At 49.1% G+C, this 142,902-nt stretch overlaps 4 protein-coding genes and 1 long non-coding RNA gene across 9 annotated transcripts; 3 read left to right on the forward strand and 2 right to left on the reverse strand.

Annotated features, from left to right (window-relative positions):
- Positions 1–27,595: 27,595 nt before the first annotated feature.
- On the reverse strand, positions 27,596–79,734 carry WDR37 (WD repeat domain 37). Of its 5 annotated transcripts, none has more exons than XM_040645471.1 (14): positions 79,527–79,734; positions 69,622–69,799; positions 66,851–66,947; positions 64,853–64,948; positions 64,441–64,505; positions 60,867–61,002; positions 59,415–59,486; positions 55,918–55,962; positions 54,104–54,180; positions 48,095–48,335; positions 46,635–46,776; positions 34,372–34,506; positions 33,795–33,909; positions 27,596–30,448 (listed from the first exon to the last, which is right to left on the reverse strand). In XM_040645471.1, exons 2-14 carry the CDS (start codon positions 69,757–69,759, stop codon positions 30,317–30,319), a joined length of 1,491 nt encoding a protein of 496 aa, XP_040501405.1. In that variant the 5' UTR covers positions 69,760–69,799; positions 79,527–79,734; the 3' UTR covers positions 27,596–30,316. The 5 variants fall into 5 exon arrangements, 4 of the variants coding, with proteins under 4 accessions (XP_040501405.1, XP_040501407.1, XP_040501404.1 ...); XM_040645473.1 differs by lacking the exon at positions 79,527–79,734 and adding an exon at positions 79,005–79,155 and having other exon boundaries at positions 48,095–48,332; XM_040645470.1 differs by lacking the exon at positions 79,527–79,734 and adding an exon at positions 79,005–79,154.
- LOC121106329 (collagen alpha-1(I) chain-like) lies at positions 78,364–82,088 on the forward strand. Its single transcript, XM_040645499.1, has 4 exons — positions 78,364–78,612; positions 78,856–79,445; positions 79,731–79,827; positions 81,863–82,088. The coding sequence occupies exons 1-4, from the start codon at positions 78,364–78,366 to the stop codon at positions 81,986–81,988; spliced, it is 1,062 nt and encodes a 353-aa protein (XP_040501433.1). The 3' UTR covers positions 81,989–82,088.
- Positions 82,089–84,921: 2,833 nt separating this feature from the next.
- Positions 84,922–88,649, forward strand: IDI1 (isopentenyl-diphosphate delta isomerase 1). Its single transcript, XM_040645474.1, has 5 exons — positions 84,922–85,047; positions 85,327–85,487; positions 85,674–85,766; positions 86,189–86,319; positions 87,037–88,649. Exons 2-5 carry the CDS (start codon positions 85,346–85,348, stop codon positions 87,352–87,354), a joined length of 684 nt encoding a protein of 227 aa, XP_040501408.1. The 5' UTR covers positions 84,922–85,047; positions 85,327–85,345; the 3' UTR covers positions 87,355–88,649.
- Positions 88,650–106,832: 18,183 nt separating this feature from the next.
- GTPBP4 (GTP binding protein 4) lies at positions 106,833–128,122 on the reverse strand. Its single transcript, XM_040645476.1, has 17 exons — positions 128,022–128,122; positions 126,217–126,387; positions 123,332–123,435; positions 123,113–123,249; positions 121,784–121,884; positions 120,105–120,197; positions 119,153–119,344; positions 119,004–119,069; positions 116,991–117,080; positions 116,091–116,201; positions 113,780–113,857; positions 113,454–113,505; positions 112,940–113,040; positions 111,663–111,860; positions 110,318–110,383; positions 108,241–108,384; positions 106,833–107,501 (listed from the first exon to the last, which is right to left on the reverse strand). The coding sequence occupies exons 1-17, from the start codon at positions 128,067–128,069 to the stop codon at positions 107,349–107,351; spliced, it is 1,905 nt and encodes a 634-aa protein (XP_040501410.1). The 5' UTR covers positions 128,070–128,122; the 3' UTR covers positions 106,833–107,348.
- A 272-nt stretch (positions 128,123–128,394) lies between these two features.
- On the forward strand, positions 128,395–130,845 carry LOC103673983. Its single transcript, XR_571519.2, has 2 exons — positions 128,395–129,079; positions 130,379–130,845. It is a non-coding gene; the product is annotated as an uncharacterized LOC103673983 (long non-coding RNA).
- The last annotated feature ends 12,057 nt before the right edge of the window (positions 130,846–142,902 follow it).

The following is a 142,902-nucleotide window of genomic DNA, read 5'->3' on the forward strand; positions in this document are numbered from 1 at the left end:
TGTAAGACATAAGTAAATGGAGAGAGAGGTTACATTTTGTTTACTTCTCTTGATGTGACATTGTGGAAAAGTCAAAGTCATCAGGACAGAACACAGAGCAGGGGCTGCCAGAGGATGGAGGGGTAGTAGCTGCCTGAAAAGGGGGTACACACGGGAGGTTTTAGGGTGATGGGGTTGTTCTGTATGGTCCTGGGGTGGTGGATACATGACTGTGCCTTTGCCAAAGCCAACACAACCATACATCACGAAGAGTGAACTTTCCCATGCAAACGTAAAATAAAATCTGAGAATGGAATATGACAAATAAATCTAAATAATCTGTAAATGAATGAATTACAAGTATAGCACATAACTTCACTCTAGAGAATAGATTTAAAAAGTAGAGGCTGACCAAAGTAACCGTTATTGTGACAGAAACTAAAGACAAGAAGAACCGTACATAAACACTGAACTCGACTCTATACATTTGTTTGTCACAAGGATGTGAGTTACCAATTCTGAATATATTCTGCTTCTGTCCTAGAGATGAACAGATCAAGAAACGATGGACGTGGGAGCCAGAAGATGATGCAAATAAGGAAGGATGTGGGGTGGTTAGAATATACCCTTTCATGGGGCACCTGGGTGGTGCAGTCGGTTGAGCATTCGACTCTTGATTTCAGCTCAGGTCATGATCTCAGGGTCCTGGGATCGAGCCTCGTGTCGGGCTCTATGCTCAGCGCACAGTCTACTCGAGATTCTCTCCCTCTGCCCCTCCCCCCACTCACACACTCTCTCTCTGTTTCTCTCTCTCTAAAATAAATAAATATATCTTTTTTTAAAAAAAACAAAGAATACACCCTTTCATGAGAAGCATCAGTGTAAGTTCATGTTTCAGTAGGAGATAAGTGATATGGAGATAGATAACAGATGATAGAGAAACGTGACATAGACCCACGTTCACACACAAGAGTCCACACACCTTTCCTCGCTCTATCAGCTCAGTGGGCCTAGAAGCCATGACACCCCAGTAGCAACAAGCACACCCAATGCTGGGGCCGGGGTTTCCAAACATCGTCCTCCAATGAAAGGAGGATGGTTTTTCTCCATGATTCTTTGGAGAACTGGCTGATTCTAGGGGTGGGGCAGAGAAAGATGATCCAAGAACATCTTTTTGTAACAGAAAGAAAAAAAATGTTGAACAAAAAGAAACCCATCCTGATGGGGTTATGTCACAGGGATCAAAGAGTCAACTTGAAAGGGCCCCAAATGGAAAACAAATAATGTAGTATTGGCCCCTAACCCCAAGTATAATATAAATATCTGTGGGTCCATGCTGGTACAAATGGCTGAAAAACTGAAGGGTGGAGAGTAGAAGAGACGAGAGCCCTTACAAAAGATTTGCAGGAGAATAAGGAGACACCCCCTATCCCAACCTGACCGTGGGTGAGACTTAGTGACTCACGGCAAGGAACAGACTATGGAAGGGAAAACTGGTCACGTCACAGAATGGGCTGGTGCACCTCCAGCAAGCGCTACCGGGGAGAAGTCATGCTGCTCTGACACATCCCTGATATCATGAGACGAGGACGTGTGTTCTCCCCAGAAACCTACACCTCAAGTCTAAACATGAGGAAGACATCAGACAACCCGAAACAGACCGACAATCTTCAAAACCATCAAGGCCAGAAAAAGCAAGCAGAGACTGAAGACTGAGGAGACCAGCGGCCACCCGCAACGGGGGATCCCGGATGGCCCTCGGACAGAGAAAGACACAGCGGGAAAGCCTGTGGGACCCACGTAAAGTCTGGAGCGTACTCACACTGGTGTGTCTTGGCTCATCTCCTAGCGTGGACACATGGGCCACAGTCGTGTAAGATGTACAAACTCAAGGGATCCAGGTGAAAAGGACACAGCAACTCTTTTTACTACATTTTCAACTTTCCTGTGGATCTGAAATTATTCCAAAATAAGCAACACATGAAAAAGAAACTCAAATTCCAGCCAATCTTCAAACTTAAGAGCAACACAAAAAAAATCTGCATTTCCTTTAATGAACAACAAATAGTCAAAAAATAAACTTTTGAAACACCATTTACAAAACCATTACAATTATGAAGTACCTAGTAAAAACTAACCACAGATGTTTAAGACCTTTATGGAGAAAATTATAAAATTTTACTGAGAATTATTAAAAAGTCCTGAAGACATGAAGTGTCATCCCATGTTCACACACTGGAACACACGTTACTTTAAAATACCAATTCTTCCCAAACTGATCTCCAGATTCAGTGGAATGCCAATCAAAAATCCCAACACTCTTCTGTTTTAAATCCTCGGTTTGCCTCACTAGGTGCAGATTACAAAGCTCAGTTAACTAAGATATTGACATGGGGACTGACGAATAGTGGCGCAGAACGTTGGGAGCCCACACACAACGGGATGCAGGCTGGGGACGGGGTGAGGGGCAGAGCGGACTGTACGGACCACCAGCGCTGGGGCCGCAGGCTACGCATGTGGAAGACACACAAGGGCATATTCCAATGTCCCGCTACATGTGAAGGAAGTCCAGTTGTACGAACGCCAAGGGTGGAATCTTTTGCAAGATTTCATAGAAAACTACCTTTGTGACCTTGGGACACGGAAAATTTCAGTAAGATACAAAAAACAAAACTTACAAAGGAAAAGGTTGATAAACTTGACTCCATTAAAACTCTTTAAACCCGTACAGTAGAAAGACACAACATCTAAAATGGACAAGGGATTCCACACAACAGAGGAAACAGGAAGTGGCTAACAAAGACACAGAAAGAGCTCTGTAATGAAGGAAACACAAATTAAAACAACGCGTCATCATGGCACAGCCACAGGCCGGGGAAACATTCACCACCACATTCACATACAGCTCAAAAGGGGAAAGGTGAACTGGTCAGCCACTCTGAAAACAGTGTGTCCTAATGAGCAGGACCAACCAGCGAAACTTCCCAGCGCAAGTGAAAGCATAGGACCCTTACTGAGAAAATACCAAAGCCCTGGAGAGTCGTGAGCAGAGCACAAACCAAGCGTGGGACCTGCTGTGGGTGGAGCCCCGTGGGACCGGCCGGGCCCCCCATCCCCATGAAGCCAGCTATGCTTGTTAAGATAGTTGAACAAGTGAAATCGGACAAGACAGCAGTTCAACTGCAGGGAATATACCCACAAGAAATTCTGTGCCTGCCCACCAGAGACGGGAGAGCTTACAGTACCCGGCGAGCCACGCTGCAGGTGATGTCCCCTCCCTGTTACCCGGCCGGGCCTGTGACTGGCAGACCGTGTAAACCCAGACCCTGTGAATGCCAGGTTAGGGCCCACAGAGCTGGCCACTTCTTCCGAGTCTCCCAGGTGGCTCCACCTACAAGGGTCCTTCCCGTAACCAGGGGTCAGGCCGTGAGATCCTGGACAGTCTTGTCCGTGACGCAGGTGAGCTCTGCCCACGGCCAGACCCCTCCGTGGCCGTGACACAGGCATCCTTGTCTTCAGCCCAGTAGGGGACAGACACTGCAGGGTAAAGCCAGTGGGCAAGCCCAGCTGAGCTGGTACCCACAGAGCAGAGTGGGTACGCCTCCAGGGCTTGGGCCCCTGAGTGGCGAAGAGACAGCCCCTCGTGCGGCCCATCGCGCGTGGCCAGAGCTGCAACGTGTCGTGGACAGCGAGCCTGTGACGTGATGGGGAAGACAGACACACGCAGCATGAACCATTCACACGACGTTCAAACAGAGGCGTGTCTGAGCAATCGCGACCCAAGGAGCATATTTACATTAAAGCTACAAATAATAGTCACAGACCTCAAGACAGTGGTCGCCCGTACGAGGAAGGAAATAAGGACACGCAGGTCTAGGTTACAGGCAACGTTCTGCTTTCACTCCAGCAGCTTTCCCCCCTAAATGTTCTGTTCTAACTCGTCTTTAAATCATACACACACATTTAAGGCAGTTTTGAAGATGTGGTCTATTTCAGCTGAAAAGCAGCTAAAGGTTTTTGTAGAGAAACACCATTTCTAGGGGCTCTGTGTTCCTTCAGTGTTATCCTATTAACAAATGGAAACTAATGGGAGTTCCTACACGCAGTGACTCCTGGAACGGTGGCCGTCTGGGATCCTGAGTTTGCGTGCAATCCGTGACCTGACTAGGAGTCCACCCCTCTGTGCCTCAGTGTCTCCTGCGTGAAGGAATGTGGGAGGCCGCCTACTCACAGAGGCGCAAAAAGTGCCACAGACATTAGTACTCAGCTGGGAAGTGGCGGCGTGAACTCTGTTTGGCACACTCTGACCGAGCAGAGTCCTCTGAGCATGCTGATTTGCCCTTGGGCACACAGCTCCGCATGTGACCAAGGTGGACTGAGGCACAGAGCCCCCCAGGGTGCCGGCATGTGGGAGCCGTTGTGTTCAGCACCGGGACCATTGCTCCCTGCCCCCAGAACCAGCTCAGACCCATGGGGCGGCTCTCTGGCCCCCTGCCCCTCCTTCAGGGCCTGGGGACACCGCGGTCCCAGCACGGCCTTGCAACTGCCCCGCCCTGCCATTCCTGAGCGCCACACGCAAAACCACCAGGCCGTGCTGGGCAGCTGGCGCCGTGCTGCGTCATTTTTCCAAACAAAGCCAAGTGTCAGGCTGGGTTGCAGAAATTCCACCACAGGCCTGGCCCAATATGACCCCGGGGCTCCCGCAGGTGTGGGGGGTGTGGACAACTCCAGAACGCTCTGAAGGGGGAAATTAATCACCAGCTGGCCGTCCCTGGAAGCTCATTCTCCTCTCTCCACCGACACAAGTGGACCTCTTCACAGGTTACTTGTTCTTTAACTCCTCATGCAATGTCATGAAGCCAAAAACCAGGCACCCGACGTGTGTTGGAAGAAGTTTCACGGAGTTTCTAAAGCACCTACTTCCTACCAGGGCCTGCTTCGGGGACGGACAGAGAAGGTCAGTGTGTCCTTGGGCAGCACGCGCCCCGGGAGAAATGACACGACTCGCTGGGGAGTTGGGGGGGACAGGGCGCCCCCTGCCTGGAGTGGCCAGCCCCCCACCCTGGGCCTGACGAGGGGCTCCTCCGTTCGTGGCTCTGTGTGCCACTGGAAGGAAGAGGGGGCTCTGAGGACTGTCACCCCACGGTCAGGTCAGACAAACCCGGCGTCCCAGGGGCTGGGGCGGGGCTTCATCGCGCACGTACACACCGGCCGCACAGACCCAAGACATCACGGAGTAACAAGAGCTTTGCCAGCAGAGGTGCAAGAGCCCAGAAATTCAGAAGTCTTTCTTTAACGTTAACCTTCTAAAAGAGCCAAATTCCCGTATGTTCTGTAGTCCATGTGTGGACTCTCCCACGTCCTTGATCTAGCCCGTGTGCACGCACGGTTCCTACCACACAGCGGCAGTTACTCCAGACTGTTAATTTCTAGTGCTCCCTCTTAAAATCGTTCTGACGAGTTTTACTCACTGCCCACGATTAGATTAATTCGTCTAGAATCCTATTGGGATTTTTGTTGGGATTACATTAAATTTATGGACTAACTTTAGGGGAATTGATGGCTTTTTGATATTGAACCTCCTTGCCAAAAATGTGGAATGCCTTCCCATATGTTCCAATTAAAAAAAAAATTTACCCCTTTTCTTTCACCCCCACCCCTACCCTGGCAACCATCAATCTGTTCTGCATGTATAAGTTTATTTGGAGGGGGGGTTGGCTTTAGATTTCACATATGAGTAACATCATTCAGTGTTTGTCTTCATCTGACCTATTTCACTTAGCAGAATGCCCTAGAAATTCATCCATGTTGTCACAAATGGCAAGATTTCATTCTTTTTTGTGGCTGAATAATATTCCATTAGATACAGATACAGATATAGATACAGATACAGATATAGATACAGATATAGATACAGATATAGATATAGATACAGATACAGATACAGATATAGATATAGAGATATCTCCACATCTTCTTTATCCACTCACCAGTCAATGGACACTTGGGCTGCTTTCATATCTCGGCTACTGTGAATAATGCTGCTATGAACAAAGACAGCAGATATCTTCTTGATTTAGTGTTTTCATTTTCTTTGGATAAATACCTAAAAGCTGGACTGTTGGATAATTCTATTTTTAACTTCTTGAGGACCCTCCATACTGTTCTCCAGAGTGGCTGCACCAGCTTGCATTCCCACCAACAGTGCAGGAATCCCACCATCCTCACAAACACCTGTTGTTTCTCGTGTTGTTGATTTTAGCCATTCTGACTGGTGTGAGGTGGTATCTCATTGTAGGTTTGATTTGTATTTCCCTGATGAAAAGTGATCTTTTCATGTGTCTGTTGGCCATTGGTATGTCTTCTTTAGAAGGATGTCTCTTCACATCTTCTGCCCGTATTTTAATCAGATTGTCTTTTGTTGTTGAGCTGTATGAGTTCTTTATATATTTTGCATATTGCACTCTCATAACACATGATTTGCAAATATCTTCTTCCCTTCCATAGGCTGCCTTTCACTCTGTTGATGGTTTCCTTCACTGCACAGAAGCTTTCTAGTTTGATGTCTCATGTGTTTATCATTGTTTTTGTTGTCTTTGCTTTTGATGTCAAATCCAAAATATCATTGCCAAGACTCATGTCAAGGAGTTTAACACCTGTTTTCTTCTAGGAGTTTGTTTCAGGTCTTACATTCAAGCTTTTCATCCATTTCAAGTTTATTTTTGTGTACGGGGTAAGAAAATGGTCCAGTTTCATTCTTCTACATGTGGCTGTCCAGTTTTCCTAACACCGTTTGTTGAAGAGACTGTCTTTTTTCCATTGGATATTCTTTCCTGCTTTGTTGAAGATTGGTTGACCATAGAGTTGAGGGTCCATTTCTGGGTTCTCTGCTCTGTTCCGTTGATCTATATGTCTGTTTTTATGCCAGTACCATACTGTTCTGATTACTATAACTTTGTAATACGGTTGAAAACCAAGGAGCATGATGCCTCCAGCTTTGTTCTTTCTCAAGATTGCTTTCAATTTGCAGGGCTTTTTGTGGTCCCATATAATTTTTAGGATTTGTTCTAGTTCTGTGAACAAATGCCATTGGAATTTTGATAGGGATGGCACGGAATCTGTACATTGCTTTGAGTAGGATGGACATTTTAACAATATCGGCTCTTTCAGTCTTTAAGAATCTTCTTGAAGATGTGTGTCCTCCTATACTAGACCCCAGTTTAATTTTCCCACTTCTAAATATGACAACTTTTTTAAAAACAGTATCGAGTACTCAATGGCACAGAATCCCTGAGGAGATTTACAGGCCACAAACCCTGTCTCCTTGAGACTTATATTTTACAAACCAAACAGGACATCAGGGATTTGCAAAAAAACAGAAAGGGACAGAGATCACAGCACATGGGCCATGAGATGATAAGTACCAGAACTGGCTGTGGGAACAGGGGCTCATTATTCTCTTCTGCTTTTGTGCATGTTGTGTGTTTCTAAAGCAGTTTAGAAAGAAGAAAAGGTAAAAGAAAACAGTCAATACTGCTGTCCACACAACAGAAAATTAAGTATTTCTCACCTTCCTTTCTTCCTTGCATGACAACAGCCCAGGAGAAGATGGTGGGTCTCAAGGAGTGAGGGTAGGCTCCAGGGCCCTCCATCAGAGAAGGAAGGGCCAGGAGAGTGCTGAGAGGGGCCCCCGAGGAGCAGGGGCAGGCTGACAAGTCAGGCATGGGGGGACGCACTGCATCTGCCCAGGAGCAGAGCTCGGGGAACAGGGCTTCTCCGTTTCCTCATCTACGAGGGTGCGGTCATTCCCTCCGCGTCCCCTAGAAAGCCCCATCCTGACTCCTGCTACGCCTCAGGGTGTCTCATCAGGTCAGCGCGTGGTGCATGTGTGCATGAGTGTGCACAGGTGACGTGAGCACTGCACGTGTGCCTCTATGTGCTGCGTACATGTGCCCCATGACTGCATGCATGTGGTATATGCACATGTGTGCACTGGTGTGTGCATTGTGCGGCTGCACGCGTGTGTGCACGTGTGGTGAGTAGATGTGTGTGCACACGTGTGCTCTGGTGTGTGCACTGTGCGGCTGCACGCGTGTGCACGTGTGGTGCAGTGTGAACTGTGTGGTGAGTATGTGTGGTGTATGTGCACGTGTGCTCTGGTGTGTGCACTGTGCAGCTGCACGCGTGTGTGCACGTGTGGTGAGTCGATGTGTGTGCACACGTGTGCTCTGGTGTGTGCATGTGCAGCTGCACGCGTGTGCACGTGTGGTGCAGTGTGAGCTGTGTGGTGAGTATGTGTGGTGTATGTGCACGTGTGCTCTGGTGTGTGCACTGTGCGGCTGCACGCGTGTGTGCACATGTGGTGAGTCGATGTGTGTGCACACGTGTGCTCTGGTGTGTGCATGTGCGGCTGCACGTGTGTGCACATGTGGTGCAGTGTGAGCTGTGTGGTGAGTACGTGTGGTGTACGTGCACGTGCATTCATACGGTGTGCTCACGCAAGCCGGCAGGTGTCCTGTGTGATGGATGTGCACATGTGTGCGTGCACGCGTGTGCACTGAACAGAGAGCCGGGTAGCCGTGCCATCACGTGTGGTTCCCAGCTCCCCCATTCCTGGCTGTGTGGCAGTCACTCTGTAGGTCTGGGCACTGCGCTCTCCAGGTCCACGCAGCCCTCCTTCGTCAGTTTCACAAACCCATTTCACACACCGTGAGCGGCACCGTGACTGGACTCCCTTCGACTGCCCACAGGTTCCTCTGCGACCTTCACTGACCTGACTCCACGTGCCATTCTGCCAAGGGCTGCCCCGTTCCTTCTTCCCCAAGCTCTCCCTCCCACACCACAGCCCCATGCCCAAGACGTCCCACCCAACACAGATGTGCACCACATGGCGCTGCCCAGGGCCCACACCAAGTCCTGTGTGAGACGCTCATGCGAGGTGTCCATCTTCACACGCACGAGAGGCCTCCCGTGCACCTGCCAGGGCACCTGCCACGCCAGAATCACATCCTCACTCCACCACATGCCAACCCTGTCCTCTCTCAAGTTACTGACCTCCCTAAGCTTGTTTTGTGAATTCGGATGAGGCCCATCTCCTGGATGCAGGGTGCGCGAGCAGTGAGTGTTCACCCCGGACACATGTGCCACACAGAGAGGCTTGCCGCTTCACACGTGTGCACTGGGTGTCTTAGTGCAGGGCAGCATAAAATGCAACGACCTGAGCGTTGTGTCCACATCCTAATTCTGACTTTGGCCAGAGCGGTTACCTGTGAGGCTCCACTTCCTCATCTTTAAAATGAGGTTAATGGCGGGATCGATGAACTGCCGTGTGAGGAGCTGCGTTATAAACCGTAATGAGCTCCACAAGCAGTCGCTGGAGTAGGTGTTCCACTGAATGGATTTACTGTCACATTACGCAGCTGACACCCAGCACGAGCATGAGAGAGAGAATGTTTGAGGGGAGCCGTTTATATAGCGGTAACGCTGCCCCTCGCACGAGCTGTGGGGTCACAGGGCCTTCTTGGCCTTTACAAGCCCTGGCTCCTCCTCCATAAAGAGGGGGGAGGGTCCATAAAGTGTCACGGCGGCCAGAATTAAAACACTGAGTGTGAACCCGGATACCAATGTTCTGGGTCACCCGGGGCACAGCGATGACCAGGGCAGGCAGGTTTCAGGAGGAAGCGACCGGTTCACCGCTCAGCTTGCAGGGCCGAGGAGAGTGGTATCGTCAGTGCTGGCGGTACAATGCAAGGCCCACCATGGCCGGACTCCCGGGGAAGCCGCTTCAACATCATGACCCGACTGCAGGTCTAAGCAGACAATGACGCCTCCACAGCGGGGCCGGATGCCTCCGAGAAGCGTCGTCGCCAAGGTTATCGTGCTTCTGCCTGAGACAGCAGGACAACGGGGGCTCAAATAGAAGAGTGGTCTGTCACTCTCCCACGGACCAGCCCAGAGCAGGGATGACATGTCGGTCTCCTGTCTCGGGAAGGGGAAGGGCTGGAAAGTGTTCACATTCCCACAGCAGTGTCGCCGGCTCCCACAGCCTCAGAAAACTGAAAGGGGGTGTCTGCCCAGCTAAAACACGGGAGTTTGGAAGAAGGACAGGAGATGGGCATCGGGGACGACCAGCAGACTCCCAGAGCGGGGCCTCGCCCAGGGGCCGGGGGGCCGCCCGGCTCCTACTGCCGGGTGCAGAGACAGTCCTCCGATAGCCCCCATGCCGAGTCGCTCAGGCTGCAGCGAACACCCTGTCCTGCCCGGCCTTTCCGACACAGGACAGCACGTCCTGATGCACCTAGAACAAGTAAGCTCTCCAAGTCCATGTTCGTCAATACAACTCGTATATGTGAAAGATGCACGACACGGTGACTCGACGTATGCGTAGTGAAATGATGGCTACGGTCAAGCTAAGTGACACCCCGTCTCCTCACACAGTTACCGCCCTGTGTGCGGTGTTCCGTACGGGACTACGGGCTGCTGTCCTCGCCACGCGTGGGCTCTCTGGGCTCGCGTGCCCTGCAGGGCTGCCGCTGCGCGCCCGCCTCCCCGCCCCTGGAACCGGCCTCTCCTCTCTGCCTCCGGGGTTCGCCTGTTTCGATTCCACAGTTACGTGAGGAAGTGAGTGCCTTTCCTTGTTTCACTCGGCATATGCAACAGGGAAAACTGCAAGCGTGGACGTCAGGGAGAAGGTCAGGGTGCCGTGCTCACCACCGTTCTCCGCACGGTGCTGGGAGTCCCAGCCAGAGAATTGGGCAAGAAAAGGAAATAAAAGACATCTGAATTAGCAAGGAAGGAGTAGACTTATCTCTGTTTGCAGATGACATCATTCTACATGTAGAAAATCCTAAAAAGGACTCCACACACACAAAGACAAACAGAACTAATAAATGAATTCGGCAGTTACAGGATACAAAACCAACACACAGACATCAGTCCCATTCCTTTACACCCACGACGATCACGTGAAACGCAAATTTAAGCCCCGTTCATGACAGCATCACAAAGAACAGATCTATGTCCTACGTCCAGGCGGGCGCGAACGGAGCGCCCCACAGCTTCTGTGGCCCACCCGCCGGGCGCGCACAGGCGTGTACCCCCATCCAAGATGACACAGCAAAGGGAACCCCAAGGGACCAAGCGCCTGAAGACACGAAGTTGAATACCTGACCCTAGTCCAGCCCAGCCCCGTCCTCACCGTAGCAACGGGGTGGGTGTCTTCTTTACCACAGGAAAGCTTTCCTCCACGGTCTCCGCGCCATGTGTTGTTGGGATGCGCAAACACACCGAAGACAGCACTGCACCCCACACTGGCAAACACCGACCTTCTGTAATCACCTGGGGCGTGAAGCGCGAGCCACCTGGACTCTCGAGCCCAGTGACCGTCGGGGAAACCTAAGGCAGCAGTGAAACCGAACACACTGGGGGGAAAGCCTCTCACAGACAGAGGCACGCGTGCGCGGGGGAAGCGCTCAGTAACACAGAAACAAACACTGAGATGCGACGGATCGCGACGGGCCTCAGACGGAACACCATCGTGCGCTTTCTCGGAACACCTCACGACACAAGGACACGTTCCCTTCACGCTGCTGAGGGCAAAGCAGGGGAACACGCGTACAACTGTACGTCCAGCTTTATCTGAAGACACGAACCGTTATCGAGGACTCTCGGAGTTGGGACCCATGAATGATGTTTCTATAATTAACACGTTTTACACTGGTGATGAGGAAAAATCATTAATTTCAAAATACCAACGCCAGTGTTATGAAGCCAAGGGACTGACACTGTAGTCACTCCTTAAGATGAAGCAATTTCTCAGAAAGCGTTTTTCTCTCACCTTCAGGTAACCTCAAGCCCCTTTTACTTGAAAATACAATTAAAATGGAGGAAACCACCAAGACGTCCATGAAAATGACCTTGCCCCTCACCATGCTGCTACCCCTGTGTGTCCAAGGAGTCAGGAGCGTCAGGGGCTGCATGGAGCAGAGCGTGCTTCTGGGTCCTCAAAGTGCAGACAAACCAGAACCGCTCTGACCGGACACTCATTAGAGACGGAACTGCAAGACAAATCAGCCTGAGGTGGGGTCGGGACCCAGGCAGTCAACAAATCCCAACGCCCAGCTCTAGATGGAAAGGGGAGGCTGATGAGGTTAGGGCTGGGGTTCCCTTCCCAGCGCTGGCCCCAAGCACAGAACCTGGCCCTCCTGGTGGGATGGCTGGCTGGCATGGCCGAAGGCTTCTGGTCACCCAAGCCCAACCACCAAGGGCTGCCCTCTACTCTTCTCCGTCTGCACGGTGTATGTTTGCTGGGGAGCTCTCAGGAGCTGACCTTGAGGCCTTGGGTCTGGGGGGCAAGGTGTGGCCCATGAAGATGTCTGAAGCTCCAGCCCAGCAGCTCTGCCTCCCACACCCAGAACCCAACCGAGTGCTATCCAGGCACAACCACCTCTTCCCATGGCCAAGGGCTCGGGCGCGGGTTAAGATCAGGGCAGAGGCCAGGAGAGCCCTGCCCGAGTGCAGCAGTGAGGAGGTGGCATTCAGTACCAGGTGACTCCACGCCCCTGGGGACTGAGGGCTAACAGGAGGCCAGGAGGAGTCAGAGCCCCTCCAGACGGGCTGCCGCCCCTGCACAAAGGTCTCAGTCCAGGAACGTGATGGGGCTTGAGCTCTTCAGAGCTCCCTGGACCTTCCCAGACCCAAGCCTAGGGTACGCACTTGCTTCTCCAGAGCCACCGCACCCCAGGCCAGAATGTCAGGATGCAGGGCACCATACAACCGACTACCTGATCTTAGCGGATAATCTTCACTGAGGTGAGGTCTGTGTGTCCTCAGGCAAGGCGTCGCCTTCCCGGGCTTCCGTTCACTCGTCTGCAAACAGCACGAATGACTGCACGACTTCTTGCTCGTAATTCTAAAATTCCACAATCCTGCGGCTTAGCCCCGTCCCACCTGGCCTCAGTTTCCACTCACCTGTTACTAATGACACCTAACCCAGTGCTTCCTGCGTGAATGGTTTTCAGGACTTGGTTGTTAGTAGGAATGGAAATGAAGTTCATGCTTGAGTGACACTGATCTTAAACCCTGAATGGGTAACTGCTTCACTGTGTGGTCGGCCACACACGTTCGCTACCCTTCTAAACCCCCACAGCTTGAGGAGGTAGGTGCATCTGTCCTCAGCAACAAATAAGGAAACTGGTCCCCAGAGACCTTAACCTGCCTGCAATGTGCCCACCTCAAAGTCTGAGCTCCTCCTTCCACCCACACGTCCTCCAGCTGCCCTCCCGAGCTCACACCGTGGTTCCTCCGGCATGATACTCTTCCATTTATCCAGGGAGAACCCATGGTTCACCCACACAGGGATCTGAACATTTTCTTGGACCCAAAGATACTATAACCAGAGCTTCATAGTTCCTGGGAACCTAAGATCGGGGAGTCAAAGAAGGAGATGGTATTGGGGGCCTCTGGTCAACAACAAGGGATCAAGTGTGTGTGAGATATCATTACGGCCACGTGCTGATGGACCATGGCAGCCACCTGCCCCAAGCAAGCCGCTCTGCTTCGTACACCAAGGAGTCCACTGGAGGCCCAAGCAGGCACTGAAGAGTGGTGTGTCTAGAACACATTACACGCACACACGTAGACACAGAACTTACATGTAAAGAGCATAGGACTGTCACAAGACCTGTCAGCTTGAGACGCACAGTCAACAATGACCCCAGTCCCCAAAAGGGTTATTAGTGAAATTACATGTCCGTTAGCACCACCACACGTCACTCCTTGGATGGTCTTGGAAAAATCACACGTACCTGTGACTTTATCACGGGTACAAGAGAGTTTGTGGAACCCAACCAACAAGTCAATTTATTAGACTGTGGAGACAGTGTGTGAACCAGGTCATGAACTGAAAACCCGTGTGGACCCACCAGCCGGACTTCACACTCATGTTGCCGTCCTCTGCTGGTGACTAAGAGACAAAGCGTCAGCTCTTGAAACAACACACAGCACACCTTGCAAGGATGCACTTTCCCCAGGTCACTTGGCGGAGTCAGGACCAGGTGTCTGGAACATACCCAGCCCTGATCCTGAGCAGCCGATCTCCTTGGAGACCACCTTTCCTTGGTCATCTATGGGCCTGGTGGGACCATTTCGCACCACAGAAGCCCGGAGGTCTCCACAGACCCTCCCTCTCCCCAGCTCAGTGAGGAGGAGGTGGGCAAGCGAGTTAATCCTGACCTATCCACACTCACTCCCAAAACTCAGGCTGGAGCTAAGGACACAGGAAACACCCTGACCAAACCGCCTCTGCCACACGATACCGGCGTAGGTTCCTCATGTGTGAACAAGTGTTCGCGCTTTCCTATCCGTCAAGGTGGGGGCGATCCAGGAGCCCCAGTGCCCGCCAGCGCAATCCCTGCACCATGCCCGCCAGCTCCCATCTAGAAATCACAGTGTGTGGAAGAAGGAACACTGTTCCAGAAATGTATGTTACCCAGCAAGATACTTCTGGGCTCACACGTTACCGTTCTTAATCCAGAAAGAGCCTCAGCATCGGTGGCAGGTTTCCCCAGCGCAAGCTGTACTGTATTTGTTAGGTCCTTGTGGGCTCGTCAAAGGGGAGGATGACAGCCGCCACAAGGCTTCCACGGGCAGTATGAACACACAGCAGCCACAGAATCGTGAGGTGTTTCCCTTCTAGAAAAACCGGAAGGAAACTCACTCTAGAACAAGACCTCACCCGTACACACAGCACTCGGACAGGCTGCATGCCCGGGAAGCAAACCCAAGACGTCCTGCACCCTACCCTCTCCTTTCCATCAGGACTTTGCAAATCGTTAGAGAATGTGGCTTCTGACCCACTCAAAGCACTTGGCTCCAGCACAAAGCCAGGCGCGAGGCTCATCTTGCTCACACCTCGTCTCCCGAGCGTGACGTTCTGCCATCAACGGCCCGGGGAAAGCACATCTCCTCCCCCACGTGTGTGTCTTCCATGACGCTCTCCTGCCCACCAGGCGACGGACGGCGTGCGAGACACTCCGCCCACCACGCCGCCAAGCACCTGCCCCGCGCACAACCCAAACCGCTCAGGGGAAGCGGACCCCAAGGCTCAAAATGCAGCTCCGGATGATGGGTCTCAGACACACCCGTGTCGAATGAAGACACTAACTCCCGACTTCAGAAATCACGAGGAGACACCACTTCCGTAGATGAAAATCCTGTTTTCCAGGCCGCAAACACAGAAAGCGTGCTCCGAATGTTCTGCTCTACCTCAAAGCCACCAAATGCTTTTTCTTACTTCCTTTTTTTTTTTTTTTTGGTAACAAGCCAACCAACTGAAATAACAAATTGCTTTCCATCTGAGCAACTCCAATAGCATATCGCCTGAACTCCAGCAACTCCCATGGGTGGAGCGTCCAACTCTTCGCCTTGAAAGATGAGGTTGGGGGGTGGAAGGCCATCGCTCACCAGCCATCTCAGCGGACTGAACTGCACTGGAAGCAAGTGGCCCAAACAGACAAGGCCCTGTGGAGAGGTGACCTCAGGCACAGAAGCGGCCCTAAGGGAGGCTCCTGGTGCACGCTACTCGCCTTCAGGGTGGTCCCCTTCCCCTGCTGAAGCACTGATGAGGGCTGTGGTCCACCGTCTGCCTGGGCCCGGGAAACAGACCCAGATCCCACGACTCAGGTGCAAACGATTTATGAAGGACCTGTGCTCAGGAGAAAAGGGCCAGGCACCAGGGAAGGGCAGGGTAGAAGCTGAAATGGGGAGGGTTTCAGGGGGAGACGCAGGTGCCCTGGCCACATGCCAACGGGATGTCAGAGCAGGAAGCAACTTCTGGGAAATGTCCTTCCAGGGAACAGAGTTCCCAGGAGGGCTCCACCGTCAGACGTTCCCGAGGGCACAGAGAACAGCCATGCCTCGCGGCCGCCCCAGTTTCCCTAATGGATGGAGGGCATGGTGGGCCCAGCGGCCACTGCTGTGCAGCCAGCTCCTGTGCAGAAACTCGGCCTCCCTGGGGACTCAAACCTGGAAGCTGGGCGGCCCAGCTGCGGGAGGCACCTGCTCCCCAAGGTCAGGAAGGCTCAAGTCCCAGTGTCCTCCGAGGCTAGAGCTGCTTAGGCAGTGAGCAGGCCGATCTCTCTCAAGTTGTAAATGTGTGTTCTGAGCCCAAACAAAGAACGTTCTGGACATCTGCTTGCCTGTATGGAGAACAGGGAGGTCTCCCCCAAGTTTACTTTGGCATAGGCTGACTTTCTATAAAACAGTTTTACTTCTAAACACCCTTGACTTGGACTACTTCAATCCACACATCACTCTGTTTTATGATGGATTATGACTGAAATGTTTACTTTCATGACTGGGCGCTGCAACTCCAAGCCCCTCTTTCCCTGGTGAACGCCAACACAGGAGCTCCTGGGAGTCTGCAGGTGTGCGTGGGACTGCTCTCACTTTGGCAAATCTTCCAACAAACAGCCCTCGGAGCCGTGAAGGACAAGGGGCATGGAGCCCAGCGCCACGGGCATCATCCCCCACGCCTGAGGTCTAGGGTGTGGGAACAGTGCACCGCCCTCCCCCACACGGCCCGCCCTCCTCCATGCAGCTGCTGTCCCACCTCTTCCCTTGGGTGTCTATTCTCAGAGTCCAGGCATCATCGCCGATCTGGCTCTCCTGAGGCCGGCTTCACCTCCACCGGGCATCCCAACTCCTAGATGGCGCCAGGAGCCTTTGTCCAGGCTCTGAGTCACTGGGGCTTCTCCCCGGCACCCCCTGGGGTGATCTGATTCCCCCCAGAATCACGGGGTCCTTTCAAGAGCCCAGGGCATCACAGAGCTGCACCTGGTTCTTGCTAACTCAATTTTTGCTCAAGTTCCAATTACCTGTTTTTCCCCCCGTGGTTATCTGCACCACTTCTCAATTAGAAAAATATTGATTGTGCACCTACGAAATGCTAAACAAACAAAAATCTCCAAAGGAGCGTACCAGGAGCTGGGAGAGATTAAACAAAAGCTAACCATCAAGTACCAAATAAATGTCCTCTCTTAGAGCGTCTTTTCCAGTCCTGTCCTGTGCCTACAGTGGCAGGCGGCTCCCCAAGCCCCTGACATCTATCCCTCGGCACCCGCTGCCCCAGCCCGCCAGGCTCAGATGTCCCTCCCCGCCTGTCCGTCTCTGTCCCTGTCTCTCCGTCTCTTGTCCTCTGTCTGTCTGTCTCACCTCTCACACACACATTTCCTTTGAACACACTCTCGGGCCTCAAACATCAGGTGACGGCACCGCCTGTCTCTTCCTCTCGAGACCACGGCTGCCCTTCACTACCTTCCCTTTGGGACTCACCTGTGCTCCCGTCCTTATGAGGAAAGTCAGAAGACGGGAAAATGGGTCAAGAAAAGGACAGTCTCTCAGGATCTCTGCTGCAGGCACAGTGCTGTCCACTCCAATATACAAGCTGACAGACAACAGAAGGGGGTTTCTTCCCCAGAAGGCATCACATATGGGCAGCCAGTCTGGATGCAGACACGGCGCTCTGCCCCTCGCAGGACGAGAACACACACCCGCTCACAGAAATCAGCAAGGACACAGGTGCACCCCGTGGAAGGACACCCCTTTCCCTGCCTGGGACAGCCGCTCGTCACACATCACATCATAAAAATGATGTCAGGCTGACTGAAGAAAATCACCAGCTGCAAAGGCAAAAGGAACCCCATTGCTGTGACGAGTTCATTCTGTGCTTGTGAGTACCAGGGGGCAAGGTGGAGGACCGAGGCCCAGGTGAGCCTGAGGGGGCTCACTCCCGGCCGTTTTAGGACAGGCTTGACGGGCATACTTCAAAGCAAACGGCAGCACTGCCCTGACAGGCCAATTATGCTCCCTCTCAGTGCCTCCAGGCACATAAATCACACGCGGGCTCCGTTCTAGTGGCTCGGCGCTCCTCGGGGCCCCAGACTTAAGACGGAGCAGCACGAGCTGGGGAAGGGATGGGGTGCAGTCTCGGGGACAAGGAACGGTCACTCAGGCAAACGCGCCCGGTGGGACCAGGGAGATTCTAAGGGGTTCATTCAACCTCAGACAGCAAAATGAGAGAACACACTCATCTGACCATAAACCAGACAGACGGAAGTGCTAAGGACCCAGCGACATTGTTTCTTTGTAGGATTTTTCAACTACACACAAGGAGCTGTTTGCTTCTCTTACCTGGGCTTTCTCCCCCAGCAGGCAGCCTGACTGGACCCAAACGCCACCAGGACCGGGTGAGGCCGGGGACTGACACAGGCCTCAGGAAGAATCAGAAAACCATGAAATTTTCAATGAGCAGTCGCTGCTCTGTCCCACCCGCACGGCTGAGCACACGGTGCACAGTCACCGCCAGCACTCCACGTGCCCTCCCGCGATCCCAACGCACCACCCAGTGCTCAGGCACTTCCTACGGGGATTGGGGGGGGTCCTTCACTCAGACTACGGTTTTCAGGTAAATTCCTTGTTACCACAGGCACTGCACTCCCTTGAAACCTGGTATTTCGGGATTTCACCATTTGGAGAGCTCCTTTACCTCCCCCACCCATACCGTAAATCTCCTTAGAACAAAGACCGTATCTTGTGACTCTAATGGCCGCACTAAACTGGCAGGAAATCCAGAAAGCTCACTTTACAGATATGGAAATGGAGACCCACACAATGACTTGCTCATGTGAAACGACGTTCGTTCGTCTGACTTGTAGAGAAAAAGAGGGCTAATACAGGCTAGTAAAACCATTTCCAGAGAATCGTGAAAAATGCAAGACTGTAAAACAGAAGCTTAGGAGGAAGACCGCAGGCTGTAGACAACAGGACAGCTTAGAACCACGCTGATGTTCTAACATTGTGTGATTAACCGTGGTCCCACTGTGGTCATGGAAAGGAGATTCTTTAAGGAGAGACCTAAAATGGACAGCGGCTCAGACGGGCAGAACCATGGCCCCAAAACGTCTGCAGCTTAATCCCTAGATTCTGGGAATGTGTGGCAGCCATCCAGGGCCAGTGGTTTAGGCAGGTCAGCGGCTGTGGGAGACGGCCCCTCTCCCTCACCTCTCCTCCCCCCGCAGACACTGTAGGAGTCACTCCATCCAGCAACAGACGGCTCTCCCGGCCAGGCGCTCACCTACAGGAGGGGCTGGTGCTCCGATTAGGCGGGGACACTGCCGAGGAGGCAGTCTCCACCAGTGGTGCCTGCGAACACTGGGACCTGCCATGGTGACCCACCCGCGGCCAGGAACGGGGGACATTCTGTGGAAAGCCAACGCCCTCACATTTCAAGTCAAGTCAACTTATGAGATGCTAATGACCATTTAGAAACTGAACGATGCTAGTTGCTGTTTTCACACATTAAAAAAAAATATTTTTGGGGCGCCTGGGTGGCACAGCGGTTAAGCGTCTGCCTTCAGCTCAGGGCGTGATCCCGGCGATCTGGGATCGAGCCCCACATCAGGCTCCTCCGCTGTGAGCCTGCTTCTTCCTCTCCCACTCCCCCTGCTTGTGTTCCCTCTCTCGCTGGCTGTCTCTCTCTCTGTCAAGTAAATAAATAAAAAATCTTTAAAAAAAAATAAAATAAAATAAAATAAAATAATAAAAAAAATAAAAATAATATTTTTGATATAGAGCAATTTACTGAGGAGATGAACTAGCCCCTAACATAGTAAGCAAAAGCTGGGGGCGATGGGGAGCCTCGGCGGGACATTGCAGGGTACGCGGGGCCAACCGCAAGGGGCGCAGACCATGTGAGGGACACAGGGTGGGGCACAGCGGGCACAAAGCACTGGTCATGCCAGGCTTCACATTCCCACCGCTCCCCACCCTCCGACCTCCCAGCAAGCGTTTCCTGGCGGCCACCACGAGGCAGGCCTAACGCTGCGGTTCCTGGTGGATCTCAGAGTCTGTCACACTGAACAGTCACACTGACGTATTACCAATATCGCAACAGAGGTTTGGAGGGAATGCCAATGTTGCAGACTCCAGAGACATGGAAGGATAACAAGGGAATGACAGGGACACCTTTATGCCGATAAATCCAACAGCTCTGATGAAGTGCACAGTCTTGAAAAAGAAACAACGGGGGCGCCTGGGAGGCTCGCTGGGTTAAGCGTCTGCCTTCAGCTCAGGTCATGATCCCAGGGTCCTGGGATCAAGTCCCGCATCGGGCTCCCTGCTCAGCAGGGAGCCTGAATCTCCCCCTGCTCTGTCTGCTGCTCCCCATGCTTGTGCTCTCGCTCTCAAATAAACCAAAGAAAGGAAGGAAGGAAGAAAACAAACTATGAAAGCTTACTCAGGCAGAAACTGATAACAAGAGAAACCTTATACCTATATAACTTAATTTATAGTGAAAAGCCTTCCCACACACACACACCCAAAAAGCCACAAAATACTCCAGGCCATGACTTCCCTAGTAAATTCATTTAAGAGAGAAATAATAGCAACTCTAGAAAAAATCTTCAGAAAATTGAAAAAGAAGGCTTCCAAACTCCTTTTATGAGGCCTGCATTACATTAGTGCCAAAACCAGGCAATGGTACAGGAATACAAAGTACAGACCAATATCTCTTATAAACATAGACACCAAAATCCTCAACAAAGTAATAGCAAGTCAAGCCCAGCTATATAAATGGTGCGTTATGACAAAATAGTAGGTTTATTCCAAAAATGCAAGGTTGGTTTAACATTCGTATGAATCCACCAATATAAAGCATCATATCAGCAAACTACAAAACAAAAATCATAAATTATCTCTATAAATACCCAAAAATAGCACTTAGAGAAGAACTCCACATCCATTCCTGATAAAAACCCTTCAACGATCGGTGAGGAGTCCTCCAATGCAGCGAACGCGTGTGCAAGCACTGCTAACGCGGTAGCTCACGGCAAAGCACGGGGTCTTCTCATCAGAAACAAGATGGGGTGCGGGGCACGCCAGCTCTTTCAGCACCGCGCAGGGCTCCAGCCAATGCAGCAAGGCCAGGTGAGGAAGCGACAGGATCCCCTCTGCAGACAATCCAACGGAATCTATTTAAAAACCTGTCAGAACAAACGGGAATTCGGAAAAGCCTTCGGGCTACACGATGAATGTACAAATCCCTCCGTTTTTATTGGTCGGAGAAAAGCTGTCTTTCTCCCGCACTCCCACAGGGTAGTTTTTCCGGATACGAAATTCAAGACTGAGGCTCTGCCTTTTTCAGACCTCCACCCCGCTCTCCTGCAGCGTGCACCATTTCTGATCGCTGCTCCTCTGTAGGTGAGGTGTGCTCTCTTTGGCTCCTTTCAACATTTGCTCTTTGTCTTTAGTGTCCTCCAGTACTTTCTGTCTGCTTGCTTTTTTTTTTAATTCACTTAGCCCACATATAGTACATCAATAGTTTTGGATGTAGTATTCAATAATTCATCAGATGCGTATATCACCCAGTGTGTCTGCTTGCTTTTTAAAGATTTTATTTTTAAGTAATGTCTACACCCAGCGTGGGGCTGGAACTCTCACCCCTGAGATCCACCGCCAGAGCCAGCCAGGCGCCATGTCCTACAGTTTTCACTTGATGTGCCCAAGTGTTGGGCTTTTGAATACCTGGTATTCCCTGAGCTTCCTTGATTTGTGGCTTGGTTTGTATCATTAATTTTGGAAAATTCTCTATTATTTCAAATCTTTGTCCTGCTCCCTCTCCTCTTCGCCCACTGTTCCCCATGCACATGTGCGTGTCACACCTTTTTGTGATTGCCCCACATTGCCGGGGCATTATGTTCTGCTTTTTTCACTCTTCTTTCTCTTTGCTTTTCTGTTTGGCAAGTTTCTACTGACTCACCGTAAGGCTGTCTTGAGGGTTTCGTTCCTCAGCCAGGTCAGGTCTCTCGAAGGCATCCATTCCTGTTAGTGTATCTCACTTCCAGGGTTTCTCTAGATGCTCTGCTCACGTTCCCCATCTGTCCTTCCACGGCGTCCACCTTTTCCACAGAGCCTTTGGCATATTACCCACAGCTGCCTCCTGCCACGTCCCAGTCTGCTGCGATTTCACATGGGTCATCAGTCTTTAGGGAGCCGTGCCCTGGGCCGTGACCTCGAGCACTTCTCGGTGCCCCTCCCCTTGCATGGGGCAGGGCGCGGCCCTGGTGAGGCCTTTCACTTGGTGAGGAGGTGTCTGTGATGCAAGCCTGGGGTTTCCTGTGATCTTCATCATGGGAACCCAGGAGAGCCCACTGCCTGCGCTTCAGGGGCTTCAGCCCTCCAGCCTGTCCATCCTCGGGCCCTTGATTGGCTCCTGCTCCGGGCGCTTCTGCTTCTCGCGCTGGGACTGCCCACCTCTGCCTGTGTCTCTGGCCCTCAACTCTCTAGTGCATCTAAGAAGAGTCACTGACCTCAGGCCATCCACCTTTTTTCTCGTTACGAAGGAAAAAGAGAGATCTTCCGAGCTCTTTACGTGTCAGAGCAGAAACCAGAAGTCTCCAGTAGAACCCTTTGGAAACTGCACAGCAGTCTCTTAAAAAGAAAAACATTCCCTCCACATGGCCGAGGGATTTCACTCCTAGATGTCTGCCGAATGGAAACGACAGTGCACGTGAATACAGGACTGACACGCAAATGTCCACACCAGCTTTATTTGTGACAGCCCAAAACTGAAAACAAGCAAGTCTCCATCAACAGGGATGTGGCTAAACAAAATGTGATGCATCTGGACGCTGAAACAGTCAGCAATAAGGAATGAATGAGACGTGCAAGAACATGACTTAACCTCAAACAGCTTTTGTGGAAGAAGACAAAAATCCGTACCTACTACAGAAGTGAATTTCTATAAAATGTTAGAAAATGCAAATTAACCTTGAGCGACAGAAAGCGGACCGGTGGTCCTCAGGGCTGGGGTCCATGGGGGCGGCAGGGAGGAAATGCAGACAGGCATGAGCAAATGGGTGACAGCTGCATTATCTGGATTGTGGTGAAGACTTCATGGGTGAGTATGTCAAAAGTCATCACACTTCACACTATATACGTTTGGTGTAGATTACGTCAATTATACCACAATAGTTTTTTTAAAAAAGAGAAGATGAGGCACTTGGGTGGCACAGTCGTTAAGCGTCTGCCTTCGGCTCAGGGCGTGATCCCAGCGTTCTGGGATCGAGCCCCACATCAGGCTCTTCCACTGGGAGCCTGCTTCTTCCTCTCCCACTCCCCCTGCTTGTGTTCCCTCTCTCGCTGGCTGTCTCTATCCTGTCGAATAAATAAATAAAATCTTTTAAAATAAATAAATAAATAAATAAATAAAGATAAATTAGCTTCATGTAACACTTAGGGATTGATTAAATAATATATACAATTACTTTTGTCACTGCAAAAGAAAAATTATAAAGTTTGCAGGACATTATTTTTTAAAATTTTTTATTTATTTATTTATTTATTTAGGGGGTGGGGAGCCTAAGCTGAGCGTGGAGACTGACACGGTGCTCGATCTCACAACCCCAACATCATGACCTGAGCTGAAACCAAGAGTAGGATGCTCAACTGACTAAGCCACCCAGGTGCCCCGATTTTATTATTTACTAAAAATTAATTCAGAGCTAGAAGACATCTGTAATGCACAGGCACTGTAAAAAATGATTATATTTTTAAGCAAATATACCAAAACTTAGCCACCTAGCCAAATAAATGCTGCTTTCCCCAAAACAAAGACTGTGAGAATAACCGTTCTTATTCTGGTATGTGGCCATTATGCAACATGATTTTTGGACCGTCTCCTGGATCTGAAATTACTCCAGTCCCAGTTTATGAGCAACATAAGAAAGCTACTTTTATTGTTTTATGATCACACCTGGTAAATGAAATCCTTATTACATTTCCCACTTTAAAGCTAGGATTTCCAGAATGTATTTGAAAACAACACAATTCTGACACAGTGTAACACGGTCTTTTTACAATTTCCTTAGTGAGTATTTTTTTCAAGAACATTATCTTGGAACAAAATTGGCTTTGTCTTTCCTCCCATGGAACATACCCACTGAAAAATCAGTCATTGTAGAATAATAAAACTACATGTTTGTAAGTGGAAGAAGAGCTAATATCTGCAGGGAGTACGAAGCCTGACCTTGATACAGGCAAAGATCTTAAGTCCCCTCTGTTGTCATCATGCCATCGTCCACCTTGGCACCAGAACGCCTTCTCCGTAGTGTATTTGTACTATTACTTTAACTGTATAACAGGAGGCACATTAACGAAACAGCTGTAAAGATACCTAAGTTATGAAGTGTGAACGCTGGCACTGACTTTGGCATCCACCATCCCAATCAGGAGCTGGACACCACGCAGTCTGGGCTCTTCCCAGCCCCGCCCTCACCTCCCGCCACGCACGCCACGCCTGGCCCACAGAACGCCGTGCAGAATCTGGAGTTTTCACTCCCATGTTCCAGAATACATGACCCTAACTGCGTATGGAGATGCTTGCTCTTACTTTGTAAAAATGGTGTTTCACTCAACACCATGTTCCCAAGACCAGCAATCACACACATCCCTGTGTGGCCCGTTCATTTTCCCTGGTGTATTTCACGGCACAGACGTGCCACCAGTTGGGCTGCAGCCCCTGTTGATGGTGCTCAGTGGTTTCTCGCGTGCCCCAGGGCACACGTCCTGAAGCCCCGCGGCTCTCAACCTGGATGGCAGAACCACACACAGGGCCTTGCTCTACGTGCAGACTCATGCGTCCCACCCCCACCTTCAGTCAGTGGCTCTGCACTGCAACACACATGCATGGTCTCCACACATCACACTTAAAAAACCATGTTCTAGGGACACCTGGGTGGCTCAGTCAGTGACGCGTCTGCCTTTGGCTCAGGTCATGATCTCACGGTCCTGGGATCAAGCCCTGTGTCCAACTTCCTGCTCCACAGGGAGCCTGCCTCTGCTGCTCCCCCTGCTTGTGCTTTCTCTGTCAAATATATAAATAAAATTTCCTGTGGAAATTTTGTTTTTACTATCCTGGACATTAGTGCTTTGTGGATTAAAGACGCTGCAACTGTCATCTGTGGTTTATCATTTCACCTCCTCTAAGCCGTCCTATAGGGCTACAAATCTTTATCTTTAACGTGGTTGAATGTATCAATCTTTTCTAGTATGGTTAATGCATTTTTGGAGAGTTGTTTTAATACATACAAAATCACAGAAATATTCTCTTAATTTTTAAAAAAGTTGGTGTTTTTCCTTTCACATATGAGGCCTGAACTGTCTTTGGTGTGAGGTAGGGATCAGATTCATTTCTTGTTCTGTATGGGTAACCAGTAACACTAGAACCATTAATTACACAGGCCACTTTCTTGCCACTGACCTGTGGCTCTATGAGTGGAACTACTTCACGTTTTCATAGACGCTTGAATCAATCTGATCTCCTTCTAACCTCACGGGTCAACTCCTCCATCCCAGTACCAATCCCACATTCTACCTGCTACAGCCCTGCCAGGCTTAAAGGAAACCCTGCTTTCTTCTCCCTTCCCTCCTCCTGTTTTCAGGATCTCATCAACCTCCACCTTTGCCTCAAATAAATTTAGGAATCAGATGTCCAATTCCACAAAAATACAACTCTGGGTGATCTGCATTGGAATAGCATCAAATCTACTCGTCAATATGGAGAAAACTGACATTTTTACAATACTGCCTTTCCTATTAATGCACGACGGTCTTTCATTTTGTCTTTTTTAATGTCTTTGTTCAAGTTTTTAAGTATTTCCATGGATGATTTCAAGTCCCTTCATTTTTGTCAGATTTTCCCCCACTAGGTGCCTTTTATTTTTCGTTGTGCGCATAGAGTGGGAACTTTTCAAATACTGGGTGATCTACTTTGATGGTCCTAAAATTTTAAACCTACAAAACACACTAAAAAATTACTTTTGCTCCAGTTCTTACTTACCACACTTCCCAACCCCCTTCCAGTAACCACTTTTAATCATTTCATCTATCTTTTCAAAGTCTTTTATTCCTTTGTGGTTACCCTTGAAATTCTACTATATGTATTTAATAAAGACACAAGGTTAAATTGTAATTCCCCAGCCAAACAAAAATAGAAATTTAAACCACTACCTCCAGACATTGCTGTACATAGGCGTGTCAGCATTTTGCCCATTTCAAAAGCACTCCTGTGACTTTTTCTTCCTACAACATCTCAAGAAGGTGCATCAGAGAAGGAGTACTGGTGAAAACCATCCTTGTTTATAAGACTCATTCTTGAGAGACAGCTTCGCTGAGCTCACCAATCTGGCTTCTTCCTCTCAGCACTGTGGAGCTCAAAGTGATTGGAGAGACATAGACTTTTGGTTCTCGTTCCAAAACTTTCAAGGGAGGGTTTGGTGGAGCACAGAAAGACCACTCGGAGTGAGGGGACTCAGGCCAAGTGTTAGAGAGGTGTTCTCTTTGTTTCCTGACACCTCCGTCCACCGTCCATCCTGACTAAGCCTCCCCTCGTCAGAGGAAGCCTCCTGAGCCCACAGAGCCCACAGGCATCACCTGTGCCTCACAGAGCTCTCAGAGCTTGAGATCTGCCTAATCTGGTTTCATGTCGACCCAAAGCTGCTTTTAAAATGTCTTCAAAAGATTAGTTTTAAATTACTCAACACTTTCATAGGATTTCGTTCTCAGCTTCTTGCACCATCATATGGACTATATATCACACATTGCATGTAACAATTGAGGTGTTCCCAATTTCCGAAGTAATCTATTAATTTAAGGGAAAGCAGAAAACGTATGCATACTAAGCAAGATACGTTTCAGTGGCATTCTGATGAAATTATAGCAGTAAAATTTTGCCTTTGTGATTCCTTTTTTTAAAATATTTATTTAAGTAATCTCTACATCCAACGTGGGCTTGAACTCATGACCCCGAGATCAAAAGTCACATGCTCTTCCAACTGAGCCAGCCAGAAGCTCCGCCTTCACGATTCTTTAGACTAATAGATGAACTTTTAAACATAACTGAAGATGGAATTGTGAAATCTGGACAATAATCACATTTCTAAAGACTAAGGTAAGAAAGATAAGTAATCAGTGAATTTCTGCCCTCTGGGGACTGAGTAAAGGCAGTGAGCCCGACCAGTCTGAAGAGGGCGCTCTGGCAGGTCGTGGATGAACATCTCCTGAGGTTCCCGCACCCGCCACAACGCTCCGCTCTCGGGCTACCAAGGATGGCGAACAAGCAGCCACCGCCAGTCCAGATGCATATTCTCCCACAGGGGATGAACGGGGCCTACTTTCTGCAATTGCAATTTTTTAAAACTTTCAAACAAGCTTAACTGTAATAAGAACAGGACAAGCGTCTTATGAAACTGAGGAACTTTGACAAGCACCTGCATTATATCAAATTGTGAACTCCCTCCAGAAATTGTCGGGGCAGTGATGCTGGAATGAAGAAGCATAATTACGTGTCACTTAACGTTAGCCTAACAGACAGGAAATAGAACACAACCGATCTCTGAAGTCTAAAGTTAAAATTTTTCAAGTGGGCAGTAGTATTATTTGATTTCTACATCACTGTGGTGTTTAGTAGCCATTAACAATATTTCTTCAAAGTAAAACATTTCCAAAAAATAAGTAAAAAAAAAAAGAGAGTCCTAATAAAATAAAATGTTTACAATAGTGATTACAGAATGTGGATTTTTAATGAATTTCATATTGCAATGAGACAGTCAACACTTAAAAACAATTACATCAATACAATAAAAACACTTGCTTCTACACAACACTTATAAATGCATACTTTCCCCCCAAAGAAACTCGTTTTTCACAGATTTAAGCAACAAAGGATTTACATACGTTCTTCAAATTCCAAAATATGTACAGAATTTTTGTCTCTCCAGAAACTGATGTGCAGTGGTTGAGAAAGAGTGCTGTTTTGTCCAACAACATAGTTCTTATGAAATTCTCTATCAATACACATTTTCCAGTAACCACACATTTTTCCTTCCATTATTAAATGAAATTCTGGACATGTGAGCACAAAGGACAAAACCACTCTCATTTCCAAACACTATTTCAGATGAGATCACGTGTGGCTGATGACACGACTTAATTTCAGCCACACAGGTACATACATGCACACAGACTCACGCACATTCACACACACACACACGCACGCACTCATGCACACACATGCACTCCCTATCCCAAGTCTCCATGACTCCTGAAAACACCACCACTAAGGCCACAACAGCAGCTGAATGGAACCACGTCCGAGGATGACATGGCGGTTAGCAGTAGGGTGTCCTGCTCCTGAGAACTCATGCAAACGGCATGAGGCCCGTGCCCCTGCGGAGACGAGGGAGGAGGGAGGAGGCTGACCCCTCCCACTAGCGAGAAGGTGAGCAGCTGCCGGACGCAGAGTGCATTAGTCTGCAGAGAACTGAATAGCCATCAGAAATGGTGAGTTAAAAGCTTCAAACTTTTTTAATCTGGCAGAGATCTGGTTCTTAAGTTTGATTTCACTGTGTTCGTATACATTTTTCAATGTTCCTAACAATGATTCTAAGACACCCAGACATTCAAATTAAAATACAACAGGAGCTCAAGAGTGCAGACGTGCAGCTTAGGGTCCCGAGTCGCCAGCACTCTGCCACTGGGAGGCGTGGCGCACTCGGGTCGGCAGGGGCTGGACGCTGACGTTCTGGCCCACGTTCTCAAGTGTGGTGCGGGGAGATGCCAGGCTTTGGGAAGAGAGCTGCTCTGAAGCATTTGTTTTTGTCCTTTAGTCAGCAACCTCTGCTCTAACTACGTCATGACGGTTTTTTCCTGGCCCTCCTTCCCGTCCAGACTATAAGTCATTTCAGAATCATTCCAGATAATTCAGGGCTGAAGCTAAGATGAGCCACCACACACAGGACCTGAGCAAAAGGAGCCTCAAGAAAGGTGCATTCACACAGGACCAAGGGCAGCCCGCACGCTCAGCCGGCACCACACCTCGCAAACGGCACTCCACCAGCGGTGACCACTGGGAGGTGGGGGCACCCATGACCATTGTCACTGTTACCCTCTTGTGCCTCTCCAAGTGGACACATTCAAAGTATTAAAAAGAAGAGGGCAGTACACGGAAATGGCTCTTTATCAAAACTGTAACTGAGTAAGAAACATGAACTCACAAACACCAGACAACAGTAATTCCTAAGAAGGCAAGAGCGCCAGGCTCGCCCAGGCAGTGGGAGGACTGGCGCTGAGAGGTGTCCCCGCTGCCAAAACAGGAGCATCTCGTACCCTGCGAAGCACAGTTTCTGCTACCACCTCGCCAGCTAATGGGAGAGCTTTCGTCCTCAGGATACATTTGCTATGATTGTCTTTCTTGCCTCCTAAACTGAATCCGGCATTCCAGCTGAAGTCAAAAGTGCTCTAGCTAGGCAACAGTGAGACTCCCACGTTTTCCAAATACATGGATTTTTGAGGTAGTACTCATTTATTTGCATCGTTGGCTCTCAAACACCACCAAGGAAGTGAACCCATTTAGAAATACGCAAACCAAAGTGTAGAAAATAAATAAGGTTTTGTTTTCAGGTAGCAGGCAGGGCCTTCTTAAAAGCTCAAGTCACATTCACTGGATAAGTCATTTGAAACTTCTAAAAACTGTTTATAACCATAGCTATAAACTAAAGTGCTTTAAATTTTGCTTAACATCTGAAATCAGTGATTAGAACCATCATATTTTTGAATTTGCTAATATAAGACCTCGGGAGATTGAAATGATTTTCCATAAAAAGAGCAGAAACTTTTTTTTCAAAAAAACAACTTTCCAAATGTTGCAAAGTCGGCATTCTGTTTTTGTTAACTTCTCAATTCCAGATAAATTGTACACAACTATACCAGAATACAGAGTTGAAGCGGAGTTAAGCCACAGCACATGCTAAACCCTCAGACAGAAGTAAACATGAACTCTCCCAGCACACCTGCCAATCATCAGCCAATGCAGACACAGCTCCGTGACCTTCCCGGTACAAGGTAGGTATGTATGATGATTCCAGAAATGCCACAGACTGTTTATGCCTCACAGTAAGTACACGGGTTCACATCGAACTCACGCTAACATAATGCCCTCCTGTCATCTGTCAAACGCCAGGAACTCACAACACACGACGTGCTACGGGGAAGGGGGCTTCATGTCCACCGACCAGAGGGTGCCAACACACACACAAGACGAAAATAAGACATGTGACCATACATTTTGCTGTACATTTCATGCAAGCTCAGTACAATGAGAAAAGAACATACAAACCACCCTTTCCAGGGTGCAACTCTCACAAAAAGGGCTTGACGGGAATGAGAAAAGCGGCACCAGTCCACAGGTCCATGGTGAACTACGCAGCTAAGGACGCCGGCGACCTTATTTCTCTTGTAACAACGCAGGGATGTTGATGTTCCAGCCAATGGCTTGCCTGTCAAACCCGCAGGTGAACAGATTGCACATGGGGTGGTCCTCACTCCACGCCGAGCAGCACACCATTCTTCTGTGGCCCTATTTCCAATCACACAAACCAGAATTAGTGTATTATTCCCAAAGCATACGTGCTATAAAACCTCAGCCAAATTAACAACCTCACCACTCAACGCGACTGAATTGAAAGAAAAAAACTTCACAGGCAGCATTAGTCAGAGTGAGCCAAGAACAGTGCGCATGTGCCGTGGGGGAGCGGAGCTGGAGACAATGACGTCAGAACACAGAATGAAGTCAGTGAGATTCACACTTTACTAAAGCATTCTGGAATTCTTTAAAAATGAAAGATTACAGTCAGAAAAAAAGAATAAGTGATGAATTTGAAGTTTCCTAATGAGGCTAGATAATATTTGGGAATATATTAAAAGAAACTCATTTAAAGACCTCAAAGACCATTTTAACAAATAACTGACTCAGGTAATAAAGGACCCAGAAAAATACATTTGGTACCAAATAAAACAAGCATAAAATAAATGGCCAAGTAAATTCCTGCCACCTTCAGAATTCCAGCTAAATATCAGAATGTTGGAAAAAATTACTGCAAAATACCAACGAAGTTTATAATGTGATATCCCTAGTGCATACGTACAGAGACAAGCAGCACCCTCGGACGTGTGCATACGTTCCAGATTAACATGGTCAGTCGAAGACGCTGCTGTTACTATAGCAACACACAGTAAAGTACAAGAAGCAGAATTAAGAAGAGCTGACAGAAATTGAGTAAGTAAAGGAAAACACTCAAAAGCATGACACAAAAGTTCCCTCTGAAAAACCTTCGCATGTGAACAGTGCTATCCACACGAGAGGGACAACAACAGGCCAGAGAACAAAGATACCGCAAACGCAAGCACACATCCCAAAGGGCTCCAAGAGCAGCCTCCACCACTTGTTACAAACCGAAGGTAAGAGTGAACAACACATCCGTTAACTGGTAGTAAATTCAAGAGTCTGCACAGGAACCAGTTAAGATGATCAATCAGCTCATGGCACTCAGGGTAGAAAGCCTGAGACCAGGTGCTTCTGAGCAAGTGGGTGTGGGGAAGAGACCCCGTGGCACCCGGAACACTGGTCTGCACGAGCAGCTTGCCCAGGACGGAGCTGAAAGCCAACTCGGATTTGGAGTCCAGCCTCCCGTCCCCCGTGGAACACCTGAGCGCACAAGGACATGCGTGGGGCACGCATCCAAAGAGGTTCGGTGGGCACATGTGTTCTGAAAACGCCTCGCGCCCATGCAGGGTCCCAGCGTGCAACCTGAACGGGGTGCTGCACCCCCACCACGGGACCCTGTGTCCTCGCCATGAACGTGCCACACACGGCACGCACAGCCTCCCTGCTCCGTCGCTCCGAGCACTTTACAGAGCTCGCCTCGCGTGAAACACACTCAGAAAAGGCCACACGCACTCTCCCCAGCTGTTAGACAACTTTACGCTGTCAGCCACCTTCACTCTCACTACCAGGCTCAAGAAAGGGTTGTCGTTTTCTTAAAATCCGTCAGCTGAAGGAAGCTGGGGCAATACAAGCCGGGGGTGTCCAGCCGGGGTTCTGAGACACTGAAAACCGTATTTGTATCTGAAGAGGCGTTATAAGCTCAGAACCAAGTGAGATATTGTTCACTCATCTTTATAAAAACAACTCTATTTAACACACCACTTTAAAAGGGAATAAATCCAAGCACAACAAATTCTACAGTTTCGACAAGGCTGAATGTTTACAGATAACTAAAAATGAAAGCACCTCCACAGGATTAGTGCCACCGAGAACCTCTCAGAACTCTGCATTCTCTTGCCGAAAGTCTTGTCAAAGTAGTGAAGTTACACACTCACTGTGCTGTGTTTCAGAGCAGACCTCAGGTGCCGCACAGCAACGTCAGGGACACACGGGCGCATCGGAAAGGGAAGCCCACCGGGTGAGCCATGCAGCGCGGGCGGCACACCAGTGGCTCTCAGCAGGAACCCAGCATGAAACACTCCCTTTGTTAGCGGCTGTGAAGCTTTTACTAGGTACTCTAATTTCATGAATGGTTTTCGATGATACGTACTCAAATAAAAGTTCAATAATCCACTTCCAACAATACACGGACCAGCCCTAACAGGGAAGAAGAGATGGAACAATCCTGTCTTAAGGGCAGAGGCTTTTCACAGGAAGTTGGCGCCACTTAAAGAAAAGGGCTGCCCCACTGGGCAGAACCCTCCACAATCGACCTCTGAAACCACCCTCAGTCGAGGCGTTCCTGAAGCCACACCCCACGCAGGGCCGGCCTGAGGGTCACAAACTGTGCTGTGAGGCTGTGCACGAAGAGGAGACAGGGCGTCTCCATGAAGGTGGCAGAGCCGGGGCCATCGGGCGGCAAGGGTGGCGGGCACCGGGGGGCACAGACACGCTGACCGCACGGTTAGGGGCCGCACGAGGGTCCTGGCTCGCCCGCACAGCCATGTGTCACACTGACACACAGAAGACACCAAAGGAAGCAAAGGAGAGGAGCCCTGGGGCGGGGCTCAATTAAGCACTGAGTCTGCAGAGACGCTGCTTGGCAAGGGGGGGGGTGACCTCCACTCCCCACAGGAGGAGCCGGTCATGTCACACTCTCAGCCTCTCCCCACTTTCCCAACTGCCCAGGAACTATCTATGCTCAGGGGCCCAGGGGCCCTCAGCGATCCTGCATCCGCCGGTGGGAGCTGGTGCCTCGAGCACCGAGCAGCTGACGGAGCACGTGCAGACCCCGTGGCGGGCGGTCCAGCCAGCGCAGCGGGTGCTGGCCGCTCCCGCGGCATCATCTGAGCTGCATCTACATGGGGCTCTCGTCCTGGACCTGCCGTGGAAAGGTATCTTCTGGTTGTGGGTGGAGGCGGATCCACACACCACGTTCAACACTCTTCGTCTAACACTTTCCGGCTGTATACTTTCACTGGCCAAGATCCAAGTCTGCTTTCCAATGTGGAAACCACAACCACACACGCAAACAGCTCCGCAAATCAGAGAGGGAGGAACTGAGCATGCAATCTCATTGACGTCTGTGAAAACCCTGACACTCTCAGTTCAGGTATTGGGAAACAGTTTCAACTTTAAACTTTATGAGCTCTAAATACAGATCAAGGACTTCCAATGAAAATGTAGTATCCAAAGACAACAGGAAAACAAGCACGCAAAATCTCTGATCTCATTGTGCTGATTATAGTTGAAATTCTATTACCTCCAGCATGTCTGCATAAATTAAATATACTATTACATGAGCTTCTCTGTTTTTTTTTTAAGAAAACGTAAAACGATGTGGGGCCCACAGCCTAGTTCTACTAGTGGTGACCCAGGACGCAGACTGCAAGTTGTCCCTAAGGCTCCCTGTCAACACGTGGACCAAGAGCACAGTTACCTGCCGGCTGCTTCGGGGAAGCCGCGCTAGCCTCACACCTGACATGTCGAACAACCTCACTTGTCGGTTGTCATGTGGGAGGGCAATGATTTTTTGGCCAACGCATACATTGATCCTGCAAAGAAGAGATAAAAGTGGGTTACGTACAAAGTGGTGACAGCATGCATGCCTGAGTTTACAGAGCGTCATGCAGTCGGAGACTCCACACCATTCACATTTCCAAGCAAAACACATGAGCAAACCGCAGGTATCCTCCGTCGGCAGCATCAGAACCCAGAGACCACATCACTCAGTGTAACGTGCGCACACTACACAGTGACTCAAACACAGCCCTACAGGTGGCCCACTCTTAGCCCACGAAGCTCACTGCACCAGCCTGATTTTATACTTACGTTTCAGCATACAGGAGATATTCAATTTGCATCAGAGGATCAATAAAACATATTATCCCCCCCCAAAACATACTTCCCCAGAATTCTAAACTGCTTTTCCAAGGATCTATTAAACACTGACTTCAATGAACAAGAGGTCACATTATAATCCACCCTTTCAAGGCACAACAAACAGCTCTCTTCACCTGTTGATGGCAGAGTCTGTGCGAATCGTCGCAATGGGGGACCTCATGTTCCTTAGATCCCAGACCTTCACGGTGCGGTCATCACTGCCCGAAACGACATTATCTCCCACGGTGAACACGGCAGAGGTCACAGTGCTGCAAGTAAAGCGCACAGGTTCAGAAGATCATCAGGAAGTTCCAGGATAGACACAAGTCCTCTCCACCCGTGGAATGATCACATGGTCCCACTGCCAGAGACCCTGGCAAGGAAGGCAGGGAGGACACTGGAGACGCGGAAGCCGCCAGTCGTCTCTGCTAACTGCTCCTCCTGCTTAAACCTCTCTGTAAGTTACACGTAAGCACGCTGAACTTCTCCTCAGCAGACTAGAAAATCAGTGCATTCTGTCCTGTTCCACCTCCTCAGGCAATGGAGTGAAGAGACGCTACCAGAAGACGTGGGTTACACAGAACCTGCCAAACGTCTACATAGTCACGTCTGATACCAGAAAATGAAGAGAAAAAAAAATCCACGCCAACTTTCAGTTTAACCAGAACACTGGAGAAAAATTTATTCCTTTAACTCAATCACCACCACCAGCAGCTTAAAAATGTGCAAAGAGGGGTGCCTGAGTAGCTTAGTTGGTCAAGCATCCAACACTTGGTTTCAGCACAGGTCGTGATCTCAAGGTCGTGGGATCGAGCCCATATTCGGCTCTGCGCTCAGCGGGGAGTCTGCTTGAGATTCTCTCTCTCCCTCTCCCTCTGCTCCTCCCCCACTTGCTCACATACACGTGCCCTCTCTCCCTCCCACCGCTAAAATAAATAAGTAAATCTTAAAAAAAAAAAAAAAAAAGGTGCATTTAATACCTTAAATAGACCTTTCTCCAAGAAAGATTTATGAATGGCCAAAAAGCCCATGAAAAAACACTCAACATTACTGATCATCAGGGAAATGCAAACCAAAACCATAGGATCCCACCTCACACCCACCAGAAGGCCTATTATCAAAGAAACAGAACTCAAGCATTGGTGAGGATGCCGAGAAAGGTTAAACCCTCTTACATTGTTGGCGGGAATGCAAACTGGTTCAGCCACTCTGGAAGACAGTATGGAGGTTCCTCAAAAAGTTCCCTACGACCCAGCAATCCCACTAGTGGGCATACATCCCAAGGAAATAATCAGGATCTTGAAGAGCTATCCGTGCTCCCGTGTTCACAGCAGCACCAATCACAGCAGCCAAGACAAAGGAACAACCTAAGCGGCTGTCCGCAGATGAACGGATAAGGACGACGTGATGTGTGTATGAACCACGGGATCTTACTCAGCCATAAAAGAGAAGGAAATCCTGCTGTTTGTCACAACACGGACAAATGTGGAGGACACTGAGACCGGAGAGGGACCCACGTGTGACACAAAGAGAGCAGGGAGAGGAGGGTAAACCTGGAACTTCAACGTGACGACCCACCCAAACTCCCTATTCCAAACACAAAGAGCAACGTCAGGGCTGGCCTGGAAATGAGGTTGCTGTGCGCAGGTGCAGAGGCCACCACAAGCCGTGAGGACTCAACCACAGACAGGGCTGTGGAGACGCCCGGGACTTCTCCGTCGACTCTCGTTCTCAGGGGGTTGTGCTAAATTAATGAAAAAAATCTCCACAAAAGACTGCCTCACCTTATGTTAATGAAATGCTGAAAGACATTAGGTTTTTAATAAATCACAGTCCTGACAGGTATTGTAGGGCATCAAAGGGAAAAGCTGGCGAGGGGGCGATCGTTCTGAAGGCACCCTCAGACTCAGGTCCCACGGGGAAGCGGCTGCACCACGACTGCTCACTGGAAAAGCTCAGACTCTGCCCAACTCCAGCCAACTCATTTATCTTGTCGCCGAGAGCAGCCGAGCATGCGCTTCCAGCTGACAGTGCGGTACCTTCTCACCGCACACCACTGCCCGATCTGGAACATTCCGCTCCCTCCGTGGGTCTCAATCAACGCAAAGACTGTAACGCTAGCACTCCTCATTAGGACGAACAGCTGTCTTCCCAGTCACACAGAGACACAAAACTGTTTTGCATAACAATCTGCCGGAATTTCACAGCTCAGAAAAAAAACACAGGATGTGGAAAATGCTGGCCTGTGAAATGCTGAAACAGTGCGCTTTCCCGGCCCCGTGTCAGAAACGGACTGCAGAGCTCCCCGTTCCTTAGTTTTCAGATGTCGCTTCCACAAACGAGTCCTACTTTTACACCAGAAGAACAGACCAGAGGAGCAAGCACTCGGGACACAGAGATGACCGGGGAGCAGGGGGGCCCTCCCTCTCCGCACACACACCACAGCCCCCTTGGAAAAGCACACCCAGGGAGAGGTCAGCGTGGCTTTCTCACTCCGGGCAGTCTCTTGGCAAGTACACAGCCAAGTTCACAGAAAAGCCCACGTTCATCACATCCGTGGCCCACCGATGCAGGCATGACACACAGACCAGGGCTCTCGGACCAGCTGACCAGACTCGCTCACACGCCTGCACGGAGACACGGGTGGTGACTGCACGTCTGGGTACGACATCATCACATGGCCACACTCCTCTCCAACCACCACTTCCCAGCGTGCTTCATCAGCTGTACTTGTAACCAACAAGCTGAGTCTCCAGGCGGCCACACAAACACAGAGGGTCCCGGAGAGCGTGCTCGCTTCGGCCCTTCCCACCCTGTGTGCCTTTCAGAGCGCAGACAATGCACGTGAGCCTGTGTCTTCACATCTCAGACGCCTAAATGAGAAAACAAAAACCCTTCTCCAAACGAAACACGTTTCTGAATATTGCTCGTTGGCTGGCTCTCGCAAAAGCAGGCCGTAAGATAAAAAACATTCAAAGAAAAAGTCACACTCGTGTCACACGTGATTCTTTTTCAGGATTTAAAACTGAAGTGCTCCCTGGAAAAAGAAGTGACAGCAGCAGGAGCTCAATATTCCAGCCTGGTTACACTGCTCTCTGAACCTCCCCCTGTGGCGTAACGGACAGATGCCCCATCTGCGTTACCCACAGGACCAAACAACAGAACCCCTCACTCATCAGTGTTCTGGTCCCCATGATGGGCCAGGGTCTGCTTCGTCTGAGAGCACACGCCACCACAAAGAAGGTACGAGGCGGCCATCTCAGCGGGGCAGCGACGGTCCTCACTCTAATGGCACACGTGCAGTTCTCGGGCAGCACTGAGCATGACAGCGCCACTGAAACGTACTGCGGCAAAGACCTGTGCCAAGGCTTCAGAGAAGCTTCCGCCACACCCCCGAGACGGCTCCGGAGTGGCTTCAGGAATGTGTCAAACAGCACTCAGTTAACCTGGCTCAATCCTCCTCCTTGGCATTTAATTAACTGAATTAAGAAGAACTTTTCCACAGATCATTCAAAGAGGATAATTCCACACAACCTGATTTAAAAGGGAGACAGAAAAAGTTAAATTTAGTAAGATTTACAGAGTAATTTCATGCTTGTAATATCAAGGGTCAAGGCTCTAGTTTCCTTTCTGTGAAGTCCAGTCACTGTTTCACTCTTCCTCTTCTTTTTTCCCCTCTCCTTCAAAGATTTTATTCATTCATTTGACAGAGAGAGAGAGAGCACACAAGCAGGGGAGCAGCAGACAGAGGGAGAAGCAGGCTTCCCCATTGAGCAGGGAGCCAGACTCGGGGCTTGATCCCAGGACCCTGGAACGATGACCTGAGCCAAAGGCAGGAACTTAACCGACTGAGCCACCCAGGCGCCCCTGTTTCATTCTTCTTAAACAGTGTTAACAGCCAGCCATAAGTTTTGAATATTTATAATTACATCAATTGCGGCAAAATCGGAAGAAATGCATTCCATTTAAATTAGGTAAAGAATGACCTCCCTCAGGTTTTAATAAGCTAACTGTTCATTCCCTTGGTTTCTGAATGTAACTTTGCTGGTTACATGCTAACCAATTCACAGCCAATGTCCCAATATCACCATTTTGTGATTCTGTGGTTCTGTGTATAAAAACTGGGAAGTGAAGAATTTAAAAGGATTCATTTCAATCTTCCAAAAGGAAACCTTTTACAACAGCTTTGAAAGTAACAGGATATAGACAAGCCGTATTCATCAGAATAATCAGGAAAACTAAGTCGGAAATGTATCAGGAGCTGTAAGATTTTTACTCTCAAATGCATTATGAAATTAGCCAAAAACTGCAACATCAAAGAAAGATCACTGGTACTTTCCTGGAGACACCCCAGACGGCAGCAAGCCCAACCCTGGGTCTGCAGTGACCTGTCACACGCGTGGGAAGGCCCCTCTTCTTCACTGGTTAAAGGAGAGGTTGCCCTGGACGTCCCTCTTGCCAGAATGGTGGTGACTGCCCCTAAACACTGGACTGCAGGTGCCCGAGGGCCCTCACTGCTCAAGGACCGCGTACAAGTGTGCCTCAGAACTGGGAGTGTGAGCACGCCCAGCCAAAGGGGCACAGGCTACATGGAAGATGAGGTGGGTGACATGCAGATACATGCACACGGATGTGCACACGCATGTGCCAGCACGCCCACGGAAGGGACGCTGGCTGCACGGAACATGTGTGCACGTGTGCACAAACAGGCCAGAACCAAGCTCACACTGACACAGAAGGGGCCGCTACCTCAGGCACTCTGACGAACAAGTGTGCTTTAACCAGGCTTTTGAGTTCCTCACCAAAGGAGCCGGAAGGGGAAGAAACACCTGCACCAGGGAGCACCCCTGGCTCCCACACCCAAGCAGGGACAGCGACGGGAAACCCAAGGTCACACTGAAAGGCCAGAGTCAGCTATCACCTGTCTTCTGACCCCCTGCATTTCCTTATCCGTGTGGGGGAGGGACAGTGACCCAAGCGACGGGTACTGTCTGTGCCTGACCATCTGAGGACTAACTCTCCGGGGTCCCGGTGCTCGTGGGCCCAAAGAGACAGGCACTGCCCTGAAATGGGACCCACAGCCGCCTCTACCAGACACGTTGCAGGATGTGAGCTGTTACAGCCACAGGGGTAAGTGACTGCCACGTGCACTAGGAGAAAGCACTTTTATTCCTTCAGTTTACTAAGCCTTAACCAGACTGTACTCCCTTAAGCAAAAGTTCAGACCTTGTGGGACATGGCTAAAGCTAGCAGCTCTCCAAGACGGCAAGTCCCAGTGCCCCGTCCTGTGTGTTAGGCAAGGAGCCCAGGAGACCAACAATTGGGGGGTAGGGGGAGGACTGCCACCATGGGCGTCATTTCCACAGCGCTAAGTCTCACAGCCAGCCTGCCCCCACACAAGGAATTCCACGGACGGTCGTCACAATTACACCCTGGATGGTATTCGATTATATCCAAGTCTGTGCACTCCACGCTGGCCCCTGGACAGCTGACCACAGCCACAGACGGACAACCTGTTCCCCACGTGGCCCATGTGTCATGCCTACTGGTCCAAGAAGCTCACACGTGCTGCTCCCCAGCCTTCTCCGCAGGGACACTTCATCAGACTGGGTGGTAACAGCACGGAGTCTATATTCTCTGGGTTAGGTACCAGCACTCAACTCCACGGACTCTGCAATGAGTACTAACACTCAGCCCTATAGTCTCCAGACTAAGTGCCAACACCTGGCTTGGTGTGGGGCCCCAACAGCACGTAGGAGGCTGCTGAAAGCATCCAAAGTCCCTCTCTGTACACACACACACACACACACACACACACGTCTTTTTTAAAAAGCTCTGGTCCTTGAGGGATTTTGGAGAAACCAGCTGGTGGAGCATCTGAGGACCGAAGGGAAATGGAGTGTCCTCTGCTCCATCAGCGGCATCTGCACCCTGCGGGCCCATGGCAAGGCGGACTGCAAGCCAGTGCAGATGCTGAGCGGGTGATCGGAGCCCCACCAGGGCCCGGCATGGGCAGGCAGGGGCTAGGCGCACAGACCACGAGCACCGCCATCTTTCAAGAGCCAGCTCTATCTTCAGGAGGCCGCTCCCTCCCCGCCCTGCTTGCCACACACCTCGCTCCGTGCTTTCTGCCCACACGGGCAGGCTGGTCCACACACATCAGGTCCATCCTAGTGAGTTTGTAACCAGGAAGTGTTCAGTCTGTGGTAACAGCCTGGTGATTCTTCTTCAGGTCACCTCAGTGGAAAGTGAAGCAGCTGACAGCTCACTACAAAGCTGTCCAACAGAGTGATTTAAACGCACTAACTTCCTTAAAGTCCTTACTTTTATTAGTTACCTATTAGCCCTTCGTAAATGAGGAATTTTCAGAGTAAATATTAAATCTCCTCTTACTTTTAAAAAGTGTACTCTGAATTGGAAACATTTAAATGTATCAAGAGGAGACTGCTGAGTAAATTCCCGAGCCCCCGAACTACAGGCTCAAAGCCGGAGGTGAAGGGGAAATGCAGGTGCTGACACAGGATAACCCTTGAGATCTCTCCGCGAAATCCAAGGACACCTGAAAAACAGCTGCATTTGCAGAAAAACCACAGCCTTGTCTGTGAACGTGAAATGCGGAGCTGCCCCCAGCAGGTCCAGCTGCTCACTGTATTCACTAACCTCTCCGTGCTCACTTCCACGACGCCACGATGAAACGTGAGCTAAAATACAAATGACACGTCCAAAAACACACCTTAACACGACCACTGGGGCAGAGGACTGGGGGTGTCCTTAGTCTCTTCCGACCTTGGTTTTATAATAACTTTACTTATCAACCAACTATTGCCAGGTATTACATGACTTGCTAAATCGTCTCCAAATTCTTTTCAAACCATCTAATTAAAAAGAAGACAATCCCAGGCTCTCAGGCACCTGGGCAGGGAGTGTGAAAGTGACAGAGTTTAGGCTCAGCGAGCACTCAGCCGCTGTGATGCTACAGGCCCCCTTCTTCCTCAACTGTCACTCCCACCCCAGCGGCCCTTCCGGAGTTGTCCTCTGGTCCCCAGAAGAAAGCACACAGTACAACACGTCTCTCCGCCTCCTCCTCACAGACAAGGGCTCACAAGTAATCACCAAGAGTAACGGACTTACAATCCAAATGCAGTCTACCAAAATCTCGGCCTCCAAGGTGAGCCGGCACCAGACAGCCCCCACCCACCCCCACCACGGGTCTGCACACAGCCTGAGTCATTGACCAAGCACAGAATTCAACACTTAAAATCCACCAGCACCCAGTTAACAATGTCATGCTGTCAAAATGCTTTTTCTCTTCAAAAGCATAAAGAAAACTGTTAATTGCATTACACAAAATTCAAAGCTATTTTCACCTCATACATATATGACCTAGAATTTGGTATTTAGTACTAAATATCTTCCCTGGGTATGTGGGAATAAAAGCATATGAAAATGTTTTAGCTTTAAAGCAATCATTATCATTTTTCATCTGATTTTTTTTTTTAATTTTGTTTTGTTAAATGCGGTGTTTTGTTTTCTTTAGAAGAAAACACCAAAGTTCACATTTGGAGGATAAAGTTATAATCATATGGGAAGAATTAAAGCTCAACGCAAAACAGGGGTTTAAAAAAAAAACCTTTGCATTCTCAGATATTCTCCCCATACTGAGCTAATTTCAGAGTTTCTTCAATGCCAGAGTTTATTCACACTTATGAATACTGTCAGCTGGGTACAGACTGGAGTCATTGGCCACCCACAGAGGAAGCTTAATGACCAGTGACTGCCTCAACTGTCAGTCCCTTTTTATAGCAACTGAAACAAAACAAAACAGAAACTAAGAAGGGGGGCCTGCATCAAGAACAGAGAAGCGGCGGTGCCGGGAGGGAGGGGTCTGGGACCTCCTGTTAGAGGACAATCCTAATGGGCAGCTCTCACGCTCCTTTCAAAGGACAGTTAGTGGACTGAAGCTTAGGATGAGTTTTATTACCACCGAAGCCTCTTGCAGAACGTCTCCATATGCACAGCCCAGAAGGCCAGAGTCCGGCTGGGATCAGCGGGACGCTGCGCCCCACCCCACCGAGCACGCACCAACATACACGGAGGGAAGGGCAAGCTGTCATTCACAGCACAAGACTTCCTGAAGCAGCTCAGTACTGAATTTTATTGTCGGGGGGCAAACACACGAACACGGAAGGGTTTAGCTTATTTCAGATGAAAAGCACTGGACTTCAGTTTCAGCTCCTGACGATGAAGATAGAAATATATGAAAACAAACTGCCAGTGGTTAAAATTCCTGACATTGCAAAATACTTCAATTAAACATTTCTATTCTTTCCAAGAACAGTACACACAACAATTTCTCATTGCTGCTATTAGGAGAACAACCTGTGACATAAAGTATCTAAAATGCACCTCGGGCTCCCCCGGCAGCTAGTCCAACAGTCACGGCCGCACGAAGGAAAGCCTATTACGGTAACGTTCCCATTACAATGAAGCGCTTCCACAATACAGAGTGAAAACAGAAAGAGAACACATCAAGAAGGAAAAAAACATTGTTTGTCCTTCTGAACATTTACAATGAGAACCTTAAACAGAGCTTCTGTCCAGCAGAAATCACAGGAGCACAAACTTCGAGGGGACCCACGTGGCTACAGATTCTATCCCTACGGTGAGGCGCTACATCTCAAACTCTTCTTTCACAAAAAAGGCACAGAATCCACATAGCAGCGCAAGGGTAACAGACACAATGAAAAGGAAAAAATCTCTCTCCCAGATCCCAGAGAAATCAAATTATACAACTAGGCCAATAATCTTGAAACCTATACAGTTACATCTTGCCTTAAGAAAACCCAAAGGTGGCTCAGTCGGTTAAGCGTCTACTTTGGCTCAGGTCATGATCCCAGAGTCCTGGGACTGAGCCTGGTGTGGGCTCCCTGCTCCATGGGGAGCCTCTTCTTGCTCTGCCCCTCCCCACCGCTTGTGCTCTCTTCTTTCAAATAAATAAAATCTTTAAAAAAAATTAAAAAAAAAAACAAGAAAACCCAACATACAGAAATTCAAAATAACTGGATAACTAAGTGAATTACTCACATTATAAAACATCAGATTCTAACATAACTTTGCTTAATAACATGTGATGAGTTCCTATAGACAAAAACATGCCCTAAGACAATAAGTTTTTCATAGTGTGTCCCGCATCATGTCAAAATGAAATATGTGGTCATGTATTTTTAAGAAACACTGCTGCCTTGGTGACTAACATAATATAATAAATTAAAAAAAAAAAAAAAAACACACTGCTGCTTAAGCAATGATCCACTAAAAGAACCCTCCACCTAAAACTTTCCAGGCGACACCAACAAGTAAGAAATAGAAAAGCTCTCGTTGGAGCTGTGGTTTTCATGTTCAGAAAAGAAACGGGTTAAAAGAACTCAAGAAGGGGCGCCTGGGTGGCACAGCGGTTAAGCGTCTGCCTTCGGCTCAGGGCGTGATCCCAGCGTTCTGGGATCGAGCCCCACATCAGGCTCCTCTGCTATGAGCCTGCTTCTTCCTCTCCCACTCCCCCTGCTTATGTTCCCTCTCTCGCTGGCTGTCTCTATCTGTCGAATAAATAAATAAAATCTTTAAAAAAAAAAAAAAAAAGAACTCAAGAAAATCACGGTGGAAAACCAAGAGTTACCTCCCAGACTAGGAGACAGCTCGAGAGAGAACAGTGTGACTTATTTCCTACGGAAGGCAGGCACTGCTGGATGCCGGAAAGGCAGCCTTGGATCCGTGACGGAAGCCGTGGCCAGTGGGAAGGGACAGGTGCAGCAGGGGCATCTGTCAGAGGGACCAAAGGTGTGAGGGGAGGCAGGAGACCTGATGTGTTTGAGAGGCCACACTCAGAACAGCACAGGTGAGTGATTAAACTGACCACACCGTCAAAATCAGCCGCTCCTGTGCACTTAGTTGGGACTTGGGCTCCTGTGTTCTAATAAAAGCACGCCCTTGTGCGGGCACATGCTCACATCACTTGCACAGGTACCATATTCTGTAGGATTTATTTGTCTTGTGGGCTCAAACCTAGAGAAACCATGCCAGAGACAAGAAAGCGACAGTTACTAAGAAGAGGCTCACCTAAACACCCTATCCATGTCTCACCTCCTGCTTTTCCGAACTGCAGCGATGTGCAGAGGCTTACGGCGAACGGAACGCAGGAAGGTTGTTTAGTAGGGATCACGCAGGCTGCAGCCCCACCTGCTGACCACGCTGTGTGGGGTCTCACCAGGCAGGGGCCTCTCCACACTGTGGGAGCAGAGGCTCCCACCCGCACGCAGTCATGCCTGAGGGAACAGAGGACAGACTCGGGTCTATAGGCACGGCAAATAAACCCCCAGCCGACCCTGCCAATTCCCAAAGGCTTAAAAAAAGGTAAAGCCTTCCCTTCTCTGACCCTTATCATAGGAAATTAGCACCAAAGGGAGAACTTCTTCTTATCTTTGTAACTACAGGCCAACGAACATACTCGTCCATCCTAACTCAATTAAGAGAAAATGCACATGGTCTGAATAAGAGTTTTGCTTGTATCTATCTTCTACGTTTGCTCAAAAGCCCACAGATCCTCAGCTACAGTGAATGGAAGCATCAACTGCTACCTTTGGGGATGCAGATGCAAGAGGCCCAGGGACAGACACAGGTCCATGCCTGCTCTTCGTGAGAATAAGAAGCCTTCGTAATCAATTACGTTCCTCATATGTATACCTCTCCAAAAACAGCCATTATTTCATATATCCACCAGCTGCAAAACTACACCCCAAATCAGACATGCGAACACAATACCACCTGTCCTACTCTCTCCAATTTCATTTATGCCTAAAACTCTTCAAAACAGAACACCTGGGAGAAGAGAAGCGCTGGCTCAGAGTAGGGCTGTGTGTGCCAGGGTCCCTGGCTCACCTTGAGTGCCAGTGACAGCACAGGGCTCTCGTCCTCTGGGCCCAGAGCAACCTCGCCCTAAATGCAGATGAAGGGAAGCTGTTCCTGACACCCCCAGCCCCACCGCTGCCCCCTCCGCATCGTCCGGGTGAGGCTGACTAGAAGCTGTCCCCGCCATGGCCGAGAGCAGAGCCCACAAGACCGAGACCTATGAAAGCAGGAGCATGGAAAGAGCCGCCCTATGCACAGGCAGCAACACTGCCCTTGATAAACCACGGAGAACCAGACGTCTTCTGTTCCAGGGCTATGGTTACTCTAGCTGGTAGCAAAACACCACAATTCAATAACCGTGGACGCTCTCAGAACACACTGAGATTTCAGCCACCAACACTGCAGCGCACCTCAGATCAAGACACCACTTTTTTCCAACCTCAAGCTTACAAATCTCTGTCCCAGTTTCCCTGTGAACATTTTATTAATCCCAAACATTACATCTTAGTATTCTAATGTTCACACACACAAGAGACTTATTTACTGCATCATCTGAAAGAATGAAGGACACCCGTATTTTCAAGCAGCCAAATAAGCAAGAATTCATTCATTAAAAAGTGCTTACTGAGCATGCGGGAACTTTTCTGGACATGCAGAAGCTCAAGCAGGACACACATGGCCAGAGAGAAACAGGCACAATCCAGTCCAGAGGGGCAGCGTGCAGGGGCAGTGGCGGCATGGGGGGCAGGTGTCAAGACATAGTCAGGAGGTATGACGGGACAGAGCCCTGCTCATGGAGTGGATGGGGCACAGCAGGGAACTGGGGACGTCTGTGAGACGAGTAACTGGAAAGAGGCTCACGTAATTTATCAGGAATGGTCAGACCAGGAGAAAAGTTTTTGGAAGGAAATAAGAGCTCTGTTAAGACACGGTGATGCCTGAGCTGCCCAACAGATGGCGAAGCAGAGGGAGGCACTACAGATAAGAGCCAGGGTGTGTGCGTGTGTGAGAGAGATAGTGTGTGAGTGTGTGTGCATGTGAAAGCCAGTGAGATTGAGAGTGCGTGAGTGTGCGAGAGCATATGCATGTGTGTGTGAGCATGTGTGTGTGAGAGAGCGTGTGCATGTGTGTGTGAGTGTGCACGCACACGTGTGTGTGTGCGTGCGTATGAGCTGCAGGCGGGCGCGTGCATGTCTCTTCCCCAGCTCTGACCAGAGCCTCTCAGCTGAGGATGTGAGTGCCACCAACCCTAGAGTATTTCCTGATCTCCCCCAATGCCCCATTCTGCCCCCATTCACTTCCTTGTGGGAACTTCAGTGACTTCATCTTCTAAATTCTTGCAAATATACAAATGGAGCTAAATGTTTAGGAAAAGAGTAGCCATTTTGGAAGACAGTGGAGCTGGAAATTAAGATAAGAATTAAGTTTTAATATCCACCAGCAAAACCTTTTTCATGAATAGTTTAAGAAAGATCTCTAAATAACTGTGACTCACTCCGTATGGCCCTGGAAGACATTCACGGAGTGGATGGAAGGGTCCCTGAAATCCCAAAGACGGAAAGTCGTGTCCCGGGAGGAGGTCACCACAAGCCGCTGGGTGGGGTGTGTGCAACAGTGCGTTAGCTCCTGGTCATGCCCTACAACCAAAGACGACAAAAACGCAAGATCATCCACCTGCAGGTACAGTTAGAGTGATGCTTTCTTAAGAACACAAGAATCAAACAAGTCTTTATGGTCTCTACTACTAATACTCACTGTAAAAGTGAATAAAGGCAGGAAAAAGTAAGAAATCACTGAAAAATAGCATGTGAGCTCACGGTGGGACTGGTTTTTCCCTCAGGAACTGAAAGTCCTTTCATTCATGCGTTGAAAGGGATCAGGAAAAGGAGTGTGAGCGTAACCCACTCCCTGACCCTGATAGTTAGAAGGTCTGGCAAATGTCCTTAACAGGCTAAATGTGTGAACAGATTAAGTCTTAATTCTTCACTTCCAGAGTAACTTCTAACAATATGATATGTGGAGCCCTCAGTAAAATACAATCTTTAACACTCAATGAGGAAATTCACTTACTGACAAATTTGCAAAAACATCTGAGGTGGGCATAATTCTAAGATGTCCCGGTGACCCCCATCCCTGGTATACACACCCTGGATGATACCCTCCCTTGAGTTTGGGCAGAACCTGTAAATGTGACGAGACATCACTCCGGTGAGCTCGGTGCATTAAAAGGCAAAACAGATTTTGCAGATGTAACTAAGACCTCCAAATCAGGTGGCTTTACACTCATCAAAAGAAACGGTCCTGGGTAGCCTGACCTCATCAGGTGGGCCCTTTAGGAGACATGTTCTCCAGTAAGCTGGAGAGACAGCAAAGAGCTGTGTGGGGAAACACCTCTAGAGGGGGCCACAAGGGACCTGAGAGCACCCTCCAGATGCTAAGAGCGGTCCCCAGCTGACAGTTAGCAGGTAAATAAGGACCTCAGCCATACGGGGACCTCAGCCATGGACCACAACAAAATGAATCCCTCCAACACTAAGAGGACAGACCCTGACCCTCAGATGAGATCACAGACCCAGGCAACACACACCACTTCAACCCATGAGGGCCAGCGAGCATACGCCCAGAAGTCCTGACATAAGGAAACCATGAAGTTATAAATTCCTGTTATTTTAAGACACTAGTTTTCTGGAAATTTGCTACAAAACAATAGGGAGATAACAGACCGATATTTTTCAAATATCTAGATATGATGTGCTACAATTAAATCCCCTAAAGATAAGATAAATTTAGCTAACAAACAGTTCTATAATTCAGAAAGGATCCTTGAAAAATCACAACCTGAGTACCAAGAGAACTAAAAATCATTCTGGACAAGAAGTAATTTGCAAGGTAAGATATAAACACATGCACATCAATCAAAAATACACAACTGGAAAACACAAGTGTTTAAAGTACCTGTCAGGGAGTGAACAAGTTCTGCCGTCTCCACGTCGAACAGATTCGCCGTTCTGTCCCAGGAGGCCGTCACCGCCTGCTTCCCCCCAACCAGCCAGTCAGCGGCTATGACCACTCCTTGGTGGCTCTTAAGAGATGTCAGTGGCACCCGGATGGTAGGACAGTCACTGGACACATCCGCGTCTACATCAGGCTCATCTTTATCAGAGCACTCTACTTCATCTTCGCCACAGACCTGCTGCTGATGGTGAGAGCAGAGAAGAAATTCCCTGGGAATCTTGAGTCTTTTCTGACATGGCTACACAATCAGACTGTTGTCATTTGTCTTTCTAGCACTCAATCCTGATTATGACCAGTACCAGCACAGTATCTGGTACGTCACTGGAGTTACGATCACCTACTTGACTAAAACCCATGACCAAATATAAGAAGAAAAAAAACTCAGGCCACTATGACGTCAAATGAGCTACAGTCCATTTCCACTAACCAATAAAATGGCAAATAAAATGATTTTAAGTTTTCACCATGTATTAGTAGAAATGTAATAAAATGTAACTGAAAGTCAATAATTTATCACAATAAGAAAAGAAACATTTCAATTCTCGGGAGCTACTTAGAATTCTGTTGCCACAGGAATAGATACAAGAGTTCAGTTTATTTTCCTATAGTATCAGTAAGGTCTTTTGTGAAAAGCTAAAACGAAAGCATAAAAGGCTTCAGCTCTTTAAGAAAATGTTTATCTATTCATTTAAAGAATATTTACCCGGCCTTTAAAGGCTGCCAGGCCACATGCTGGTCTCACAGCAGAGGAGAGGACCACTGCCTGACACGGACATCCAGAACAATGGACAGGCCGGGTGAGGAGAGCATTGGAGCCAGAGAGACCGGCAATGTCCTCATGTCACGAGCTTACACGCTAGCAAGGAAGACAGACCACACACATGGGTATGCACCCGCATACACACACACACACACACACACACACACACACACACTAGTATGGAAATATGTACCATGTAATCACACACACAGGTGAGGTCACGTATGTCACGTTAAAGACACACAGAGTACAGGGAACTATGTCCCATGTACACGCACACGGTACAGAGATCCAGGTCACATGTACACATCACAGGAACACAGGTCACGTGTATGTACACACAGTATAAGGATATATGTCACACACACACACAGTAGGGGATATAGGTCACACAGACAGACACAGTATAAAGATATGTCACACGTACACACAAATTCAGGCAGTAATAAGCGTTAAGGAAAATAAAGCAGATGAGGGGATGGACAATCACAAAGGCTGCTATTTTATACAAAATTATCAGGAAAAGACTCTGTTAAAGTAACATCTGAGTTGAGACATGAAGAAAGCAAGGGAGTAAGGCATGCAGACATTGAGGAGAACAGCATTCCCAGATGAGGGAACAGCAGCTGCAAAGGCTCTAAGAAGGGAGCAGACTGGGAGCTATACAAACAACAAGGTCATGGTGGCAAAGGGGAGAGGTGAAATCCAGATGAACGCAGAGGTCACATGGCCTTGGAGGTGACCCAGCCAACAGGACTCAAGAGAATGGAAGTGGGAGAAACATAAGATGTTGACAGAGGGTCACAGGATCAAATGTGAATAAGGAGGAGTCCAAGGACTGAGCGAGCATGGAGGGGATCCCGATGAGCACGGCCTCACAGCCACAGGGACACACAGCTGAGCCAACAGGAGTGTGCTGAGAGCATGAAGGGTCCGAGGTCTGTGTAGGGAAACCAAGGGGTAAGAATGGATGCCACTGAACCAGGTCTGAGGACTGCCTGGAAGGATCTGGACAAGAGGCAGGCAGGGAGTGAAAATCCCTGAGTGTGGCAGTGGCCAACTGAGGCAGCATGCTGGGAGTGCACAGCTCAGGGCTCTCGCAGGTCAGGTGCAGGGAGCTCAGGCAAAGCCTGGTGGAGCCACAGGTGGGACTTCTCCAGGAAGACAGGACCCCCAGTCTCGCAGTGAAGTCAGACACACGTCATTATGCAGAGTTCCAGACTTCACAGCGCACTACAGACTACGCAGCAAGCACAGGGGCTCCGACTCAGGCAGGAGGTTGCAGCGGGGCGGGGTCTGCAGGGAGAGAGCGTAAGGGAGGTGAGGAGACAGCACCCAGGAAAAGGGCCGAGCGGACCCGTGGAGAGGGAGGCACAGCAACAGCATCCAGTCTGGGCCGGAGCCACGGAGAGTCACAAACTAAGGCCAGGGACTGGCGAAGGGCTCATCAAGGTGACAAGTGCAACTCCAGAGAGCCCACTCCTGACATTGTGCAGAGAATACAACGTGAGTAGCCAGGCCTGAGACAGGGAGACTAGTCAGGGATAGGGACCAGAGATGAAGACAGCTAGGGGTTAACACGGCAGCCACTCCGCAGCCTGAAAACAGGTCCCAGGAGTGCAACCTGTTCAAGGTGAAAGGACCCGGCAGGCGCAGCAACACACTCACTACAAATCCAGCACGGGGATGCCCCAGTTTGGGGCTTTCCTCCAGGCGACACCAGTTCCTGGGCCACGGGTCTTCTCAGCTCCCACGGCCCTTCTCAGCTCCCACGGCCGCTCCTGAGGAGCTTCCCGACCCTCACTGCCCGCAGCAGGAAGGGGTGGTCTGGGCGGTACTTCGGGCAGGTGCAGAAGAGGAGTGCTAGGTGCTGGGTGAGGCCGAGACTCAACAGACATCTCTGGGTGGGTGTTACAGAAGGAGTATCCCGGGGACAGAGGGAAGTGCATCCAAGAATTATATAAGAACCAGAAGCAGTAAGATGTCACACATTAGTGGAAACGGTGGAAAGAGAAGACGGGAAGGGAAAGAAGAGATGCGTCGAAGATAATCCCACAAGTCCTGAGAGTTTTGTTCAGTTACCCAGACCTGCAGCACTGCACCTACGGGGCTATTCCCCGAGTATTTGAAAGGAAAAGTGACAAGTAAGCATGAACGCAGGGATGTCCTCAGCACGGGTCCAGGGGAGAGACCTCGGGTCTCAGAAGAGTGGCCTGGAACTTAAGAAAGCTCTAGCTAGCAGGATCCACGTTGGAAAGGTCACAGTCAGAAGATTCACAGAAGTCATTTTTCCAAACTATACAAGGAACTAAGAGATATTTTAAAATGCAAATGTGCTATATCCTATTCACAAATAATTATAAGATCTTTTAACATGAATGTGGCAAAAGGCAGGGGATGGAGGGTGCGAACTGTATGTGTGCTTTCTGCCCGTCTCTTAAGGGTGATCTGTTTAACTGGAGCCACTTTCACAGCTAGCAGCACTGGAACAGAACGTCCAGCACTGTCCATTTCACACTGGGTGTCTCCTGAGCACCAGTAGCCCCAGAACCGAGGAAGCCCTGACTCAATGACTCAGGGCTCCGAGCAAGCACGAAGGGCCCCTGGAAGCCACTGGTAACTTGCTTCAATTTTCATTTTCCAAAGAAGAAAATTAATCCACTCACTAGGTTAGTCAGTCAACATCATACAAGTGGTGTCACATAGTGACTTAACAAGTAATCTAAAAATGTATCCACTACATCACCCAAATATTTCTTTATCAATGTGGTGGATGCCAAGTGAAACCCACTAGTCCAAATTAAAAAGAGAAAACATACAGGGTGCCAGGTGGCTCAGTCAGTAAAGCATCTGCCTTCAGTTTGGGTCATGATCTCAGGATCCTGGGATCGAGCCCCACATCAGGCTCTGCACTCAGCAGGGAGTCTGCTTCTCCCTCTCTCCCTGCCTCCCCCCCTGCCCGGCTCTCATGCACTCTCTTCCCCTCTCTCTCAAATGAATATATAAACTCTTTAAAAAAGAGAGAAAACACCTGTCTAAAAGCTGTACTGCTGAAAATGAACGAAATCCTAGCAGATGAGAGTTTGTTCTAACACACGGGAGAACACTTAAGTAAGCCTGAGCCAAGACTAGCCAGGAAAAGCTTAGACGACCGGCGGCTGCGTCTGTGCTGGGTGGGGCTACAGAGGGCGGGGCACGCCAACCCCGCCAACCCCTCTGTGGCTGGGCTGCTGGGGCGGCTCTGGTCACTGATGGGCACAGGCTCAGCTTCACTCTGAAGGGGCTCCTCCGGGCTACCCCCAAAGCCTGAGGCAGCCCAAGGCAAGCAAAATCATAAAGAAGAAAAGAAAGTCAATTTGACACTGTAATCTATTCAGTTTTTATGACATAAATACTGGACATAATTCTCTCCCTCTGCCAAGACTGGCATGTTTCTTACTTCGTTTTAAAACAAATCCATACAACATTAACTCCTCCCCTGAACTTTCTGAGCATGAACCCTCCCCTCCCCTCCCCTCCCCTCGCCCTGTCCTCTGTCAGCACTATTTCCTGAGTGAATGCCCACAGTTAGCAACAGTCTGCTATTCCACAAGGGGAAAAACATGTTAAAATAGAAGATACAATGCGCTCAATTAAAAATGAACTGTTCAGGGGCACCTGGGTGGCTCAGTCAGCTAAATGTCTGCCTTCAGCTCAGGTCATGATCCTGGGGTCCTGGGATAGAGCCTCGTGTCCTGGGGGGGGGGGGTAGCCCCACTTTCATCATCTACCCCAGGTTCAGCAAAATCTGGCCCACAGGCCAAAGCCAGATCTCCAGAGGCTGTCCCTGATCAGTGGGGACCTGCTTCTCCCTCTCCCTCTGCTCCTGCTCTCGCATGCATGCACGCACACGCTCTGACATGAATAAACAAACCCTTTAAAAAAAATAAAGAACCGTTCAGACCTCTTCACTAAAGAGAACTCTTACTCATCACTGCAATTTATTAATTACTTGGTACATCTTCAAAGAGAATGATGTTTAAACTTCTTTAAAAAAAGAAACAGGGGCGCATGGCTGTCTCAGTCAGTTGAGCGCCCAACTCTTGATTTCTACTCAGGTCGTGATCTCATGAGTCCTGGGATCGAGCCCCACGTCAGGATCCTTGCTCAGCGGGGAGTCTGCTTGAGATTCTCTCTCTCTCTGCTCCCCCCCCCCGCTCCTGCTCTCTCTCAAATAAATAAATATATCTTTTTTAAAAATTAAAATAAGAAAAAACCAGTGGGATGTTCCCAGGTGGGAGCACCCCAAGCACAGGGTGACTGCCATCCTCCCTACGGCTACAGCCAGAATGCACACCAGGCTCCACCTGCACTCGGCTGCCGGGCCCGTCTCCACCCGTGTGCACAGCACAGGGACAAGCTAGCGACTCGTGGAGGCCGAACGGCAGAACACTGCCCTGCAGAGGACACGCACGAGGTGGTCTCTGCGAGACGCTACACACAGGGTGCTGGGCTGAGGGAACAGCTACATCTGACAGGACAAAGGGCATCCAAGGCTTTATGGCTTAAACCCACCCATCATTCCTCTCCATACGTAACCTCTCGTTACCTGCGTTAAAACTTCACCCACGTCATAATGACACACACTGTTTACCTTATGTGAAAGACAAGATGTCTAAAATACACAAAATATTTAGAAATAGGACGTAATCATACAATTTTTAAACATTAATGGCCGATGGAAAGGGGGCTGAGAACAAACAATGCACACATAAAGGCAGGCACTTCATGTTCGACACTGTCTTGGTCTGTTCCGGCTGCCACGACAACACCAAGACTGGGTGGCCGTGATCAAGGCGCAGCCGACCAGGTTTCTGGAGAGGCCTCCCTGGCTTGTCATGACATCCCCCCATGGCCTCTCCTGGGCACGTGCAGGGAGAGGAAACACACACGAGCTCTCTGATGTCTGTATGGACGCTAATCCTATGGGATCAGGGCACTAGCCTCCAGACCTTATTACTTCTGTAGAGGCCCACCTCCAAACAGAGCCACACTGGGGGATTAGGGCTTCAAACTACATGGGGGGAAGGGGTCGTCACATACATCCAGTCTGTAAGACATTATAAATTTATCCTAAACTTTGCAAACGTCCAGAACCCTACCAACATACCCCATGTCGCGCTTTCAGGGTAAGTAAAGGTGCTGCTTACAGTAGTGTCGGCAATGGGCTGGGCTGTCGGCAGCTGAACAGCATAACTCCAAATGTGGGCAGTCTGATCTCCAGAGGCTGAGGACAGAAATTAGGGGACAATTACCCAAAGTGCACACCGTGTGTAAAATGTGCTTTCTGCTAGGTTCTGTAACTCAGTGATCATGAGCTACTTTGGAGACTGCACGAGGCTCCTGACAACAGGCTAAATGTACAAAATTAAGACAGTGGTTAAAAACACTCGCCCCCTGCCTTTCATTTTAGGACAAAAAGCTGTGAAGGTTCAGGCAAGATTTACTAACAGATTTTATTCTCCATCTAGCTAACCTAAGTAAACTGGAACCCAACTGCACTTCAGCTTATGACCACAGTAGTTCCGAGTTCTAAAAAAGCAAGTCCCATGAGTATGTGTGCTCCCCTCCACTCCACACCAATGGGCTCAAAACCTGCCAGACCCCCGTGAGTACTGAGATCTTACTTTCACCAGCCAAGTGTGCAAGATGCTGCTCAGACTGGGGACCAGAAAGAGAAAGGACAGTGAAGGGCACACAAAGGCCCACAGACGTGCCAGACAGGCGTCTGCACTCAGCCTCACAGAGTACCTGCCTGAATCCCACTTCTCTCTGTGGCTGCAGAAGTTCCCCTGGAGCGGCCATGTGTGGATGGTGGCACGTTTCTCTCGGTGTCAAACGAGCTCACTGCCTGACCTGCGAGCTCTCTTAGAATCAGCCCACGTGCCCCTCTCTAGCCCACTACATGCTCTGCTTCAGCTTCCAACGGCCCTCCCGAGAATGTCCTGATTCCTCCCCACCTCACCTCTGGTTGTCACTGGTCTCCCTCCACCCTCCCTCTTCACAGTCATACACCAAACCATTTCATAAGGTGGAAAGTTCTCCAATTGTTTATTCAGTCATCAACTAGCTATTGTGGACAAGGCCTGCTGACACAGAGGGCCCTCAAACTGACTTTCCCACCATATTCTGCTCACATAGAAAAGCACCTGATTAGCCCCACTTTCATCATCTACCCCAGGGCCAGCAAAATCTGGCCCACAGGCCAAAGCCAGGCAGCAACCCACTGTGAGAATAAGGCTTACTGCCCACAGCCATGGCCGTTCACCTGGGCATCCCCTCTGCTGTTTTCACACTAACACAGAGCTGAGAATTTTGACATGGACCATGGGGCCCTCAAAGATGAGAGCATTTACTTCTGGTCCTTTACAAAAAGCTTGCTGACCTCTACTCGCCAAACATTTATCCTTCAAGATTACTGTCAGGGTCCCCAAAAATCACAGGAGTCTATGGGTGTCAGACAATTTTACAGGAAGACTCCTCAGTTCAACATAAAATTATGGCAAACCCATGCTACCAGGGCCCAGGAATGCTACCCAGAAAGGAGTAAAAACACTGGCCCTGCAGAGCGCATGACCTGGGGCTACTATTTCCCCCGTCTGTTTCAGGTGCGTGTAGGATTAGGAACTCGGCAGCAGTGACAGGAATGGAGAGAAGCAAGGTCGGTCTGCTGAGAAACACCACAGTGTGAGCGGGAAGGCCAGGAACCACTATATGCTCTGCAAGGCGACCTCATGGTGGGTCACCTGCAATCTCACAGGAGAGTCAAGCTCGTCTGACAATCCACTATGGTTTAAAAAGGTTCTACTCGACGTGTTTTTCCTTCCCCATTCCTCGAGTACTGCATAAAATGGCTAGCAGTGACCATCTGGCTTTTGTACAAGGCACGGATGAGAAAGGGATGAGTACAGCTGTTTCAAGATTATCAATAACTATGATCAACAAAGAAAAAAAATCAACATACCAGTAAGAGCCAACTGCTCTGATGGATGAAACTTTATAGAATTTACTGCAAAATAAAAATATAACAAAAACAGGTTTAAAACAAAAACATATGAACAATGTTAATTGCAGCTATAGCACGTATTGTAAGGTAACTTTAAAAATTAAAAGAACTATAATAGCTCAATATTAGCTCCTTCCATTTAATTAAGCTATGAATAAGTGCATAAAAAACTAGAGATACTTGAAAACACAACTGAGTACCAACTATCACATTGCCAAAGCATAGGACACACAGAAAAAGAATACAAATAATCTACTTCTTTTTATAGATAAGGAAGCCACGTAGAGTTAAAAATAAATCGAGGTGAAAATGGAAACACTTATGACGACAGAGACAGAACATAGTGGAAATATGGCTGACTGCCCACCCAGTCGGGCACAAGGCCACCCTCCCTCCTGTGCCATTCCAGGAGATCCCAGGAAGAGAGAAGGAGGCCCCTGACAGCTTGGGAAGAGCCAGGATCAGTGTGGACAGCCTCTTTCTCCAGTTGTGGGAATCCTTTGCCAGACGGCATGAGGGAGTAAGAGGGAAGTGCAGCCCTCTCCTCCTCCCGACAGTGTGGTGAGCAGACGGCAGCCGGAGCGCGAGGAGGCTGGAGCCTGGTTGCTGGGACCTCCCTGCCGCCACCGAGCCCTCCCGGGGAGAATGACAGCAGCAGCTCCCAGGCACCCTGACACGGAGCTGACCTGGGTAAGGGCACACAGGGTAGCCAGCCCTCACATCCACACAGGGTAGACATGCACGGTGCGCACAGAACACACAGGAAGTTTCAGCAAACTTCAGCAAGTGCCTTCAGGATGATTCTGTCAGCTACGCCACTGGAATTCTGCTTTTCTGAGGAACTGGAAAATGCTAGAAGATGCTTTCACTATTAACCCTAGATAACAGAAAAATGTGGGAAGAGCTCTAACACCCTCTTAACTTTTAGAGCTCGTGGAAACTGACCTCCTTAAAACAGCAAACCATCAACAATGCCTACAATAAACATAACGCTCCCAGTGTCAAGGAGCAACTGGTAAGACCAGTGGCCACTTTGCACCCTGATGTCTGTGTGACCTTGAGCACCTTCCTAGTGACGCAGGGAGCATGGACACCACTTCTCTCAGAGGCCCCGTGAGGCGTGTGTGAAAGAAAGCACTCCAAGTGCTCATCTGAGAACCTGGCATACAGTGGGCACTTCATGACTGTTCACAGCTGCAACGTGTCAGCAGTGTTCACACAGGCATGATAAAGTGAAAACTGAGCACTGATCTTACCAAAGGGACAGTGCCACCGAGTGGGGGCAGGACCGGAGGTGAACTCAGGTGCCTCCGGCCCAGGGAGGGCTGCAGCTACACCGTCCCCGTGCCAGAGTCAGCAGATGGTGACCAACGCAGAAAAGGACGGTGAGCCCCGCAAGCACCCTAAAGACACGCAGCAGCCCCCAACACACAGCTAACTCAACTCACGGTGGCCACAGCAGGATCAGAAAGGGAGAGGACACCAGAGACAAACATTCTTCACGACGAGCCTCGAAGACACCTGATCTGTCGATCGTGTGTGTGCCTAACTTTAACATAAATGTGAAACAGAACACCACACAGGAAAAAGCACCACCTCTTGCACAGGCCTGACTGGGGGGGGGCGGGGGGGGGGCTCCAGCAGGGGCAGCTGTGAAGCTCAGCGTGGGACCCTTGAGGCAGAGGGGCTGACGCACAGGGGGGTGCTTGGTCCAGGTGATGCGAGAGGAACGAGCCAGGACAGACAAATGTCAAACCATCTGTAGTGAGTCACACGGATGAGAAAGCTGCGGAACCCCACCCTTTAGGTTAAAGGGACCTTCACCATGTAATCAGAGCACCGCCTAGTGGGAAAAGCAAGAAGCCAGGACACAAGCACTACACAGATGGCGCCCAGGAAGACAGTGCCCTCGGGAGAAGGGAAGGCCAGACACGCCACCACTCCAACTCCCGTCAACCCACCTCACCACGCCCAAGGCAGCGCCACACCCCACGTGCTGGCTGCAGGACGCAGAAGGAACACGCACAGGGCAGCCGCAAAGAGCAGGGCACCAAAGCTGTCCAGCAGGAGTGGAGGCTTCGGGGAAGGGACGAGAGTGATGACAACGGAACAGAGATTCTGCGCCGAGTTTGGCCATGGGAGAGGACGGTCACACAAGGGGCGGAGCGCGGGGATGGGTTTGAAACAGACACAGAAACCGGGCCAAACAAAGGTAAGGCAACTGCAAGGAGAGCACGTATAAGGGCAGCTGTGAACAATACGCATGCTGCCATACTTCGATTCGAATCAGAATCACACCGTAGCTACTTGGCAAGGACAAGAGTGGAGAGTAACAGCGTGCGGCAAGAGAGTGGGTCCTCACTGCCTCAGGAAGAATCACTTGTCTAAAACTCAAATCTCAGAAATAATAAAATAGGCTATTTAGAAAAATGGAAGAAAAAAGCAGAATACGTAAAGCTGTTAAAAGTGGTTCCTCTTTTAGGGACATGAAATGGAGTAAGAAGGGGAGGCAGGAGACTGTGGTAATATTTTACACAGGCTGGCTAACACCCTCTTAACTTTTAGGTGATACGGACGTGTCTCACTGTATAAATGTTTTTCAAGGAATAAATGCGTGGTGAGGAAACAAAGGCTACAGCAGGTGTTCACTTGCGAATGTCTGCGAAGCCCTGAGCACCGCCTCCGCCTACCCAGGCACCATCCTGTGGACACAGAAGATGCACGCTGCAGGGAAGACGCGCACAAGCAGAGGGGCAGGAAGAGGCAACAGGGACACCCGAGGGAGTGAGACCCCAAGAGAGGCAAGAGCGTGGGTCACAGCCCAGACAGGACAACACATACGCCCCCACTGGGCGGAAGGCTCTTACCCAAGTCCGCCGGTGGGGCACACCTGGCCGCGGACGCAGAGGCAGGCACCACCTGAGCATGTCTACGAAGGGGAGGGCTATGGCGGCGGCTGGCGAGGGGAGAGTGAGCAGGGAGGCAGCCTGACACAGACTGGAGTGCAGGGCAGGCCAGGAGGAAGGAACCACAAAGGGCACCAGGAGGGAAGTGGACGAGATGCGGTCAGAACACAAGGGGTAAGCACAGGGACAGCTCAGGGGGCAGGGCAGAGCTGCTGCAGCCGCCGTGGCATGACCTGCAGGCAGGAAGCCCAGACAGACGGCAGCCCTCACTGGGCCCGACTACATGCAAAGCAGCATCAAATGGAAAGGTAACCCCTGAAATGAATACACGGTCTTCGACAAATGTACACATTTCAGTTCCGAATTTGTCAATGTGGCTTTTGAGGCAACGGTAAAGGAAACACAGACAATTCCTACGCACAGGCTGTTCCCCAACGAGGCTCCCACTGCTGCAGGCAGCATCGCTCTGACCGCCACGAGTGCCCACGAGCCCGGCACCAGATCAGCACACCTCCCATCAGAAGACACCGCCCACCCTGTGTTGCTCACCTGACCCCACGTGGCCTGAGTACTTGACGAGGCACCTCCCTGTCTCTATACTCCACAGCAGAGCCGTGTGATCTGCAAGATCCAAAAAACAAGAGTAACTGACCCATCACCAATTTTATGGTCTTTTTAATCAAAGTGAGAAGTTACATTATCCCTAGTGTCTCTTGCAGCTCTACACTAGTCTATAATTCAACTGATCAAAGAAAACATTCCCAAGAAGACAGAAGTTGTGACCTGTCCGAGGTCAGGGAAGTGGAAAACAGAAATCCAGGGACTTGGGACCCCCAGCATGCTGTCACACGGACTGCATCTCGCCTGAGTCCTTACATGACAGGCCCACTGTTTTGTTGAATTAACACTTTGCAGAGCATCATGCAGCACTGAAATGCAAATCCAAATCCAGTTACAAGTAACTGAGATACAAATATTCCTTTGGACCTTTCCTCTTGCATAACAGGAAAATCTGGAAAATAAATGCCAATGATCCAAACAAGATTTCTGAGACCAGAAAAGGACCCTTTCTTTCTAATTGTAATTTCCAGAACACGGTGGGGTGCTCACGTGTGAACATAATTTTAAACAAGAAAGAGAACTTTCTCCATGGGTCTAACTTCTGCAGAACCTAGTAAGTTCTCACAAGCTGGTGAAGTCATTTTCAACAAGCGAGCACCATTTTTAACTTTAGCAATTTTTATCTGAAAGGGTATTATACACTTTGGACAGCTTTCAAAAAGCTATCTTTTCTTTAATGAGAAAAAAGGGCTCTCTGATGCCTGCCCCAGGAGTCCCACAGGCAAACAGGGCTGCCAGTGGTCCAGCTTCCGCCTAAACCTAGAACAATGAGCCCCTTTCAGAGACCACAAAGCCCCTCCCTCAGCTGTACCTCACAATTCAAGCAGATAGGCACTCAACTGTGAGTAACAAGAAAGCCAATCAAAAAAATACCTAGTCTGGGGGGCGCCTGGGTGGCGCAGTCGTTAAGCATCTGCCTTCGGCTCAGGGCGTGATCCCGGCGTTATGGGATCGAGCCCCACGTCAGGCTCCTCCGCTATGAGCCTGCTTCTTCCTCTCCCACTCCCCCTGCTTGTGTTCCCTCTCTCGCTGGCTGTCTCTCTCCCCGTCAAATAAATAAATAAATAAATAATCTTAAAAAAAAAATACTTAGTCTGGATAAAAGACATCCTACCTTACGTTGCCGTGAACAGTGATCCCTAACACAGCTGCCTAATCCCAGAGCCAGTGGCCGCTTATCCAGACACCTGACATCACCCCAGCAGACATCACATCACAGCAGCAAGGCCCAACGGGGCACAGCAGGGCCAAGTGCTTTGTGTCAATGATTGCTTGGCCTCCTGTCCGCTTCCAGGGCCAACTCTGCTACCAACACCGGCAGGTCAGTCATCTGCACCAGCAGCCACACCCGGCAAGTAGAGGGACTTGCTGTGGACTCACCAGCAGACGCGGTGCCCAGCACCACGGGCTGTGTCCTCGCCACACTGACATCCCAGATTCCGTCCCTGTGGCCAATGTATTCCTTCACGAGCTGGCACACGGCCCTCGATGTGGTGGTCTTGAAGCTGGAGACGATCTAAAACCATGACGGGAAGGGGTATTACAGACAATTTACTGACTGAATGTTTTTAAGTTAAAAAAGGTACAACAGAAAAAGAGGTCTTGAACTGCCCAAGTCCCTGAACAGGATATTTAAAGCATTAAGGGAACACAACATAAGCGCAAATAGCAGCATCCCTCCAGCTGGGCGTCACAAAGAACAAAGGCCGTCCTAAGGCCTCGCAAGACCCCCGACACTCCCGCAAAGCATGTGTGTCCTCCCACGGAGAAGAGAAGGGTCTGTTTACATGCTGCAAGTCTCTTCCACAAATCCAAACCATCAGCCAAATTTCCAAATTCTTTAAAAAAAAAAAACAAAAAAAAACAGTAAGAGCTACCAGGACACGAGAGTCAGGAAAGTATACCCACACCCTTAAAACCACTTTTATTACTGGGGAACCTCATTGTTTTTCCCATTTTTGGTAATTCACACCAACCACATATTATCAGGAGGCAAAGAGCCCACGGCAGGAGGAATCCAAAGACGACACTTCTAGCAGATGAGGTTTGTCCAGCACTGTTTATTGAGCGCGTGCCTGGGGCCGGCGCTGCGCTAGGACACACAGAGCGCCAGCAGGCCCGGGCGGCTCACAGTCTGACAGGAACAGACAGGAGACCCACAGAGGTGCACACGAGGGTGAGGCATTGTCCCGTACGATACACACAGCAAACAAATCCCACTTTCTCGTACAAGGAAAAACAGAAAGTGCATGAGAAAGAAACTAATTAAACACAACTCTTCAGAGTTTGGTTTTTAAACTGTTCTCAGTTAGAATGGCTTCTCAGCTTTTAAGCAAATCAGAAAAATGGAGAGTAATCAGAATAATGAATCTATAAAATCAAGTGAAAAAGAAAACTTGGTATTAAACAGCTATTTTGAACACTGATTTTTAGCAAAGCCCTGAAAATAAACCTAAGTTCTTTCTTAGAATAAAGACATTACAACACAATCCACTGTTACATCAATTTGGGTGTGAACATTCAAACTGTCCTCTGATGCCGAGAACGACTAAAACAACATGCTTAACGAATATGGACTCTTTCGGCAGAAATACATCTGACTCAGTTTGAATTTTACAAAAGGACTTGCTCAAATGCAAACCCATCATCTTCTTTTTCCTTCTGAAAGCTCCTATCCCACCCAAACTAGCGAAACCATCCCTCCACGACACAGAAAAGTGCTTTGGCTGGCGAAAGGTGCCAATCGGATGTTCAGTAACGTAACACGTAGGAGAGGATGGAGCTGGAGAACGTGCAAAGCCTGCCCCACAGTAAGTCTGAAGCCTCCTGCTGTTTCTTACACAGACGCTGCTGTCCGGAGACATGAGCTACTGGAGCCACACCCCTCGCCAACCCCGACCACACAGAAAAACAGAAGGTCACTGCGCAAGATTCACACCAACCCCGATGCCGGTGGGATTGTGGAAGCGGACAATATGCAACTTATGAATATTGTAACAAATCATTTCCTTCCAAACGCCCACTACACTTTGAATGCCTATTAACTTTGTTCTTAAAAATCCTGACTCCATAATGACAGCGAAGAGGCCCCACAAAGACTGAATCACAGAGTGAACATTCGTAACAGAAAAGCAGAATGAAGTGACAAAGTGATGCTTATACCTGTCATCCTAATTATCATTTTAATTAAGATACAATCTAACGTACTTCAACAAAATCGGAAAGGGGTTTTTCACAGTGACAGATAGTTGTCTTTACATAAACACGTATGAACATTTCACAAGTTTCTCTACAGTGACTGCAGTTAGACGGGCACGCCCCCCCCCTCAACAGACATGAGTGGTCCGTCGTCAGGCAGCCAGGAAGAGAAGAGCTCTCCCGGTCTGCTGAGTGCACATGGGTGCACCAAGCACCAGGCGCACTACGTGCCGTCAGGGCTCAGTGAGGAGGCAAGAAATGCCACGTTCAAGCTCACCACCTCCTTGCTGAGCACACACTTAGTGCTACCACCAAAAACACATGCTGCAGCATGGATCAGAACGTACTCTGGTATCGGAGTCTTTCTTCAATTTTCAGATAACATCTTACAATATTATTCTTTGATGCGCACAAGAAAGATCATTAATTACATGCCTCTTATACATGGAGATGATCTGAAGGATCTAAAATGACTGAGGCTTTAAATATAGTTAAACACTTTTTTTTTTTAAGCAGAGTATTATAGTACATATCCTTCCCTTGGCCCAAATCTTGTTTTTCACTATTGCCAGTAAGGGATAACTTTATACACTCCCTTCATCTTCAACTTCAGAAATGCTCTGAAGGTTTCCCAATTGTAAGACTATACGTTGTATACAAGCTGTACCCACTGGAATAAACAATATAAGTCAAGATAATATAACAAGAAGTTAGATGAGGAAGAACATAATCTTACAACACATTTTGAAAAGGAGTTTAATGTTAATTTGTTTAAAAACTTAAAAACTAATTAAGTATAAATTAGATAATACAAATAAAAAATTTTTTAATTAACCACTTATAGAGTTATCATCAAAGGAAACCAAAGAAAATGTAATCAATATTCATATTTTTTTAATAACAAGGAAGTACTAAAAATTTTCAAATGAGCAGAAGTAGCCATAAGACTGAATCTGCTCTATTAACCGTAGTTAATCTCGCTGTGGATGTCATGCTCAGGAACTTCAAGCTCAATGGAACAAACTGGAAACACAGAAAGTTAACAAGAACTCTTTATGCTGTCACAGCACACCACAAATTTCAGCTTTTCCCTCAGGTTTAGCAAAAGGAATGCCCATTTATTACAGTTAGGTAATTAATTTACCTTTTGTATATCCAAAATACTCCAAAGGAAAGATGCATACAAAATTACTTCAAAATATTACCTACGGCAGTCCTCCCTCCCAGATAAACTTACTCCCAAATGATTAAACCCTTGCCACTTTAAGAAGGTCAGAACAAGATAACTTTTAAAAAAGCACAATACCACAACTGTCCCTACATGCCTTGGAGACAAACCTTCACTTCTCGATGATCCTTAGAAAATGAGAGAGAAGCAGCAGCTAAATGGGAAAACGTGACTGTGGCTCAGAAGAGCATCCTCACGGCTTTCTACCAGTACCGTTCTGCAAATTCAGAGCCTCTGCATCAAGCCACAGAACAATTACAAAATGTCTCCTCCCTCGAAAAAGACAATCTATTTACTCACGCACATTTGACTCTCAGGAAGGACCCGGGCAGAGCAGTGTCTAGGTGTCCATAGGCTGTGGCCACTTAACATACCTATGATATTCCCTGCAAAAATCAAATTTCTCTAAACAGCAGAAGTTCCTCTTTGTCTGCTACACATTTCTAACTGGAAAATATGCAGCTTCAAGTACACATCTACACACCTCAAATACCACAGGAGCGGCCCGAGAGCCAGCTCCCTGCATACCTTGCTGGTGGAGGCCTTGTAAGTGGTCTTCAGTTTCTGCGAAAGCTGGCTGGTGCTGTGGCTGGCTGCAGAGACAGAGAAGCGATAGTCAGGGACAATCTGACAACCACAGGGCCACAGAATTTCAGAGCGGGGACAGACTGGGGACAGCAAACTCCATCTGTCATTCCACATAGGAAGACAGTGACACCCAAGGGTCCATCCGTCCACACTGGCGTGGGGGCCAGGCCAGGCCACAGCGACAAGAAGCCAAGCTTCCCAGCACTTCCTTCTCTCCTCTATGCCCATGCTGATTACATGCCCCGAGTACTGCCCACTGCACAAAGCCAATCAATCCACGTCCTTCATTAAAGTCCACATTTCCCCCACATGAAATGTGCAGGGCCATCCTTTCATGAGTGTTCACCCTTACCTTTTGTTTTGAGCTGGCCCTTACTCAGTTCCGCCCCATCAATCGCTTGTCCTTCAGCAGCTAAGCGTTCATTAAGAGTCTCGATTTCCCTACGCACTGGAAATAAAAAAAGTTTTTTTCGAAAAGGTAAGACATACACTTCCAAAACTTGAGCACATAAAAATGTTAATACAGAAGTACTGTCTAAACACGGCTATGAATAGTACCCTAAGAACAAGATTACAGCTCGGAGAGTTCTCAAAAACCTCAAGACACCTTTCAAAGAATACAAACTCCATTGCTCTTCCTGCACTGGGGAGAGACTGAGTGGTCAGGGCTCTCAGGCAGTCATCTCCTTTGTACTTTATTCTGTACATTTAAAAACATTTTTTCTGGGGCGCCTGGGTGGCACAGCGGTTAAGCATCTGCCTTCGGCTCAGGGCGTGATCCCGGCGTTGTGGGATCGAGCCCCACATCAGGCTCCTCCACTATGAGCCTGCTTCTTCCTCTCCCATTCCCCCTGCTTGTGTTCCCTCTCTCGCTGGCTGTCTCTATCTCTGTCAAATAAATAAATAAAATCTTTAAAAAAAAATTTTTTTTTCTGATACTGTCCAAAATTCAGTGAAATTTTTACAGTCTAGCTGAGAACAGTGAAATCGGGGGGAAACACACACCGTAACAAAATGCAACTACTGCTGTGTGGCACCACCGAGCGCCAGATAAGGACTATACAGAACAGAGACTAACAACAATTCAGGGAGTCATGAAACAGGACGAGGAAGTACAGAACCGCGGGGAAGGAAGGAAGGGGAAGGACGTGAGTCATCAAGAAGAGAATCAGCAGACACACTCGTGCCGGTCATCTTCTCAGCCGGAGCCCTCTGGAACAGGACTGCGAAACCACAGGATGAGGAGCGACACCTGGGGAGGGACTCGGCCAAGGACACAGACCACTGTAGCAATGCAGCAGGACCACGACCTGGCCACACATGCCCCCCCGCCAGGGCTGCGCACCTGCCACTGTGCTGTGCCACCTCGCGGCACCATGCACCCTCTACTCGGGCTCCAGTGAGACGAAGGGACTGCGTCAGGCGACAGGGAGGCTGAGGGCAAAGGCTCTGAGCAGATCCACCTGAACGCCTGTGACTGTCCCTCACAGACCGCAGGGAGCCACCAAAACCAGTCAGCATGAGAGGGGTGCTGCTTCATTCTTTAAGCAAAGGAAAGCATTCCTTTGAAAATAAATTTAGAAAGAGAAACTAAAGCTAAGCTAATTTAAAAATTCTTTTGATTTACCTTTAGTAAATCAAACAGATAACACATTTTAGAAAATTCTCAAAATACAGCATGTTTTAAAGAGAAACACAAATCAACATTTTCTCAATTTACAATGTACTTTACGTAGGAGTGGTTATAAGATGCATTTATTTTTCATAAAATCACAATTTGAATGGGCAAGTGTAGTCAGAATACTACCCAACCCAAAAGTAACCTGAGACCATGTGGCCTCCATGGCAAAAGGGCCCTTGCAGGTGTGACTAAGGTAAGGGACCTCCGATGGGGAGGTCACCCTGCAATGACCCGATGACCCATCCTTCCCTCACATCCTCAGGAATGGTTCAGGGATGCGCTAGGAGGACTCTACCCACTGCTGATGGCTTTGGAGGTGGGGGTGGAAGGGCTTCAAGGTGACGAGCAAGGCAGGCTCCACACACCAGGAACACCAACAGGAAAATGAGGACCTCTGTCCTCACACTGCAGAGAACGGAAATCTGCCACAATGCAAACAAGCAGAAGACAGACTGCCCGCTCACACCTCCAGAGGAGCACAGCCCTGCCGACACCTTGATTTGAGTCTGGTGACGGCCACACCAGACTTCTGACTAGAGACCTGTACCGTAATAAATTTGTGTTATTCTGAGTCACTACGCATTATAGAGAAGAACAGAAAATGGATACAGTGGTGAATGTCTACCCAAAAATTTTATAGAAGTTTCTGAAGACAGGGAAGATACTCACATTCTAAGTTTTCAATATAAAGGTTTTCAAACTCTCTCTCTATTTGACCAAACAGTTCCAGAAGTGTACTGCGAACCGAGGAAGGCAGCTTAGAATCCTGAAAAAAGGAAGACTCTGCTTAAAATGATTAAGAAACTCTTTTCCAAAGTGAATGATGTCTTAAATTCTTATTTCTTACACATAAAATGCTTAAAGAACTTAGTTTCGTATCTATACAGAACAAATTACAATCCAATGATATAAATGGTCACCCAGCGTAATATGGGATTCAAAACAAGCATTTCTTCAAACTAACATTTTTCCTTTAACAAGGAAGGGAATAAGACTACCTTATTCAAAACTTCCAAATCTGTAGAGAAGGAAGACAGTTCCCACAAACGAAGTTTTATTATACGTAGTCTCGAAGTTCTACCATACGATATTATAATTTGAAAAACCTATATACTAATAGAAGTGCTTCATAGAGTTCTCCCATCTATTGTGCTTCAAGCAAAGTACTGGCTATTTCTTGTGACTAAACACCTACGAGACTATGAGGAGGGAAACACAAGAAATCTGACCTGTAAGAGCAAAACATGTCAGCTGAACGAAAACACTACTGCGTTCAGTGCCCAGGAGCACTACGCTCTCCGCGTGCCTGCCTCTCCACGGGTTCTGCACACCTGCAGCCCCATCCACAGCTTGTGAAGCCCGTGAGCCGAAGCAACCTGTCTGCTGAACATTTAGGTACAAAGGTGTGGGTGGCGTCCTCGGCACCACCTGCGCTTACAAGCACATACTTCCTGGCCACCTGCGGAGTCCGCACTACACTCTCATCTCCAGAGAGCACGGCCTACGGCCTACTTTGTGTGCCTTCTGCACTGAGAGCATATGCGAGCAGAATTCTTCAAGGGGATTTTTAAAATAATGTTTCAATATTTAGTGGCTGCCAATGTAACTTTCCACGTGACACTTCAAATTTACATGCAGCACCAACTTTCTGACATTTACTGAGCTGCAAATAAAAAAAGATATACACTTTATTAAGCTTCTCAAATTAAGTTCTTAGATGAAAATTTTAAGCAAAATGATCTCTAAAGACATAAACATTTCAGCAATATGTTTTGAAATCACGTAACGTTCAAGTAAATTTAACAAGCTTTAAAACTCTATATACGAAGCCACATGTTCAAAAACTGAAACCTGACAGAGTGGGTAACACAGCCTCCCTCAACACCCCTCTAGAGCACCAATGAAAAACATGAAGAAAAAAAAAAAAGAAATGAGAACTTGAAATAACAATGTAAAGTAAAATAAACCATCACGATGAACATTTAACACACTCTCGACCTTGCCTCGTGGCCTTTGCATATTCTCTTTCCTCTCTGCACCACATTCTTCCTGTACCCTGGTCCAGCCAGTCCCCCTCGCATGGGCCACTTGGTGAGAAGCTTTTCTGCGTCCTACAGTGAGGCCAAATCTCCTCTTACTGTATCAGTTCCTACTCACCTATACCCACAGTGTTTTCAGATCCTTATTATCCAATAACTGAAATATTACATTGACCTCAGCAGTAAATGCAGAATGTCATTGTAACTGGAGACACAACTGGGACGTCAGCAACAACCTCACTGACAATCAGGAAGCTAAACGTGCAACGAAACGAGACCTTTTCCACTAGGCAGGTGAAGCCACGTGACAGCGCTCCAGGCCGGGCTCCTGGTGGTGTCCCATTTCACAGACCCTGATGGAACGGTGCGCCCTGGGCACCACTTCAGAAAACTCAGGACAGAAGAGCCAGTGAGTCGGCAAAGCTTTCAAAGGCAGGTGCACTTGATCATATCAGCACATCACGGACACAGGAGGCCCGGTGGCACTAGGTGCGCTCGCACTCGGCAGTGCTCCGCAAGCACAGGCCTCGCATTCCTGCGCTGAGCACTGCGCTTCCTAAATGCTGCAGTCAGCAATCTTAAGACGTGTAAAATTACCACCAACGCTCATTCACACTACCTTCACGTGGTAGGACACTGCTCCTCAACAAATCACTGTAACCTTGTCTGGAAAGCGACGGCCCGTTGTTCAACTCGAATCCCCTGGTAACTGGCCTTGAGGATTCTCAGACCCCTCCACCTCCACCTACCATGCCAGCTGCTTGCAACAAACACTACTGCTACTGTCTTCCTGCTGCTGAACCAGACACAGCACCTCACACCAGCCATCCAGGAAACTCATCAACAAGAGGGCACCGTCCAGAGAACGCTGAAGACACGAAGACGAGGGCCCTAGGAGCAGCGTGGCAGCCAGGCTGTTCAGCTTGCAGGCCTCTGAATGACCTTCAGGAAGGGTTACCCTGAGATGCAATCACCTACTAGTCCTACATCACAATGGAGGAGGGGCATTCAGAAGGCCAAGCAAAGAACACAGTTACCTCAAATGGGAGTTAACTCCAGAAGATGCTAGCAAAGGAGGGTGTGGGATTTTCACTAGAAATGTAAATAAATCTAATAAAAAAACGTATCTTAGACTGTTTACCTGCACTGTCCAATATCGTAGCCAGATGTAGCTATTTAAATTTAAACATAAATTAATTAAATTTTAAAGATTCCGTAGTCACACTAGGCACCACATGTCTCTCTGTAGGCGCTATATTCGATCGTTGTTTTCATCAGTTATTACGAGAAGAGGGGCTTGTTTTGTTCTGTTTTGGTAACCCACTCTTTTTCTCTACTTTGGAGACCTATATGTATTTGGCTATTTCTAGAACATCATAAACACAATCAGCACTAACTCACCTGTCCTTCTAACATTTCTCTTGGCAGACCCGTCCTCTCTTGTTCTGAGCTGTTAGTTCTTCTTATAGAAAGGCTATGAGATTTGCGTTTCTGTTTTGCTTGGCGAGCAGTGGAGCAACTCCCGCTTTCTGTGGGCATTACTTCTAGAAGGTGATGTCCCAGTCGCTCCTGCAATAAGCTAAACAAAAGCAGGAAAAACAAGTACTTAATTTCTGATATGGCAAACTGAAATGAAGGAAAAATAAACAACAATAATTACTTTCAATTCCAATCTTCTTCACTATGGCAGTATTTACTATTTAATTTAGAAAGTGACAAATTAACCTTTCTTAAGATAGAGATCCCCNCCTTTTTTTTTTTTTTTTTTTTTTTAAGATTTTATGTATTTACTGGACAGAGAAAGACACAGCGAGAGGGGGAACACCAGCAGGGGGAATGGGAGAGGGAGAAGCAGGCTTCACCCAGGTGCCCCAAATACCCCAGCCTTTGTCAAAGAAGTTAACTTTTTATCAAATTTGATTAACAAGTTCTGAAAAATCAAATAGCAAAGAAGCACTTAAAGAACAATTCTCCCTTAACCAACTTTACCCAGCCTCACCCTACTCCCCAAAGAGAATCAATTCTAACCACACGTTTTAGATCACAGATCCTAGAGCAACGCTGTCCAAGAGAAATGCAATGCAAGCCACACATATAAAGGCAAATTTCCTAGTAGCCACATTAAAAAAAGTAAAAACAGGTGAAATCACTTTTAATGATTTATTTAGCCCACTGTGTCTAAAATACTATCACTTTAGGCAACATGAAAAATAGGAACCGCCAAACTGTTCTCCAAAGCAGCTACATATAACCTCTTCTATTCCCATCAGCGACGTTAGGAGATTCTGCTCTCCATAGCCTCATTTGGTATGTTCACTACGTTTAACTTTGGCAGCTCTGCTAGGAGTGCAGTATCTTGTCGCGGTCTTCACGCACACTTCCCTGGTGGCTGGTGATACATCTTCCCGTGTACTGATATGCAGTCTAAATACCCTTCTCAGTAAAATGTCTCCTCCCATCTTTTGCCCATCTTCTAATAGGACTTCGGGTTTTTACTGTTGAGATCTGAGAGTTCTCCATATATCCTTCATGAGTTACATGTCAGGTGTGTGCGTTACCAAGTTTCCCCCAGTCTTTTAACCTAACAGGGTTTCTCACAGAGCAAAACTTTTAAATTTTGATGAAATCCCACCGATTCATTATCTTTCTTTCTCCTATGGATCATACTTCTAGAGTCATATCTAAACTTTTTATCAATCCTAGCTTCTAAAAATTTTGTGTTTTCTTTAAAATTTTAGTCTTATGCATTATATTTAAATTTACAAGCTACCTTGGGTTGATATTTGTATTAAGGTATGAAGTTTAGATCCAGGGATATTTTTGTTTTGGGTTTTCTTCCTGGTTTCACTCTTCGCTGAGGCTATCCAATTATTCCAGCACCATATGTTGAAAACTACCCATCCTACCTTGACTACAGGAAGTTTGGCATCTTGGTCAAAAATCAATTGGCTACCCTTCAACAGATGACTGGATTAAGAAGCTGTGGTCCATATATACAATGGAATATTACTCAGCTATCAGAAAGAACGAGTTCTCAACATTTGCTGCAACATGGACAGCACTGGAGGAGATAATGCTAAGTGAAATAAGTCAAGCAGAGAAAGAATTATCATATGGTTTCTCTCATCTATGGAACATAAGAACTAGGAAGATCGGTAGGGGAAGAAAGGGATAAAGAAAGGGGGGGAAATCAGAAGGGGGAATGAAGCATGAGAGACTATGGACTCTGAGAAACAAACTGAGGGCTTCAGAGGGGAGGGGGGTGGGGGAATGGGATGGACTGGTGATGGGTAGTGAGGAGGGCACGTGTTGCATGGTGCACTGGATGTTATACGCAACTAATGAAGCATCGAGCTTTACGTCAGAAACCAGGGATGTACTGTATGGTGACTAACATAATAAAAAAACATTAAAATAAAAAAATCAATTGGCTACACTTAGGTGAGATTATTTCTTTCTATTCTGTTCACCTGATCTATGCATCTATCTCTCTACAAATAACACAGTACTTCTTGAAGTTTTATTTATTTAAGTAATCTCTACTCTCAACGTGGGGCTCAAACTCATGGCCCCAAGATCAAGAGTAGGACGCTCTTCTGACTGAGCCAGCCAGGTGCCCCTGCCAATAACAGTCTTGATTACTGTGCTGTCTTGAAATCATTAGTGATTCCTATCACTTAAATCTTTTTCAAAATTGTCTTAGCTATTCTAGTTCCTTTGCCTTTCCATATACATTTGGAATAATCTTTCCCGTACCTACAAAAATCTTCATGGAATTTTAACAGGAATTCTGTTTAATCTGTTCATCAATTTGGAGAGAAGTGGCAGCTTTATCATGCTGAGCCTTCCAATGTATGAATACAATATATGTCTCAGTTTATTTAGATAATCTTTTCTTCCCTCAGTTTTGTAGATTTCCACAAAGTCCTATGTATGTCTTTTCAAATTTACACTGAAGTCAGTGTTTTCATTTTTTAGTAATTTTAAATAACACGGTATTTTTATTTCCATTTCGTGTTAATTGCTACTATCCTACATTGTTGTTGAAGTCATTTATCAGTTCTAAATTTTTTATAGATTCTTTGGCATTTTTTATGTAGACTATTACATCATCTGAAAAAAAAGGACAGTTTTATTTCTTCCTTTCTGATCTGTAGGCCTTTGTTTCCTTTTCCTATTGATCTGGCTAGAAATTCCAGTACTATGCTGTAAACAGTGACAACAGACATCCTTGTTTTGTTTTGATCTCAAGGTAAAAAAAAAAAAAAAAAAACTCCGTTTCTGACCATTAAGTATGACTCTAGCTGTCGGTCAATTATAGATTTTGTCTACTGAGATGGGAAGGCCCCCCCTCCTGGGAGTCTCACAAATCGTGCTGAATTTTGTCATCTGTTTTTTCTGCATCACCTAATGGTGTTTTCTTTAGCCTGTTAACAGATCGATTCCACCGATGATTTTCAAATGCTAATCCAAATTTGCAAGCACAAATAAACACCACTTGTTCCTAGTATACGGACCAATCTCTGTTCTTTCATCTTGTTTTTGTTTTTTTTCCTGCCTTCTTGTGGGTTACTTGAACATATTTTAAAATTTCATTTTGATTTATGGTATAGTTTCTGAGTTTACCTCTTTTGTATAACTTTCTTTAGTGATTGCTCTAGGTATTATGTTTTCACAACTATCACAGTTTAATTATCAACATTTTACCAGTTCATGGTACTGTACAGAAATCTTACCTTCCTGTCTCCTCATACTCCCCCACTTGTAACAGTCAAGTGAAATACTCCCTCTACATACACTGAGAACATCGAGAGCTATGCTTCAACTCTCAAACATGAGGAGGAACTATTGAATTTACCAGTATGTTTGCTCTTTCCACTGTTTGTACTTCCTTCCTTTGCTTTACATCATTTCCATTCTGTTGAGAAATCTTCCTCTACCTATTATCTTAGGGTAGGTCTGCTGGTGACAGATCACGTGAAGGATGTTTTCACTTGATACAGAATTCTGAGCTGACAGTTCTTTCCCTTCAGCGCTTGAAAAATATGCCACTTCCTTATGGCCTCTATGGTCGCTGATGAGAAATCCATCAAATTGCTTTTCCACTACTGGTAAAGTGACGTTTCTCTCTTACTGCTTTTTGTCTTCAGTTCTCAGAAGTTTAACTATGATGTGTCTTAGCGTGGATTTCTTTGAGTTTATCTTGTCTGGGTTTCACTAAGCTTCTTGATTCTGTAGGTTTATGGCTTCCGAAATTTAGGAAATATTCAGCCAGTATTTCTTCAAATACGTTTTCAGCCCCACTGTCTTTCTCCTCTTTCTGGGATTATAACAAGAACAAGAGGTCTTTTGTCAAAGTTCCACAGGTCCCTGACATTCTGTTCACTTTCAGTTTATTCTCTCTCTTGTTCAAGTTGGGTAATTTCTATTTCTTCAATCTTTCCTCTGTCCTCCTCATTCTGCTGTTCAGCCATCCACTGGGTTTTTCGTTTCGATTATACCTTTGAGTTCTAAATTTCCATTTGTTTCTTTCTATCCTGTGTTTTCTTCCTGAGATTTTGTTTTTTCATTTGTTTCAAACATCAATCATTGCTCAGTGACACATAATCATTTTGGCTGCCTTAAAATCCCTGTCAAATCATTCTAACATCTGCAACATCTCTGTACTGCTGTCAGTTGTCTTTTCTCATTCAAGTTGAGGTTTTCCCAGTTCTTCATATGACATGTAATTTTAAACTGAAGCCTCAACATTTTGAGTTTCATGTTATCAGACCCAGGATCTGATTCAAGTCTTCTATTACAGCAGGCCCCTAATGACAATGTCCCGGCAATTTCTTGTTTCCACCAAGAGGAATGAGAGGTGGAGTTGAAGTCAGGGTTCTCTGCTCAGCCTCCGCTGAGGTGCAGGTACTCCTCATTGCTGAGTATGGTCAGAGTTCAAACTCTCCCTTGGCCTCCACTCACACCACCCTGGCTGCACCAGAGGTCCTTGTTACTACATCCTACATGTGGCCTCATTACCACAGAGTGGTGGTGAAATTCCTAAATCTCTACTAGGTTTCCTCTAATGCCACCCCAGCAGGAAGAGCATGTCTTCATCACCCAACACAGAAGAAAATCCCACCTGCTCACCCAGCCTTCTCTGATACCACCCAGCAGAGAAAGTCACCTCAACACAGCTTGTCAAGGGTAAAGTCTAGATTCCCCAACCAGCCTTAGACAAGAAGAATGAGGGAAGGCGCTGCAGTGTTTTTGAAAAGTGTTCTGTCTCCGGGCTGTCCCTTTTCTGGTCTTTTGACTCAAGAGCAGACTTTTCTTGGGGCTCCTGAGGTGAGCCCTTTGGTGTTGCCGGGTTGCTAGTTCTTCAGGCCCAAGTCTGGGATATATAAGGCAAAAAAGAAAACCCAGGGAACTCAGTTCTGTGTCATTTCTGAGGTCCCAATATACCAGTATCACTATACTTCCTTCTCTCCACCTTTCAGTCTTGTATGTGTTTTATATATATTGCCCAGTGTTTTTAGATATACTTAGTGGAATAGGGAAATACCTCTACTCATCTTTCCAGAGATCTCTTGCATCTCAAATTATCTGTGTGTAGACCTTGTATTAAAATGGCAACAAGAAAGTAAACCATGTTTTACAATACACTAAAAACTTTCAAATTGATTAACTAATTCTGTATTTTTAGATTTAAAATTCTGAAATCTGTAAATTTATTAAAATTATCACCTATTTTGTATAGCATTATGTAAACCGAACTCAACTATCAAATCTAAAAAAGGGGGAACAGGAGTAAAGTAACTGTTTTTCTTTTATCTCTAAAATTCTCATTTGGTTTTCTTTTTAATCTTCTATTTCTCTCAGTTTTTGGATATTCTATTTGTCAAAGCAAGTCACAAGGCCAACCCAGATTCAAGTACAGGGCAAACAGACTTAACCTCCTGGGGAAAAAAAAAATGAGAAAGAATTTGTAGCCATCTTTAATCCATCACACCTTACTCCATTAACAAATTCTGGCTATACAATGAATAACATTTTGCTTCCCTAAAAATGTCAGTGAATGGAACTAGTTTTGCCACTTCAAATACTTAGTGGAGTAAATGGGATATAAATAATCCAGTTAAGTTAAACACCTACTTGGAATAAATCCAAAGAAGATCACGACAGTTAAGAATGTGAGTTTCAGAGCCACACAACCCCCACCCCCAACTCTTGAACATTGGCTTGGCTTCATCGTGAAGCCTCGGTTTAAATGTTACCGCCTCTGAACAGGTTCCTTTGAGCACTGCTAGTCACAGCACTGCATGACCCTCACCTCCTCCACACCTATATCTTATGTGTGGTTTACTCACTCAATGAATATTTCCCCCACAACACCACCAATGTCCCACATGGGACATTATTTGGGCTCACTATTGTACTTGTAGAGCTGACCATGTGATCTAACATAAATACATCCCACAATACTTGATGAATGTATAAGTCAACTAACTGTGTAACCCGGTCAAGTTACTTAACCACCTTCCTAAGGCTTAATTTTGTCATCTTTAAAGCAGAGATAACAACAGCATTTATTTCTTTAAGTCATGCACCAAATATTCTTCAGTTCATAAATGCATTAGCTACTAGGAATATAGCAGTGAACTAAACAGGCTTGGTCCCTACTTTCAGGTTATTTAGAGTTGTGAGACAGACCTTAAACAAAATCTCAGAATTTATTACAGAAATTATAAGTTGGGGGGCGCCTGGGTGGCACAGTCGTTAAGCGTCTGCCTTCGGCTCAGGGCATGATCCCAGCGTTCTGGGATCTAGCCCCACATCAGGCTCCTCCACTGGGAGCCTGCTTCTTCCTCTCCCACTCCCCCTGCTTGTGTTCCCTCTCTCGCTGGCTGTCTCTGTCAAATAAATAAAATAAAATCTTTAAAAAAAAAAAAAAAGAAATTATAAGTTGGGGTGACTGCTCTGAAAGACATACAAATATTATGAGAAGACAAGATACAAGCCAAAGAATTAAGCAACATTTTTCTGAGAAACTGACATTTAAACTGAGACTGAAGAACTAGTAAGTGTTAACCATGTGGAAACACAGAGAGGGACTGGATATTCCAAGAAGAGGAACAGCATGTGCACATGCCCTGAGCTAGGAATGAAACCAGTTTATCAGAGATACTGAAAAAGAGATAATGTGGCTAAAGCATAGCAAACAATGGAGAGAATAGTACAAGTGAGAGAGGGAGGCTTAGAGTCTGTCTTTTATGTTTAGATTTTATCCTAAAACAAAAAGGAAGCCACTTCAAGGTGTTTAGGTAAGTAAGTGATACTAGATTTGCATGAAAAATCACTCTTGTTGCTGCGTAGAAAACACATGAAAAAAATCAGACGACTAGGAATGGGGAAGCCAGTTGGGAAGTTACCAAAGTAGTCTAGGCAATTAATGATTATCCTTAAAATTAGAGGGGTACACAAATGGATTTGGGGTGGGGAGGGCAGGTGGGGCAGAAGAGGGGTATCAAGAACAGCCCTCATTTCTGAGGTAAGAAGTAGGTGAAAAAGCTAGACAAGGGGAAGCACAGTTAGAAATACTGCAGAGACAAGGGTAACATGGACAGGTCTACCTGAGACAGGAGAACTACTACAAAGGTGTGGTATGAGGCTCACGTGGATCAGTAAAAACAGCCACTATTGCTCCAACATCCCTGTGAGGCACAGTTCCCAAATGTTCAACAGGCCAAACACTTTAGTAAACTGATCATAGAACTGTAAAAGAGAGGGGCCCCTGGGTGGCTCAGTAGGTGAAGCGTCCGCCTTCGGCTCAAGTCAAGATACCAGGGTCCTGGGATTGAGCCCAGAGTCAGGCTCCCTGCTCAGCAAGAAGCCTGCTTCTCCCCCTCCCTCTGCCTGCCGCTCTCCCCACTTGTGCGTGCTCTCTCTCTATCAAATAAATAAATAAAATCTTAAAAAAATAAAAAAAACTGAAAAGGGGAAAAGGAAAAAAAAAGGGGCCCTGAAGGTGCAGGGAGAAGGGAAAAAAAGAACAGAACTGTAAAGGGGAGAAATATGTCTTTACTCTAAAAATAATCTACTGTAACCAATGTTAAAAGCTGTGCCATTTTGGGGCGCCTGGGTAGCACAGTCGTTAAGCGTCTGCCTTCGGCTCAGGACGTGATCCTGGCGTTCTGGGATCGAGTCCCACATCAGGCTCCTCCGCTGGGAGCCTGCTTCTTCCTCTCCTGCTCTCCCTGCTCGTGTTCCCTCTCTCGCTGGCTGTCTCTATCTCTGTCGAATAAATAAATAAAATCTTAAAAAAAAAAAAAAAAGCTGTGCCATTTTACCTAAATATAATCAAAAACAAATACCTGAAATTCCAAAAGATAATTACATTTTTTCAAAATATTCATACTAACCCACTATTATAGGGCAGATCACATTAAACAGGTTTATGGGGGGGAAAATCCTACTGGTTTTTTAAAAACTTTATTTTCAAGAAATTATAGTTCCCTCCAAAAACCCAACCTCCCTATTCCACCATTCAAATAAATAGGTTTAATATAAAGTCTCCTGCACAACTCATGGGCCACACACATGACCCCATATACAAAACATTACTCACAATTTCATACCCAGTGGGACTTTTAAACATTTTCTTTTAGCAAGAAAAAAACATTTAAGTACTTTTCATTTCAATTTCATGAACGTTAATCAAATGCAAAAGAATGATTAAACAATGTAATCTATACATAGCATTTAACAGTATCAAACGTGAATTCCCACAGGCCATTCAGTACAGCTCTTCCTAACACGTTCTTGTCACAGCGCAGTGGCTGTGCTGTGAACTCCTGGCGGGCTGGAACAGCAAACTCAACTGCTCCGCAGCATCTATGGAGAGGGGCTCTGGCAGAAAGATGTCATCAGTCTTAACCTGAGGACAGTGTTTTCTCACTCATCTACACACTGAACTGGGGGACCCCACTACTCGGAAAATGACCGCCAAGATTTTTCAGGTGCAAGTGCAAAGCAAGTGACAGCCCAACAGAGCCACCCAAAGGCAGGTGCCAAGAGGCTGAGACAAGAGGAAGGAAACGCTCTCACGAAAGCTCTCCCGTGTCACGACTTTGCCAGAACGCATGGCACACACATCATAACATGACCTTCTCAACATCAAAACGCGGCTCGGAAAGGTCGCGCAGCTGCTGTGCAGTGCGGCCGGGGTCCGCTGCTCTCCTGGCTGGTGGGGCCCAGCGCAAGGAGGACCGCGCCCCTGGGCCAGGCCGCGCAAGCCATGGGGAGCCCAAGCCGGCGAGCGGAGCGTGCAGAGCGGGGCGGCCGGCCGCGGAGAAGACACTCCGGAGGCACGGGGCCAGCTCGGAGGCACACAATTCCGGGGACACTAAGGTCACACCTTAGAGGCCACCATCCTGGATTTACGGGGCGCTCGGTGGAACGGAAACTGATGGAACTTCCCGACTCGCCGCGCCCTCCCAGGGCAGGCTCAGCTTCGGCGGGCCGGGCACGGGAGCCTGCTGCAGCGAGGCTGGGCCACCGGACCTCTCAGCTCTTGCCCACCACGTAACCTGGGGCTCTGAGCGAGGCGCCGTCCCTCCCCGCCCCGGACCGACCCGAGCCCTCCACCGGCAGCAAGCACCAGGGCACGCGGGGTCGGGCGTGGGGCGGGGGCGCGAGGCAGCCACAAGCCCCGCAGGCACGCCCCCAGCCCCGCTCGGAGGCCGCGGGCCCCTGCACCCGGGCTACCCCTCCGAGGTGGAAGATGACCGCCCGTCACTCACCTGTCCTGCCGCCGCCGTGCCCGCCGACCCCCAATGCCAACCGGGCCCTGCGCTGCAGCCCGCCCGTTCCGAACCACGCGGCGCCCGCAACGGACCGGGAGACGCAGAACACCGAATCTCCGCCCTGACGCGGCCCCGCGAACCGGCAGCCCGACGCCCCGCACTTCCGGCGCCGCCGGAAGCTCCTGCCTCGCCTCGCGCCCAGGCCGCCGGAAGTCCCCGGCACGACCTCCGCCCCGCGCCGGAAGTCCCGCCCGCGGCCTCCGTTTCAGCCTCGACCGTCGGAAGTCCCGCCCCGGCCCTGCACGCGCACCGGAAGTCCCGCGTCCGCCCGCGTTGGCGGGGCTGGCCGCGCGGGGAACCCGGGGCAGTGGGGGTGCGGTGGCCGTTTTTTGCGCCGGTGACTGCCCGCCCCCACCCCGCGGAGGCGCTCGCCCCAAGGTGAGCCCGGAAGGGCCGAACCGCGGACTGGGAGTCGCGGGCGCTCACAGGGAGCCCACTAGTGCGGCCCCCAGTACTCACTGCGGCGGGCTCCCGCGGGGGTCCTCGACCCCCACAGGTTCGCGTCCATCGGCTCGGGTCGGGGGGACCGCTGATGGGCGTCCAGCCCTACGTGCTCCCCGCGGCCGCAGGGCTGCTGGCCGCGATTCTTCCTCGCGGGGCTGTGGCAGAGGCTTTCTGTCCGCACGGGCGCCCGATGGAGGTAGAATACTATTAATATTTCAGCTTATCTGCAGAGGATGACTCATCCACTTTCCTTTCTGAAATATTTGTTCGCCATTGGCTAAAAAGAAAAAACAAAATCAGCTGCTCACTGCAAAAGGTGGGACTTTCTCGTGTTTGATCTAGGTTGCAAAGAGGACGTAATGGACTGGAGACCTTACATGAGCGACCACCCTCTGTTTTACAAGCAACTCTAGGCGTTTAAAACTGACCTACAGTAAATGAAAAGCAAGAAAACATTTTCCTGATATGTGGGTCAACATTCTCGCTCCTTCCTTTAAAAACGAAAGCTCGGCATTCAAATTCAAGAAGCCCTAATAAGATGATTGCACAAGAAACAAAATTAACGTATTTTGGGATCCAAATAATCACAAAGTATGTAGAATAAATCCTGAAGTTATTTACACATTTAGTAAAAGCTGAGCACTAAGAAACCATTCTGTAAGAGAGAGTAAGGGTTTCAGACTTTTGGAGATTGTGGCAAACATTTCACCAGGAGGAGAATTTTTCTCTACCCTTCAGAATTCTTCTGGCTGATGGAAAAGTTACAGTGACATGAGACAGATTAGCAGGAGAATATCAAATTTAATTATAATTATGCATGTATGGGAATCCAGGTAAACGAGAGATTCCAAAGACAGGCAAAATAAGGTTCATAGGTCACCCAGAGCCTAGGAGAAGGGGGTCTGGGACTTCAAAAGGAAGAAGAATGACTCATAAGAGGGTGGAACAAACTGTTTCTTAAACAAATGTTTGCTAAGCTGCCCAGAAACAATGGGACACAGAGGAGACTTTGATGACCTAGACCTAGCTAGTTCCCTCCCTGTCCACCTAGGGTTTGTTGGCTTCCCAATGCTTAAAGACTTTTTTTTTAAAGATTATTTATGTATTTATTTATTTGACAGCCGGAGCATGTGCGCACACAAGCAGGGGGATCGGCAGGGAGAGGGAGAAACAGGCTCCCAGCTGAACAGGGATCCCCAGGCAGGGCCCTATCCCAGGACCCTGGGATCATGACCAGAGCTGAAGGCAAATGCTTAACCAAATGAGCCACCCAGGTGCCCTAGGACTTTTCTGATGCAATTAGTGGTGATATTAACAAAGGTGATTGGTATTGAGTACTGAAATGTGTTAACATTTGTAAGATCTGCTTAATTCAGTGAAGTAATATTTTCCAAGGGACCTAATGTTACAAAATCATGCATGAGAAAATATGCAAAGTTTTGGTCCAAAGCAATGAATGTTAATGTAACAATATTAAATGTTCATATCTGTAGAAAAGATGTTAGGCTTTGAAGCTGACAGCCAGGAAAGAGTTGAGACATCTTTGGGCAAAAAAGGTGGTTTTATTAAAACACTGGGACAGGACTCATGGGCAGAAAGAGCTGCACCCGCACCATGAGGAGTGGCCCATGATATACTTTCAAGTTGGGAAGGGGTTAGAGATAGCATGTCTCTAAGGAATTTTGAAAGCAAGGTTTCCAGGACCTTGAGGGCGCTAGCTATTATTGGGAAAAGGTCATTTATTACTGTCTAATAAAACCTTAGTTATGCAACCCTTCAGATGTACGTCAGTGGGCCATATGCTTGGGGTGTGGGTGACTGCCAACATGTATCTTGGGAAGTTTAGAGATAAAGGAAATTTCTAAAGGAATTTTTATATGTTAAAGTAGACTTAACAGGATCCTGGGAGCTGGGCTAAGTTGCCTTTTGCCCTTAGCAAAGTATTAACATCGAGGCAGTGGAGTCCCTAGAGGAAGGTCATTCTGCCTGTTTCAAGGACTTGTCAATGTGCTGTGGATAGTAAAGAAATTTAATAATTTATCTTTTGCCTTTGTTTCCCACATCAGTGTCAGATTCCAAATAGCAAATATCTTTTTTAAAAAACCACTACCTGTAGTTATTATCAAAAAAGAATAACCATGATAATCTGAAAAGGCTAATAAAATACTTGCCAATTTTCTGGCATATTTGTGTGAAGAAAGATTTTCTTCATAGACTTTAGCCAATGCAACGTGTAACAGCTGTCTTCTCTTGTCAGATGTAAGAGAAATTTGCAAAAAATGTAAATAAAATCTCCCAGACACCTCTTCTTTTTTTTTTTTTTCCCAAGATTTTATTCATTTATTTAACAGAGAGAGAGACAGCCAGCGAGAAGGAGAACACAAGCAGGGAGAGTGGGAGAGGAAGAAGCAGCCTCCTACCAAAGGAGCCTGATGCAGGGCGCTATCCCAGGACTCCTGGATCACTCCCTGAGCTGAAGGCAGACGCTTAATGACTGAGCCACCCAGGCGCCCCTCCCAGAAACCTCTTCTGATTTGTTCACAAAACAATTATTTATTAAAATGTTATTTGTCAATATGTAGTGCATTTATCATCTTTAAGTGAATTAACAAATATCTTAATATACTAGTCTTAATATTTTTAATATAGTAAATACGGATAGATACCAACAGTAAGCAAAAGCTCTTTAAGTTCTCGGTAAATTCTAAGACTGTAAAGGTGTCCTGAGACCAAAAAGTTTGAGGACCCCTGCACGTCACTTTGCTAAGCAGTAATAATTCAGTATTTTAAATTTCACAGGCACAAGAGGAAGGAACTTGAGCTATGTAGGCATTTTATAATTACTTAAATTGAGAAATAATTTCACAGGTAGCCTGAATTAATATACTCTTGATATATAACCACACTTTATTCAATTTATTTGAATAAATGAATGATTGTTACCTGACGGCAAATTTAGTAATTTTAATAATTTAAAATTTTTAACAGATAAATGAATTTTTTTAAATTAAGTTAAATTTTAATACTTAATACTTTAATATTGAGTGGGTGTAATGTGTTGGGTCTGTGGAGATGTGATGTGGGGGGGCATGTTGAGTGTAGGGTGGGGGGTCTGTGAGGGTTGTGGGTGTGATGTGTAAGGTGTGATGTGTTGGGTGTGTGGGTGATGTGAGAGGCATGATGTGGGGTCTGCATGGGGTGTGGGTGTGATGTGAGGGGTGGGATGTTAGGGTCTGCGTGGGGTGCGGGTGTGATGTGTAGGGTCTGCATGGGGTGCGGGTGTGATGTGTAGGGTCTGCGTGGGGTGTGGGTGTGATGTGAGGGTGGGATGTTAGGGTCTGCGTGGGGTGTGGGTGTGATGTGAGGGTGGGATGTTAGGGTCTGTGTGGTGTGTGGGTGTGATGTGAGGGGTGTGATGTTAGGGTCTTGGTGGGGTGTGGGTGTGATGTGTAGGGTCTGCGTGGGGTGCGGGTGTGATGTGAGGGTGGGATGTTAGGGTCTGCGTGGGGTGCGGGTGTGATGTGAGGGTGGGATGTTAGGGTCTGCGTGGGGTGCGGGTGTGATGTGAGGGTGGGATGTTAGGGTCTGCGTGGGGTGCGGGTGTGATGTGAGGGTGGGATGTTAGGGTCTGCGTGGGGTGCGGGTGTGATGTGAGGGTGGGATGTTAGGGTCTGCGTGGGGTGCGGGTGTGATGTGAGGGGTGGGATGTTAGGGTCTGCGTGGGGTGCGGGTGTGATGGGAGGGATGTTAGGGTCTGCGTGGGGTGCGGGTGTGATGTGTAGGGTCTGCGTGGGGTGCGGGTGTGATGTGAGGGTGGGATGTTAGGGTCTGCGTGGGGTGCGGGTGTGATGTGAGGGGTGGGATGTTAGGGTCTGCGTGGGGTGCGGGTGTGATGTGAGGGTGGGATGTTAGGGTCTGCGTGGGGTGCGGGTGTGATGTGAGGGTGGGATGTTAGGGTCTGCGTGGGGTGCGGGTGTGATGTGAGGGTGGGATGTTAGGGTCTGCGTGGGGTGCGGGTGTGATGTGAGGGTGGGATGTTAGGGTCTGCGTGGTGTGCGGGGTGCGGATGTGAGGGGTGTGATGTTAGGGTCTTGGTGGGGTGTGGGTGTGATGTGTAGGGTCTGTGGGGTGTGGTGTGTGATGTGAGGGGTGGGAGTGTAGGGTCTGCGGGGTGCGGGTGTGATGGGAGGGATGTTAGGGTCTGCGTGGGGTGCGGTGTGATGTGAGGGTCCGCATGGGCGGGTGATGTGTAGGGTCCGCTGGGGTGTGGGTGTGATGTGAGGGTGGGATGTTAGGGTCTGTGTGGGGTGTGGGTGTGATGTGAGGGTGTGATGTTAGGTCTTGGGTGGGGTGGATTGTTTGGGTCGGGGTGCGTGGTGATGTGAGGGGGATGTTAGGGTCTGGGGGTGTGGTGATGTGAGGGTGGGATGTTAGGTCTGTGTGGTGTGGGGTGGATGTGAGGGGTGGATGTTAGGTCTTGGTGGGGTGTGGGTGTGATGTGTAGGGTCTGCTGTGGGTGCGGGTGTGATGTGAGGGTGGGATGTTAGGGTCTGCGTGTGGGGTGCGGGTGTGAGTGAGGGGTGGGATGTTAGGGTCTGCGTGGGGTGTGGTGTGATGTGAGGTGGATGTAGGGTCGCGGCGTGGGGCGCGGTGTGATGTGAGGGTGGGATGTTAGGGTCTGGCGTGGGTGTGGGTGTGTGAGTGTGAGGGGTGGGATGTTAGGGTCTGCGTGGGGTGCGGGTGTGATGTGTAGGGTCTGCGTGGGGTGCGGTTGTGATGTGAGGGTGGGATGTTAGGGTCTGCGTGGGGTGTGGGTGTGACGTGAGAGGCGTGATGTGGGGTCTGTGTGGGGAGGCCGCAGGGTGTGAGGTGTTGGGTTGAGTGTGGCCGGTACGGCGGGCGTGACGTGGGGGCCAGCTGTGGGTGTACGGTCGGGTCAAGAGGGCGTTCCCGAGGGCGGTCATGTGGATGGTCTGCGTGTGGGGCGAACGGCGCGTGCGTGCGTCCGCGACCTTCCGAACCAGGGCACGCACGGCGCCGCCCCGCTCGGCCCTCGTCCGGCCCACCGCCCGGAGGGAATCCGAGCTCAGCCTCCCCGTCGGCTAACTGCGCGGACGACCCCGCGCACACACGTCTCGACGCCTCAGACCCCGCCGCCCAGGGACCTGCCTCCGGCGCGCAGACGGGCGTGTTATGGGCGAGGCCAATCGCCCGGCCCTCCGTCTCCGAACCCCTCCTTAAAACGGCTCCGCAGAGACCTGAGTCCGTACAGCGGTGTTCACAAGACACCGGTAACAGCTGAACCTAGCCTCCGAGACCGAGGCCCTGCACACGCCCTCGCGCGACCGTGACGCCAGGCGCGGCCGGCGCGCGATTGGCCGGGGACGATGTGGCGCGCTCTGGCGCGGGCGCTGACGATTGGGCGCACGGCCCCGAGGAGCGGGCCCCAGACCTGGGGGCGGGGCCTGCGGGAGCATCGCGCGGCGCAGGAGGCGCGCGCGGCGGAGCAGACGTACCCGGAGCGCGGCCACCTGTGGTAGGCTGGCGGGAGTCGGGAGGGTCCCCGCGGGTGCGGGTCCGGGGCGCGGAGAGGCCCGGAGGTGGAGCGCCCGGGATGGGGGACCGAGTGTGGCCGCGCCGCCCGCTTGCGCTGCGTCCGGGGCGCCAAGCCGCCCCGCGCCCTCCCGGGGGACTTTCGGGGACAGGTGGGAGTTGGGGGAGGTCCCCGGGGCCCGGGTGGTGGTGGTGGGGAGCTTCTCCCAGGGACGCGGGGCCACGGGCCCCGGTCCTGTGTCAGCGTCAGGGTCACGGACAGGGTCCGGCGGGCTGCCAGCATGCCGGAGATTGACACGGACAAGCTGGACGCACAGCAGGTGCAACTGCTGGCGGAGATGTGCATCCTCATAGATGAAGAGGACCGTCGCGTCGGGGCGGAGACCAAACGGAACTGCCATCTGAACGAGAACATAGACAGAGGTGCGGGGGCCGGGGCAGGTGCGGGGGCCGGGCGGCCCATGTGCCCGCTGCGCTGTCTGTGCCGTGCAGAGACCCGCTGAACAGCACACCGTGGCAGCAAGTTCCAGGGGCTCTGGACCGTCGGTGGAGAATGGGGCAAGTAACTGCTGTTTTACAGTAAAGTAATTGCCCCTCTTTGGCTCGCAGGGTTATTGCATCGAGCTTTCAGCGTCTTCTTATTCAACACGGAAAATAAGCTCCTGCTGCAGCAGAGGTCGGATGCTAAAATCACCTTTCCAGGTGAGTGTGCTTCTGGCTGAAGTATTTTGTGGGGAGCCGGATCCAGCGAGACTCGGTCGGGGGCATTCTTGGTAGCCAGGGTCAGAAGGGAAATCCTGTGGATGGCATCATTTCATATTCCGCATAAAGAAGTGTGTGCATTGAGTGCAACTTAATAAAATGGCAATGAAAACTGCCCACATCACTTATATTTCTAATGTACATTTTTTCTGTGTTGTAGGTTTGTCTTTATACTCTTTGATCTTTCTGGTTAAGAAGGCGTCAATAAAGAACTTATCCACACGTGTCTATTATTGATAGCTTATTGTAACTGATTTAGAAATCTCCATTTTTCTGTTACTTTTAAAACTTTACGTTTTTTTTTTATCTTTTAGGCCTGTTTGGAAGAAAAATTAATCTACATGTATATTAAAATGTTCCAGGTTGTTTTACCAACACTTGCTGTAGTCATCCGTTAAGTAATCCCCAAGAGCTCGAAGAAAAAGAGGCCATTGGAGTAAGAAGAGCAGCACAGAGGCGTTTAAAGGCTGAATTAGGAATTCCCATGGAAGAGGTAACCAGTTTACTGCACAACCGTACAAGCTGAAATCTTGTTTAGAAATCCAAACATAAAAACATTTTAATTAAAATTTTAAATTTAAGGTAGGTCTCTGCTTTGTAACCTTGTGAGTTATTGGCCCCAGAAAGCACCTCCATTAAAGATTATTTAAATGTCGATTTCTTCATATTACTTGTGAGAATTTAGCTCAGTGCTGAAATGGATTGATCTGTTAACCAGTATATTAAATTGATTATTTTTATAATTGACCTGATCAAAATGATAGTTTTCTTGTAGAAATCCTTACAAATATGAAGTACAAATCTGATTGGGTAAATTGAAATAATCTTTTTTTTCCTGGAATTGTTCCCTTTAAATAAGACCTGAGTAAATAAAGTATATCTCATCTAGTTTAAATGGTAAATACTTTTCCCCCCGAAAAGTACTATCAAGACGTGAAGGAGAATGTCATACATCTAGCTTGAGTGCGTGCTTTTTTTTTTAATACAATTATTTCAATAAAATCAATTTAAATTTTTGGTCCTACGGGGAAAAAAATTTAAGCACTTGAAACTATAATAATATTTTCATATATCATCGATAGATTAATATTTTAAGAGTTCTAAATCTAAAACTGTGGTTCTGTTGTTCAGGATCTTACTGAAATGTGGTGGGCTGATTTACATTACTTGTGTTATTGATGTTTTTGCTGTTGTTTTATTTTCATCCTAGGTTCCTCCAGAAGAAATTGATTACCTAACACGAATTCACTATAAGGCTCAGTCAGATGGTATCTGGGGGGAACATGAAATTGATTATATTCTGTTTGTGAGGAAGAATGTAACTTTGAATCCAGATCCCAATGAGATTAAGAGCTACTGTTACGTGACAAAGGAAGAGCTAAAAGAACTTCTGGAAAAGGCAGCCTGTGGTGAAATTAAGTTAACTCCATGGTTTCAGATTATTGCCGATTCTTTCCTCTTTAAATGGTGGGATAACTTAAATCATTTGAATCAGTTTGTTGACCATGAGAAAATACATAGAATGTGAATGTGAAAATGAATGGTTAGCAAAATACTGAAAAATTTTTCCATTTAGTAAACTGAACATAATTTTTTAAAAATTTGGTTCCCCGTAAGAACTCGTCACTTGAAATATTGATACTTTACAACCAGTATTTGTGTGGAAAATACAACCAAGTACCTAATTTTGTATCACACACCCCATATGTGTGCATTGCTATTTGTACATGACATTTGCGAGAGGTTATTGTAAAAACTGAGGGCACATTAACGTTATCTGCCTAATCACGTGGTCCTAACAAACTCTCACAAATAAGTGAAGCTCTTCATTTTCGGTATGTTGTGATGAATACTGTCAGCACGCTTGTAGAGTACTTTGCTCTTTGCCAATGCTTTATAAATCGTTCCATTTTTATCATAGTGTAGAAGAACCTGCAGGGGGAACTATTTGCTTACTTGAACATGGTCCAAATTAACTTTCCATATGAGCAGACTGGTAGAGCAGGTTCAAGGGAAGGTAAATGGTATGTATCCTGATTTCTGTTATTCTAAGTTGATTTTATGGTTTAATCATTCTGGAAGTATTTTGATACCAAAAGTCAAACATTGCTTTTGGTAATGATATCGGTCGGGTTAAATCTTTAAATAGTCTTTGCCAGTTAGCAACGTGTGCTTTCCGAACGACATGGACAGGCAGGCTGTTTGTAAAATGGAAATTGGGTCAGTTGGGTCATGCGCTACAACGGGGTTTCTTGACCTTGACACTGCTGACATTTGGGTTGGAGAATTCTTTGCGGGAATTCGTCTGTATGTCCTACGATGTTTAGCAGCATCCCCGGGTTCCACCCACTCAAAGCCATTCTCACCCCTCCCCCCGTGAGTCACTGTGACACCAGATGCCAAATAACTCCTGGAGGGCACAGGCGCCCCCAGTTGAAAACCACTGTTCTACCGAGTCAGGCTATATCGTAGGGGGAAAAAATTCACAGAAAGATTATAGTCCATGTTATGGATTTGGGTTATGGGATGTGTGTATATTCATATTTAAATTGTACCTCGACTAATGCACTTTCTAAAAGTCTTGCCATAGATTTCTCAGATCTGAACTCTTAAGACAGCTGTATTATCCTCTAATGTTGTATAATAACTAATGAAGAAAAAAATGAGAGATTATTTAACAAAGCTAAATGTTTTGTAAATTCAGTAGCAAAATCCATTTCTTGTTAACCTCGAACAGTTGACTTAAAACTTCAGGCAAGACTGTGTGGCAAGTATTAGTTTTACTGAAAAACAGAAACAATAAAAAGAATTACCACATTTTAACATTGTTGTCTGGTTTGTTAAAACTTTAATCCCATCATTTAATCCTTTAATAAAATTATGGGATCCATAACCAGGAGCACCAGTGGACAGCGCACCTCAGTCCACTCAGTAAATGCTCAGTGAGCGTTAGATGTTACTGCTATTGTTTTATTAGAAGGCCTGTCTGGAACATGGAAGGATGAATACTCTTTGACTTGATGAACCCCTTAGAACTCTTTCATCTTTTTAAAGATGAAATGAAACTTAAATTTTTATCTTAACTGCTTAAAATTCATGGTCTCCAAAGTCTATAACTGTCTGACAGCTCCTTTAAGGGCCAGAAGTAGTCTTCTACAAAATTTATTATTCCGGGGGTGCCTGGGTGGCTCTGTCGATTAAGCGTCTGCCTGGTCATGATCCTGGGGTCCGAGATCGAGTTCCACTCCCCGCTTAGCGGGGAGTCTGCTTCTCCCTCAGCCCCTCCCCCTTCCCTCCTGCTTGTGAGCATTGTCTCTGGTAGACTGGTGATGGGTAGTAAGGAGGGCATGGTGCACTGGGTGTTGTACACAACTAATGAATCATCGAACTTTACATCGGAAACCGGGGATGTACTGTATGATGACTAACATAATATAATAAAAAAACATTAAAATAAAAAAAATTTTAATATAAATAAAATTGATTATTCCGTCTTCAACCCTATACCGTCCAGAGAACAAGAGTGAAAACCAAGACACTGTAGGGAGGGGGCAGGTGCTACTCCCCTGCGTGGCCCCAGCCCCCAGCAGAGGGGCACAGGCACAGAACTCTAAGGCATGTGAGTGGGTCCCTGGGCTGCACGCCACGTAATTCTCAGGTGGAGGTGGTACTTCCATCTGCTCTCCAGGGCACACCTGCTTGATGGTTTCACCCCCCCACATGGGTGGGCCTGTTCAGTGGGCATTCCCAGGAATGGGGGACCGCACTTCCTGCATAAGTCTGGATGCCCACCCGGATCCCCCCTCTGCACATATGGGGTGTCTAGTCTTTCACTATAGCCCTTCCCCACCTCAACTGGGTCCTTGTCAGCCTAAGCCTGGACTTCTCACTCAGGTCTCACAGAGTGAACTTGTGCACATTTAATAGCCTGACAGAACTTTGTACCTCACAGTTTCACACACACAACCTCTCATCTACAGGACTTACACTCCCACATTTATTTTTAAGATTCTATTTATTTGAGAGAGAGAGACAGCACGAGCAGGGGAGAGGGGCGGGGAGAAGCAGACTCCCAGCTGAGCAGGGAGCCCAACACAGGACTCGATCCCAGGACCCTGAGATCATGACCTGAGCTGAAGGCGGACGCTTCACCGACTGATCCAGTCAGGCACCCCTGCTTGTGTGTGTGTGTGTGTGTGTGTGTGTGTGTATTTAAAGATTTTATTTATTTATTTGACAAAGAGGCAGCCAGTGAGAAAGGGAACACAAGCAAGGGAGAGAGGGAGAGGAAGAAGCAGGCTCCCAGTGCAGGAGCCCGATGCGGGGCTCGATCCCAGGACTCTGGGATCACGCCCTGAGCCGAAGGCAGATGCTTAACGACTGAGCCACCAGGTGCCCTGCTGCTTGTATATTTAAACAGGATCTCATGCTTCTGTTCAGACCAAATCCTGAGATGCACCACCCTGCCTCCTCTCAGGAAATGGCAACTTCACTCCTCCCATCACTCAGGCTAAATACTTGGCAGTCACTTTTAATTCCTTTCCCCCCACACCCTGTATCCAATTAGTTAGTAAACCCTTTGAATTAACCCAGATTTGAACTTTGATTCACTTTTCCTACTGCTTTGAATCCAGACAATCCCTGGACGGCCTCCTGACTGCATCTGCTCTTGCCTCTTGATGTCTATTCCCAACACAGCAGCTAGCGAGTGTGTCCTCTCCCTCCTGCTCAGAAAACACCAGAGGAAGCCCCCAGCGGCCCCCCTCCCCACACTGTGCCCGGCACCGTGCGCCTCATGACTGCCCTGGGAGCCGGCTCTGGGCAGTGCCTGAGTGCACCACGCAGGCTCCCCTTAGATCTTTAAACTATTTCTTCCTAGAGAAATTTTTTTCCAGATATATCCATGACAGGCTCTCACTTTTTTCAAACCTACTCAATTTTGGCCACCTCCGTGTTGCCCACTGTGGCCATTCTGTGACCCATTTCTCCCACACTTTCCCCTCCTTTTCTATCACTTAACGCCTGGTAATATAGCAGGTAACGCACTTACTGTCTGTCCACCCGGATGCGAGCTCTCTGAGGGCAGGGATTTCCCACTTCTTCCGACTAGTCTGAAAAATTTTAAACGTACAGAAAAATTATAAGGATAGTATAACAAGTCCCCATGTACCCTCGACATAGATTTGTCAATTGTGAAGTTTGCCACACGCATATGTGCTCTTGAGATATTTACAATTTATTCCAGATTTAATGACATCTGTAGCATATAACCAAGAGGCACAGAAAGGAAATTTCACACACACAGTACTTTTATCTGAAATACAGCACCTGGGTGGCGCCTGGGTGGCTCAGTTGGTGGAGTGTCCGACTCTTGGTATTAGCGCAGGTCTTGATCTTGGGGTCATGAGTTCGAGCCCCGCGTTCAGCTCCACGCTGGGCATGGAGCCTACATAAAAAGTAAATAGATGGGGGCCGCCTCGGTGGCTCAGTCGGTGAAGCGTCTGCCTTCAGCTCAGGTCACGATCCCAGTGGATGGGGAGCCGGCTTTCCCCTCTGCCTCTCCCCCGGCTTGTGCACTCTTTCTCTCTCTCTCAAATAAATAAAATATTTTTTAAAAAATGAAAAAATAAAATACAGTTATCAGGGAAGGAGAATTCTTCCTTATCTTCAAGGTATTCCACTGGACTAAGAATTCAACTGACAGGACACAGATTAACAGGAGAAAACCCAGTTTCCTTGCATGTGCACAGGAGGCCCAGTAAGGACCCCGGCGTGTGCAGGAGACCATGGGCTCCCGAGGAACTCACGGGACTTACAGGGTAAGGAGCACGGGGCTTTGGGAGCTTGCGTTAGTGAGGAATTCTAAGTAAAAATGCGGGCTGAGGTAGAAGACCAGAAAAACAACAAGGCTTATTTCTGCCTCTTGCTTGGCGTCACAGGCCCTGCCTCTGGTGACAGGCTGTCTTTTACTTCTTAGTCTGGGGCGGTGTTTTTCTGACAGGAGATGCGTGTCCTGGATCTGGGGACAGAGGAGGGCCTGAGGCGCTCGCAGCGCCTGTGTCCCCAGTAGCTTTGCTTCAAAGGGACCGGTGCGCCATTGTGGCCCATTCGGGGGTCCGCCGGGGCCCTCCAGTCCGCGTTCGAATCCTCCCCGGGAGCCCCGGTGCTAAAAGCTGAGCTGAGGAGGGAGACACCGACGGAGTAGCGGGCGGTGAGAGAGCTGCGCAGAGAACACGGACGGGAAGGAGGACGAAGCCGCAGAAAGCAAGGAACCGAGCCCGTTTCCGCACGTCGCGCTGGGCCGGTCCCCCAACCCCGAGAGACTGCGCCTCGCTTCTCCGGGGAAACGGATTCGTTCTCTCCGGCTCAAGTTCCATGCTGCTTGCCCCCTCGGCTTCCACAGAACCACCTTGTCGGAGAAGCTCCTCCCGGCCACGAGGCGAGGCGGGGAGCCCAGGGCTGTGCGCGTCTGCGCGGGGCTCTTGAACTTGCGCTCCGTGACCGCCCAGACCGAGGATCGCCTCTTCGAACTCATCACCTCCGAAATTTGGGACTAAGACCTTGGTGCTGAATAGAAGCTTTGGGGCTCTGCTGGTGGATTTCCTACGGCTTCTCGATGGGCCTGCCGAGGGCGCCACGCTTGTGAGTCGCGGCCACGTGGCGAGGGGAGCTGCGCGACGGCAGCGGCCAGCGGTGCGAGCCCACCGTCCTGAGCGGTGAGGCGGGAACCCTGTACGTGCCTTTGCTGCCCCCCAGAATAGATGCACCGGACCCACGGTTTACAGACGCGGTTGGCTTGGCGTCTGTGAAGTCTCACAGTCGTCAAGGACACACTTTCGTGGGGTCCCGTCGGCGTGTGAGGGCAGAACGGGTAGGGACAGAGCTGACCTACGAGACCTGCGGTTGGTTCTTGCAGCGAGAGAGCTTAGCTCTGTCACCCCAGCAAGTCAGGCCAGGTGTTTGGTCCACCCCAATACAGTGTGCGGTTTGGGGACACGCAGCCGAGGCAGGGAGCTGGGGCACTCCCCGGTGCACAGGGCTGACCCGTAACACACTCCATGACTTGGCCAGCGTCTACGCTCCACTCACCTACTCTCCTGAGGAGGCCACGTTTGAAGGTGCTGTTTTCAGCCGCAAACCACGGGGTCTGCACGCAGGATCAGTCCGGGTATGTCTCCCAGGAGAAGTCCGGCGGCCAGTCTGTTTTCAACACGGGGGAGAAGGTTTTCAGCCGTAGTCCTTGAGCTTCTCTGCAGTTTCCCGGGGCCCAAGTAACTCCCCGGGGCAAGGGCGGAGCGATGTTCTTCTGGTCCTGACGCCACGCCTTGCGGTCCATTCATCTCCGCTGCTCAGTGCACCGGCCGCTCCCGTCAGCAAGAATCAAGACCAGGTCAAGTTCTCTCGCGTTATCTAGAGGTCGACAGGGACACGGTCAGAAAATACTAAAGAGAAAGCTGCTGTGTTTTATTTTGTTTTTAATATGAAGAAGTCTTTAAAAAAAAAAAAAAGAGGGGTAGATGAAGGAGAAACTTCCTGATCTGTGCTCTTGGAAGAAGTTGCCCAAGTCGTGGTGCCGCCGCTTTGGGGTCTGGGACTTGGCGCTGGAAATCCTTCTTTTTGGGTCTTGTGTCAGAGTCGTCTCCTGGTGGTCTGGAGAGCGGGGATCTGGGTCTGTTTGGGCCACCTCTCTTTCACGGTGATGGTCCTGCAGGTGGTCAGCAGGACCCCACGGGGCCCTCCCCAACATGGTGACAGCACGCACTGTCTTCTACAGACCCTGCTGGAGCTGGGCCTCTGTTACCTGTTGACAGTAGGCTTCAGACTTCTTCCCGGTCCACAGTCAGTCACAGCATCCCATTGCTAAACTGAGGCCCTGGCGGAAAGGCTTAGAAACCCCACGGGAACCGCATGACTGAACATTATTTCCAGGGGATGATCCACACCTCCTACTTGAACTTTCTGGATCTTAATAGGGGCCAAGGGCAATGCTTCTGGTCACTTATTTTCAGTTTGACAGATCTTTCCTAAGATCCTTTTTATGTCTAGACCTTGGGCAAGGTCCCCTTTGCCCTGATGACTAAGGCTTACATGGGGTATTGAAGAGCTCCATGGTCAGGCTCAGTCCATGAAAGAATGTGAAAGCTAGGAATGACCTCGGGTACTGATTTCCTCACCCCCGTGGTGTGAGGTGACATTAGCCCATCCACCCACCGTGCAGAAAACAACCCCACATGGGAAAATCCATCTGGAGTGACTCAAAGGGCCTGGGGGACTCTCGAGGTAAACAATGTCCTTCAGACACTTGATAAGATATACGAGTAGGGCCCTGGGAAAGAATTTAGTCCAAAGTTTTGTGGAAGCCTGGGCAGAACCAACTCCTTCAGTTCCGTAATTACCTTCATCTGCACACAGGTCCCATCTGGTGGGAGATCAGTGCAAGCAGAAAGGTTAGAAGCAAGGGGCTAAAGGGGGCCCACTCGGCCCCACATATGATCCATCTGATAACTGCTGGGCACCATTTTGAATCCAAGCGTCCTTTCAGATTGCGGGGCACTTGTCAGATAACGAATAATATGAGTCAGGGATAAAGATAGGGTTGAAAACTGGGTGGAGAGAGGATGGGGGTCCGATTTGGGCTGCATACTGAGCGGTTCTGTCCGTTTCCCTAGCATGGCCGAGCCGCAAACACTGGTGATTTGAGAAGACAGGGGAATAGCTTGTAATAGGTCAGCAGTTATTCACCTGTTAAAACCCGGCAAAAGTTAAGAAATCCTGGGATTTCCAAAGTGTGCCAAACAGCCCAGCTGGCCCCAGAGGCGTATTTGGAGCCTGTGTCGATAGTTGACAATCTTCCCTTCTGCCAATATGCAGGCTTGGGTAAGAGCTAGGAGCTCAGCCACCTGGGCTGAATTTATTATGGTGGGCAAAGAATGTGCCCCCAGTGTTTCATGCAGGGAAACCGTGGCAAATAACCCAGTTATTGTTTCCTGGAAACTTTGTTTACAGGAGCCATCACAAAATAGAAGAGTCTGGACTGTCCACGGGGGTGACAAGGAGGTCCCGCGTGGCTTTGGGACCATGTCTGTGGCTCCAAGGCTGTTGTGGGGAAGAGAGTGGGCTCTCCATCATGGAAGGTGGTGAGGTAGCTGGATTTGAAGTGTTACACCAATTAAGATGATGGGTTAGTGGAAAGACCTTGTTTGTACGCGTTCTGCTGCCATGTCGAGGTGCTGTGTCCAATGAACTAGTAAGACAGCAAACCCCCAGGGGAACATACAGGTGAGTGGGGGAGCCTGACGTCAGAACACCTGAACATGGGGCCATACCCAAAGCCTCAAGGTCTAACTGGCATGAGAAACATACTATTGGCCACATCCAAGAGGCCAAAGGCCATCCTAGGACGCCTACAGCAACACCACTCTTTTCATGAAAGGGCTTGTCAAAATTAGGCAAGCCAAGAGCCGGGGGTGTGGATAGGGCTAGTTTGAGGCTTCAAAGGAGGTTCATGTCTCCAAGGGCAGGAAGTAGGTTCAGAGCTGACATGTGACAGAAGAGCATATCAAGATTTGGCGAAAACTGCAGAAGTAGGAATCCATTGGTGGCAGCAACCAGGGGCCCCTAAAAATTCACATAACTGTTTCTTCACTTTGGGGAGAGGGGTGGGAAAAACTGACTCTAGGCGTTGTGGAGTGAGCTTTTGAAAACCCCGAAACATCCCATGTCCTAAATAGATAGGGTTTGCACCCACTGAAGTTTATTTTTTTATTTTTATAGATTTTATTTTTAAGTCCTTGCTACACCCAAGGTGGGCTCGAACTCACCACTCCAAGATCAAGAGTTGCATTCTCCACTGACTGAGCCAGTCAGGCACCCCCTACCCACTCAAGTTCAGATGTGGGGGCTTCCTGGCCTCGCCCAGCCGGTGCCGTTAGGAGAATGAAGGGTCTACAAGAGCTCCTTGCATAGTGTGATCACAGAGCAAAAGGTCATCGCCACATTGCCCCAGGATGGAGCCTTGGGTAAAGGTTACGGAGTCAAGGTCAGCTTTAAGCACAGACTCACAGTATCCTTGGGCTCTGTGAGTCCAGGTTAATTGTCTCCTTGTGAGTGTGAGTGCAGACAGAAACTGGGAGTCGGGCTGCAGTGGGATTGAGCAGAAAGCTGAACAGAAGTCACTTGCCTTCACCAGGCTGCATGGGCTGCAGTAATGTAAGGCCATCAGCTGGGGTTGGGGACGAGGGTGCTGAGGAATTACAAAGGCATCTGGCCCTCAGGTCCTGGACGGTCCCATACATCTGGTTCCCCTCTGAGTCAAATTTGCCTTCTTCCTTTCCCGGCAGGATGGGGGTGATACTGGGGGAGGCAGTAAAGACAAGGACCCCCTGTCTCGAGATTGAGTCGTTACAGGCTCAGTTCCTTGCTTTGCGTCCCTGGAGGAGGGTGTCAGGCCACTGATGGAAACGGCTTACTTTTCCAAGAAATGCACACAGGTTCCACACTCAGCAACAACACAGCCACATCTGCATGTGTGGCCCCAAGACAGACCAACCAGGACACCTTTTTTTTTTTTTAAAGATTTTTTATTTATTTATTCGACAGAGACAGCCAGCGAGAGAGGGAACACAAGCAGGGGAGTGGGAGAGGAAGAAGCAGGTTCATAGCGGAGGAGCCTGATGTGGGGCTCGATCCCAGAACTCCGGAATCATGCCCTGAGCCGAAGGCAGACGCCTAACCGCTGTGCCACCCAGGCGCCCCAACCAGGACATCTTTTAAAGACTCATCGCCTTCAGAGGAATTTAGATCAGAATGAGTTTCCAGTAAAGACAGATGCCGTTTATGGTGGCACGAAATTTACGGGACAAATCTCTCCCAGGAGGTTTGCTGGGGTCCTGCTGGGCATGGGCAGATTGGTGCACGTGCGGGCGCTGCTGTTCACCCGCTGACACGCCAGCGCCTGTGTCCATGAACAAAATCCAGGCCCCAGTCAGGCCCCAGTCTCTGAGTTTGAAGGTGGGCTCTGGGCATGGCCGGGGCTGGCCCCATCATTTCGGGGGGGGGAGGGTCCCATGGTGGAGGGAAGGAATTTTCCGACAGTGATGGCATTTCGGGGAATTGTTTAAAACTTTCCTTCTTCTGCAGTGCAGGACAGTTTCTCTTCCAATGTCCTGGTTTCTGCAGTTTTCTGGAGGCAAATAGGAAGCTCTGAGTGGGCTGTGAGTTATCCTGTGTCATGCTTTGGCCCCTTGGAGAGTCAAGTTGCAAAGCGAGAATCATTGCTTTTAGCTCCTTTCCCCTGCTTTCTGGCAAGCTACTTTTATTTATTTTTTTATTTTTTAAAGATTTTATTTATTTATTTGACAGAGACAGAGACAGCCAGCGAGAGAGGGAACACAAGCAGGGGGAGTGGGAGAGGAAGAAGCAGGCTCGTAGCGGAGGAGCCTGACGTGGGGCTCCATCCCAGAACTCTGGAATCACGCCCTGAGCCGAAGGCAGACGCTTAACCGCTGTGCCATCCAGGCGCCCCCATGGGTGTTTCCCCTTCTTTCTGAGTGCACAGTTCAGCCTTGGACCAATTAACTTTGGGGGGAAAGGCTTCCTCGATTGAGCACCTCTATTAACCCTTGAATAGTAGGCTCCAGGGGAGCCATCTCCGGGTCACTCACAGGAGGGCCAGGAGAGGCTATGGCTCAGTTTCCCCTGTGAAGGCGTTTCTCCAGGGGCCTGGGGGACCTGCCCAATAACCACCCTACAACCGTGGGCTGGAAGGACTCCCCTTAGCAGCAGTCAAGGCCTCCGGGAGTGAGGCTGTGAGTAGCTATTCATCTTTCTAACCCCCCTCTAAATTTGACAGGATCCTCTGAGAGTGGAGGTAAGAGGGCTTTATAATTTGAAAGGTCTGCTTCTGGGGGCACCTGGGTGGCTCCGTCAGTGAAGTGTCTGCCTTCAGCTCAGGTCATGATCCTAGGGTCCTGGGATCGAGCCCTGCATCCGGCTCCCTCCTCAGCAGGGAGTCTGCTTTTCCCCTCTGCCTCCCCACCCCCCGCTTGTGCTTTCTCTCTCTCTCTCTCAAATAAACAAAATCTTTAAAAAAATTAATAAAAAATAAAAATAAAAGGTCTGCTTCTGGGGATGCGTGGGTGGCTCAGTTGGTAAGCATCTGACTCTTGATCTTCGCTCAGATCTTCATCTCATGGTCATGAGTTCAAGCCCCGAGTTGGGCTCTACACTGGGCATGGAGCCTGCTTAAAAAAAGAAAACAAAACAAAACAGCCTCTGCTTCTGTCCAGGGGACAGGAATTCTCTGCGGTGGGGGTCCAGGTTGTGCCCGCAAAGGCCACTGTGTACGAGTATCTGAAACTGGCTGATCGCAGTAAGGAAAACGGAGCTTTAGGGCCCTTCCTGGAAGCTCTCACTAGGCTTGCCAGCTGATGGTCGGCATTTACACAAGAAACCTGTCTTTCCCGGGACCTGGAGGTCAGGCTGAAGTGCTCCCTGTAAGTCTTGCAAAGAAAAGGAAGTTAAAATAGCCAGCTGGTTCTTTGAAGATTCTTCCGACGAAGTTGGAGTTTTAGGGTTTAAGGAAATTGGCTGAGGAGCTGGGGCTGGGTTTAAAGTGGACAGTCCAGACCAGGGGCCCAGATGCCCAGATGCCCAGACGCCCAAAAGACCTTCTGGAGGGTCAGGGGCAGGCAGCTGGGGATAAAAGATTGCATAAGAAGGGCGTTCATGTCTCACTTGAGTTTTAATTCTTGTTCGAAGTCTGACCTCTGTGCCTTCACGTTGTTATGGGATTCCCTAAGGCTCGTTGGTACTCGCTTTTCTGTTTTTAGTTTGATCTTCCCATAAATACCAATAAGGCAGCTGCTTAGAATGAGAGCTCTCAAAATAACTTCAAATATAGAGAACTCTCTAATTCAAAAGATGGTCTGGCCATTAACAAGTGGGGTTGTCACTGGTGTATTTACTCCAACAGCCACTGGATCCGATAAGCCCGTTTACGGAAAGACCCAGAGGTAACTTTCCGGGCTTAGAGCTAAGTCTTGACCACGGACACAAGAGGCACTGAGAGGGTGTAGATGACGCAGCTCCCACGGCCCAAAGCTCACTCCCGAGAAAGTCTCTGGAAGCCAAGACCTCTGCAGCAGAGGCGTCCCCGCTTTTCCACAAACGTGAGACCCCTCCAGTCAATGGCCTGCTCACCTGTGACACGGGGCAGGCACTACTGCAATGGGACACTCCTGGACTGACACATAATTAGGGTCAAGATGACAAAGGCCCTTAGGGACCCCTGAGGACAAACCCCCCAAGAAGCCAGCTTGTCTGGACAGAGGAAGTGCCGATGGCGACTTCCTGTCTCGGATCCCAGTCTATGCAACTGGCCACCAGGGTCCCCCTGCTAAGTGCACCCTCCACATGGGAGGGACCCGAGGGAACATTCTCCCTGGTCATGGAGCCAAGCTCTCAGACACAGAACACAAGGAAAACGTCATCCGGTCTTTACGGAAATTTTGTCTAAACAGATACCCGTCTGGTGAGAACTGTGAACTCCCCACTCTGGGGGCCCGGCTCCAACAGCAGGCTAATGGGCTGAGCCTGCATTCTGCCCTGTGGTTTCCTTCCTCGTGACGGATGACACAAGACAAAGGAGCGCTGTGGCCATCTTGGGGAGGATGGAGCCAATAACCAGAGAGGGCTCTACCTTATTTTTACTAAGAGTTGATAAGCCCAGGGGACGAGTTCTACAATAGTTTCTCCTGATCATCTAAATTTAGAGACAGAACAAAAGATTCTCACCACCTTGCTCCGCTGGGCCCCGCAGATGGATTCTGGGTGGCTGGCGTGGTAACAAATCCCACCTTTGGCCGGCGGGCCAGCTGTCCCAGGTCCCGGGACCTCCGGGACCAGCGGCCGCTGAGATTGTGGACCCCACCGGCCATGCCTACTGCTGGGGAGGGACAAAGTTCCTTCTTTCCCTCCAGGGTCCTTCCAGCTGGGTTAGGAATTCAATTGACATGACACAGATTAACAGGAGAAAAAAACCAGTTTCCTTGCATGTGCACAGGAGGCCCAGTAAGGACCCCGGAGGCCCAGTAAGGACCCTGGCGTGTGCAGGAGACGATGGGCTCCTGAGGAACTCACAGGACTTACAGAGTAAGGAACACAGGGCTTTGGGAGCTTTTGTTAGTAAGGAATTCTAAGTAAAAATGTGGGCTGAGGTAGAAAATCAGAAAAACAACAAGGCTTATTTCTACCTCTTTCTTGGCTTCACAGGCCCTGCCTCTGGTGACAGGCTGTCTTTTACTTCTTAGTCTGGGGCGGTGTTTTTCTGACGGGAGATGCGTGTCCTGGACCAGGGGACAGAGGAGGGCCTGAGCCACTCACAGCGGCTGTTTCTTTGTGGCACATTCGGGGGGCCCGTTGGGGCCCTACAACAGGTCACATCTCCCCAGTGTTCTCTATCATGACTTCTCCGTCCTCCTGCCCCCCAAAACCCTGCAGCCACTCACACCCATCTCTCCATCTCCATCAGGTCCCCAGCCCGTTTGTCTGTCATGACTCTGACTTTTTAAAGATCCCACAACAATTATTTTCCAAAACGTACTTGATTGTGATATACCATATTGTTTCCCATGACCAGATTCAGACTAAACATTTTTGGGAAGAGCATTATGTAATATTGTGAACGTGGGGCTGTGGATATCTTTTCCATGTCCTTTGGACACATACCCAGCAGTGGAATTACTGGGTCACAAGGTAGCTCTATTTATAACTTTTTGGAAGAACCTCCATACTGGTTTCCAGAGTGGCTGCACGAGTTTGCACTCCCACCAACAGTGCCCGAGGGTTCCTCTTTCTCCGCGTCCTCGCCAACACCTGTTGTTTCTGGCTTGTTGATTCTAGCCATTTTGACCGGTGTGAGGTGACCTCTCACGGTTTTGATTTGTATCTCCCTGATGCTCAGTGATGTTGAGCATCTTTTCAGGGGTCTGTTGCTGACCTGGATGTCATCTTTGGAGAAATGTGTTTAAATGCTCTGTCCATTTTTAATCAGATTGTTTTTTGCTATTGAGTTGTTGGCTGTCATTTCTTTCTGACTCAAACTGAGCTGTATTTGTCAATGCTTCTTGGATTTTTACAACACTATGTCTTTTCGTCATTGTATAAAAGCATATAATCAGTCAAACATGTTGTTACTCAAATTCTCAGTAGTCTTTTTTATCCTCTTGATTTCCACAACTCTGGAAGAAATGAATTAGACCTCCCAGTACAAGTATGAACCTGTTAGCGGTTTCTCACCCATGTCCAGCTCAGGGTCATTTCCCACGTTCACCAGGAGGTGCGTGCAAGGTTGGGGCTGAGACATGTGCTCACTTTTGCTATTAAATCTCTAATGCTTTTGCATGATGGTGGAATGTGTGACTAATACGGTGACTGTTTTCAGAATTTACCGAAATTTTCTTTAGAAAAGATCCAAGGCAGGGAACAGCATGAGACTCTTGGGTTATAAGCTCAAGCCCTATACTCCAGGTATTAAATATACGTCATCCAGCATTCAAATCCAAGCCTGTCACTTCTGGTCTAATTTTATGCCAAGCTGTGAGGCAACTGTGCATTTCACCACTGTCCTTGGTGGATTAGGTCAGGTTGTATGGTTTTCATAACCAGCATTTCAGGGTTTGGAAGCGTTCTTGGAGAAAGAGGGCCAGCAGGTGGAGGCAGGTCTGCACACCCACACTGAAGCCACGGTGCACGGGGGAGCTCTGGGAGCTGCTCGTCTCATCCCCCAGGCTGCAGAGAGGATGCGGGTGCTTCTGTGTGTGTCCCAGGACCCTCACTTTGAGGATGGTGCTTCATGCCTTTCCTATCCCTGCTTTAGTGGTCTCCCAGCCTCCTCCTTCAGACAAATGCTTCGGGAAGGAGCTGAGGGGGATGTTTCATTCAGTAATTTCCACATATTTTCTAAAATCCTTTCTGGAATAAGGCAAGCTTAAAATCAAAGGGAACAGAACAAAAGGAGACCCAGACAGCGGTCATGATTCCTGAAGCCTGTTTCATGTTCACGCTTCCCTTCTGCAGAGGTGACGCTACCAGGGGTTGCCAAAGCCCCGAGGAACAACGAAAATCAGAAACGCCGGCACGCTCTGCGTTTTCCATGACAGCTAAGTGCCCAACTGGAACACATCCAGCCCTCTCCACACCCACACTTGGGCAGTTGATACAGGAGTACGTGCTGTGCAGACAGCCACTCCTCGAGGCTCAGGCTGAGGGCCGGTCAGCTCGCACACAAGAACGAAGGGAAGGATCGGAGGGAACAGTGCCTACGTCCCCACGGACCCCGAAGAGCACCTCCACCCAGTAGCCAGAAAGGAAAGCCTAGTGGTTCCCAGCAATGGGCAGACACTCACAAGTGTCCTGTCTCGGTGGGAGAGTTAGCCTAGATTTAGGACTGCTTGGTCTCACCGAACACATCCCGAAACCTAGACCCGAAACGATCAAGCTTCCAAACAGTTTAGCGACCTGTCAAGGGATAAGCGCACTCGATGCGGCATCCAGACCCAGTCCTGCCCTTCCTCGTCTTCGCTGATGCCAATCCATGAGGTAAACATAAACTTCACCGCTGTCCTTGACTTCAGAAATCAGTATGTGCTTTCGCTCACCCCGCCGACATCTGAGAATATGCTCACTCAAGGGGAACGCGCACAACCGGTGACCGTGCCTCGTGCTGCTGCACGCACTCTCGGAAATGGCAGGCTTTACATGCAGGTCAGCACGCGGACGCAGACACAGACACACACACACACACACACACACACACACACACGCACAAGAGGGCGAGAAGACTGAAACCCCGAGAGGTGGTTCTCCCGGGACAGCATCAACCACAGAGATGACCTCCAGGGTGTGCGTTGCTATGTTTGAGTTGTTGAATGAATTAATGAGATTACATTTCTTCTTGACACCTTGGGAGAGGACGAAGGAGAGGCTGGAACAAGGGAGGGAAGTAAAGCGAAAGTCAAGCTAACTTCAGGTTTCCAGGAGACGGCAGTGTTCCGGAGCAGGCAGGCTGCCACCCCCGCAGAGCCGGCTCCCAGGGCCCGGGACAGGAGCGCTGTCACCCAGACCGTGAGACTCAGGGGCCTGCAGCAGCCGGGTGAGTCTGGCCCAAGGCAGACCTCGGTGCTCAGGCTTCTGCCAGCACTGCGGGGGCTCGGGGGACCGCTGAGCCCTTCACTGAGGCTGCAGGGCCCAGATCTGACAGCCAGCTCCTCACCCCGGGACAAGGTCTTTGACAATTGCTGCCACGGTGAACGACCCCTCTCCTTGGGCTGCCCCCAGACTGGGTGCCACTACCATCATTTATTCATGATCTCCATTCCCACCCTCCTGCTCCAGAGGTGCAGCTGCCTTTAGAACCCTCGTTCCACACGGAGGAGGCTCCTGGGGCAGCAGGTCCACGGTCGTGAGTCGGCCAGGGCCATCCTGCCACACCGGGGCCTCCAATGGGCTCCACGCCAGCCACGTACCCCCGGATTGCTGCACTTTGAAGCACGTTCTGAAATCAAAAGTGTGAGTCCCCCACTTGATTCTTTTTCAGACTATTTCAGCTACTCCTCAAAGCTTCCACGTGAACTTTAGGATGGATTTATTTCTGCAGGTGGCACGGACATCTGGGCGATATCACGTCGGCTGGTGGACGGACGCCGGTCTCGGCATGTGTTCATCTCTGCATTTCTTTCAGCAACGTTTTACGTTTTTCAGTGTACACATCTTCCACCTTGGTTAGTTCCCAAATATTTTCTCCTTTTTCATCCTACTATAAAGGGAATGATCTTAATGTAGTTCTTGGGTTGCTCACTGTTAGTGTATAGCGACGTAAGTGATTTTTGTAGCTTGATTTTATATCCTGCAAACTTGGCTGAGTTCACTTCTTTGGCTATGAAATATTTAAAGTTCACTGAATATATAAAATCATGTGATCTGTGAACAGAGATGATTTAATCTTTTCCTTCCCAATTGACATGCCCACTCCTTCCTCGTCTCGTCTCGTGCTCTGGCTAGGCTGCAGTGCCGTTGAGCAGGAGTGGCCACGCGGGCCTGCTGGCCTTGTCCCTGATCTCCGAGGAGGCGTTCAGTCTGGCCACCGAGTGGGAGGGTGGCCATGCGCTTTCCAGACATGGCATTTATTCTGAAGCAGTTTCCGTCTCAGGTTTTTGAGTGCTTTTATCAGCAAAGGGTATTGCATTTGATCAAATGCTCTTTCTGCATCACTGAGGGTCACGTGGTTCTTGTCCTTCACCGTGTTAATGGGATGCGTCACATCTGCATGCAGGCCGTCCATGACTCCCAGGAACCTCCCAGGCTCATGCCGGCCATCCTTCCAACGTGCTCACAGCAGTATGCTAGCTTTTTCTTGAGGACTTCTGTGTTGATATTCACGAGGGACCTTGGTCTCCTGTTTTCCTACAGTGTCTCTGTCTGGCCTCGGTATCCACACCATGCTGGCCTCACGGGATGTTAGGAAGCATACATACCCTTCTCTTCATTTCTGGGGAACAGTTAAAGGATTTGTGGTGTTTTTTAAATGTTGGGTAGAATTCACCAGTGAAGCCACCTGGGCCAGGGCGGTTCTTTGCTGGGAGTTTTGTCTAATAGTAAGAAACAAACATTAAGTTTACCACCTTAACCCATTTTTAAGTGTACAATCCGGTATTGTTAAGTACACTCACGTGGCTGTACAACAGATCTTTAGAACTTCACATCTTGCAAAACAAACTCCGTCCCCATGAAACACTAACCCCTCATCCCCTGGCTTCCGCCTCTCAACTCCGTTTCTGAATTTCGACGAACGCAGACACCTCAGGGCGAACTATGGGGTGCTGGTCCTTTGTGAATGGCTTATCTCCCACAGCAGCGTCCCCGCAGTCCGTCCACACTCACACAGGTCAGGGCTTCCTTTCTCCTTAAGGCTGCACTGACACTCCTGTGCGCCTTTCTCTGTACCCATCCGCCCATCGCCCCCGGAATGCTGGGTTGCTTCCTCCTAGTGGCCATTGTAATTCTGCACCAAACGTGAGGTGCACACGCGTCTCTTAGAGATCCTACTTTGAATTCTTTTGGGCTTCCACCTGGAAGTAGGATTGCTGGCTCACGAGAACTCTGTTCTTGAGGAAACCCCGTACTGTTTTCTACAGGGGCTGCACCAGTTTGCATTCCCACCAACAGCACACGAGGTTCCATTTTCTCCACATTCTCACCAACACCTGTTTCTTGAGCGTCCATGCTGGTGGGAGTGAGCTCACGGGGGTTCCGTCGTTTCTCTGTATTAATGATTTCCAGCATCTTTTCATGTGCTGATTGGTTATTTGTGCATCTTCTTTGAAGAATTGTCTGTTCCAGTTTCCTGCCCATTTTTTAATCAGGTTGTTGTAGCTGAGTTGTAGGAGTCCCTTATGTGTACTGGATATTACCTTCACAAAAGATGTATGTTTGCAAATATTTCCTCCCATTTCATAAGCTGTCTTTCACTGTTATTTCCTTTGAAGCACAGAGATTTGCTTGGTATCATCCCATCTATCTTTTCGGTGTTGCTACCCGTACTTTCCAGCTCTGGAATTTTGGGGGCACCTTTTCGTTTTTTGCTATTTCTTTCGTTCACACCTCATTTTCCTGACTCAGACCTTCTTCCTTCAGCTCTGTCTTTAGGATGGTTATTTTAAACTGTCTGGGCAGTTCACCATCTCATCCTCCCAAGGCAGCATTTTGTCCTTTACTGGGCCGTACTTTCCTACTTTTTTGTATGCCTTGTGATTTTGTTGAAAACTGGACAGCTGAAATCTCACAATGTGGGAATTCTGGAGATCAGATACTCCCCCTTCACCAGAATGGATGGATTTTGTTTTTTATCACCATGCCAACGAGGAGACACTGAAGGTCTCCATAGCTCTTCTCTGAGTATGTGTCCTTCCCGGGGCATGTGTGTGGTCTTCCCAAATTTCCTTCACATGCAGTTGCTTTTCAAAGTCCTAATCCTTGAGTGTCTGGCCCCTAAAAGAGATAAAGCACGGAAAAGAAAGGAAAAAGAAACAGGCCTGGCTCTTTAAACTGCCTGCATCCGATTCAGCTGAAGGGAATTGCAAGAATGGGGTCCATCTCTGTGTCTACACGTCCGCCATCAGAAGCTGCAATCAGCAATCTAAACCTAGAATCCTGATCTTTGGGAGACAGGGCCTTAGCACCCCCTCTAACTCACAGAAGCAGCCACAGGAACACATGCACAGTGACTGCCTGGGGTGGGGGTGGGGTGGGGGAAACGTGAACACCAAAGCCACAAGGGCTAAAATTGACCAAAATTCATGGATTTGCCAGCCAAGCCCTTCCGTGCAAGATACAATCCTCCAGAGAGACCCGAGGTCCAGAACGATTCCGCAACTATGATCCCCAGGAAGAGATGGCCTCCTGGCTCCCCAGCACCACTTGCGTTTCAGGTTCTCTTAATGAATCTTTTTCAGCACACATAACACGAAAATCTTACTGTGTATCCCCAAAACGCAGCACTCGTTAGACATACCTGTAAGAAAACTACATTACAGGACGAAACGCCGCGGACGGTTGCACGGCACGTGCTCAGGAAGAGCCTCGCTGGGAACTGCACACGCATGAGCGGTAACACTGGTGCTGCTGGGAAGTCGGGAGGTGAGGCCTCCGGTGCTCCGTCCTGGCGCTACGGCCTCAGAGGCCATGTGTACGTCACAATGACCTCCATTCAGAACTGGAAATGGGCGCCAGCAGGGGATTCTGCGGGAGTGCTGGGGGTGTGTTTCGCTGGACCCGCCAAGCAGCAGAGGCCACACTTGGAGCTGCACAGCCTGAGGTAACATTTTACCCACAAAGAAGTACTTTTTGTTTTGAAAACAGAAGAGTTGGTTTATTTTTTTCCCTTTCCATTTGGCTTAACTACAGTGATTTGTAACTAAGCCAAAAACACCTAAATAAGTCAACCTAAACCACTTTCTTTCAGAAGTTTATTCTGGATAAACTAGATGGAGAGAGGTTACCAGGGCACACACATCACACAGAAAGACGAGAAAATCATCTAGCGCTGGCACTCGTTCTTAGCAGGCAGGGCTGGCAGCCTTCTGCCCTTGCTCACAAGCAGAGGAGTTCTCTTTGCAAAAACAGACCAGACACACATGAACCAAAGTTCCCTCTTGCAGAACAGAGTAAGACTTTTCTCCATCAAAACACACATTCACGTCAATCAATCTTCCCTTTTCTGCAGATCTGAAGCAATCAAAACTCCATCAAACACAGAATGCACCGTCCACTCAGAAGGCCTGTGCCATGCGGCGGCGCGAACACTTTCCCGCACTCGTGCACCCGCCGAGACCAAGCAGCCAGAGCGTCCGGCTTCCTCGTTGTCTGCAGTTTACAGGCCGGAACCCCGACCCCGGGACCCCACACCACACCAGGCCAGGCCGGGCGCCACCCCGTCCAGCCAGACCACTGCAGCTGCAGAGGCCACTACCGCCTGTCCTTTTTACCAGCTTTCCTCTTTCCGGAGAGCAAGTGCTTGGGCTTCATGTCGAACACATGTCTGTCCGCTTCTCCCTTCTTCCCCAGGCGGTTCATCTTCCTCTGAGCCTTCTTCATCATAGTCTTGGCTTTCTTCACCATCTGTGCAACACAAGAACACACAACACACGTTAGCTACCGAGTTTCCACGGGCCTTGCCTGTCTTCACGGTCCAGATCTCTTCTGCGAGGTCAGTCATTGCAGTTTGCCCTGGGGCCCAGGGGCTGCAGAACTCAAGCCTGTGCACGGGAGGATGGGAAGAACATTCTGTCTAGACAAGTCCTGTGCCTAGCAGGAGCTGGAAGATTAGGCCCATCGGCTGTAACTCTCTCTTAGATAAACAAGAAAACACAGCCCATGAAACCATACTGCTCCTATCTGGCAACACTGGTACTAAAATCCAGATTTCTAGGAGATGGAAATCTCAGGCTTCCATCAAGTAAATGGTTTGCCAGTTTATATACAGACTTTCTCCTGTACCTGAGCTTTCAAAATGCTGAAACTAACCATTTCTGTATTTACTTAATAAAAAAAGTTTCAATGAAAGAGACTGTATATATCCAAAGTGTCTTTCCCAAAGACTGACCAGAACCGCTCCCTGCAGGGACTCTGGCCCCAGGCTGTGAGCAGGGTGCCCTAGGACATCATGCCTCCACCCACCTGTGGGAGGACACCGCTAGGGCAAGGGTGCAGAACACTGAGCTCGCCTCTCAGAGGGCCCCAGCCCCACCTGTGGTCCCTGCCCTCTGAACCACAGCTGCGGGGTGTGTCCTGAGCCCATGAGTCACCAGCAGAGGCCACTGTTTTTTACCACACATCACAGGGACTAAAAGGGACTAACCTTGACATCCCGAAGGCCAGAGACATCCCGCGGAGTCCGAGAGCAGCTGCGGCTGCGGGCTGCAGACGTGGGTGGAACAGACTCCTCCCGTTTCCTCTTCCTAGTAACGCTCCGGGACCTTCTGGCCTGGATGGCATAATGGGCCTGAAAAGCACGAATGGCAAATTCAGGGCTGTGGTCACACACACGAAATTACACCGACAGGAGATAAGACACTGAAGAGTTTTGAAAGACATTACTGAATAAGCTAAAGCTCTTTAAACGCACATTAGTTACTGGTTAAATATTCTTTTTCAGTTAACACACTGCTTTATGTTACATATAGGATTTTAACTCCATTAGAAAGTATCTACTTAAAGCTGGCCATTCCACAATGTTGTCCCTTACCCTTGATCATGAGACTGACACCCGTTTCTATTTCACATGTACAGTGTCCTCTCCTTGCAACTCTGGGGTTATGTACCTGAACACAGGGGACAGCCCTCAGAAAGCTCCGAGCTGAGGATAAGCAGACACACCGACTGTCCCCTGGGCGGCTAGCTCTGCTCCCACTGGTGGGCGCCCTGCTCACCCGTTCCCTGTCTGTGCCCTCGACAGGCGCACAGGCACTCAGCCTGCACGCGATAAGCAATCACATGTTCGATAAGATAACGCACCATGTGAGCAGGGCGCCTTCACACGTTGCTAGTTAAAAATCCGAATCAGTCTAACCCAGAACTTTAACATGATGCTGTCTTTTGATTTTGGTTATTCTAATTCTGGGAATCTGTTTCAATAAAATAATCCAGAATATGAAAAGATTATTTTATATAAAAATATATATGCTCCAAAGGGGCCTGGGTGACTCAGTCAGCTGAGCATCCAACTCTTGATTTCAGCTCAGGCCATGATCTCAGGGTCCTGGGATCAAGCTTGGTATTGGGCTCCATGCTCAGTGGAGAGTCTTTCAGATTCTCTCTCCCTCTGCCCTTCCTCCCACTCACATACAACCACTCCAAAATGAATAAATAAAATCTTTAAAAAATGCATATGCTGCAACATAATTCATCAAAGAAAAAAATCAGAATTCCAACAGTTATCTGAAATACCTTTTAATCGTTGGGCCCCCAGGAAAACTGTTCTGAACTATTTACAGCCCAAGCTCCTCTCATGCTGACTCAACGCACCCTCACAGATCTGTGTGGTCACTAAAGTAAAACGCTACCTGAAGACTTCAGTCACCAAAATCAAAGTTCAAGTTAAAAATTTTAAAAATAAGTTTATGTTTTGTTCTGACGTTCTATTCCAACTTGTATTCTTCCCAACACAAATTACTTTTACTTCATTGTATATTTCTTACACATCACCTTATATTCTGAGTTAACAGCAAATGAATTTTTACACAATGACCAGCCCAAGAAGCCAAGAATAAACTAAGACTTTTTACTCAAAACTTATCCTGAAAATGCTATGCCACAGTGAGAAACAGGCATGATATACAGAATGCAGTTATAAATACATTTTAAAGAAAAAAAGGATTAAAGCCCTCTGCATAAAAAGCCAAATAAAAACGTATAAACGGCATGTCAACCTAGATTATTTCTGTGTGCTGTAAACACAAGTGATTTTTTTCCTTTCCTGTTTTTGGTATTTTTCGTATTTTCCATTAACCTGAAATGGAAAATGATGTAGGCATAAACAGGATAAAAAACTGACAAAAAGGGGGAAAAAAAACCCAAAACCAAAAAAACCAAACCCCACAAAGAAAGTGCACTGAGGCCGCCCCATGCTCAGGGCCACACGGAGTGAGTAAGGCGTCCCTCAACTCTTCTCGCGGGAACAAGACTGGAGGCTGAAAATGGCCCCTGCACCACCAGCAGGGTCCCTGGATCTGAGTGCCCTGAACTATCCCAAGGGGCCCGCGCACGGTGGTGGGACGAGCACGTTCAGCTCTCAGCCAGCACTTCCAATGCCGCTCGACACACACGCTCCAAGTTCTCCTCTCTTCCGTAAGCAGCTCTGCCAGCCCCGGGTTTCTAAGAGCCTGGTGTCCTAAGGCAGACCCGTACGTGTCCCAGGGCCATCTCCACGCACTTACTTTGTCTTTGTCATCCATGTCAACACCCAGACTGCGCATCTCCTCCTCCAAGACTTTCCGCTGAACCTGAACACGGGGGGAAGGGATTTAAGCAAAATTACTTTGATGAAATGCTTTAAAAAAAGAAAACTCAAAGGACAATGCACCTTTTACAATGATCTAGGATACGTTTCTTCTAGGAATTAAATCTTTTAATCGAGCTCACGTTTGTATTTTTGGGCACTCATTAAAGCCGTCAAAACCAACATCTCCTAGGCAGTGGCCACATGTAAGATGACGTACACATCACGTCCTTGGATTCTGCACAACTCTGCAGGGGAGTCTCGGCGTGCAGGGTCCCTGACGCTGAGGTCACATGATGTGCCCCAAGACGCAAACTCCAGCTGCGGCGTCTCCTCCCAAACCCACAGAGCACCACTGGGGACACAGATGTCCAGTCTACCAAGAACCACTTGTTTCCCATCTCAGGAAAACAGTATTTCTTTTTTTAAGATTTTATTTATTTATTAGAGAGACAGCCAGCGAGAGAGGGAACACAAGCAGGGGGAGTGGGAGAGGAAGAAGCAGGCTCCCAGCAGAGGAGCCTGATGTGGGGCTCGATCCCATAACGCTGGGATCATGCCTTGAGCGGAAGGCAGATGCTTAACGACTGAGCCACCCAGGCGCCCCAGGAAAACAGTATTTCAGACACACTAACATCCACTGAGGTGTCTGGACCGTCACTTACCGTTCCTCTCCTGTCACATTTTAGCTGACCCTCATGCCATCCTTCTACCACATCCCTCAGTTTGAGGGCTCGCCCACAGGACCTGGGCTCACCTGCCGCCCTGACGAGCACAGAGCAGGAGAGAAATAGCCTATAAAGATGGGGCTGAGACTGGAAAGAATTGTCATATCACTTGAATAATTTGTGCCTAAAGTGTGACTCTCACTATCCTAACCAGTCACAGGAGCCAAGAAATTGCCCGAGGATTTAAATTGGACTGGCTTAGGTTTCTGTAAATGGCAAAAGATGAGTCCTGACTCGCAGAGAAATTAAAGAACAGGCACATGGTAACTAACGGCTTTTGTCACAAATCCCAATCACAACCTTACTCTGTTCAGCTGCAGAGAGTCTGACTTCAACAGTGTGAACCCGAAATTCACCAGGAAAAGGGGCCATCAGCAGAATCCAGCAGACCAGGGCTCAACCCACCGCAAACGCCAGTATGTATCAACAAAACAAAGTATGTGCAATCCCACGGCCACGGCCACATTTGGGTTCAAATGTTGCATTTAGCAATGACTGTATGAGAATCCAGTACCGCACAAGCCGGTCCTGGCACTCTGGAAACACAGAACTTGCCTTCTTAGCAGTCCGAGGCATCCTGGGGCCCTGTGTGTTCTTCTCCTTGGACTGCAGAATTTTCAGCTTCTTTTTTTCCCGAATTTGCTTTGCCAGTTGGCGGATCTCCCCCATCTCTTCGTCCTCACTGTCAGACTCGCTGTCGTACTCGCCTGCTGCTGTCCTTAGCTCTTCTTCTTTTTCTAACTCTTCCAATTTCTTAAAAAAGAATTATCATTAAGCACAATGAAAAACTCTTAAGTGTAGCGATGTTCCTGCAGGAACTTGGTTCTCCTCGGCCTCTCGGGGGGCGATGAGCACCTGTGCCCAGTTCTTCGCAGGGACGCCCCGTGAGCTGTCCTGTGCCGTTTCTTTTTCTTTACTAACAATTACTGCAGACATTAAGGTGAAATGTGCAGACGTCACCTCCCTCATTCCGAACCACCTGCCCTGCCACCACACACACACCCACACCCACACCCACACCCACACGTGCATGCGCGAGACCACCTCCTACTGGAAAAACTAGGAACTTACCAATGTGAGCTGACATGGACCTACAACATCCCCTTTGCCCATTCTAAGGCCATCCCCAAACACAGACGCCACTGCTGGCTACAGTTAATAAACAAGTTATGGGAGCACCTGGCTGGTTCAGTCTGTGGAGCGTGCGACTCTTGATGTCGGGATCCTGAGTTCAGGCCCCACACTGGGTGCAGAGATTACTTAAAGGAGCCCACGACAGGGTTCCTGGGGCTGGGAGTGTGGGCCTCAGCGTGCAAATGGAGGGGCCTGCCCAGCAGAGCAGCCTGCAGACTGAAAATGTAAAGGAAGGGCAGCATTTGGGAAGGAGCAGGAAATGAGGGAGCACTGACAGGAAATACTCTGTATTTTTTCAAAAACCTTGACTGAGGAGAGAGGAGCAGGAGAACAAGTAAAGGAGAACACAGGGTTTAAGAAAGGTTCTGTTTTTTAAAGAAGAGGAACCTGCTAAGAGATAGCCACGGAGGAAGCCGCCGCCAAGGAGCAAAGCTCCAGGAGGCAAGAACGAGTCAAGCCGGAGGACAGGGAGCTCGAGGCCCACAGAGTACACCTGCCCCACAAAGGAGGCTGTGGCTCCGACCAGAGCCCTGGGGTCTCCAGGACACTCGGCGGGAGTAGATTGTTGGTGACAGGGTGGGGAGGCTTGCGCTGTAGACAGAACACAGGCAACATGTCCAGGTAGGCCAACAGTCACGCTGGTACCTTCACAGTCACATAAAGAATAAAAATCACATAATTCAGCAAGTGACACAGACCTGCATGATGTCGGGATCAATATAATCAGCTACATTATGGCCTTCCCAAATCTCTGGTATCTTATCGTATTTCTCAGAGGAGTTCATCAGATCCCAGTACTCTGAAAAAGAAAAGAAACGTTATGTTTACTAGAGTTTTTAATACCCTCAACCACAGTGTGCCCCAAATCACTTCTTACACACGGCTCTCCAGGAAGACAACAGAGCACATGCACCCAACACCCCAGCGAAGAAACACACGCCCAGGGTCACGCAGCACCTCCGGACCACAGGCCCAGAGTGGGAGACGAAGGCAGCGGTGGCAGGCCAGCAGCAGCAGCGGCCTGCGCTGGCACCCACGCACCACACAAGCTGACCACCACCCTCCTCCTGAAGCCCCCGAAACCGCCCACAAGAAGCCTCAGAAGCCATCCGCACACAACCTCATCTCTAAGAAAGGGATTAAGACGCAGCTGCGGGGCGCATGGGCACTGAGGCCCTCCCGCAGCTTCCTGACCCAGACGTCAGCCCTTACTCTGAAGGTCCAAAATGTAATCGTCTCCCAGCTCCACTTCAAGGTCTCGTTCCTGCAACACAGGGGCAGGGCACTCCCATCAGCTCTCGCTGGCCTTCCAGGTGCGTATGTGTTGAGCCCCTCCTCGCCCCTGGGAGATGACCTCTTCTCCAACCCACCAGCCCACTCCTCTAACGCCTGTGTGGCCCAGATCCCATGTCCGGGAAGCCCCACCACTCACATCCGTGCTTGCAGAACCTGACAGGACGGGCCCGACCACCCCCAGTGTTATTCTCTGTGCCCGCCCTGTGTACACGTGGCCTTCTGCACCCCTGAAGCAGACCTACCTGCTTTCTCCTGGGCTCCCCAATGTCCATTCTCTTCCTGCGTGCCACCACTCCCTCGGGGATGAAAGGGGGCCTCTCCTGAGGAGACATCACCAGAAAGAGTTACATGAAATACCTTGCTGAATGCAAAAGGAACACAAGAGTGAAAAACCAGAGGCATGCTCCCCCTCTGCAAAGCCAGACCAATTACAAACCAGCAGATGACTGGGCGGGGGCACAGGGCCAGCTGGGCAAGAAAACAGGAAAACTCCATTGCTGATCCAATGTTTATTTATTTATTTATTTTTAAGATTTTATTTATTTATTTAACAGAGAGAGAGCAAGAGAGCATAAGCAGGGGGAGCGGCAGGCAGAGAGAGCAGCAGACTCCCCGCTGTGCAGGGAGCCCAATGCACGGACTCTATCCCAGGACCCTGAGATCATGACTTGGGCCGAAGGTAGATACCCAACTGACAGAGCCACCCAGGTGCCCCTGCCAAAGTTTACCTGGAAAAAATAAACACTAAGATTCTCAAGAAAAATTATGAACAAAAAAGCAACACAGGAGAAACAAAGCAGATGAAAGCAATCTAGACAGAAACCCAGTACACAGAATTTAATGGAAAGATACAGGATTCGATCATTAGTTCTGAGATAAATGACTAGCCCGGCAAAAACACAGCTGGGAAGCTGCCTCCTTCCCAAGAACAAAAGAAATGCAAGACTGAGCAAAACCTTCTGTTCAAAACAGGTAAAATTAAAAACATGAAACCATTCAAGTATAGAAGAAAAATACTTTTAAAGAATATTTTTGGAATGAATGATAGGTCTTTCTGTGCATGACACAAAACCCAATAGCCGCAAAAAAGTATTAATATTAGTTAATGGTATGTATTTGAAAAATGTATAATCTAAAGGGTGCCTGGGTGGCTCAGTCGTTAAGTGTCTGCCTTTGGCTCAGGTTATGATCCCAGGGTCTGGGATAGAGCCCCGTGTGGGGCTCCAGGGAGCCTGCTTCTCCCTCTCCCACACTGCTGCTATTCCCTCTCGTTGTATCTCTCTCTGTCAAATAAATAAAATCTTAAAAAAAAAAAGTATAATCTGAGACTGAAAGAGGAAACCCAAATCAAAAAGCAAACGACCTGGGGTGCCTGGGTGGCTCAGTCAGTTAGATGACTGCCTTTGGCTCAGGTCATGATCCCAGGGTCCTGGGTTCGAGTCCCACATCAGGCTCTCCGCTAGGTGGCGAGTCTGCTTCTCCCTCTCGCTCTGGGATCTCTCTCCCTCGCTTTTACTCTCCCAAATAAATAAAAGCTTAAAACAAACAAAAAGTGACCAAAGAAGAAAAACAAAAAAAGCCCTACAGAACATATCAAAATCTAATTTCCCTTACATAAAAACTATAAATTAAATGAGTATAAATTATATGAGTATAAATTATAAATTAAATGAGAAAAATGACCTGAAGAACTAACAGGCCAATAAGCTCATGAAAAAAGCTTGCCTGACAGGGCACCTGGCCGGCACAGTTGGTGGAGCATGTGACTCCTGATCTTAGGATTGTGAGTTCAAGCCCCATGTTGGGTGTAGAGACTACTTAAAAATAAAATCTTCATGAATAAAAAAATGCTCGCCGGCATGAATCATGAAGGAAATCCCAGCAATGGGACCACCTTTAATGGATCAGACCGACGTGAGTGAACACTCAGCGTCAAAGATCCGGGAAACGTACAGCATGACCCAGGAGGACATGTCTGGAGGACACTGACCGTCTCAACTCCCTACCGTAAAACTCACTCTACGTATACGTCTGCAACGAAAAGCAAAGACTTAAGGATAAAGGTGTGCAACGGAGCACTGTAACAGCAAGAAAACCAAGAAAAAACATTTTTCTTGAAGACTGACTGACTTATTTTAGAGAGCACTGTGGGAGGGACAGGGAGGGAGAATCTCAGACTCCGGCTGAGTGCTGACTGCCCCCCAACCCTCGACACGGGGCTCGATCCCACAACCCTGAGGATCACGACAAGAGCTGAAACCAAGAGTCAGACGCTTAACCGACTGCGCCACCCAGGTGCCCCAGAAAACAAAACATTTTAAGGAATGTGATACACTTCTAGCTTCAATATGCCTGCACACCAGGAAGATCAATGGGAGGATGAACGAGACATAACTGCCTCTAGGGGAGTGAGACGCAGGTTCTGCCCCCGCACTTCGCACTTCGTACGTCAGGACACACGACGTCATTCCTACTCCACTGAGTGTGCACAGTGCCCACGAGCCCTGCCTGAGGCGGGTGGGGCTCGCAGCCTCTTGGGAAGGCCGACCTCACCTTGTCGTCTCTCTTGTTCGGCATGGCCAGATGCAGCCTGTTCAGCACCTCGTTCACTTTATTTCCTTTCATTTTGGTTTCAACTCGATGAGCCAGGAGCCTGTCACAAGCCTGAGATAAGGAAACAAGGGCTGGACTCACAAGGCATCCCACCTTTGGGGCCAGAGGCCGGGGTGCAGGGCAGAAACCAGGGCCCCCCGCTCACCAGCACACCATGTTCCAAAGTTTTGGACCCCGCTACACCCTTTTCTTCAGGAGTTACAGTGGCTGGTGCCGTCTTGGGGATCACCCTGAGGTTCATGTAACCCCCCCAGGGCAGACGCCACACTCAAGAGGGAGCAGGGCCCCCTTCCCAGGCCAGCCCAGGCTGGGGCAGTACCGAGACAACACCCGACGGCCCTTCCAGGCCTGGCTCCCACCACCAGCGACCCTGGTGCTGTGGCCCCAGCAGGTTCACGGCCCCCCTCGGACTCTGACTGGAGCACCAGAGCTGAGCCAACCGCATCAGACCCGCCCTTCCCTTCTATTTCACATAAAAACAACAACGTAAGTGATCAGAATCGCACTGAAACCTCACAGGAAACGTCTCTCTCTGTGCTCCTTTTGCTCCTTCAACTTCTGCACAAGTTCGGCGACCATACAGCTCCCACAGCCCTCCTGACAGGTCAGGAAGGACAGCAGGCAGTGGACGAAGTGAAGTCACCCGTGCGGAGGTCGGAGTGTCCCCTCAAGCCCCACGTTCAAGTGGGCGGGTGGGGACCAGGGTCAGTGCGGCACGCACGCTCTCCCGCGTGGCTGCCTTGAGGACTCCCTGCCCACGACACCTGCAGAGAACGCTCCCTTCCCAACAACTAGCTCCTCTGACGACAAAGGTGGCAGAGGGATGGACGAAGCACTGACCTCCGTTTTCACTTGAATAACCCCTTCCTCCGTCAGGGTGCTAGTCTCAACCACGGGAAACCCTGCAGCCTGCAGATCTACAAATATTTTCTGGGAAGACAAAAGAAAAACGAGAGAGCCGTTATTTATCTCCACTTCCCCACGAACAATTCTTACTGCTTCACACAGGTACCATAAATGCTAGTTAGCATGTCCGTGGTTCATTTCTAAATTCTTCTAAAGGACTTTTCCCCCAAATGCTGATCTTTCCCTATATTCTTCTGAGATTAATACCCATTACTGGGAAGATCAAACCAGACTACAGAAGCAAACCAGAGGCTCCCTGGAACATTCTTCTGTAAGACATCATCTTCTAAAAAGGAACCCGGCAACATCAAGCTACAGAATTTTTTAAAGAATGTTTTCAGTTCTATTTTTACATACATTTGGCCTCTACAACCTAAGAGAATTCCTTACAAAACAACACAGAAATGTATAAATCAGTCAGCTTTGGAACGAGGGGCTTCCCCTGTACACCCCTCCACCAGCACCCCCTTGTCCAGACGCAGGTCAACCCTGACGGGAAAGCTTGTCACGAGCAAGGCCACCACCCTCGCTACAGGGTCCGACTTCCCAGGGAGACTTCTTCCTCCCCGGGAAAGACCAGTGGTCTTAAGGACACCAGGGTCTGACTAGCCTGTGGTCCAGACACTCTGCCTGCCCCTACCTGGGCTCACAGTGACCGCACTCATCTCACAGGAGACGAGTGACAAGCCAGAGCACCATGCACACGGCACAGGCCGAGCCATCAGGCGAACCCAACAGTACCACCACGACGGCATCTGCCGCCCACCTGCTTTCCGATCTCATTCAATTTGCCTGACAGCATTGCCGACAACCCCCCCAGGGATGCAGTTGGTAGTACCAGCAGCTCCAGAACGGAGACGACTCCCCCGTCATGGCTCGCAGACCACAGAGCTGGGACCTGGGCACGCCCACCCTCAAAACCTGAGCACCTGGCAGGACGCACACCCTGACCTCTGTGCTCCACAACTCTACCCTCTTCTCCACCCTCCAGTGCAGGCGCCTAAAAACCAGAGATCACTTATAGGGACTTGGCTCCTCCCCAACCCAAGCAACTTCTCTGATGTTCGTGTGTACCTAGTTAGTAATAGAATGAACACGCTGCAGTGCCCGAAAAACCAGCATGGCTGTCTAAAAAGCCTTACTCTTAGCAAGTATTAGATGTCCAACTAGTACAAGACAGAGGTGCTGGGAAGGGACAGCACACCACCCCTGGAGACCCTCCACGTTGAGCTGGTCGGTGACACCCGCTCCAGGAGATGGGGCCACAGTGAGGTTATTCTACTGCCCTTTTTCTCCAAGCTCCAGGGTGACCCACCCCACGAGGCACCTTCTAGGCTCTGACCCTGCAGGCCTAGGTGTACCCACGAGTCTAAAAACCTCTGTGCTAGTGCAAACTTTCTCCACGGCTGCAGCGTGAGCTGTGTGGACAATGAGGGCTAGCCACCTTACCTGCCCCTAGAAAATACAGCGAACACTTAATACTCACAGTTCCGGCAAGTTCACAGATGTTCTTCCCTCTTCACTCACTCACTCGACTCTGTTCCCAAACTCATTTTCCCACCAGTCTGTGCAGCAGGCACGTGACACCCACAGAACCCTCCTACTTACACCCCCACTCTGCAGGTGCTGCTCAGTGCGCCGGGCCGTCCGAGGCCCAAAGAGGCAAGGCCTATGTGAAGGTGCTTTGTGGGCTCGAAGGCAGCAAGGTAGGACCTTCCCTAGGTTAGATGCACCATCCTGCGGAACGCACGGGTATTCCCACAGCCTTGAAGGCAGAGCAGAGGTCAGGAAAGGCCAGGTTTAGTCTGCCACCAATAAACCACTGAGGATACCGGCTCAACTGTAAAATAACCTGGACTAGTATTGCTAAAATCCCTCCTAAACTTCGGTGCTCTGAAGTGAGGTGTGCAGTCAGTCGGAAGTACTCAGAGCAGTACGGTGACGTACCTGGTCGTCTTCGGAGAGCTCAGCCAACCTCTTCACATCGCACTTGTTTGCGACAACTATAAGGGGCTGGAACAGGGAAGACAAGGAATGCCATTACCGTCCTCGTAGCACGGGTTATAAACGAAAGCCCTGGCTCCCACGGTAGGCACCTTATTGATAAAGAGCGGTCTGATGTTCTGGAAGAGCTCCAGCTGCTCCTTCAGCCCGTGCCCACACTGCTCAGACAGATCCATCACGTACAGAACCGCGGCGCGCAGGTGAGCCAGGGCCGTGATGGCCTGCATCTCAATGGTGTTCCGATCCTCCAAAGGGTGGTCCAAAATCCCTGGGGTATCCACGACCTAATGGTCAGATGTGTTACTCCAGAGCACAGATACCCGCAAACCTCCTGCCCAGCACATCCCAGAAGGCACACAACACCCAAACCAGCCCTCACAGAACCACTACATAAAACGTAGGTCTCCCAACTGACCATCATCAAATAAGCTTTAAATATGAAGAAAAAAGGGGGGATGAGTGGACACCGCGGAGCTCACTAAAGAACTAGCCAATGACCTGGACAAAAGGACTTTTTTTTTTTTTTTAAAGAAAACATAAGCTCTATGCCAAACACGGGGCTTGAGCTCCCGAGCCGGACACTGAAAGCCACATGCCCTACTGACGAAGCCAGCCAGGGGCCCCGATTGAGCAGAACGGAAGAACTGGCAAACACTCCCACGTGTTAGGGATGACTTTATCGTTTATAAAATGGAAATTCTCTGGAAACTGCTCCATGCTTTTAAACGGCTAATAAATGTTATTTGTAATGACAGGGTCAGAAACGACTTCTTTGGAAGCACCCCTGTTAATGTAATGCAGACATCCACACAGGCCACCGGCTGCTTCGCTGAGAACCGCCCCCACGCCGCTGTGAAGCTCAGGGGAGTTTCCTCTACAGGGCCATTTCTGGTGACCCCGAGCATCTCTCCCACCTCCTCAGAGTCTTCCCCTAAGCGCACTGGGAATTAGGGAGACACTCTAGTTACTCAGGGATCCCCAAAATCAAACCCTGTTAACAGCCACCCGGATGTGTGCTCTCTGTTTAAAGGTGAGAGCGCTCACCTGCCAACGCAGATACTTATAATCCATGTGCCCCACAAACAGAGACTTGGTTGTAAACGCATAGGGCTGGACATCCACATCGGCTCTCGTCACCTAAAACAGAACAATCAAAACTTCAAGTCATGCAAGTTCCTTCTTTTCTCTCAGAGAAGGTAAATGTGGCACCTACATGTTACTGAAATGAATGATTCTGGCATTAAAAAAAGACCAAACAAGGAGAGAGACCTGGCACGATTACATTGCTAAGGACAGAAGCTCCTGCTCTCTGACAGACGGACAAGCTCCATCCACGTCCCCCTGCCACTGGGCCAGGGCAGGAACAGTCCTCATCAGGTATTAGGGGTGTGGGGGGCCAATACTTGCAGGACGTCCGTCAGCTTCTGCTCTGATCCACCCCAGCCCCAGGAGCACCCAACAAATTCGCTGTGAAGACAGAAATGCTCTATACCTGCTGATACCGGGCCCACCAGCCACACGTCCCCACCAAGTCTCGAAATGTGGTCAGTGCAACGAGGAACTCGACTGTATTGTTTCATTGTAAGGGATTAAGTGGCCACCGGCTCGCAAGCATTTGAGCCATCAGCTCAGACACTGCAAAGCTTCAGCCTGTCGTGTCAGCACCACTTGGGGACGAAAGAAAAACCTGCACATGGGCTCCAAGCGGAAGTGCTCCTGGCAGCAGCCGTAGCACATACGTAACTGCTGTTGTGTGGCACCTGAGGTCTCACTGGCTGTGAACTGACATCTTATTTTATTTTATTTATGAACTGACATTTTATTTTTTTTAAGATTTATTCATTTTAGGAGAATGTATACACAAGGGGAGGAGTGGAGAAAGACAGAGAACCTCAAGCAAACCCCGAACAGGAGCCTGATGTGAGGCTCTATCTCACGACCATGACATCATGACCTGAGCAGAAATCAAGAGTCAGATCCTTAACCAACTGAGCCACTCGGTGCCCCTTACACACTGTTTCTACTCTGTCCGGGTCCCTGAAGCTCAGCAAAGTTGTCTTGAAGGACCAAGTAAACAGTGTCCTCGAGTCCCAATTAATAAAGTAGCTCAAGTAAACAGCAACTCAGCCCCATGACGTGGACCAAATTCTTTATGTGAGAGGTGACCCAGCAAGCAAAGTGACACCCACGAAATACCTCAGGAAGCCCAATTCAGCAAGTGCAGCCAGTCAGTCCTCACCAGCTCCCCTGGTGCCACCGCTCCCACACTTGAATGTCTCGAATCCCAAAAAAACTCATGGAACATGTACCAGAATACTACAATATTTTTCATAACAGCAGTATAAATGTGGATTCAGACAGACTCGATCCTCCCATCGAGTAAAGGGCTGTGTACGCTGAGAGCAGTACTGACTCAAAGACTCACCGGCCGGCCAGCCTCCAACCCACAGGGACAGGACACAGCAGCCCTTGGGCCTCAGGTCTTTAGTCACTTGCGTTATCACCAGATATAGACTAACCTTATTTATTTTTAAAGATTTTATTTACTTATTGGACAGAAAGAGAGCGAGTGAGCACAAGCAGGGGGAGAGGAAGAGGGAGAAGCAGGGTCCCCGCGGAGCAAGGAGTCCGAACTGGGACTCAATCCCAGGACTCTGGGATCATGACTTCAGCCAAAGGCAGACACGTCACCAAGTGAGCCACCCAGGCACCCCCAAACTAACCTTATTGATGAAGCTGGACTTGCCAACATTCGGGTATCCACACAGGAGCAGGGTCCTCGTATTTGGGTCAATAGTTGGCAGACGGGACAGATGCTGACGCACTGTGAGAAGTTCATATTACATGTACTTAAATTTCATAAGAACAATGGAGAAAGTCAAACTTTACGATCTGCTTCACTTAGTTGTACTCCTGGCCCATGGTTTTATTAACCCCATTCCAACACTTATGACACAAGTTGACAAAAAAAATATGAATAGAAAAAGGATTAGCTGCAGATGCACCACAGTACAAGAGTGTTTCCCAAATCAGGCTGTACCCAGAATCCTAGTCAAGAGGTCAAATGTGGAGCCAGAAACATGTCTAAGTGCCCAGACCACTCTTACTAAGTGAGACGGTATCTGGAAAGCGATTGTGAAGCAAGCGCGCGCACCACCGCTTCCTGCCTAGGCAGTGGGCTAGTTCCACGCAAGGACCAGGTGTGTCTACAAGGCACAGTGACGCCACTGGCCTACCCTCAGACGGATCCTTGGAAGCACTGTCAAAGCAGTCAAGTAGGACAACTTGTTACAAATTACTTGCAAGGTGCTCAGGAAGAGGGAACAATGACTTAAAAACATCTGTAGCCTAAAAATATAAGTAAAAAGGCTCGTAACTGTTTCTTTGGAGGTACTACGCTAATTCAGAACTATGCTCTTAAATAAAACTATCATGTAACGAAACTGGAGCAGCAATTTTGTGCTAACACCTACTGCAAAGCTTTTTTTAAAGATTTATTTATCTGAGAGAGTATACGTGCACACGCCGAGCTGGGGAAAGGCAGAGGGAGAGAATCTCAAGCAGACTCCCCACTGAGCATGGAGCCCGAACAGGGCTTGATTGCACGACCCTGAGATCATAACCTGAGCTAAAACCAAAAGTCAGATGCTTAACTGACTGAGCCACCCAGGCGCCCCATATTGCATTTTTTGGCAACATTAAAAAAAAAAAAAAAGTATAACATCAAGAGGTTAAAACTACGGGTCATTTTATTTTTTACACATCTTCTTGGTATTTTCCTGTGATTTATAATGTATGTGCCCTATGTATTAAATATGAAAAAAAAAGTCTCTTAATAATACTAGTAATTTGGAAGCATTTTAACTACCAGCTACTTTTTCAATAATAGTTAGCCTGTCAGAATTTCTCATACGCTAGATAGGGAAACTAATTTGACCCTGTTAGATCTAAAATAAAACAAAAACAAATACTCCAAAGAGGAGTTCTTGATGAGAATCAAGGAGCGTAGCTGCACACACTAGACAGCTTTCTTGCGGACGCATCCCGGGTACCTTGCTCCAAGTACTCCAGGCTCTGCTTCTGTCTCCGGATGATGGTGCACATGCGCCCCAGGGCCGCGCGCTTCAGCTGCTTGCAGCGGTACAGGGAGTCTCCGTACTTCATGAGCCGCACGTAATCTTTGGCCACACTTACAGAAGTACAAACAACTGTGAGAAGGTTTTTGCTTTAGACAGTAATTTGAAAGATACTGTATTAAGAAAATACCTTACTTGTCCACTAAATTTTTGGCAGTATTTATCTGTCCTAGAGCCAACTTGTAATGATCCTTGTCGTAGAGGATGTTCATCAAATCAGCATAAAATGGATGGATATCCTAGAATAGAAGCAAAGTGTCTTTTGGCAAGGGTTTCTCATCCCATGCGTCAATAACACTTGCAGGATAATTTCCCAGGGAAGTACATCCCACCTTTCCTTTCTCCTCAAGCCCCCGGCATCTTTTTCCCAGCCATCTCTCCAACTGAGGACTCTTTAGTTAACATCTAAGTGAACTCAGGGGTCACTCTACCTGCCCGCCTGGCCTGGGCCCAAGACGTGCCCCTTCACCCCATGTACACACCCAGCCAACTCTCCATCTGTGCACCAGACTCCTCCCCCACTTCTCAAGACCTGAATCCAGGCCTGCAAACATGCTGTCACCGCCCCCCCCAAATCTAAAAGTCTGCAAGCCCCCTTGAACCTGCAATCCTTCTACTCCTTTGTTCCCCTCTTGTCAACCATCATGAAGAAAGGCTCTTTTCTTCCCTTAAACCCAGGGTAGTCAGGATTGTCTCCACCAGTCCATCAAAACAGCTCATCAGATCAGCCCCTCCCCAAACTCCTTTCCTCTGCAGCGCTCTGCACAGCACACAGCTGGCCACTCACGCTTCTTGATGCTTTCTACTCAACTGGCCTCCGGGAATGACTCTGGTTCTTGCAGGCTCCTGCTCCCACCCAACACCCAACAGTAGAGCTCCCGGGACCACTGTTCTCTCCACACTCACGTCCTGGGTGACCTTGCGTGCATCTAAGGGCACGGACATCTCCAGACTAGACCTCTCGTAAGGCTCCAGACCACATACACTTCTGTGTGATGTCTTACCAACACTTTGATCAATGCATACAAACCGCCCTCCTCCTCCTCAAACCTCCCCCCCCAACCTGGTTCCCACGTGGATGGATGGCCACTCTACTGTCCAAGGTGCTTCGGGCCACACCTGTGCTGTGATCAAACCCATTAGCTCTTCCTCCCAAGCACTCAACTCTTCACCACCACCAGCTGCTTAATGCAGTGCATCAACCTTCCAGTGGTCTCCCACCCCATGGGCTGCTCATCCTGCAAAAGGTAAGTAAAGCTCAGCATGTCCCAGGCTCAACTTGGAAGTCTTAAGCCAGAACTCAAGTCCTGCACCAGCCGGCTGGCCAACACATCTGCTTGCTCTCTGAGCCATCTCCAGTACTCTCCCTCTCACACACCCTGCCCCACCGCCTGGGTCCTCCTGTTCCTCAAAGACATCACGCCCTGTTCCTCAGGGGCCTCTGCACTTGCTGTTTGTGCCTCCAGTGCTGTTCTCGAGCAGCCCCACGGCTCACTGCCTCACCGCCCTCAGGCCTCTGCTACAAACTCCCCTCTTACTCATCTGACACGCTGCAGATTTCCATGTTTACCATCTTTCCCCTCACTCGAAAATCACAGGGACTCTATGACTGCCGTGCTCCCAGGGCCTGAACAGAACCCGAGACACATCAATCATGCTGCAAACGCAGTTGCTCTAACCTCCTACTCTAAAATTCTTCTCACATGGCTACCTCTACTTTAAAAAAAAGCAGGGGGCAGGCACCTGGGTGGCTCAGTCAGTTAAACATCTGACTCTTGATTTCAGCTTAAGTCGTGATCTCAGGGTTGTGAGATCGAGCCCCAAGTCCACCCTGAGTGTGGAGTCTGCTTCAGATGCTCTCTCGATCTCTCCCCCACAAAAAAGGAATAGAATGTTCTCAAATTTAAACTTCTATTTGTATAAAAAAATACCAAGGATGAAGAAAGATAAAACTTCTTACAAAGAACTACAAAAATCTGGTACTAACTAGTCCACAGCATTTTGTTTGCTCAAAGCAGGTGTTTCCGAATATCACACCAGGTTCCAGTAATCTCATTCTTGTTTCCTTCCAGGTAATTTCCACGGTACCCATCCTTTCCCCAGAAACTATTCACTCGTTCAACTAGCCTCTACTGAGCATCTGTAGCATGCCTCGGAGACACATAGAAAGTGCATGCCTGTCTGCTAGCAGAAATCTCTACTCTTATTTTAAGCACATCTGTAATTGTTTAAACAAATATTGTCACCTTAAATATAAAAGAAACTCCTGTCATTTAAACCAACTTTCCCCCTACGCCTTAACCTACCTTTACAGACTATTGTGGGACAGTAGCAAATCTAGGCTCTCACCCTGTATTGCTGACCCCACCCTACATCCTTCACCACCTCATCACCTTGCAGCTGTGTGACCCTACACAGCGACCTCATAAGCAGTGTCTGCTCTTGCTTTCTACAGCTTCCTCAACAGGCAAACTCGACTATGCTTTGGAGTGAAGATTTCAACTGTTTTAGCTTACTGCACAAATCACAGCTCCCCCACACAATTTCTTCTCACCAGTCCACAAAGAGGTCAGTGCTGAACTGACCATCACTGGCTGATGAAGCGACAGGATCACAAACAGTGATGGACCTCAGGCCACTGCCATAACTTGAGGCCACAGGAAAAGAAGTCTTGGAAAGAGGAAGGAGAGGAAGCCCACGTAAGCTGCTGAGCTGCCAGATTCACAGTGCACAGCTCTGAGAGAGCTTGGGTTGGTACCTGCAAGCCTTGAAGTGACAGAGAAAGCCTGAGGAGACACTTTGGGCCCTGTCACATGGGGCTTGGCAGGGGGAAAGGAAGAATACTAAGGAATCAAAAAACCTGTGCTTTCTTCCCAGCTTTGCCACTAACTCACAAAGTCTGACAAGTGAATCATTTTGTTTCCTTCCTTATTTGTCAGATAAGTACACCAAGTAGCTATAAATACCAATTATCTGATGGCTCACATTTACATTACTACACGTGTCGTGGAGTCACTTACATCCAATTTGGGGAAATCCGTTAGAATCTGTGAGAGTCTGTCATGGTAATTCTGTTGAGTAAATTTGACTTTCCTCATGTAAAAATGTCTAATGCGATGAATTTGGTAATGTTTATGGATAACTGTTGGAGTCTTCCGTTGAGTCTTTGATAACGTCAGGTCAATAAAGTCCTGCAAATAAATAAAATAAGACACAGTACACCAAAAATGTCTACTTTTTATCCACTTACCTGAAACCCTCTCAAAAGACTAACAACAGTACCGCATGTTTTCAACTACACTTTTCCAACTAATCGTTAATCTTTTATATTCAACTTTGATCACGTTCATAGTTTCGGCCTTTAAAAAACACTTAGCAGATTACTACCAAAATAAATTTTATCCCATACTTTCTTGATGTTACCTTAACTTCCAAATACCCTCTGAAACTTTAGGTAACTCAAGCATAAATCAGAAAAAACATTAAAGAAGAAAATTCCTGCAATTTCAATTTGCAAATCTTTGACTTTGAAAGCACATAAAACAATAAGTAAAACTAAAATCCACTGCTTATAATTTCCTAATACGTGGAAAGTCACTGAGAATATAAATAACTCTTGCTTGAACTGCCCAGTGCAGAGACAAGTGGACAGGCATCCACAACACTGTCAGTAACAGGAGGGACACAGACATCAAGCTTGGGGACCTGTACCCCACTCTCCATCTAGTGAACTGTATGAATCCTTAAGATGCTCGTTCAAAAGTCACATACTTCATAAAGGTTTCCCCGACTCTCCCCCTCCTTTTGGGGAGGATCCTAAGGTCGCAGAAGGTCTCTAACGCCGGAGGAAAGGACCCCAACACCAGGGGGAAGGACCCTAACCTCTGAGGAAGGACCCCAACAAAGGAGGGAAGGACCCCAACGCCAGGGGGAAGGACCCTAACCTCTGAGGAACGACCCCAATGCCAGGGGGAAGGACCCTAACCTCTGAGAAAGGACCCCAACGCCGGAGGGAAGGACCCCCCCGCCAGGGGGAAGGACCCTAACCTCTGAGGAAGGACCCCAACGCCGGAGGGAAGGACCCCCCCGCCAGGGGGAAGGACCCTAACCTCTGAGAAAGGACCCCAACGCCAGGGGGAAGGACCCTAACCTCTGAGGAAGGACCCCAACGCCGGAGGGAAGGACCCCAACGCCAGGGGGAAGGACCCTAACCTCTGAGGAACGACTCCAATGCCAGGGGAAAGGACCCTAACCTCTGAGGAAGGACCCCAACAACGGAGGGAAGGGCCTAACCTCTGAGGAAGGACCCCAACGCCGGAGGGAAGGACCCCAACGCCGGGGGAAGGACCCTAACCTCTGAGGAACGACCCCAACGCCGGAGGAAGGACCCTAACCTCTGAGGAACGACCCCAACGCCAGGGGAAAGGACCCTAACCTCTGAGGAAGGACCCCAACGCCAGGGGGAAGGACCCTAACCTCTGAGGAAGGACCCCAAAGCCAGAGGGAAGGACCCCAACGCCGGAGGAAGGACCCTAATGTCTGAGGAACGACCCCAACGCCAGAGGGAAGGACCCTAACCTCTGAGGAAGGACCCCAACGCCGGAGGGAGGGACCCCAACGCCGGAGGGAAGGGCCCTGACGCCTGAAGACTGCCCTTCTGTGTCCGCGGGGAACCGCTAACCCCGGAAGGCTCTAATCTAGAGAGGACGCGGGGGGGGCCCGCCGGAGAAGGCGACCCTGTCCCGTCCCAGAATTACAGGCTCGGGCTTTCCTGGCGACCCGGCAGGGGAGAGGCGAGAGCGGACGAGCCCTCGCGGCCGCCTACCTTCGCGGACGGCACCACCGTGATCTTCTTGAAGTTGTAGTGCGCCATGCCGGCGATCAGCCACGAGGGACAGCGGACTGGCGGGCGGGACTTCCGCCGGGGTAGGCGGGACTTCCGTGGACGGCGCGTCACTTCCGGGTGCTCCCTGCGTCCCCAGGCACGGCTTCCGTGTCGCACGGCGCCCCCGCCCGGCCGAAGTTCCGTCGGGGAGGAGGTCGCTGGGATCCGCGGGGGAGGCGGGCGAGGGGCAGGTCCGGCCAGGACGACCCGGCTCGGGGGCTTGGGGTCCCGGGGGCTTGGGGTCCCGGGGACTTCGGGGGCCCGGATGACTCCGGGGGTCTTGGGGACTCGGGGGATCGCGGGGGCCTGAGGGACTCGAGGGTCTTGGGGGGGTCTCAGGAGCCCGGGGGACTCGGGGCACCGGGGTCGTGGCCCACTGGCATCGGCTCCCCAAGAACTGACGCCCTGGCTCTACGTTTTCTGGGGCACACACCGACGCTGGACGTGTGAATGCGACGAAACCTTAACGAGCGAGTAACGCGGTAGCGGATCTCGGCGGCGGGGTGCGAGGGGGAGGCTCAAGCTCCGCCCCTCCTGCTCCCCGCAGTCTGCGCGGCGAGGCCAGGCCTGCGTCCCCAAGCCCGTTGAGGCCTCGCGCCCACCCAGAGGCTCCGAAGGTGTCTGATTCCTGCCTGCTGGGCTCCTCCTCCCAGCCGGCCTCAACTGCCAGCCTCTCCGACCCCTTCCGTCCCTCTCTCCGTAAGCAGTAGGGCCATTCCTTGGCCATCACTTTTCGTCTTCTCTTCTGCTTGAAAGCCTCCCCTCTCCATTCCCAGGACCATCTCCTATTCCCGGCTCTTTGTTAACTCCCCGACACCCGGCCCTCCCTGGAGCTTGCCCGCCACCCCTTGCTCTTCCTCCCTGGAGTCTCTTTTAGGGTCGCCTAGCTTGTTGCCTTGCATGGATTTCCAATCAACTGTGAAATGTCCACCTGCATGATTCCAGATGTGTCAAACTCAGCATGTCCAAAAATCAGAAACTCTCCTCATCTTCTCTCTGTAAGTACATCCATCCTCACTGTGCTGTGCCAGAGGGCAGCCTGCACCCTGACTCCCCCCAGACTCCAGAAACAGGAGAGCTGGGCTGACCTGTTGCTTTGGAGTGTGAAACAGCACAAGGGGCAAACGTGAGGTCAAACCCAAGAGATGGTCAAAGGACTTGCTAAATCCCAGGAACACAGGGCAGAGAAGAAAAAGCCTAAGGTGAGGCAGAGGGTTGCACCAGTGCGTTAGGAGCGTCAAGGGGCAGGTGGAGACAAGCCCTCTGGCATCTGACTGAGGAGCAGGTTGATAAGGGTGGCGCAAGTGGATGCTTACCACTATAATTTCTGTTAACAGCGTGGCCACTCCCTCAGGTAACACAGGACCGTGCGTCGTGGTAAACCTTTGTAGGTGTGACCACGTGCCACTGTTCGAAGCACTTGACCACATATGAACTCACTTAATTCCTACAACCCATGAGGTAGGTGGGGAAACCAAGGCACAGCAAGGCTGCTCACTAGCATGTGGTCAAACAGCCAATCAGTGGCTGACTTGGGTTAGAACCTAGATGGCCTGGCCCAGCATCGCTGTTCTGGACCATTAGCTATTCTGCTCCTCAGTCGTCTTCTCAGATACTTTTAACAAGTCTTACCATTTTTACATAAACTTGCAAATGTTGCAGTGTTGAAAACAATTTTGATTCACGAGTCTCAATTATGAACTGTAAGGCCCATCTTTGTGTCATCAGCGAGTCAGTGAGTTAGATAAGCAGGCCTCCCATGTCTTGGCGGCTCTTCGACAGGAAGCCTCTGGGATAATTAGGACTCTCCGGCTCCAGTCATCTGCTGAACCACAGGACAGCTCTGCAAAGCTTTGCTCGCACTCTCCCTTCCCCCGGATGCCCGTGCATTCCCTCAGCCTCTCCATCACCCTCTTACGTGGCTGGCTCCTTTTTAAAAATGCACTATTTTGAAGTCCAACCGATCCTTTGTTTCAGGCAGACAACTATCCTTTCTTTAGTTCTTCACTCTAGGCAATCATGAAGCAACTTCTTACATTTGTAGAGGTCGTTAACATTTACCAAGTGCTTTACTTTTTAGTATCAACGATATTCCCAACAATTTTGTGATGTGGTGCTAGTGTGAGATTACAGGCTTGCTTCTCCCTGAAGTCACATGGCTCTGAGGGGCAAACGGGACGGAATCCTACTGCCCTGTAAACACAATCCTTATATATAGACAGTATGTGGAGGACACAGAATTCTTCAAAATGTGAATATTATAAAATGTCAATATATGTGATGTTGGTTTTACGCAGAACAATTGAAGTCTATTTGTTCACATAAAAGAGAAGAGGAACCATTTATTGAAAGAAATAAAAAACAGGACGCTGGACGAAGAGCGGGTATATTAACATTTGCATCAGAGAATAAATGTGAGAGAATTTTATAAATCCTGTCAGTGCAAGATGGACAGGTCTTTGACATTTTTACTATTCTCTCATGAGTTTGGAATCTCACTTCCCTAAAACAATAAACACTCGTGATGGTGAAGAGTCCGAGGCCCCAATCCACATCCTGGCTCTGCCCCCTGCAAGTTATGTGAACTCTGGCAGGAGACTCAGCTCTTAGCCCTGGCCCCTCTTCTCCAAATGGGGACATAATGCCCACCTCTGAAGCATCGTTCATGGTGACTAATGAAGACACGTGCGCAAAAGCATAAGGCATAAAGTAAGAGGTGCTAATATGATGATGATCACTAATAAATTTTTATATGAAAACCTTATTGGGTCAGCGCAGTCTATGAAATGCCAGATTTAGCAGAGATGCTCAGGTCCCACATGTGGTAATGAAATCGTCGCTCAGGGGGGGTCATGTGGATCCGAGTTATTTGCTACTTGCAAGGGGAGAGGACTAGCACATGAATAGAAGAGACACGTGGACCAGCCTCTGCTCCTAGTCATTGGTGCATGTGACACTGGGAAGGGGCTAAGGGAACACCAGGCCACGTGCCAGGAGCTGCTCAGCCACCAGGCGGGTCTGAACACCCAAGCTTCGGGGCCCAGAGCCGCACTCCCGTGAGGAGTTACCTCGCATCCACAGCGCCTGTGTGTTGAGAATCAACGTCCTTCCCATCCTACCTGCACTTTGCCCGGCTGAGCGTGGCTTCCTGGGGGCAGGTGTGTGTCCCAGGCCACTAAGAGCGAGCCACTCGTCCAAGAACAGGCTGCTGGTCTCTGGGGGCCTCTCCTCACTGCCACCTGCAGTGCAGGCAGCTCACCAATTCTTGAGCTGATTTCGACCATGTCTGGAGGTGTCTGGTTACTGGACTCCTCAGAGGGGGAGGCTTGTGGTGGACAACACCCAAGGGTGCCCTGCGGGGCTTCCTGGCGACCTCAGCCAAGCTTGTTTTCCAGGCTCCATTTTGTGGAATGGGGCTCCTTGGTTGGACTTTCCCGTTACTATAATCCTGACGTGCAAAGTACATCTTGCAGCAGGATCTGTGCTGGGGAAGTGTGACCAGGCTTCTTGCCTAAGAGGAGACTTTGTGTGAGATTAGTTACTTAGCCGTAGGTCGCTGTCCGGTATGGAAGCGTTAGGACAGCTCCAGCGCACATGTGGTCACTCCCAGAAACCGTTCTGGCCCACACATCTGACATGGATCTGTGCTGCTCTGGGCAGTTGTCTGGATGTTCCCTGGGTCCATCGAATTTCCCAAAGAGGTCACCTCTTGGAGAGCAGGGAGGGCGTCACGGCCTTCCACCATTCCTCACAGTAAGCAGCAGCGCCCCAAGCGTTCCAGAATGGTTGGAACCGGGCAGATGGAAAGCCGCAGTGGGGGCCCTGACATTGGGAATCTGGCCTAGTACTGCTCAGGTTGTCCCACTGAGCCATACCGCAGGTGAGGGAGCCGCATGGACCTCGCTCATGACAGCCAGGGTGGATGCCTTGGCCGGAGTGACGAGGGACACGGAGGGTCTTGTGTTCTGAGGCTGCAGGCCTGGACCCGAGTAGCCCGCTGCTGATCCAGCTCGCTCATGTAGGAAGGCCAGCTGCAGCCGAGGACCCCACGGAGCAGGCAGGAGGACACTTCACTACGCTGCTGCTACGCCCATCCCACAGGCAAGTTCTGCCCATCAGTACGGCTCCCCAGGCTTAGGCCCTGGTTTCTCCACCTACAGCCTGACCCATAGCCTCCCATCCCACGGCCTTCCAACCCTCAATCTCCCGCCCCATAATCTGCTGACCCACGGGCTCCTGACCCAGTGCCTTGGCCCATGGCCTCTTGGCCCACGGTCTCCCGACATGAATCAATGGTGCCTCAACTACTGGACCAGGGGACAAAAGCGGAGTCCACACAAGAGGTCTGTATGTGTGTGTCTTTTAGTTGTTGGTGTGATTGGTTATGAAGGGAAGTCGCTGAAGGATAAAGAGGAGAAAGGTTTACTTGCTACGGTTTTCCTTTAATATGACACTAAAAACTCAAGGGGAATGTCACTCTAATGACATTACTTGGTCAGTCCACTGGGACTGCTGTAACAAAGAACCACAGATTGGGAGGCTACAAAAGGACAGGTGTTTATTTCCACCGTTCTGGAGCCTGGAAGTCAAGATCAGGGTGCTGGCATGGTTGCATTCTGGACCTTCTTCCTGGTTCCTAGAAGTCACCTTCGTGCTGCGTGCCTTCCTTGCCGTGGAAGGGGCATGGGAGCTCCCTGGGGATAAGGACACCATCCCATCACATGAGCTGTACCTCCTCATACCATCATACTGGGGATTGGGTCTTCAACATATGAATTCTGGGGAGACACATTCAGTCCATAGTACCTAGCAAGTGGATCTTGTTAATGGAACCACTTATTCGCACAGTGTCTGTCAACCCGATGCTGTGAGTCCTGTTGGATCTGAAATGCAGCAACAGGACAGACGTCACCTTAACCTGGCAGAGGCGTGACTCCATCAGTGGTACGCCCTCATTGCATGGAGGCGGTGATAGCATTAGAACGACCCTCAGAGGGGGCCCTATAACATGCTCCTCGGAACTACACAGTGGTTTAAGACTGTGGGCTCTGCTTTTGAGACTGTCGCCACCCCACATGATCTTGGGCAAGGCATTAAGCGTCAGTTTCTTCACTTATAAAGTGGGGGTAGTAATAACCCTACAGAATAGGGTTGTGTGAGGATAAGTTGGAAAGTGTAAAGCATTGGTCGCAGTGCCTGGTACATAGCAGGTATTCAGGAAACTACGTTAGTGTTATCTGTACGCTTCTTGATGCTTGGTTACGATAATATTCCCTGAATTTTTATTCTATTTATATTCTCGTCTAACCTTATATAATAATTGCGATGCAGGGAAGCTCTACTACGTGCCAAGTAACTTTTACTTCTCACAGCCGCTCAGGGAGGTGGACGTCTAGTCTCTGTTTTACAGATAAGAACATTGATTTCGGAGAGGTCAAGTGGTCTGTTTGCTTGTCACCCAGCTCCTGAGTGGCACGGGTGGAAATGAATCTAAAGCCACTTTTCCTCCTGCACTGCATTTGAGGAGTAACTTTGTTCTTGACCTCTTTAGAGTTACTACTTTGTTTGGTATTCAAATGGAGATGCGTGATGGAATGCACTTGGGGTCACATGCTGCAAACGACCCCGGGACACTGTGTTCGCTAAAGCACTGACTGTGTGTGTGCACGGTGGGGTACGGGAAGGACGGGCGGGCAGGACCGTGCTGCCTCCGCTGGGGGAGAAACACCCTTGCTCCTGCTGGCAGCTGTCAATGGGGAGGTTTCGGTGCATTAACTACAACACGGTATGTGCGTCCTTCTATTACAGGAACTCACTGTTGAAGCTGTCTCCGTTTTACAGTTCCCTAAAGGACCTTCGGTTTTGATGAAATCTTGTGCCCCTTTTCTAAAAGAAAAGAAAATGCGATAACCAAAGGTTTGTAATCTGTGCACTTTGGCTTGCGTGACTAATTCCCCAGTGATTCTAAACTAGCTGCAGGCAGAATTTCTTAAAATTGACATTCTGGGGGCGCCTGGGGCCTCCATCAGTTAAGTGTCTGCTTTCGGCTCAGGTCATGATCCCGGGGTCCTGGGATGGAGTCCTGTATTGGGCTCCCTGCTCAGGGGGGAGTCTGCTTCTCCTTCTCCCTCTGCCCCCTCCACTTGTTCTCTCTCTCTTTCTCACCCTTTCTCTCAAATAAATGAAATCTTAAAAAAAAAGATTGGCATTCTGTGTGACACCCAAAAAGACCAGGATAAGCACTGACACTTTCATGTCGCAACAAACATATGAATTCTTCGTGCTCGTGGTTGTACTGTCCACCCTCAGGGGAAAACCAGCAAGAATATCCACTTGGATGAGAAAATGTCATTGTCACAGCTTAGTTATTGACCGTGACGTTCTGCACGATGAAAGCAAGATGTTCTAGCAATCTCCCTTTCCCACCCCAGCCCTGCCACCAACTTTTGGAGTAGCAACCAGCTAAGTGCCTTCCCCACTATTTGTTCCGCAAAGAAACATACCCGCCTATCAGGATGTATTGGTCTGCGTCGTCTGAGTTACAGGTGGTAACAAACAGCATCGCGTTCTTTGTTTTGCGTGGCCCAGGCCCATCGTCAGCCTGGATGGCCACCTAGGGGACAGACTGCCGGAGCAGCTGCCGATTGCTGCGCTGGGGAAAGAGAGGGTTTGATAGTCGAGTATTTCTCCCTGGACTCCTCAGCCAGCCACAGCCACATGGGACAGGATACAGGATGAAGGGCAAGAATCAGTTATTTGCAAGCAATGCTAATTCCTCCATGCTGGCCTTTCAAAAGGTCACTCCATAAGGGTAGGCTCAATCGATAGTTCAAGTATTATACAAATGTAAGATAATATCAAAACACACTGTTGAACTGGAAAATTTGAATTTATAACCAAACTGATGAAAGGCAGGCAATAACCCTCTTCTGTTCACCACAGAGCATTAAATACAAGAATAATATATCAAGAGCAACCGGAAGGGAAAACCTGACAGCCTTGAATAGAGAGAGGCGACATGAGGTAAAAGAGTAGACAAGATTCCTCCCTTTTTTAAACAAAAATGTCCAGATTTAGAATGAGATAGCTAAGAGCTACATTCAATCAATCTCTGAAGTAGAATCACTTTCCCCAAATGTTTACCAGCTGCTATGGTCTGGATGTTTGTGACCTCCACCAACTCCCAAAACTCTTGTGTTGAAACCTGACCCCCAAGGTGATGGTGTCAGGAGATGGAGACTTCGGGGGGGTGCGACGAGGCCAAGAGGTGGGGACCCCATGATGGGATTACTGTCTTTATGAGAGACCCCAGGGAGCCCCGTCGCCCCTTCCCCAGGTGAGGACACAGGAGAAGACGCCACGTGTGGACCAGAAAGTGGGCTCTCACCGGACGGCAGATCTGCTCCCGCAGTGATCTCAGACGTCCAGCCTCCAAAGATGTCAGGAAGAAATGCCTGTGGTTATAAGGCACTCCGTCTGTGGTGTTTCGTTACAGCAGCCCGAACTGAGTAAGACACCAGGCCTACAAGGTGAAACAACTTCGGTTACTGATAGATCCCAATTCGAAGACTGATGGATCTGCTTCTTTCAGCTCTGGTCTGAAACATAATTGCCTTATTCGCAATAATGAGCTTGATATTGCTTATTTCTCTTTTTTTTCCTTTGTAGACAAGTTATTAACCTCCCTGGCCTCCTTTCCTTCATCTGTAAAATGCCAGTGACAATGCCGAGTCATCTACACGTCCTATGTAACTGAGACACAAAAGGCAGGTGGTGTTGTGTGCGTGTGAAGACAGGCGCCCTGGGGGCGTGGACACCGGGAGGGGACCCTTCCACCACTGCCAGCTGCACACCCCGAGCACAGGGCAGCTCAGTGGGGGCCCGCAACTCTGGAGACTAGCTCAGCTCATCTACTTCTCGTAACTTCTGAAAGCACCATAGCTAAGTAAGCAATGCGAGGTGTCCGGAAACCAATCTGCTCCCCATAAAGATGCTTTGCTTCTTCCAAATTCCAGGTCAAGGTATGTGTGGGCAGGGTTCCTTCTAACACTGAAAGGGCTGAGATTTGTATCATTTCTATTAAGACGAAAATCCTGTTTGGGCTCTGAGACTACAGAGCTTCCTCAACTTATGATGGGGTTACGTCCGGATCAACCCGTTTTTAAGCTGAAAGTACCAAGCTGAGAATGCACTTAATACACCTATCTACCAGACATGACAGCCTAGCCCTGCTTGAAACACGCTCAGAACACTTCCGCCAGCCCACAGGTGGGCAAAATCACCTGACCCAAGGCCTACGTCATGGTGAAGTGCTAAATATCTCACGAGATGTATTGAATACCGTACTGGGAGTGGCGGAATGGCCGTATGGGTGCAGGACGGTTGTCCGTAGATCCGCTGTTACTCCCGTGATGCGGGGCCGTCTGGGAGCTGCTGTCCCGCGTCGCAGTGGAGGGTCATGCCGCTCTCCCAGGACAGGATCAGAGAATTCAAATTTCCAAGTGTGTTATCTACAGAATGTGGATTGCTTTCACACCATTATGAACTAAAAAAATTGTAAGTTGAAACATCATAAGTCGGGGACCATCTGCAGTGAAAATAATTAAAAGGAACTTGAAGCTAACACATTATGAGTCAGATAGCATGCTCTGTATCTGATAGTTTCATAATGCTGCTTTTTTTAAAAGAACTTTTTCTTTTTTAAAAAAGACTTATCTATCCATTTTAGAGAGAGAGAAAGGGAAAACATGCGAGCATGGGGAGGAGCAGAGGGAGAAAGAATCCCAAGCAGACTCTCCCTGCTGAGCGTGGAGCCCAATGTGGGCCTCGATCTCATGACCCTGAGATCATGGCCGAGCTGAAATCAAGAGTCAGATGCTCACCTAAGCCACCCAGGTGCCCCACATAACGCTGCTTTTGACGAAAGAAAGCAAGTTGAAACAGCGTTGGCATCTGTCCCATCACTGCAGGGTACTGGCTCTGGGCAGGGATGGTGTGGATTGCTGCAGAGAACAAGAGTGTCGTGTAGCACGAAACAGCCAGGATCCCCCTTAGAGCTCACAGCCCTCCCGCAGCATCAGCCTCTGGGAACACGCTGAGCCCTGCAGTAGCTCAGCATCTTCTGTATCTAGCTGTGCGAGAGACTGAGTTGAAGCAGACTTTTACTTCCTTGTGTATGAAATTCCCAGGGTGCCTGGGTGGCTCGGTCGTTGAGCACCTGTCTTTGGCTCAGGTCATGGTCCCAAGGTCCTGGGCTCGAGTCCCACATCAGGCTCCCTGCTCAGCAGGGAGTCTGCTTCTCCCTCTGCCTCTGCCTGCTCCCCCTGCTTGTGCTCCCTGTCAAATAAATAAAAATAAAATCTTTAAAAAAAAAAAAAAGAAATTTCCAAGGAATTATCTTTGTTTATGTCAAGACAAAACATACCTGATACCACTGGCCATACTTTTAAATGCCTTAATATATTATTTAATAATGACATTAAATCTACTTTTAATACAATGACCTAAGAATTTTAAAAGTCAATGTAAATAAAAGTTATTATTTTCTACCACATCAATATTTACTAGCTTTATTGTATCAGCTTAAGGATGACTGCAATTATTCTCGGAGGTTAAAGGGGTTAGGAATACACGTGGTGCCACCACACACCCCAGGGCTGTCACACATGAGCTCCAGGTGCTGATGTCCCACCTGCTGTCTCGGGGGGAGGCAGCAAAAATTAACTCGAAATGGATTAAGTACTTAGATGAAACATGTGGAACCATAAAAATCCTTGACATGAGTCTTGGCAAGGATTTTATGGCTATGACACCAAAGCCCAAAGTAACAAAAGCAAAAAGTGACAAGATTGCATGAAACTAAAAAGCTTCTCTACAGTAAAGGAGAAGCTAACAGAGTCAACAGTGACCTTGCGGAAAGGGAGAGAATATTTGCCAACTAGACCTCTGATAAGGGGCTGACATCCAGAAACATACCGCTCAACAGCAAAAAAAAAAAAAAAAAAAAAAAGTCTGATTTTTTTAAGATGAGCAGAGGACTTAAACAGACATTTCTGCAAAGACATCCAGATGCCAACAGACACATGAAAACATGCTCAGCACCACTCGTCATCAGGGAAACACAGACCGAAACCATGGTGAGGTGTCCCTCACACCTGTCAGAGCGGCCAAAATCAACAACACAGGAAACGACAGGAGCTGGCGAGGACGCAGAGAGAGGGGATCCCTGTGCACTGTTGGTGGGAACGCAAACTGGTGCAGCCACTGTGGAAACCAGTATGGAGCTTCCTCAGAAAGTGACCAAGAGAGCTACGCTGTGACCCAGTAATTCCACTGCTGGGTATGTGTCCAAAGGAAATGAAACGAGGACACGGAAAAGATAATGGGCACCCCACGTTCACCCCGCATATTCACCAGAGCCCACAACCGGAGCGTCCGTCGGCAGATGAGTGGACAAAGATACAGCCTATACATGCACACAGCGGAGAAAGAAGGAACCCTGCCACTTGTGGCAACGTGGGTGAGCCAAGCCAGGCAGACAAATACTGCCTGGTATCAGTTATCTGTGGAGTCTGAAGACATCAGACTCAAAGAGACAGGCAGTAGGATGGTGGTTGCCGGGGCTGGGGGTGGGGGAAACGGGGAGGTGTTGCTTGAAGGGTACAGACTTTCGGTTATCAGATGAGTAAGTTCGGGGACCTGACAGACGGCGCGATGATTACAGTGAAGGATGCTGTGGCACATACTTGAACACTGTACGGGAGTCGGCCTTCAGTGTCCTCAGCACAAGGAAGAAATGGTAGTGACGAGAGGGAGGGAGGGTCAGCTGGCGCTGCTGTGGTGAGCATTTCAGGGCACACGTGTTCGAGACCATCCCTCGAGACTGTACCCTTACATGCGGGCGTATGTAATTCTGTCTCAGGAAAGCTGGAAAACAGAGAAGGAAGCTCCGTGTTCTTCAAATACACCACCGCTGGTTGATCACCGCACAGGGGATGCAGTGAGTCCTGCTGCAGGATCCGCTGTGTGGTGACGGAGGACCCCACTCACCGCGGGCAGCACTGACCAAGGCGGACAGTTGCATTAGACCTGAAACCAACAGAACGCTGCATGTCAACTGCACTCCAGTTTAAAAAATGGGAAACAATCAAGAGGCAAGGAGTTAAAAAAAAAAAAAAATCAAGTTTACGAGGCCAGTTCCGACTGACTAAACGTCAATGGGAGGCCAAGTTCCTGTGTCCGTTGTCTGTCCTTCGAGAACCTCATTGTGCAGCTGAGAAAGGGAGCTCTGCAAACACCCAGAGACAGGCGGGACCTCAGCTCACTGCAGACCGCACCTCCGGGGCCCCTTCCACTGTCTGTTGCGTACTGCACCGGGCTGGCCTTGATTTTGTTACTTCTGCCCCCACGGGCTGTGATCTGGTGATGAGAGGTGGGCAAACGCCTCACCATCTGACGGGATCCTTCCTAGTTATTCCTGTGTTATGTATGAGAAAACAGCGTTTCCTTCACGTGCTCAAATCCAAAGTTTTCGTATTTGAAAATGTAGGTAAGGCTGTGCCCCCATGACAAGAGAAGGAACAACATATGTGGAACTCTAGGCTCTTAGGAAATTTAGCACGTTATCACTTCAATTCGACAAATATTTATAACATGCCGACTGTGTGGCCGACACGGCGCTAAGCACTGGGAAGACATCCACGTCCGTAAGACAAGTGGCAGCCGCCGGAGGAGGCTAATAACTCGAGGAAGGCAGGAGATTTACGTAAATACACAAACCATCACCAACTAACAAACTTGCTGTGTTTTCCTTGACTGCTGGGAACCTGTAAAAATCATTTGCATGTGTTTCCAGTTTCAATGTCAGTCCCAGGTCTAGCGCCCCGCCCCCACCCTGCTACGTTCCCACTTGTTACGACAATGTCACAGCTTTCCCAAGCGCCGTGATGACGGGTGGGAGAACCACGCACTTGCTCACGACATGCGGGCACCGCAGACGTGTACGGACCCTGCCAGGCTGCGTTGCAAGCGCGTCTCGTACATAACTCCTCTAATCCTTAACAACCCCTGTTGCCCATCTCATCTAGGTATCCACCAATGTGATATTTTACAGTTGAGTCACACTGTATCTTTTTGGGCCTTTGTAAACAGAAAACATGGTCGTGGCCTCCGTGCAGCTGGCTGGAGGACTAAGTGACAGTGGCCGCCTACAGACAGCATGTGTGCCGGGCACTGAGCTTTACGTAGCTTATTTCTATTTTATTTTTTTTAAATATTTTATTTATTAATCTGACAGAGAGAGACAGCCAGGGAGAGAGGGAACACAAGCAGGGGGAGTGGGGAGGGGAAGAAGCAGGCTCATAGCGGAGGAGCCCGACGTGGGGCTAGATCCCAGGACGCCGGGATCATGCCCTGAGCCGAAGACAGACGCTTAACGACTGCGCCACCCAGGCGCCCCTACGTAGCTTATTTCTAATAATTTATCACAATAATAATTACAAGTACCCCCCGAGACAGGTTTGGTTACTCCCCACGTAAGGACAAGGAAGCCGAGCGGAACTTCCCCATTCCGCTGCTGGCAAGGGAGGCGCAGTGGCGGAACCTGGTGACGTCTGCAGGAGTGGCTGGTGGGGGAGGAGGCCAACTCTGGGGGACAAACCCGTCCCACGAGCACTTCTGATCCACGCTCGCTTGCACAGGAGGGCTGGTGGTTTGGCGCAAGCACGCGGCGTGGTTTCCAAGGGTTCGCTGAGTCATCGTCGCAGGACCTCCACCAGCTGCCCCTCCCGTGCACCTTGTTGCAGTGTTTGGAGATGGAGTCGTGTTTGCTGTTCCCAACCAGCTCGGCCACACCTTCACACAGGACGTGTCGTGTTTGTCGTGTTTGACCGACCGTGTGGAACCACCTCATTCCTCCTGTGCTCCAGCCCTGCTACCCATCTTGTTTGCCCCAGAGGTTAGTTCTTGGAGACGTTGGGCGTTCACGGGAAGTTGTGCCCAGTTAGCTTTGACTTTTGGAGTCTGAGGCTGTGATGGCACCAGTGGCAACCAGAAGCCTGGCTTAGCCCGACGACGCAAGGATCCGAAGCAACCATTCACCCTTCCTAGTCATCCTGAGAACCCCTGGATCCAGGCTAGAATCTCCCAGCTGAAATCCCTTGTTTGCACATTTCAGATTTGAAGCTTAAAAACCAAGACACATATTAGGATGTGCTACGGTCACACTGGTGGTGGCCCATTGTGTCAAAGTCTGGTAAACGGCCACAGGATATGTTCTGGGGACACCCAGGAGCCCCCATCCTGTGTGGGAGCAGCATTCGCAGACTCCCGGGGAACCTCAGCCTTTCTGATGGAAGCCTTGGGATTTGCTGCCCAGGAAGCAACGGTGTCCCAGCCATAACGGAACACAAATTCAGGATGTGGCCAGCGATACAACCTGGTATTAGAAGCGCTCCTTTTGCCAACAGCATCAACCACACACATCAGTGTACCCCACACACCACTAACACGGCCTTGCAGTGAGCGACATACTGGGATCTGTCATCCTGGTTTTGGCCACAATCCGCGTCCCTTATAAGTTTTAGAATTAAAGAAACGATGTGCTGTATGAGAATATGAACAACCAAAAAGTGGCCCTCCCCCAACTCCAAGCCATGGATCAGATTTAGAGCTTGGCTGGAAACACTTCGGTATGTCTCAGTATGAGTAATAGGGCACAAGTCACGGAGGGTTGTGCTTTTTCGATCTGCACGGTGCCACTGCTTGCTCGAGATAACAGGAGATAGCGTGTTACTCATGAGCACTCAGCCGTTACACGCCGGTCCGTGTAACTTCCGGAGGCTCTTCACCACAGTATGCAAACGACAACACCTACGAGAAAGATGGGAGCTGTGGCCAGAGCGCAGGGACAGGTGTCACAGGCCAACCCAAGGCAGACACGTCCGAATCTCTCAGGGAGAGCTAAGAGAGCAAGCAAGGCCCCAGGCGAAGCAGGCCTCCTAAGACCCAGACGGTGGGGGGGGGGGTGTTTGTCCCCGCCCCGCACTCCCCAGCGCAGCCCGCAGGTCAGCCTGGGCCCCTGCATCTGACCCCTTGCAGTCGGGAACCTCCTTGCAAGCACCAGGGTGTTGGCCCTTTCTGCTTTGGCCCAGGAGGGTCTCCCACAGCCAGGCTTAGAGCGTCCTCCTCTCAACAGCAGAAGCGCCGCGGATGGCAGCGGCTCACCCGCTGCTGAGACCCGCGCTCGCTCACCGGGAAGAAACGCGGCGTGTGCTCGCGAGGGCAGCGACTGGTCTCTGCAGACAGCACACATACCAGATGCCCTGTGGCTCAGCCTCAGAAAGAGAAAGGCGAGTGCTCTCCCCGACTCTTGGACCGTGGGGCGTGCGCAGAGCAAGACCAAGAGTGTGGCCACCGGCTCTCCTCCCATTTCTTCTCTTTCCTTCCGTCATCCACTTGCTGCCGCCAGGTCTGGGTGTAGACTGTGTGATGTTCCCAACAGCTTCATGCCAGCCAAGGGCGCACGTGCTTGCGCAGAGCCCCTGAGCAAACCGTGGGAGTGCCCCTCTCCGATCTACTACCGCTCAGCACCAGCCTCACCCCTCGGGCCCCCCAGGCTTCTAAGCAGGTGGACCTCCTGTCTTTAGAGTCACGGGCCCTTTGAGAATACAGTTGAGCTGTGGACTCTGAGAACAATGAATAGATGCTTCTCACTATATATTTTTGCGAACAATCTCGGAAGGTTCATGGACTCCACCCTCCCGACTCATCCCCTCCCCCAAACAAACAAAGCCCCATCTTCGTACACCCAAGGTCCTGGGCT

The sequence above is a fragment of the Ursus maritimus genome, unplaced genomic scaffold (assembly GCF_017311325.1).
Source record: "Ursus maritimus isolate PB19 unplaced genomic scaffold, ASM1731132v1 scaffold_31, whole genome shotgun sequence".
Classification (NCBI taxonomy): domain Eukaryota; kingdom Metazoa; phylum Chordata; class Mammalia; order Carnivora; family Ursidae; genus Ursus; species Ursus maritimus.

Excerpts from the sequence above, each read along its gene's own strand:
- WDR37 (XM_040645471.1), bottom strand. The coding sequence starts at position 69,759 with ATGCCCACAGAAAGCGGGAGTTGCTCCACTGCTCGCCAAGCAAAACAG. Across the intron at positions 64,949-66,850 it reads TTATATTGAAAACTTAGAAT|TGCGTAGGGAAATCGAGACT; the intron begins GTGAGTATCTTC and ends TTTTATTTCCAG. Across the intron at positions 33,910-34,371 it reads ACAGACTCTGCCATCAACAG|GATCAATGTATGCGTTGGCC; the intron begins GTGAAGAGAGCT and ends TCTTCTTTGCAG.
- LOC121106329 (XM_040645499.1), top strand. The coding sequence starts at position 78,364 with ATGACCTTCTCAACATCAAAACGCGGCTCGGAAAGGTCGCGCAGCTGC. Across the intron at positions 78,613-78,855 it reads ACAATTCCGGGGACACTAAG|CAAGCACCAGGGCACGCGGG; the intron begins GTCACACCTTAG and ends CTCCACCGGCAG. Across the intron at positions 79,446-79,730 it reads GCGGAGGCGCTCGCCCCAAG|CTTATCTGCAGAGGATGACT; the intron begins GTGAGCCCGGAA and ends TTAATATTTCAG.
- IDI1 (XM_040645474.1), top strand. The coding sequence starts at position 85,346 with ATGCCGGAGATTGACACGGACAAGCTGGACGCACAGCAGGTGCAACTG. Across the intron at positions 85,488-85,673 it reads GAACGAGAACATAGACAGAG|GGTTATTGCATCGAGCTTTC; the intron begins GTGCGGGGGCCG and ends TTTGGCTCGCAG. Across the intron at positions 85,767-86,188 it reads TGCTAAAATCACCTTTCCAG|GTTGTTTTACCAACACTTGC; the intron begins GTGAGTGTGCTT and ends AAAATGTTCCAG.
- GTPBP4 (XM_040645476.1), bottom strand. The coding sequence starts at position 128,069 with ATGGCGCACTACAACTTCAAGAAGATCACGGTGGTGCCGTCCGCGAAG. Across the intron at positions 119,070-119,152 it reads GACCGCTCTTTATCAATAAG|CCCCTTATAGTTGTCGCAAA; the intron begins GTGCCTACCGTG and ends TCCCTGTTCCAG. Across the intron at positions 117,081-119,003 it reads AGCTCTCCGAAGACGACCAG|AAAATATTTGTAGATCTGCA; the intron begins GTACGTCACCGT and ends TTGTCTTCCCAG.